Below are 144,179 nucleotides of genomic sequence, written 5' to 3'. Positions count from 1 at the left end.
CTGATTGTTTGGTTTTGACCTGTTCAAAGACTGAATATATTCATCATTTATCAGTTTTCAGTTATTTCCAGACCATTCTTATCACCAATATATATGTGTTTAGCTTTAAATGCTTTCTGCACTTGAAAAAAAACCCCACCACCAAAACAATCTAGAAGAGGAAAAGCTGATTCTATGCAATTACAGTAACACTTTGGTTTGGACAGCTGAAAATATTAATGTCATGTTGCAGGCATATGCTGATGGATCAGAGGTCCATCAGCAAACAAGTTAAAGATGACAGACAGCTTTGGTAAAACAGTCATGCTTTTTCCAACAAGGGCACCACACTGTGACTGTCAGGGTATCAGAAACAAATAGGAAGCTGGAGAGGAGGGAAGGATACAAAAAAAGAAAATCAAGATGTGACAATTGTTTACTTACAGATGAAAATTCTGTGAAAACCTGAACTAATCCTGCCTGCCTGTTACCTCTAATGTCAGCATTTGAATAAGATGAACAGAAACAGCACTAGAGAAAGGATTTTAAACAATCTTATTATTACTACCTACATACAAATCTTCACTAGAGATATTACAATATGAAGAATGTGGTTATCAAATGCTGAACCCCACTGACCTGAAGTCAGCCTGGTGTCTTTAGCTAATGATTAAAAACTTAGCCCTTTTTTGACTACGACTTTAAAAAAAAATCCTCCTTTTAGAAAGTACATGCATAATCTCTCTCAACAAGTCATTTTCTGTTTGAATTTCTAAAAAGGTTGGACAATGAAACTTAGCAAGTAGAAAAACTATTTTTATATCATGTTCTCACATTGCAATACTGCTGCAGCTGGGGTCACAGCACCATAGAGAAACTCTAGGGGACAAAAGAAATATATAAATGATGCAAATAGCATGAGCAAGTTTTGCAAAGGTTAAAATAGCTTACATCTATGGATAGAGCTTAAAACTTCAAGCCCTTTTCTACCTTCCAAAGTAATTCCTTTTGTGAATTTCTTGCCTCTGCTTAGGATCATTTGAAGACACATTTTCTCTGAAATGATTTATGCATATTGAGAAATACAGGTATATATATTAAACCAACATACACACACCCATTATATATCTATACCTGTATCTATATCTCTAAATCTATCTACAGATATATAAAAGCCCCAATAAAAACACTGCATGAAATAAATGTAAAGGACTGGCTTGTACAGTTTTCCATAGTCACAGATTCTTCCTTCAGCTATGAGTATCTTTGGTCTTCTTACATATACATATTTCCAATATGTCCAGAGCAAAATTTGAAGTGTCTGTTAAGCAAAGAAAAACAATTTTCAGGACATTTGATAGCAGATCGTTTCAGTAGAGCAGGAATAAAATTTTAAACACTCTATACCAGCTACTTCTACTTCTTTCTCCCTTCTCCATCTGATTTCTTAAGCAAGTATTTGTGAAAAATAAGTATATAAAATCCTCTGAAGTCTGCCGATTAGTCACAGTTAGTTTTTACATCCAGGCAGTACTGTTACCTTTGTTTAAGATTAAAGTATATATTGACTTGTATTATCCAGTCACTGCTTTTTGCCCCCTCCAGTTAACAAATGTGAAACATACAGGATGCAGTTTTAGGAGTAGTTCTGCCCAGGCAGTCTTTGTACAAATAGCAACTCCACCTTTAGTGACATGTATATTAGCAATTTTGCCCAACTTCCTCCTAGGCTATAGTTAGGTAAAATGAATGAATTCTGCCTTGTTCAAATTAGTTCTTTAAGATAAAGACTTGGGGGAAAAGCTGAGGTTAAGGGCAACACACATTTCACTTTGTTATACACAGAACAAGCAGCTTTCCTATTACTGTCTTTGATGCTTTGGGCAAGATTCACCACATTCCACATTAAACAAAACAATAGATTGCAGTTCAAGTCCTTCTGGTTTCCTGTTGCTAATTAGGGTTTTAAACAACCTTTTAGAAGCATAAATGGATCAAATTTACAACGAAGTGTCCTGGAGGTACAAATAGATTTCGGTCCTTTCCTGCTGGTAATCTCTCTGTGTTTCAGGTATCCTGTAGAACAAGTCACTTCATTCTGATGGCTACTTCACCTCAAAGGTCTGACCCTCACTGGGGTGCCACAGGGTTGGACATTTACTTACAGAACCACAAAGTTCCCTACAGTTTATGCTTTATATATCTTTGCCTTCCAGCCATGCATTTCTTCCTCCTGACTCTGTATGGCAGCAGTCATTCAGCAGTGTCTAAACACAAATAATAATAATTAAAAATATATATAACATAAGTGTCATGCAAAACAATGTGAATGTATTTCCCCCTAGAAAATATCGTGTTTTCTGGTAATTTTTTTATTTCTTCTCCTCTCATGTGCAGCAGTGTAATTGGGATGACATCACCCGGTTTATTGCCGTCTTCCTCCAGCAGTCAGTTGAAGAATGCCAAAGTATAATTTCACCAGATGCTAAAGCAGGGAAATGTAATATCCCAGTATGATATTCTGTGTAAGGAAAGAATACATTTATTCAACACTTCTTATTTTCTGTGGGAAAGGTACCCTTACACATTACCAAACAACTCTTGCAGCTACTTAAGTTTTCAAAAGACGCTTAGAGTGTTGAAATATTTCATTAGTCATTTAGGCACACTCAAAGAGTACATCTAGTTTTCCACTGACCTGACTTCCAAAGACAAAGAATCCCCCCAGATCCCAACCACACAATGACCTCCATTTGTGGCTCTGTGTAAAACCAGGAATTGTTGATATAGATTTAAAATGCTTGCCTGCATCATTGACCTCTACTTTACATTCCACAGAAGAAACCTGTGACTACTAAAACCAAAATAGAGCTTCTGGGTACAACTACTTAAAGTTTAAATGCCAACTTCTTCCCAACTTCATGACTTATGCCACTTAGGCTGGCTTCTTTCCCAGAAAAGGACTCAAAACCTTCATGGAGCACTGGACCCTCCACCATCTGAGCAATTTGCTTTCCACTAGATATTCTAGGAAAGTTACATTTAAAGGGTTGTTAGATGCAGCACTCTTTCACCACTTAGGCATTGTGCTCCCTGCTGAAGTAAGAGGGCACATCAACCATACTTATCAAGTATAGTAACTTCAGGTCTTTTGGGTGACGAGAAATGTGGTCTCCTCAGGTAGATAATAACCCTCAGTAGGTAAGAGTCTTCACCCATTTGGCCAAAAGTACAATTCAGAAGTTCCTCCATCTCTATTAAAAAAAAAAATATAAAAAAGAAAAAAAGTTACAGATATTAGATAATATGGATACACACAACAAAAGAATTTTGGGCAATGAAGAAATAAATCTTATTCAGCTATAAAGCATGTCCTTCAGTTTAACAAAAAAAAAGTACTATACAGCTTTAGATATAACCAATCTTCCTTACTTCCCACCAGGCCTCATTAAATATTAATTATGGTGCAGTTTTACTTCCTTAAAAAAATAAAAAATAGAAAAAGATTAATAATTCTGTTCTTAGATCTCTTGCCTTGCCTGCTCACTTCTGTTTAAGATGAAATAGCAGTACTTTCTCACCTTGGTATTCATATTCTCTCACTAAGCAAGAAAATATACACAGTTCATTGCCTGTAGCTAGGGGAGACTGGACTCCATAACCACCCAGATTCCCACAGCCCAATATCTGTCTTCTTTCCACTGAACATGTTACTAGCTCAATTGCAAGGAAGGTTTACAAATGTATGTTGGTACATTTGTTGCTTACTGGATAAATGAAAAAAAAAATCCAAACCCAAAGACTAATATATTTCACCAAGAAAATTATTTTTGTCTTAAAATCCAAGATGAACATTTTTTCACTTGACTTGTGGCATCATATTTTAATAATATATATATCTTGACAAAGTTCCTACAGGACAGGCAGATGAGGGGTTGCTTAGTTTCAGGTCTGCTTTACTCTAAAATGGGTCTAACTCTGAGACAGTCTGGAGACAGATCATCATGTCAAGCCACAATCTTAAATAATGTTCAGAAAAGACTACAAACTGGCAAAAAATCCATGAAGCTCGTTATTTACCGTTCCCTTGCCCATTATAAACACCTCAGGCTCAGAAATTAATACGGCAGCAAACTTTCATTCTTCACAAGCAGGTTTCCTTAAAAGTTAGGATTACATAATCTTCCTGCATGAATATGGTACACACACAAGATAAGTACATTAGTCACACACACACACACACACACACACACAAACCTTTTTTGTTAACCAATTTTCTTTAAGATGTGCATGCTTTTAGCTCCTTGCCTTTATCTCTTGTTCCAGCTCTCCAGAATCCCATAACATTAGCGTCTGGTAATATAAAATGTTTTGCATGGACACCAGGGATACCTTGCGTAATGAAGCAGTGATTTAAAATAAAGCCTGACAAAATATGTACAAGAATTGCAGAAAATCTCAAAATAAGCATTCTCAAGAGAACAGCTGTCCTGGTTTTGGCTGGGATAAAGTTAATTTTCTTTCTAGTAGGTGGTATGGTTCTGTGTTTTGGATGTAGGATGAGAATAATACTGATAACCAGTTGTTGCTGGGTAGCTGTAGTGTCTACACTACGTCAAGGACTTTCCAGCTTCCCACACCCTGCCAGGTGCACAATTATCTGGTAGGGCACAGCCAGATCAGCTGGCTCAGGCTGGCCAAAGGCATGTTCCCTACCATAGAACTGAAAGGCTGAGAGAATTGTGTGAGCTTATTCTGGAGAAGGCTGAGAGGGGATCTGATCAATGCTTATAAATATCTAAAGGGTGGATGTCTAAAGGAAGGGGACAGAGTCTTCTCAGTGATGCCTAGTGACAGGACAAGGGGCAATGGTCACAAACTAGAACAAAGGAAGCTCAATTTCTATATAAGGACAAACTTCTGTACTGTTAGGGTGACAAAGCAGTGGCACAGACTGACCAGAGAGAGAATGGTTTTGGAGTATCCTTCTCTGGAGATACTCAAAACTGGCCTGGACATGATGCTGTGCAACCTGCTCTAGGTGGTCCTGCTCTAGCAGGTAGGTTGGACTAGATGATCTCCCGAGGTCCCTTCCTACCAGTACTACGCTGTGATTCTGTAATGCTCTGTATGTAACTGGGGAAACTAGCTGGGAGACAGGATTGCCGCCTGGAAGCAGACTGGGCATCCCTTTTTTCTTTCACAGGTGGTAAGCAACTGTATTTGTGCCTTGCTTGTTTTATACATATTATTATTATTATTATCATCATCTTCCTTTTTTATCCTATTAAACTGTCTTGGTTTGGGTTTTTTTCCCCATTCTGAGATGCCTGGCACTCAGTTACCTGCTGGGGTGAAAGCACAACAGCAGGGAAGCAATGAGCTCTAGGAGCTGAAGCTTAAATCTGACAGATCAGAAATAAAACAATTTAGTTATGCCGATTATCATAGGTCCCTTATAGCCTGTTATGTAAAACATGCCTTATCTTGGCTGTGATCTGGCATGCTACTGAATCCAGAAAAACAGAGAATACTGTTCCTGGAATACTCAGGGATTTTTTTTTTTTTTTACCATTATGAATCTAAGTGCTCAAAATGCCCTAAATTCACCTTAGGAAAAGCACCATCTGGCTATTACTGGCTGCAAATTGCCAGCTGTGAAATATTACTATATTAAGAATGTCAGCCAAAACAACAGCTGACCTTTTGTGCAACAGAAATGCAGTGTATAAACCTAGCAAGATTTTTATCCAGATTTCAACTCACAAACAAAACTTAGGCTAATTTTACCTTATCTCACAATGGTGCATTTTCTTCAGTACTTTAAGGATAAAATACATGTCTTTACAGAGAATCATCAAAAGATTGATTGTTGAAAGTTGGGGTTTTTTTTCTTTTTCTTTCCTTTTTCATTTTAAAATAAGGTCTAAAAGATGAATAATCCTTTGCCAGGTCCTTGCACAGGAAGAGATTTCTCCTTTAATAGCACAGCACCAGTTATTTTCTGGGGAAGTTTAACTCCCATGTTTTCTCATTATCACTGAAATTTAGTGGAGGATTTGTCTTCTATGATAAGGTCACCTGCCTAGTGGGTAAAGGGAAGGCAGTAGATGTAGGTTTTGTGGATTTAGGTAGGGGTTTTGATGCTATCCCTCACAGCATCCTTCTGGACAAGTTGTCCCACTGTGGGATGAGCAGGTTCACGGTGCACTGGGTGAAGAACTGGCTGAAGGGCGGAGCTCAAAGGGTTGTAGAGAACAGGGTTACATCTGCCTGGCAACCAGTCACAGTGGTGCTCCTCAGGGTTCGGTTCTAGGGCCAGTTCTGTTCAATACACTTATCAACAATCTGGACACAGGAGTTGAATCACCATTAGCAAGTTTGCTAATGATAAAAAACTAGGAGGTGCTGTTGGCGCTGCTGAAGGACAAGAGGCCTTACAGAGGAATCTAGATAGATTAGAGGATTCAACAATGATTAATGTAATGAAATATAATAAGTCAAAATGCCAGACTCTGCACCTAGGATGGAGTAACACCAGGCATAGGTACAAATTTGCTGGAGAACAGCCCTGCAGAAAGGTTGCTGGTGGACAGCAGGCTCAATATGAGTCACAGAATGCCCTGTCAGCCAAAAGGGCAAGCCCCATCCCAGGGTGAATAACCAGACAGACAAAAGAGGTGATCATCCCACTGTGTTCAGCGTTGGTGCGGTCTCACCTTGAATACTCCCTGAAATTCTGGGCTCCAACATTTAAGAAGGATGTGAAGGTCCTTGAATGCATCTGGGGGAGGCAACACAGCTAGTGAAAGGGCTGGAAAGGATGTCTTATGAGAAGAAGCTGAGGGCTTCAGGTTGCTGAGGGCTGACCTTATTGCTCTCTGCAGCTTCCTGAGGAGAGGATGTGGAAAGGGAGGTGCTGGTCTCTTCTCCCCAGAATCCAGTGATAGGATACATGCCAATGGTTCAAAGCTGCACCAGAAGGAGTTCAGACTGGGCATGAGGAAACATTTCTTTACCAAGAGGGTGGTCAAACACTGGAACAGGCTTCCTAGATGGGAGGGCGATGCCTGTCAATGCTTAAGAGGCCCAGAATTGGTCAGGCAGTTGGACTAGATGATTTTTGTAGGCCCCTTCCAACTTCCAATTCCATTCTATTCTACAACACAAATATTGTAATTTAGAGCATTTTCTCAAAATTCTTTCCTCTATATAATTTTTTCTTTCCAGAGAACTTTACTTATCCATCCCTCAACAAGAACTATAAATGTTCTATTTTTAAATTTTTAAAAATGTTTTCTTAATGAAACTAATATTCATAAGGGAAAAAGTTCTGGAGGAAGAAAATAATTTTAACTGGTAACAGGGGCAATTTGGAAGGAGAGTGGGGATACTGGGTTTTTTGTTTCTTTTCAAGTCTTCTGTTGAGTATTTCACAGAAATATAGCCAAAACATTATTGGGGAAAGTGCTGTAAGTACTAATATGTTTCCCTACAGCAAGAAGAACTGGTATACATGAACACTTACTTTTTCCTGGTGTATTAGTTGGTCCAATACAAAGTCCTCCAAAAATTTGCCACAATACATCCCTTCAGGCTTAAAAAAATACAGCAACATTAATGTGACATAAATGCAAGACAGAAAAAGGAAAAGGGATACTGAGCAACAGCTTAGTAGAATAGCATATGGGGAAGTTCTTTAGGATTTGTCACAAAGGAGTGGATATGAACAGTTGTTTAGGATGTTTTGACAAAACTTTTACCAGGTTGTGTACCAACTATTAGATTAGTTCTCCTATATGTTGGTCTTCATAGTAAAGGTTATAACAAAAAATAGTTGAAAAATCATGATGTTGAATTAATGAACTTGAAAGATGAAAAAAACATGCTAGACTGAACATTTCCTTCTCTGTTCCATAAATGTTAATTAACAATGAATATTAATGAAACATCACAAAGATTATTAATACAGAGAAGCAGCTTGGTACGGAGGGCTTAATACACAACCAAGTAGCCACTCATTAAGTCAACTGCAGTAACTGGAAAGTATGCATGCTCTTTGCCCAAGGAAGTGTACTAATGATCTTTTATTCAGATTTAAATAAGTATGTTCAGGATGGACTGGGAACATTTGGCTAATCATTATGGTTCAGATAACAAATGGGAACTCATTTTACGCTGTGATGAAACAATGGTCAGGGTGAGCCCACATTTCATGCTGGTGTTTCTAAACCTGAAAATGTCATCTGTCTGCATGGCTTTTAGTTCAGATGTAACAATCGTGTTCCACTACCTCATCATCCAAAATATGAAGGAACAGCATTGCAAAGTTTGGACTTCCACCACTGCATAAGGAGACCACTCTCAGCCTTCAGTTACTGCAAAATGCTACACACTATCTGAATGTAATGAAAAAATGTAGTGAGCAAGGGCACATGCTGGTAAACATCTAGACCAGTTTCTGTCTCTGAACCGGACATATTATTTAGGAAGACCACAGAGGCCTGGCCACTTTCTGTCATCCTTTCCATTCCTTCAAGCCACTCTAATATTGAGCACTGTTGTAGGGGTAGCAGATGGTACACTGAACAGAAGATTTCACAGAACTCTCAATCCAAAATCTCCTTGCTGTGTTGCAATTTCCAGCTTTGAGTTTGGAACCACTTATACATGCTTTAGATTGTTCTCCCCTGAGTTTAATTGCCTGCATTAATTACCTACATGGAAGCTATTCTGCTGCTTTTTTCTTCTGTTTTTTTAAGGTTCTTTTAGACTTCCTTACCATTACCACGCTTCTTTGCTTACTTCAGTGGTTACTAGTTTCAAAGTTTCACTGTTCATTCTGGTTTCTAGGTCACTACTGAAGTTCAGTGAAACCAATTCCATGACCAAGCTTACAGGACTACACTGCTGTCCTGTCCTTTCTCCCTCCCTCATCCTAAAGTGGGATTGCTAAACTCTACCCTTTCTCTGCTTTAACTGGCTTTCAGTGCAAGAAGGCCTGCCCTGAAAGCCATGTGTTAAGAGTTCAATATGCTCTGATCAGACTCTTTTAATTACTCCATGTGTGGAGGATATATTGCTTAATATCAAGTTTACTAACTGGAAGATATTTGATGTTGGATAGGGTTTCTGATTTAGCAATGCAACACAAAATATACTGAAAACACAATAGACATTTAAGTTACACTTAGCAAAATATAGCAATTGCAATATACAGTTCAATCACAATACCAATGTAATTTGTGTTACCAGTTTTGTACCTGAAATGTTTACTGTCATGATGTTGGGTATCCTGGGTCACCAGGAAGAATTATGTGGGCTGAAACGTGCTCAATATTGCTGCTCTCTTCAAAATACTTTTGCCAGTTTTTATACTCTGTGTTGAGCTGAACCACAGATTCACTTCTCCACCATTTCCACCACTACCTCCCACCTCGTTCTGGCTAATTCAGGGAGACATTTACACATCCAGTTAATCCACTCAGCTGTTTGTCATCTAAAACAAAATACACCCTCTGGTTCCTTTCGAGTTAGGATAAAAGTTAGCTTCTTTACACAGAGCTCTGTGCTTCATGAGCACATCACCCCTGCCCATCTCCACTGAGTGTTCTTCCATCATCGATGTTTATTCATTGAATCACATTCCACCCCAGGAGTTTTATCAGTCACACTGGGGTAATTGACTTTCTTCTTTACATGCACTGAACTCTCTTTATCCACATTCTTCCTACCACACTCACGGAAGTTTTACACCGCTGGTCAGCAAGGCAGGTCCTCCCTCTACAGAAACTATGCTGACTCTCAGACAGCACGTATCCATGTGCTCATATTTGTTATGCCATCTTACCAGAGATACACACCAGTCTCCTGGCAGCTGCCAGGATGTCCTCCAGAGTCTTTTTGCAGGTAGGATTTCAAAATCTTTGGTATAGCGGATATTCGCAATGTTGGGCTGCAGACCAAAGTCAGTAATTTCACATGTGAATTCCTTCAGAGTCCTCTAGTGAATACCATCCTAGCCTTACTTGATGCAACTTGTCAATCAGATCTAATATAACCCATATATTTACTTAAAACTGACCTAGCTTCTCAGCTAGGTCTGTTAAAAAGGATGGGTCACTGGGAATCTCTCCAATACCAACAGCACCAAAGGCAAATGTAAATAATTCATTTCTCTGCTGCACCCCCGGTTCTTTTGTCATCAAGCAGTACTACCAGCTACCTACGTGGTTCCCCCTTTTTGAAGTATTTAAAGAACTTCTTTATAGGAGCTCAAGCATGGCATTTGCCATGTTTAGTGGGCTTTCCAGTTCTTCTAACTTGGAGATTTCATTCCCACAACTTTTTTCTTTTTTTCTTTTTTTTCTTTGCCCCCAATGTTGACCTCTCAGTTTTATTTGTTTTCTGTTGGAATTGCAACTTGCTTGCTTTTTATTATTATTTTTTTTAACAGCCTCCAGACTGCTTGTATTTTCTTGCACTGCTTCTTTTAGGGGGTGATGTTTGTTTGCAACAATTTTTCTCATTTTCATAAAGTTCCAATTCTTAAAATTGAATATGCATGCACTAGATTTGTTTTGCTGGTTGCTTCCTGCTGCAACATTAAACCTAATTGTATTAGAGTAACTACCACAGAGCAGCTCTGAACTGGGTGTTGAGCTGCATTCAATCTTTACCAAAACAGCATATTTTCTTGTTGTTCCAAGTAGTTTGTCTCGGAGGCAGCTAATTACCACATCTAAAAATGGAATTGACCTGTATGTGGTAGCTGAATTTTTCCACTATATCTACCCATCTTACAATTGCAATTTGACTGATTTTGTTCAACACTCTGTTCATTATCTTTCCTAATTATGTTGTGAACAGTACAATCAATACAATCTTATTAGAATATGGGAATTCTACCCACGAGGATTCCACAGTGTTTCTCTTTTTCTTTAAAATTTGTTCTGCTACACTTCCTATAATTTTTACACGTGCAGAGGCACTTGTTTCACCCTCCCATCAGTGTAAACTACTTTGATTCCTGTCAAGTTGGTAGCCTGGTAACATCACATCCCATTGAATTTCCTCCTTCTGAAATGCCTGCTTGCAGGTGTCACTTAATGCCATATGTTCTAATGCTCCTATCTTACTTTTCAGAATTTAGGATGGTATAAAAATACTTCAAAGTTTTTACACTCATTCCATCACTTAATACCACATGTATGAATCAACTGGCATTATAGGTGAACTAATTTACCTCCTTTGGTTTTTTTGCTTGCTGTTTATTTCTCTCAGACTTTGCAAGAGTGCACTGGATGATTTTCACATCATTTTAAAGCAGGTGATCTTCTGTGCCTCTAAGTTTTCCCTCAGTTTTTAAAATTCAATACTCCTCTGTAACCTTTTAAATTTGGTGCCATCAGCCTGACTCCATCATGATTAACATGTAGCTCATCTTTCCTATACAGTTTCTCTTGTCCAGAAAATTTCCTCAGTTACTAATATAACTAAATATCACCTTTATATCATGTGCTCATCATCATGATATAAATTGCCTCATTCACACATGAAGACTTCAAAACTCTGCCTGGAACTTGGGATAAAAATGTGGATGATCTTATGGAGATCCTGGCCCCTGGTTTCTGCGAAGCACCCAAGTTAGACTCCTAAACACTTTTCCTATACCTTTGTGACGTCTGTGTTGCTGGCATCAACACAGACCATAATGACTGTTTGGTCCCCCACATTCCTGAACAGGCATCTTCTCGTGTCCATTATTTCTGTGTCTATGTTACATTTAAGCTGGCAGGCATCTAAACACCATGCAGCTGTTTGTTCACTTCCCCCCCCCCCCCCCCCCGCCCCCGCCAGCAGTGGGATGGGGGAGAGAATGCGAGGGAGGAAAAAGTAAAATTAATGAGTTGAGATAAAGTCAGTTTAATAGGACAGAAAAGGAAGGAACAATAGAAATAAATATACAAAACAAGTGATGCACAATGTAATTGCTCACCACCTGCCGACTGATGTTCCTGAGCAGCAGCCCCCAGGTAAATTACCTCCAAGTTTACGCTGAGCATGACATCACATGGTATGGAATATCTCTTTGGTCAGTTGGGGTCAACTATACCAACTGTATCCCTCCCTATTTCTTACTCACCTCCAGCCTCCTCACTGGTAGTCCAGTATGAGAAGCTTGACTCAGTCTAAGCATTGTTTACCAACAACTAAAACATCAGTGTGTTATCAACATTATTCTCATTCTAAATTAAAAACACAGCACCATAACAGCTGCTAGGAAGAAAATGAACTCCATCCCAGCTGAAACCAGGACAGCCTAGCATACACCATATTACCACTACAGCCCTACTACATGTCAAAAAAGTCCATGTATCTATATGTCACTGCTCCTACCTGCTTCTTCCTTCTGCTGACTTCCCATCAGTCTTTAGATAGGCTGTATTTTGTAATGAATTAGGTACAAGCTCTGCTCTGCTGGGGGTCTCCTATCTGCACCTTGAGATACGTTTTTTTTAGTCATTTAAAAAAATAATCTTTGAGGACTAACACATTTTAGTATCTCTTTGAATGGGGTGATCATGATTATTGTCTCAAGACAACCACCAATAGGTGAGAGATATATAACAGCATAAAAAGAAAGCAAGATTAAAGAAAGTCATCAATGATGTTTCTTCTTGGAACATGTCAAGGTTTCAGTGCTAAAAATCCTGCAGTTTGTTCTCTTCTATACATCTTGGGAACCGGTTTTATGGACTTTAACTAACCTTATCTGGTTACCCAGACAGAAGAGACTTCACATTAAGACTTGAGCAGCAACCTGCACCCTGTACTGAATATTTATGAGCAAACTGCTGACTGAGATAGCCACAGCATCCTGTACCTCATGAAGTTCACATTGATTTTCTGTATTTAGAGATACTAGAGAAAAACAAATAACTCAACTACAGAGCCCTGGTTATTAGCTCATATCAACTTAGGTATACACATGCACACAGTAGGTCATCTGAAGCAGGTTTAGATATGTTAGTATTCAGATCACACAGAATGTACCTACAACACCTTTGTCCTGGGCCTGATCCAGAGCTCTAACTTGCAAGCATCCTTACCTGCTGCTGCAGTGTGCAGCCGTGAACAGCATCTCAGCTGGAGATGGCAACTGACAAACACAGTAGCGATAAGAAACAGCTTGTTCAGTCATCCTTCAGTTGTATCTGACTGGGTGAACACTTGTCTACTCCAGCAGCCATTTACTTACAATTCATTGAAAGCATCTGTAGCAGTGATTTTTATGGAAAAGGACTAGCTGGAAATTATAGCAGAGAGACTATTCAAGGAGCTTGCTCAGATGTTTCTTATTGCACCCAGGAATCTGTGTCTCCCACCTAGTCCAATGTTTTACATTGCACACCATGCTGAATTAAGAAAAAATAACCAAAACAAAAAAACCCAAACACCTCAAGCACATTAGGGAGGACAGACTTTTCACAGGTTTTAGGATTTTCAAAAAAATAATTAATTTAACACAGCAGCTTACTGGCTTAACTGTACAGCCAGGCAGTGATTTAACTGTGCAGAGATGCCTACAGAAAATCCAATAATTAGTACAAGTTAGTCCCTGCAGCTTTCTTTTAAGAAAAAGACAAATAGTTTTTAGCCTCCAAAACTCTACAGATTAAGTTATCCTGATTTTTCCAAAAAAAAAAGTAGCTTTAAGTAGAATATCTCAGTACGCTAGAAGAATGTTTATAAAATCTGGGGCAGATATGAAGCCTGTGTTACTGATTCTGTACAGAAAGCTTGTGAAGGAATTGGCTGAAACAAGCACAGTGGGGACAGAAAGGGGAATTAATTAATATTTAAGATTTCAAAGACAATTCATGAGTTTCAATCAACTCTACTTTCCACTCTATTCTATTCTCCATTTTATTTCATTGCTTTGGTGACTTAAAGGAAAAGAATAAAGAGAACCCAAAATTATCTGAACTGTTAAAGTTTTCCTCTGCTAAAAGCCTGACTTCAGTATTAAAAATAATTTTTTAAACAAACCAACAGATTTGACAGCTCTTCTATTAACTTACCTAAATTATTAAAAAAAAAAAGATTGAAAGGGTTTATTTTGGGGAAAAATACCTTTGAAAGGAGATCTGTTTAGAAAAACAAGCAAAAGAGTAGTGATCATCGTATTTTGGTCCCTACATACAAGAGAATGAGAAGTCTGATCATAGGACAGTCAATGAGAACTGATACAATAATTTTAAATATCCAAGTAGTACACAGTTACTTACAAATGTCTTTTGTGGGGCAGTTTCATGATCTTGACTTGTTGCAAGTAGCCATCACAGGAACAAATGTAGGACAGAAGTTTTGCACAGCCCAAGCGCTCTACAACTTCTACAAAAGAAAAAAAAAAAAGAAAAAAAGATTATGTTTTCCCCTTTCTGTTTTGCTCTAAAAGACCTGACTTAAAGAGAAGGGACACTACATTTCACGTTAATAAATAAATGCTATTGTGAAGGTGATTAAAAGGTAAATCAGCTCTTTGCATAACTCTGGGACACATAAATGCAGAATATCAAGAAAAACCTATACAGTACCTGCACCCAAAAGCTCTAGAAAGACAGCTTTGTAGCACTAAGAACTGAGTTTAATATAGCATATATTAAACCTGGAACCCATCACAAACACTTGCAAACAATCTGACCTTCTCCTAAGATTCTTATTATTCTCTGTTTGCTACCCCTCCCCAGTGTTTGCTCCTTCTTGCAGACGATTAACAACTCAAAGGCAGCAAAGGACAGAGAAGTAAATGTCACCTCTCCCACTCCATCGAAGTCCTAGTCCTTGCTCCTTATACTTCAGTTTTCTGAGTACAGCTCATTTCAAATACCAGCTCACTCATTTGATTTTGTCAGTTGCCAGGATCCAGAAACTACTACACAACCACCTCTTTAATCTTCTTTTTCCATTTAATATTTAACACTTTATCCCCCCCATACAATGCTGTTGTAGCTTGCTACAATTCCTATTATACCTCTTGCCTAGCCTATTTCTCTGCTACCCCTTTCCATTCTGAGCTAGCTAACATCTCCCACAGTTTTTCCACTGGCACAGAAAACTGCAGAGTCAAACAGAACAGCAGTTGCTATGACGTGTGTGCTAAAGACATCAAACAGCAACCACAAATGCCATCTTCTCCCTCATTTAAGTTTTGTAAGTAGAAACAGAAAAATGTCAACGTGGCTATGGAAAAATGCAATGCATTTGGCAGAAAGACTGAAAGACTTACCTCTGATATGAGTCAACATACTCATATTGTCCCTATATGAATACTTTCAGTTACAGTACAATTATTTTTCCGTTTTCTTTTTTGTTACTTGTAAGGAGGACAAAGGACTAGGTTTTCTAACATAAAGAAACTGTTTTCTAATGCAGAGAAATACAATTCTGTTTAATTGAAACATCATTGTAAATGTTATCTGTAGCATTAAAATCACTTTCAGACCTTAAAAAAAATTAAGATCAGAACATCTGACAAACTGTTTCATAGAATGACAGAATGGTTTGGGTTGGGAGGGACCTTAGAGGTCATCTTGCTCCAACCCCTCTGCTATGTGCAAGGGCACCTCCCACTAGACCAGGCTGCTCGAGGGCCCATCCTACCTGGCCTTGTCCTGGACACTGCCAGGGAGGGGGCAGCCACCATTTCCCCGGGCAACCAGTGACAGCATCTCACCACTCACTCACAGTGAAAAATCTCTTCCTTATATATACTACAAATCTACCCTCTTCCAATTTATAGCCATTACCCCTCATCCTATTGTTACATGCCATTGTAAAAAAGTCCTTCCCCAGCTTTCTCCCTTCAGCTACCAGAAGGCTGCTATAAGGTGCTCCCCAGAGCCTTCTCTTCTCCAGGCTGAATAACCCCAACTCTCTCAGCCTGTCATCCTAAAGGAGGTGCTCCAGCCCTCTGATCATCTTCATGGCCCTCCTCTGGACCAGCTAGATCCTTAATATGTTTCTAAACCAGAGATAAGAGGTAAAACAAAACTTCTGAAAGAGAACAAAACAGTAACCGGTTAGAGTGTTTTACACTTAACCTGCAGACTAAAAGCCTGCAGGAGGGAATGAGCTTAGAAACAACATTACAAATGCAGTTTCTGCTAGACAGGAAGAGGAAGCATCTAAAAAGCATGGGATTTGCCTGAGATACATAGGCTCCTCCTGGATTTCTTCTTAGGAGATAACTGATCCAAAGCTCATCCTAAAACTAAAAGCTCTGTCTGAACTGGGAAGAGGGGAAAGACTAAAGCACAGGATATGGGAGAACAAAATGAGTAGGATATCAGTGACTAAAGCTAGGTTGTTAGGTTGGTTTTTGTGGGGGCTTTTGTTTGGTTGGGTTTGGGTTTTCGTTCTGTTGGGGTTTTTTTGTTTGCCTTTAAAGGCAGTAATAATGTGCTTAAGTCAGTGACACAGCTGGAAGCCAAAAATTTCCCAGGTCAAGACTCCTTATTCCTTTTTTGGCCAGCAGACACTACGTCCTCATTAAGGCATAACACGTACTAATGCTCTGAGCCATAATCTATTGATAAAAATTAACAAATTAAAAAAGATGGTATTGTTCCCATTTTGATCATGCCTGCAAACATATCCAACCCAACACAGCATGTTTGTGCCAAGAGAATACTATATCCTAAGTAAATTCTTGCAAAGATATAATTATGTAAAAGGCCTCAATATTTTTCATGTTAGTCATTATTTTTTCTGAATCCTAAAGTACTACTGCAATTAAATTTTCATTATCAGCTATCAATTGACCAATCCCTTCACGTTTTTCAATAATTAAAGAATATTATCCCTCCTGCGATTTTCCCTCTTCACTTGAGTTGTATAAATATGCTATGTGCCTATTTAAAACTGAAATACCTAATGGGAGCAATTAAAACTTTAACAAATCAAACATTTAGCAAAAATCCAAAACAGCAATCAAAAAAGCAACCAGCCAACCTCCTCTCTTCCCCTTTTTATATAGTTTCCTTATAAATTCACCAGCAAAGCCTGGGACACACGCAGGAAATCAATTAATTTGCTACTGCCTCTTTGCAGGGATTCATTAGCAGGCAAAGGAAAAATAGCAGCAGGTATGGGACATAAAATTGCTTCCTGAATCTCTAACCAGAGGAATTTGAGCTGACAAAGAAAAATTGACTTCTAGCTGGGTTTTCCTATCGGTTTTCTATTCTTGCCTAGTTAACTTTAATAATAGCTAACCAATAGGAAAACAAAACAGCGGGAGAGGGTATTCCTGTGAGTCAAATCAATCTCCACTGAAGTGGTAGCCACTGCCCCGCCCAATCCCAGGCACCTGAATGCTCAGGGACTGAAAAATAAGACATCAGCAAAGTTAAAAGTCCAGTCCAAGCTATACAGTACATCCAAAAGGTTAGTCACGTCTAATCTCTTCTGTTGCTGAAGCATGAGTAATATCCTGATATCAAAGTAACTTTTATAAACATGAGATCCAATTATTTTAAGTTTCATCTTTTAAATATAGTCTTCAACCCAGCCCTGGGTTGTTACAGCTCTTAAAATAACTGAAGAACCCTGCAAAACTTTCAAACAAAAGGGATCTGAGCACCCTTCACAATTCAATCAGCTTCCTCAATGACTCCTGTATAGCTGAAATCTCCTGTGGCTTTTGTTTGAAACCTGGTATAACAAGTATCCATTTTGGAATATGAGATTGGTGTTCAAAGTTGAGGTTTTTATCAAGCAGAGAAAAAAGAAAGAATGAACAAATGAAATGATAAAACAAAAGCCACCCCTCAGTATTATCATTTTAAGACACAGGATAGTTTATAATTTTACTTTTGGATTTATAGTAATAGGGAAAAAAAACCCCTAAACCCACCCTGTTATCTTAGCAGAATTAAAATATTTGAGTGGGTGTATAAAAGGAAATGTGTCAAAATTAAGACTTATTCCAATCTAGACTCAAAATCCTATCCTACCAAAGCTGCTCAAAACCCTACACTGGCACTAGGCATATTCACACTGCTAGTGAGGGAGGGGCTTTCAAGATGCTATGAGGATATCATTCTCTGTTCCACTAACAGGAATGGTCTCAGCTAAGAGAAACCAAGACAGCTTATGCCAAACATCCTGCCTTGCTCTCCAGCATCCAGGGGCTGATCCTCTGTTCCAACTTCTTTCTTTCATGAGCATAAGTACAGTGATGGATTACATGGTACTTAGACTTAAACTCTGCACCTGGATTCAGATTAAGCTCCTTTTCCTCCTTGCCTCTAAATATATTTAATATTGTGGGTGGTATGGAACCATGTAACAGGCTATTAGTTAACCAATAGAGATAGGCTATTTATTTGATATAGCATTTTCTGGCAGCTCCCTGTTTCAACTTTGGTTTTCAGTTCCTTGGTTGTTTTCACATAAAAAGAATGTGTTTCATTAATCTCTTATTTGGATGCCCAGGAAGGATATTCTCACTAGATCTGCTACTAATTTGAACTTAAGTTTAGAAGACTGCACAGAACTAATGGGAAGATGTGCAGCTTCTCAGACGAGAACAGCTGAAGAAGACACCAGTAATTCTCTGTGCATCCACCACTATGATGCTCTTGTACTTCGTCTGCAGTAAGGACTTAATAACACTGGATAGATAACATCACTTAAAGTGATGAAACTATTGTTTCACTGAAACAATCCGCTTGTTTCTGGTTGATCTAATCCAGTTAGAAACTACTTATAAGCTAAGTGTAGAAGCCAAAAGGTAAATTACTGTGCCAATATCTGCATTTCTCTGCTTCTAATAAATATAGCTAGCATGCTATCTCTCCTCTTAATGAGGTTCACCAGACAATATTTGTATCCCATTTTCAGTTTGCTTTTTAACTGTGCTAATGTTTCTATTGTTCTGGTGAAATTTTCCATGTTGGCAATCTGCCTCTGAAAAGGTATTTTAGGAAGCTTGAGCCAAAAAACAGTCAGTCATGTGCAAGAATGAAAATGGGTGCAACTATTTATTTTTCTCATTTAGAGAAAAGTCTGTTCAAGTGTGCAGCTGATAGTCTTTCGCATCTCTGCACATCTGTGCAGAAAATAAAAATCTATCCAATCGAAAAATAAAAAGAACCCAACAACATTAGCTCTGATATTATCATAGATTGTACCATAATGTATACACATAACATGAGAGAATTATCATTATTTGCATAATGCAACATCCCTGTTTAGATTTTCCTGGCCTTTTACTGCTTGGCTTAGCAACTTTACTGTTCTTTTGCATACTGTTTGTTTCTAGTAATTAGCCCTTGCTACAAAAATGTTAGGCTTTTGGGCTGGTTCCATTTGGATTGGAAATTGTGGAAAGAAATTAACAGGGTTATTCTCAGAGTAATTCATTTATTTACTGACATATACTCAAAGTCCCTTTTCTCACAGTAGCATTATAAACAGGCAGAAAATAAACACTCACAATGCTCCCATGTCAACCTTTTCCTCCTTCGGCTAGGTATACACAGTTTTCCGTCTCTTCATACCTACATCTTTAAGAAAAAAATCCATAAACCTTCATTCTGTTTCAACTTCCATGTAGTTTATTATGCTGAAAATCATTCTCTGGACAATTTATGCTATGAATACACCCAGTTCCTGAAAATAGGAACTCATCATTTGAAGGTCTTACAAATGTAAGACCAACATTTTTTGGTAGAAAATTTTATGTAAGGAATTTAAAAAACAACTGGTAATTTCAAGGTGTTCAACTAAAAATGCCTGAATTTTTACTGGACACACAAGAGCTCTGCTTTGAAAATGGGGTCTTTTAAGATGCCTCAGGATGGTCCTTGAAATTTATCTGTTTTGAAAAAACTTCCCTGCATGTAACAGCCTTCACAGCCTTTGTTACAGTACTAATGCCACACAGTTTTGGAAAGTTAGAATGCAGTAAGTTGGAGCAGCTGAAGACCCAGAAAGACTTATTATAAGTCTAAAAAGGTTTCTCAGGCATCATGTGCCCCAAACTTTGTGGCAGACATACATGAAGATTACAAGAAAATAGGCTTTGCTGTCTCAGACAGCCGCAGGAAGCAGAATAACGGTTAACTGGTGCATCAGATGTGTTTTTGAAAGGGAAGATGAGAGCTGTATAGGTACTTCAGGAAGCAGAAGCAAGAGATTTAGCGACAAGTAAGAGTTTGCCAAATTCAGTTCATTCCCCTGCCCAGAGAATAAAATGGGAAATAACACTTAAGCTACTTGAAAAATTTTAGTTTCCCTGATAAATCACATATCTAGACAAATACCCAATTAAACGATTCATTGAAATAAAATATGCGTGTCTCTCTTCTTTCTATTGCTCTAATATTTCATTTTATAGTCTCGGTAACATTTTCAGGTGTGTAGTTACTGCAGAAGAATTACACATCTAATCTAAAGCCGTAACTGAAACCCATCACTGGGAACCAAGGCCAAGAACACTTCTGATTGCCTGGGAGCAGGAAAGAGCTTGGATTCTTGAGAGCCTCTTGCAGTACGTGTAGATGTCACTCTTCTATACAAAGGGAATAGTGAATGAAGTTTCACAGTTAGAGCCATCTTGGTAACAAGTCTTTTCTTTCCTAACCCACTCATCACCTACCTATCCAGATTATAAAAACTTAATCACTTCTCCATGCTATTTTCCCTGTTTGTTCCTGGTGATGATGCCTGTACAGTTTTGTAGGCTACAGGAAGGCTCAAGAACAGTATTTGTTAGGTCCCACTTTACATATAAATTTCTGCCCAGAAATCATCTGTGCTTCATTGCTGCATGACCACCTGATCTCAGGGCAGCTAGAGCTACCGCACTACAGGCACCCTTGCTGTTGCTGCTCATGACATCAGATCCCTTAAAAAGGGTCGTTCATCCAACTTAGTCTCAACTACATCTCCTACGTAATGTCTCTGCAAGCGACGATGCCTGGTGGCAGGCTTGGCACAGCGCATACATATGTACCTAACCTACATACAAAACAGCCCAAAACCACGCTGTGAATCCGAACCAGCTCCAGCTTTCTTCCTGGCACAGCCTGTTTCCAGCATTGAAGCCTGTGGATGCAGATAGGCAGGCTGAACATCATCTACGGTCAGCCATAGCACAAGTTGTTCTGGAAATTTTAACTGTAACACAGAGGGTGAGCAAATACAGAAAAAGCACTGTGAGAATAAGAGAAGAGGAAAAAACAGCAGGGAGGGAAAGAAGGATGGAAATATATATATATGCTGACATACACAGGAACAAAATAGAAAAAGGAAGAAGTATTCAAAATACACCTCTGGAGTATAACTAGGATAAGAAGAATAATATCTGTAGATCCTGAAGTCATGATTTGTACCGATCTGGAGAGGTAGATCAAACATCTGTGTTAGATTTCAGCTCCATGCACTTCCTATGTAAGGTCAATCATAGCAACCAAGTAATTTACTCAGTACGTATATTTATGGGAGCATTTGACAAGACAAAAAGAGCATTAAGAAATGCACACATATACAAATATATCTCAAGCATTGCTAAGGCTGTTACAGCACTATACAAACAAGCCTTGCCAAGGAACCACTACCCTAGAGTTGAACAGCTGTGTTTTTGTTGCCACAGACAGATGCCAGTGAACTAGCAGCAGATTACCCATGTTACCTATCAATCAGTCACTTTCCATGAGTTTGAACAAAGGCACCTGATCTTGTTGTTGTCACAGCATTGTTCCACTCTGTCAAACTGTGCTTTCCTGACTGCTTTCAGATCCAAGAGCTATGCAACGGGACAATATGGAGCTGCAGAGATGAGGGTATTCTTTGCAAAATTTATTTGCTTGATGCAAACAGATCTGTACTTAAAGCCATATGCAGTATCTGTCTTTCTCTGCTTTCCCCAGAGGATTTAACATTTTTTAAAAAATTACTTTCCTACTACAGCACATCACCAAAATGCAGAAGTCAATTATATCCAGATCCACACACTTTCCATGGAGCACATAGTATCACAAAGAGAAGTGTTAATCCTTATTTAGTTCCTTTCTGTATGTATTTTAGAACTCCATTTTTAATTACAAACTAGTTATTTCCCACAAGGTCCCTGCTTAAAGCAGAAACTCAGAAAGGCTAGAAATTGCTTCCTGGTTGACTAGTCAATATTCTGCTTCCTATTCATCACTCATTTTGTGACCTCAAACTTTATTTACTACCTGCTGTTCAGGCTCTGCTACGAAGACAGAATTATTAATTCCCTTAATAGATTTTTCTATAGCTCTCATTATTCTCGCATCCAAATATTTCACAAAAAATAATAATGACTACACAAACTCATAAGGTGAAAAACAGTTTACCCTATTTCCCAGACATGGAACCAGGATTAGAAAAAGTAAGATGTGTAGGACTTCACACACCTAGAATCAGATTTTTCAAAAGTATTTATTTCTTTATGGAACACTGTGCCTTGTTTTGCCATACAGTTAGTTTGAACAGACTTTTCTCCAGTCTTATCTCCAGCCCTTGCAGCTACCCCGCCATTATATTAAGACCAGCTTTATTATTCCAGTAGACTGTCTATACAGCAAAGTAATTGCACCAGATCAAAATATCTTTATTGTTATTTTCTCTGTCAGTTCTCAAGCGATTAATAAAAATACCTGACCTTACAGAATAGGCTTTCTGGAAGCACTGGATTGCAGTTCCCATCCTAAACTGTACCAGCCACCAGATTCCACAGACCCTGCAAGTCTTAAGAGCTACTGACAGCAAATTTTACTAATGCTAACCTTTTTTCTGAATGGTTTAAAAACCTCAATTTTAAAAATTCAAGAAGTAGCTTGAGGAAGAAAATGAAAGCAACTTTATTAATTTGAAGTATTTGCCTTTCTTTCTTAGCCCCTTGAGGAAAAGGGGGCATAAAAGATGGAAGCTAAATATAGCATAAAAATAATTCAGAAGAATTTAAGCACTACCGCAGAATGGCAAGCAGAGCTACCACACAAAACATTTATTAATATTACTACAAGATTCATTTTGTTTCCTAAAATTAATAGCAAAAGGCAGTCATATATCAAGACATTCTTCCTCTCCACCCCCCTCCTAAAAGAAAGCACATTTGAGAAGATAGAAATGACATCAAGCATACTTCTACCTCAGGGAATAGACAGAAGTCAGAGATGGCACCTGCTAGATTCTTTCACTTCTCCTTTCCTTTTTATTCATAGCTAATTATAGTTCTTCAGTTGCAGTCAGCATACAGATGCCTTACATGGGGTTCACCAGACCTCACTGTCGGCAGATAAGGTATCTCACTTAAGTTAATTGTTTAGACTACAAGAGCTGTCAGACTCAAACACCTTCTCAGGACAGGATAACTCTAGGTCTACATACTCATTGACAACATAGCATGGATATCTAGGTTTCACACTGCTTACAACACTGAAGACAAAAAAGAAAAATGTGGCAGCTTATTTTCAAAGAATAAGTAGTCAGACCACAGGCAAGCCTAAGTTATTGGCGACTATTTTTCAAGCCAAAGAGCCCAGCTAAAAACCACAGAAATACTCAGAAGTATAAAACAAAGCAGCCTTCTTTACTCCAGATAGCTTGAGAAAAAAACAACACAGCCCCTAGCTAAATTTTCACTAAGCTTTCACAGAAGCAGCCCATTTTAAAAGAGCAGCTGTTCCTGAACATTAACCTAGTCACAAACAATTCATTTTCCCCACCTTTTAGGTTAACAAACCTTTTCTTCTGCTCAACAAATCAGTCCCCTCCAGCCTTCTTAAACTAAAGGAGAGAAATACCAATAATGGTGGAGAAATCCTCTAGTCACTGCAGCCACAGCAAATATAATGATTTCCGGGAGCATGGTCTGCGAAAAGGCCTGTTAAAAAGAGAACAGTGGTGGTGTGCGGTAGCAGAGCTAATGAGCAGCACATGTTTTTGGTTAAAACCCTTAATTTAAAGCCTATTCTGAGCCAGGAAAATCTTGGGAATGGAGGTAACATACAGTCAGTGCTCCTGTCAGCCTAAGAAATCAAGATTTGAGTTTGGCTTTATTGCCAGTATGCTGCCAGCTCAGTACTTAGTGGGTATTTTTTTATTTATTCCATGGAGAAAAAGTGATGCTTTTGTAGCCATATAATCTGGAAGAAATTTCTGAGCGTACCAGCAGATTAAGAAAGGTTTAAAGTTGTTTTGAACAATCATAATGCTTTACCTTCTACCATATCTCATTAACTTTGCTTTACCTAGAGGCTGAGAGCAGTGTGAGGGTAATAGTTACAGGCTGAATAAAGTTTATTTTGTATGTACCTGTTAATTGTCCCATCTTGGACTTAACCCATGCCATTAATTTCCATGCCAAAGTAATTACAAGCTTATTCAGGCGATCAGAAGAGATTTGGTCTTGTTCCACTGGTGCACAGGCAGCTAAAGGTCTAGGAGCTTTCTGCCCTCTTAGCGCCTTGCTTTACACTCTTACACTGCAGCTTCTGATAATGAAGTGAATCTGCAACCTGCTATGACAGAGAACCTTCAACAGTAATTAACAGGAAACTGCTTCCAGGCCCTTCCAGGCTTTGTCTTTTCAGGAATGGGGAGGAAAGGATGCAGCACAGACTGATGAAGAAAAAAGAAAACATGGAGAAAGGACAGAAAAACAGACAAATAAAATTCAACAGTCCTCCCTGTCACCTCAGATTGCTCTGGGTGGCTGGGGGTGGCTGAGTGATGTCCAATTAGGTGCTTTGTTGTGAGGAGGTCTTCACAATTCTCGGGAACAGAATTAAGACTCAAAACGGAGTCAAGGTTCAGGTCAATTTCTTTAGCCTGCAACAAGTGTGCAGGAGAAAGCTGGGGGGGGGGGGGGGGGGGGGAGGGGGGGGCAGGGAAGAAAGAGAGAAGAGTGAGAAAAAGAGAGAGAGAGAGAAAGACTGTATTATCTACCACCACGGAGCTGAGGCATCCCAGTAGTCCGAACTGACTTCACGTCGGGGTGGGGGGAAGGTGATGTTTCAGCGCTGGGTGCACGGGGGTTTGCTCCACTGCAGACGTGCACACTAACGTGGCAGTTCTTCTTGGTTATAGACAGTTCAATGTTACTTATTCATTAGGTTACCTCATACACCTGTACATATTCATAACTTGTCCCGCTTCGTATTCAAATGAGTTCCAAGAAGTGATTTCCATAAACTCCTCCCAGCTGTGCCTGCTCACTGCTGTTTGGTGTTGGTCGTTGAGGGTCGTGGGGATGAAGTGAGATGGCTCCTCTTCGTCACCGCAAGTAACCTTCTGTTTTGCGCAGACTCAGTTACCCCTTGACTCTGATCCAAACTGCAAGTTCGGTTTCAGCAGGTTTTGTATACCTGCAAGCACAAGGGGGAGCTTGATCTAGTTACAATGAAATGCTTTGCCTGCATTTGTGGCAAATTGGAGACAAGCAAGGAATTCATCGAACAGGTAAGGAGGAGGGGGGTACTGGAACTTGTCAAAGAAGTCATCTTATTTCCACAGAGCACATAGTCCTTGAGTGTGTAATTTACTTAAAAGATGGTGTTAGACTCAAACTTGTGTCCCAATTGATGTTTCTTCTTTATCAGTGAGGCAGAGTCGTTCAAGCGAAGCATTGTTTATGGGAGGTCACCACTATGGCACTTCAAACCATCCTGTTAGCAAGCCTTCCTTAACCCTTTACAAGCGTCTTAATGCAATATTTCAGCAGTGTTGAGACATAAATGCACTGGTACAGGCATTCGTTGAGGGACACAGTACGTCACACTCCCAAAGCAGGAAGAAGCACAGACATATAAAATATCTGTGACGTTGTCTAAAGCATCCCTGCCCTTCCTTAAGGGCTTTGACAGGACAAATTTAAAGCCTTTTCCTAAAGATGCCAGAATTGTTTCTACAAAGGAACTGGAGATTTTAAAATCCATGTGAGGGAAGAAGCATTTTACCTATGGAAAAGTCTCTATACTTTCCCAACTTCCCTCATTATGTCCAAGTGGGAAGAACTACAAAAACCCTATTACAATGTGAAGAGCATTGTAAGGCCACATTCAAAGCCACTTCCTGCCACCCTGAGGGGGGTACAGGAAACCTCCTCCAAAAAGCCCCCAGCTTCGGGGGGTGGGGGGTGAGGGGTGGTGGTGGGGAGCACGGGGAGGGGAGGAGGGGCAAGAGGATGTTGGTAGTGGCTGCACAGCGCTTTCTGAGGAATGGAGGGAGGGGCGGCTAGTGTCCAAGGAATGCAGGGATAAATATTAGCATCTAGTGTCAGAGGACTACAAATTGCAGGGATCGGCACCCAAGTTGTTAATGCTGTGCGCTCTGAAATTGAACGGGATGGTTAAAACTGCTGCTTGAATGAGTGTCTGGAATTGAGCTTCTGCCAGAATGGAGGCTACAAATGCAGTTTATGTGAAAGGGGTGACCTCTCCCGCCTATGGTTGGTTGAGATTTTGGGGGTTGGACTCGATGATCTCCTGAGGTCCCTTCCAACCCCTACAATTCTGTGATTCTGTGATCTCATGACATTCTATAGTGCTTTCCTGACTCTATTAAGTTTATTAGGATCTGGAAACAGCACTGTGCTCTACCTTGGCAGAGATGTTGGCAGAGATGCACTTTGTTTCATCAGAAGGGATTTCTTCCTCCTTGCTTAAATGGAACACTTAAACCATACCAAAATTAGTTGCATTTTTGGGTTGGAGAAATACAGGTGGCAAGCTGATGAAAAGCTTATGCCTACACACTGGTTTGAAAAGTCCAGTGGATTTTAAAGGTCCTGGTTAAGCAAAGATTGCCTTTTCATCAACAGCTACACTGTTGATAAATATGTAGTTGTTCCTTGATTGCTGTCTGAATTCCTTTTTCTCTTTGCTAATATTTTTATTAGAAATGGACTTCAGAGAATCCCCTGAGGTTGGTTGTTTTGGTCCACAGAGACAGATTGCTTTTTATAAAATGGGGCAGAGATGATTCTGTATTGAAAGTGGCAAATTCTTTATCTAGCTTTAATTTTTACATAAACATGTTTTTAGAAAGATGGATTGCTTTTTATGGGATAGCTTTAAAGTATATTAAATGCCATAAATCTTTGTCTGTAAAGATCATATTCAGAAGAGATAGATTCTAAATGAATAGATTATATTAGTGGAGAAGTTTAAAATGGTCATGACAGAAAGACTTTTAGAAGTTGCTGCAAATGGAATATTTATGCTCAACTTTTCTCCTGACCCTCTACTATGTTCTCAATCCTCATTCAACCCCCATTATTAGAAATGGAACGATTTACTTTACCCGAAACAGAGGATTTTTGGATATTAAACTTTCTTGTACAGTATTAGTGTTTTGGTCACCTCATCTGCTCATTTTCCAGAATGCTTAGTGTAGGTGTTGCTCTAGCTAGACATGGATAATGGCTGATCACTTAAGTGATCCAAGTGAAGATCAACACAAACAAATGTGTACAGAAAGTGGGATGAGAATGGTGCACAAATTATGCTTGTGAGCAAATCATAAATCAGATTGCTCTGCATTCTAATGAACAAAGACAGTAGCCACTATAAGACTGTTATAGTCTCCAGCTGGAAACTAATAAACAGGAAACAGACTTTGGTACAAAAAGCATAAAAATAACTCCAGACTGGCATCACCAGCAATGAGCTATTTTTGCTGAAGAGCCTGGAAGGCTGATGACTTGTATCAGCTCTACCTTTCTGCTTCAGGAAGACAGCTACTGTAGACCTTTGGACCCAAAAGGAGTTACCGTAACACCAGAGAAAAGGGGTAGATACTGTGAGGATTTTTGGTACAACAGTGCTAGCTGGTACGAGGCTTTTGAACTTACGCAAGTGTCAGAATTATTGTAACTAGACTAATGTTAATAAATCTGCTGTATTTTTTATTAAGCAGTTAAAAATAGTTAGACAAACACTAGATCTTTAGCTCTACATGTACAGCATGTTCCCTTTTACCCATGTGAAGAATTTTTAGAATAACATCTTGAGCTGGGGCCAGCTGTAGTGTGGAAGTGTGGGGGAATGCTGGAGATGCACAGAAGCACACAGTATTTTGCATAGATCTTACGTAGTGCTGCCTCAGGCTTCTGTAACACGCATGGACTGGTTTTCCAATTCATTTATAATGTGATTTATACTGTACTTTAAATAATGTTCACCGTATCTCAAAGATCAATTTACTAGTTCCAGCCTCAGATTAGAGGAGTTTGTAGTTCAAAATGTTAAAAGCTTTCTTAGTGGTAAGAAACAGCATTTAAACACAGTAGAACAGTATAAGAAATGTTTCCCACATCCTTTCACAAACACCACAGAAGTTACTACTGTGGTGTTACATAAAAGGTAAATTAATATCAGAGATGCTATTCATTAGCATTCCCAGATTCTAGCAAACCAGATGTGGTTGTTCTAGTTCTTATACCAGTGCTATTGGAAATTTCACACCATGGTTTGGAAATCTTTAGAAAGAAATGCCACATGAAGAGCAACATTATTACTACTATTATGTTTTGTTTGGAAGGCTTGAGCTCTTTTTGTTTATTCTGTTACTTGATTGTTAAAAACATCAGATGCATGTATATCAAGCACTGAAAAGATACTAAGCAATGTGTTTGTTATCTGTTATTTATTATCTCTGACCAAAGAGACAGATATTACCTTTCAAAGAAAATAATTCATTACCTTAAATAACAGTATGACTAACATTTATTCAGAAGAGCCAGTAAGAACATGAAGCTTTGGAATTATTTTCTTTTAAATACAGAGCAGAATTCAGCTTTTGTACTGCAGACAAAAGTGCTTTTATTATCTGACCACCTAAGTGGCAAGCCTTCTACATTAAACCATAATTATGATTCTGGGATGCAGGTGACATACAATATTGCAAACTTTAGTGTTTCTGCTGCTGACAATATTAATGCAGAATAATAAAGACATCTTTCATAATAAAGGTAATTGTAAAATGCTTACAACCAGCTAATAATTTAGAAAAGGTTATTGAATAAGTGTACCAAAAAATGCATAGAATGGGCTATGCCAAGGAAAAACCCAACTGAACTGGAAAAAAAAGAAAAAGTAAAAGAATGATAGATAGTAGATATTTAAGATTCTAACGTATCAATGGAAATCCACCATTATAACATGAGATGATTTAGGGGTGTGAGAGACTGAGATGGGAATGGTTTGTTTCCAGTATTTTCCATTGCTTCTCTGAAACAGTCTTACTGTGAGTCTCGTTACTTTCATCCTACACGTGTTCACAGTGAAATCAGAGTAGCAAAACTCTATGGATGAAATCACAGTGTTTGACTTTGGGGTTTTTCTATCTATCTATCTATCTATTTATTTATTTATTTATTTACTTGTTGGCATCACAAGCAAAACAAATGAAATTTCTCTGGGCCTTCATATAGGTTGCAGCTGCAATTTTACGTGCGTCTTTCTTAGTGCAAAAGCTAGATGAATAGGCCTCCTCAGTTTAGCACATAGATAAAATGCTTCAAGCTGACCCCAGTTCTACAAAGCTGTTTAGTACGTGGTAAAATCAATATTCAGCCAAGCATTTAAATCCACAATATTCACCAAAGATATAAACAAGTTTGAGTGCAAACTTATAAGCACGTGTCTGAGAACTGCCGTTGTGAAGATATTTATATGCCAAAATCTGAATATAAACACCTTCTGATATTCTAAGAAATGCCTAAGTTGGAGAATTAACTCCCAATTAAATTCCAGAAGTAATTTGCACCTGAGTCATAACTAAGTTAATTACTAGACATCTTGCACTTTACAAAGCTAAGCCATAGGATCAAAATATAGACCCTTGACCTTCATTTCTGGTACTGGTGAAAGTAAAATAGGTAATCATTATTCTCCCTGTAAATATCTCAGCATTTGGTGTAAAGAATAGTGTGTTGTGTACAACAAATACATTGCTATGATGCTATGCATCATTGTTCCTGAGGAGGACTTTATTGTTTGCATGTACCAGATGGTGTTATTTCAAATGTTTACGCAGAAGGGACTTGTGGACCTCCAATTTTTATTCCGCAAGCTTGGCGATATCTGGACAGTTAAAAGTTAAATGTCTCCTAGGTGAAAGTTTAAGAAAAGAGCAGGAAAAGTGATCTAGTAAAGGAATTTTTTTTTAGGTTTAAATAATTTGCATGAGTAGGACATAGAGCCCACATAATTTAGATAGATTTTTCTTTGGTGTAACACCTGTAACAAAACACAAAGTTCTCATTAGATTTAAACCATGTCCAAAAATATTCAGTTGTCAAGATGCTCAGATCAAAAAAGTAGCACAGTATAAAATAGTCATATAGACATAGTAGGAATCTAGGAGTTATTGACAAAATACCCTCTAAGGAAAAACTTTTTAAAAAGTTGTAGAAATTCACAGGAAAATTTCTTGACAAAATAACTGCTTTTTCCTCCAGAAAAAAAGAGAAAGGGGAGGGGAAATAAAACAATTCAATACACAATTAGAAATTAGTCACCACATGTGTAGTCCCATAGCATTTGTTACAGGAAGATGATTAATCCTTACAGTAAATAAATTTTCCAGAAAATAATTTCCCTGCATTCTTTTTTTTTTCTGATGAATTATTGTACTTGGATACACTGAGAAGTAGAAAGGATAAAGTTTGTCCCAACTACACAGATGCAACAATTCTATTTCAATATTACCTTTAAGAAAAATATTTCAAGGAAAAAAAAATTGGAGAAAAAAAAGAATGTACCAATATTTTAAAAGTGAAGGAGAGTAAATAGGAGCAATAGAAAAGTGATGATAAGATTTCAACTATCAAATACTAGATAAAGGATTAAGAATGCAGAAGCCTGGAGGAAGAAGAGACATAGTAGGAATAGTTAGAAAAGTAATAGCCACAAAACAGTGATAGCCACAAAGCCCAGTGACTGTTGGGAAATAAAATGAGAAGAGTTTGAGTCAAAGATGGTAAAAAACAACCAAACAACAACAAAAAAACCCACACCAAAGAAGTAACTCCCAAAAGCAAAGCCCACAACAAAAAAAATGGAGGAGAGAGATGGAACTGCAGAATATTTAATAAAGTGAATGTCTAATAGGAAAATGAAAGCAAATCTCAAACTAGGTACAATTTGTCATTCTGTTTTCCGTTTTGTTCAAAACGGTTTAGTTTACAGATCATAGAATGGTTTGAGTTGGGAGGGATCTCAAAGATTATCTAGTTCCAACCCCCCTGCCATGGGCAGGGACACCCTCTACCAGACCATATTGCCCAAAGCCCCCCCCAACCTGGCCTTGAACATTGCCAGGGAGGGAGAATCCATAGCTTCTCTGGGAAACCTGTGCCAGCAGTGTCTCACCACACAGACAATGAAGAATTTCTTCCTTAAATCTAATCTAAATCTGCCTTCCTTCAGCTAAAAGCCATTGTCCCTTGTCCTATCAATACAGTCCCTGACAAAGAGTACCTCTCCATCTTCCCTCTAGGGCCTCTTCAGGTACTGTAAGGCTGCTAGACTGTCTCCCTGAAGCATTCTTTTCTCCAGGCTGAACAAGCCCAAATCAACTTGTCTTCATCAGAGAGGTGCTCCAGCTCTGTCATCATCTTTGTGGCCCTTCTCTGGGCTTGCTCCAACAGTGCTATGTCTTTCTTATACTGGGGGGCTGTATATCTGAATGCAGTTCTCCAGATGAAGTTTCACCAGAGCAGAGGGACCAAACTGCCCTTGATCTGCTAGTCACCCTGTTTTTAATGCAGCTCAGACACTATTTGTTTTCTGGCCTGCAAGCACAAATTTCTGGTTCATTTAGAGTTATTCATCATTCAACATACCCAAGTGCTTCTCCTCAGGGATGCTCTCAATCCATCTCCACCCAGCCTGTAGTTGTGCTTTGAATTGCCCTGACCCATGTGAACAACTGTGCACTTGGCCTGGTTGAACTTCACAGTTTGCATGGGCCCACCTTTCAAGTCTGTCAAGGTCCCTCTGGATGGCATCCCTTCCCTCCAGTGTATTAACCATACCACACAGCTTGGTGGTGTTGGTAAACATGCTGTGGGTGCACTCAATCCCACTCTCTGTGTCTCCAACAAAGATGTTAAAGAATGTTGGTCCCACTAACAACCCCTGAGGAATGCCACTCATCACTGGTCTCGATGTGAACATTGAGCTGCTGACCACACCTCTTTGAGTGTGACCATCCAGCCAATTCCTTATCCACCAAGTGGTCCATACATGCAATTCACGTCTCTGCAATTTAGGGACAAGGATATCATGTTGGACAGTGTCAAATGCTTTACACAAGTCCTGGTAGTCAACATATATTACTCTGCCCTTATCCATCAGCACTGTCATCTCATCATAGAGGGTCACTACATATATTTAGTATGATTTACCCTTAGTGAAGCCATGTTGGCTGTCACCAGTTACCTCTGTATTTTGCATGTGCCTGAGCAGAATTTCCAGGAGGATCTGTTCCATGATCTTACCTGGCACAGAGAGGAACCTGACTGGCTGGTAGTTCTCCGCGTCTTCCTTTATTCCCTTTTTAAAAAATAGGGGTTACATTTCCCATTTTCCAGTCAGTTGGAACTTCACCAGACTACCATAGCTTCTCAAGTTTGAGGGCTAGCGGCTTAGCAACTTCATTTACCAGTTCCCTCAGGACCCATGGATACATCTCTTTAGGTCCCATGGATGTGCACCATCAGGTTCCTTAGACAAACCCGATCTTCTCCCACTGTGGGTGGTTCTTCACTCTCCAAGTCCCTGCCTTTGCATTCTGTGTCCTGGGTTGTGTGACTATACAAACTGTATATCCCTTCCCAAGAGGCCAGCTAATAATCTGTTTCATGCAAGTGAAATGAATCTTCATTATTCCCTACATAAATATGAGAATACTTGTACAAGGTGTGTAGTGGGTTTTGGAACACAGTTCTGGGGAATGATTCTGTGCACAGCAGTACCTATCTCTTTGAGATTTTCTGTCTGAAAGAGGCTCACAAGTACTCGGTATATACAAGAACACAACCATATATTGAAGAAGCCACACCAAGATCAGTATTTAGCTTTTTTTTTCATTAGTCTTTGTCTTGCTCCTCTGTCTGTGCTCTTGTTCATGAAGAAAAGATAATACTTGGATATTTACCTTATAGCATGATATGGCTGATACAGAGATCGTGCATGAAGGAAGAGGTCTGAGAGAATGGTTTTATTCCCACTCTGCCCAGCAAGCCCAGCTATGTTGGCACATCAGAAAAGACAGGGCATTTTAACTTGTATGGTATAGGCCTCAAGGAGTGAATTACCAGAACTACCAAAAGGATGGGAAAATAAAGCCATCAAGCTTTAGTGAATTTAAGGGAAGTTAGATACTTGTCACATATTTTTTTAAAAAGTCTCAATCTGAGAATCAAACCATATTTAACTGTCATAAATGGATAATCATGTGAGGCATCCTTATGGATGAACATAGTAATTGCTTAAAATAACAGTAACTTTTTTTTTGTTTTGTATTTTAATATCACTTACATTTTATGTTTTCAATTCTAGTACTTCCTGTAGTTTTATCTCCTTTTTTCTTTTTCTATATTTTTTGTGTGTGTAGACTCCCAAGTCCAAAGAGTCATTAAAAAAACACTTCTGAGTGTGACCGAGACACTTTTATGAATTGCCACAGTCCACTAGGCACTGAATATGCTTATAATGTATGGCTATTTCTATACTAACTGCTTAACATTCAACATCTCCTGAAATTCTACTTGCACTAAAAAGTTTGGCCATCTACTTAGATTACATACTTCAAACAGTGAAGTTACCAAACATATGCATTCATTTAAATGAATTAATGCTCTTGCTTTACACATTATTTTCTGCACCTAGGAAGGTATGTGTAAATTGCCATGTCAGTTCCTATCCTCTGATTATGTTTTGAATTTAATACTAGATGTGTTTTATTTTTGTAGTCAGACACAGAGGTCAAACGGCACGTTTCTGTTTGGATTAGCACATCTTTCAAAATCTGATCCACTGGAATTATCAGAAAGAACAGTTTCTGTCTGCAGAAGAACACAGATACTTTGCAAAAGAACCTAGTTTTGGAAACACCAGGTGAATCATTGCAGCTCTTCTGGAAACTGCCTACACAGAATAATTTATGCTTCTAGGTCCTCACGTTTAATCAGGCTCTACAACACTTATTTAAAGTATCCTTCTTTTAAAGCATTTTTCTTCCTTTAAGACCACTTGCAGTGATATGGATTGAGAATAAGCCCAATTAAACAACTGTATCCTAAAAAAGTAGATTAAAATGTGAAACAGATCACTGTCTTCTTTTTATTTTATAATATTCATCCAGATTTCTGCAGCAGTGAGTGTGCCTATCAGAAAGCAATAATACAGAAATTATTTATTAGCAGGCAGCTAATTAGTATATCAGCCTTAAAGTTGATTTATTCTACAAGGATTTTTCCATTTTGAGACCTGTGCTGTTCCCCTAGTATGGCAGTGGTGCTGTGTAGGTGAGAACTCAGTAAGAGCTGTTTAATTTGCTAGTCCATACTAAGCTTCACATTCTCCTAACATTGCTCCTAGCAGTTATTTGAATTTTCCAGGTTTGTCCCCTCTCAGCTGTGCAGCAACATCTGTGTAGGTGGACCTTAGCTGAAGAAAACTTTTGCTTGCATAAAGAATTCAGTATCTTTTGAACAAAACACATACATTAAATAAATGAAGCAATTGTAAACAATACATATTTTTGTTTTGATTCTTCTCTCACTTGGTACAAATGTGGTTTTTTTTTTTTAAAGTGTTTTTCAGCATAAATTTAAGTTTGAGGCTTAATGCATGGCTGTACAGCCAAAAGGACTAACTATCATCTTTTAGATTTTCACTGATTATCTGTAAATCAACACCAGACCAGTAACATCAGCAGAAAGAGCACAAAGCATTCTGTTTACTTGGATGCTTAGCCATAATTTAATAACTCCAAATATCAAACATCATGATGACTTTGTCATGAAAAATTCTTCAGTTTGGGATTGTGGTGGTTTGACCCTGGCTGGAGGCCAAACGCCCACCAAAGTCTCTCTATCACTCCCCTTTCATCTGGACAAGGTAGAAAATACATATTGAGAGGCTCAGGAGTCGAGATAAGGACAGGGAGGGATCATTCTGCAATTAGTGTCACTGGCAAAACAGACTCAGCACAGAATAAAGGAAAGAAAACTCTCCAGCCTGAGAATGTTCAAAGCCATTTTTTAATTTAGCTTCTATTAAGGAAGTGAGAAACATGGGACTACTTTCATGATAATTTCTATCTTTTGATTTTTTTAATATAAAATGTATAAACTGTGATGGAAACAAGACTCTTGTCTCTTTTTGTGTGTGGGGGGCAGTTTGTTTGTTTTGTTTACCTGCATTTTAAAAATAAAACCACTGTGACTTTTTGAGCGGTATGCAAAATTTAAAGGAAATGTCTTATCTTTGTTCTTTTGGTTTCACACCAGTAGTGGCCTTGCCTGTAAAGTCCAACCAGCCAAGCCTCAGAAATTTTGTGCAGTATCCATCTAATCTGTATGTATTTAGTCCTATATATTTATACAAAATCAGTATGGGAGAAAATCAATCTAAAGGCTATGAATGAACAAGTTTCTTAGCTGTGTAAGCGCAACAACAGACAAGAAATGTCTGTTGCAAGATAAACCCAATTAAAATGAAAAAAAAATTGCAAGCCAGGTAGTAATGGAAAAATCTTCATTAAAATAATTATAGCATGAAGAATATGGGGTTTTTGTAAAAAAAAAAACCAACAAAAAAACCAAAGAAAAAGTCCCCCAAAATAAAAATAAACTTTGGAAGGAATTTCACTGTTCAGTTGATAACTATCTATTAAAAAAAAGTTTATTTTTAAACAATATTTCAAGACATTTGCAAAAATAATGTATAAAAGAAGAAAAGAAAATGAAATATGATATACTTATCCTTCTTTAATGGAATGTTTTGTGGAAAAAAAATTTCAAAATTGTCATACTTTTACAGTTACTTCTTTATAGTGGTTTATTAAGAAAACTCATTTGAAGAATACTTCTATTTATGAAAAACAATTACTTACCAATCAGATAAAGTATTTGAGTGTTTGCACACTCTATTTACTTAGGAAATTTATATTAGAAAGCACAATGACATATAAAATGCCAGGAGGCTGAAAAGTCACCTTTGGGTTTGGTTGTTAATCAGAAAATAGAATATATTTTAGGATGTTTAGTTTTAAAGGACTCTAATTCTAGGGTGAAAAAAAAATCATACAGGGCAAGGCTTGCTTTATCACCAAAACTCTTAATTTGGTACAAAAGAATAGTAAGATGAAAGTCTTATTTGAGTACTAATATCTTACTTGAGTATTATTTTAAGTGAAAACCCAGAAAGATGGATTTTCATTCACCAAAAATATACATAATCCTACTTTTAAACTTCAGTGATATGATTCTGCAATCATTAAACTACAGTAGAACTAATCATGAGCTGGAAATTATGCAAGAGATTAGGTAACACTGAATCTGGCTTTAGGAAACAGATCTCTATTATTAAAAATAATACTTTACTTTTAAGGTACAAATAAATTTCCCTACAGATTATTTTTTTTGTCTAACTGTACAGGTAGAACTTTTAATTTTCTGAAGTGAACCAAATAATGTAATGAATTAATTATTTTAATGAATCATTCTTGTTAACAGCTCTAACTTTTGTTTTATTTTCACACATTTTACTTTGGAATACCATTGAAAAGCTGAACTAGGGTTATGTGCAAAAAAAAAATCTTACTAGTCTTGCTATTTATGTTGATTACTATCTCCCTTTCATTTGTTAGTTCAGAGAGTGCAGCCGTCTAAAATGTAGTTTCACTGTGTGACTAAAAGAGAAGAGCCAAAATGAAGTTAACACCTGAACAAATTCCTCCAAATCACAGCAGTGAATTAGTAAATCTAATGAAGCTTCAAAGTAATAATTGGTAAACATTTGCTTTGTACTAGACACCTCTCGAAGTATCAAAGCATCAAATCATTAGAACCACTTAGAAATGGAATTCAAATCTTAGTAACTCCTCAGAGACACAACATCTAATGTTTATAATCCTGCCAGGACATAAAAGAGGTTGATTTGGAACACAAAAAGAGTACACTTAATCAAAAATTGCTGTTAACTTTATCAGGATGCACACTAGAGTATCCTATTTGGTCATAGGTTGTGTTGCTTTTCTGTAGATATTATCAGCATTTTAGCTGATTTTTAAAAAGAGGTTGAAACAGTACTGCCTTAACAGGAAATCAGTCAAACTGCACATTTATGTAGTTTAAGTATGTTTAAGTCACTGCAGGTAACAGAATCAACAACAATATGTCAGTTGTCATGAAGGGCAACTTGGGCCTTCCAATTGAGGAGCTCATTTTTGAGATTTAAAAATTTGTCATGTAACTTCATGGTGTAGTCCTGTTGCACATTATCCTCTAATACAAAGTGGATCTATTTATGTCTACATAAAATCTGATCACATTAGGGATATTTTCTTTAAAATACATACCTGGGCCCTGAGCCCTGTAAGACACAGCCACGTTGGGTCAGAGCAGAGCTATGCACAAAAGCCTTCCTGCCAGTATGAAACTTTTCGTATGAAAGAAGGTGTGAGAGGTTATATGTTTCAAGGAAGAATGTGTTTATGAATATTTATGAATATTTACCCACTAAAGGAAGGAAAAAGAGGACAGATGATCTTTGTGTGTGTATATTTGCAGGAAGGTCGGAGTCTTCAAAGTAAGACATTGCAGTTCTGTGTAGATTTTTGCTGTAGTTTAAAAGAGCTTCAAAAGAAACACTGTTCTACACTCAGTTGAAGAACAAACCTATCAATAAAGATCTGCAAAATTTTAATTGCTAATCTCAATTATGGGCCAGATTTATCTAATAATATGGCTAAATAACTGATTTATAGACTGAGGATAAAATTGTGGGAAATTCATAGGTGGGTTTTTTGTGTTTGTGGTTTTTATTTTAATTTTCATTAAACTGGGAACTTAAAGTACTAAGAAAATCTCATGGTTATATGTTTAACTATATAAAGTATTTGGCTTTGGTGCCTGAGTAGAAAGTGTTGAGTTTCACACAGTTCTAAATAGTTGTGGGAAATCTAATTTTCTTTTACTGTGAATGTATTGGAGTTCTATGGAAAATTGTGTACACTGTAATAGTAAAATAGCTGAAGTTGATCCCTGCCCCGAACAAAAAATGTTGCGTGGTGCCACCTACAGTGAAAAAAAAATGTTCAAAGGAAGAAGTAATTTCTCCTCTGTCATCACAAACATGACATCACATTATACAGACCAAGAACCTCAAAAAAGTCCAATCTAAAAACTTCAGGAATCCTCCTGCTGATTGCACTGGATTCTGGATTGGGCCCCTAGAGATGGTCATCCTGGTGTGCATGATCTACTGTGCTCTGTGTATCACACCGGCAGATTTATTCACACAATATCTAGTTAGTCAGTGCAGATGAAAACACTTCAGAATAGAAATAGAAAGCAATCATATAATTGATTGAATACATTATGTGGGTGACAGACCCAAGCCACAGTCATTTTGTTTCTGACTCTACATATCCTGTTCAGCAGTCTGTACCCTGCCATTTACATTGGATTTTAAATTTTTATATATATATATACACACACACACATATATATAGCATATTATATGTCATAATTCAGAGGGAAGTGGTGAGCAACCTGCTAAACTACTTAAAAGTCTATGAGGATGGATGTGATTCACCCAAGGGTACTGAGGGATCTGGCAGAAGTGCTCACCCAGCCCCTTTCCATCATTTATCATCAGTCCTGATTAGCCAGGGAGCTCCCAGTTAGGAAGTTAGTAAATGTGACACTCATCCACAAGAAGGGCTGGAAGGAGGATCCAGGGAACTACAGACCTGTCAATGTGACCTCAGTGCCAAGGAAGATTATGGAGAAGATCATCTTGTGATCCATCACGTGGCTTATTCAGGATAGCCAGGTGATCAGGTCCAGTCAGCTTAGGTTTATGAATGGCAGGTCATTCTTGACTCATCAGATCTCCTTCTATGACAAGGTGACATGCTTAGTGGTTGATGGAAAGGCTGTGCATGTTATTTAGCTAGACTTCAGCAAAGCCTTTGACACAGCATTCTCTTGGAAAACCTGGCTGTTCATGGCTTGGATGGGCGTACTCTTCACTGGGTAGAAAACTGGGTGGATGACTGGGCCCGAAGAGTCTGGTCTTACATGACAGAATATTCTAAGATTTCTAGACTAGAAAAAATAAAAATATCTCTTAATAGTAACTCAATTTTTAATCTTCCACCATCAGTTGAGGTAAAAAAGGAGTGAATCTTCCGATTTCACTGTCATGCCTTAACAGATCAGACCAGGAAATTGTGCTGTGCAAATTAAGAAAATATCAGTCCATGACTCTTTTACAGAATCTTGCATGTGCCATGGTTTAGCTCCAAGTATGCACCACACAGCTGTTTTCTCACTCCCCCCCAGCAGGATGGGTGAGAGAATTGAAGAGTGAGAAAACTTGTGGGTTGAGATAAAGACAGTTTAATAAGTAAAGCAAAAGCCACATACACAAGCAAAGCAAATGAAGGAATTCATTCCATCACTCTGAACATCCCCTCCCTTCCTCCTTCCTCCAGCTTTGTATCCTGACCACGACATCCTTTGGTCAGTTGGGGTCAGCTACCCCAGCTATCTCATCTCCCAACTTCTTGTGTGCTCCCAGCCCTCTTGCTGCTGGGGTGGTGTGAGGAGCAGTGACACGGCTCTGTGTAAGCCCTGCTCAGCAGTAACAGAACCATCTCTGTATTACCAACACTGGTTTCAGCACAAATCCAAGACACAGCTCCATGCTAGCTTCTATGAAAAAAATAACTCCAGTAAAAACCAGAAAAGACTGAAAGGATCATTTCCATTCCCCAAATATTTTTTTCAGCGGAGAACACATATATGGAAGACATTTTATAGCTCCACCCGGGAATAGAGTTGGTCTTAGTCTAATTTGCCCATGGAGGCAGTTTACAGAAAGATGACAGAATTTACACCAAAGGAGATGAAGAGTATCTTTAGTTTGGGGATATTAATCTCCAGCAAAAATGGTGAAATTAAAAGATGGGTAGATGAGGGAAAACAAACAAACAAAAAAAAATCTTAAATACCCAGTAGTTCAATAATAATATTCATCTCTCAGATTAAAGGACAAGAAAATTCACTAAAACTGATTGAACTCTTTTAATAAAAGAAATCTTCTGAAAGAGGCCATACCTTAAAATTGGTGGCAAATATCTGCTGAATATCATAAAATGGAGGTAGGAATAAAATAATGCATGCATTGCAAAGATACTTCTTGAAATGTGGGCAGCAAATTATTGGAGTGAGGGAAGTTAAGAAAGTGCAGGTTTAGAAATATAAAGATTATGAACTATGATCAAAACTAAAAAGGATATTGCTTAAAGTTTAAAAGTTTTTTATGCTATTGTTCTGTTCTCTTTGTCAAGAGTTTAACATTTCTTAGGCCCTAAGAAGCCATGCAAGACTCTAGTCTTTTCAAAGCTTACTTCCTCTGTGATTAAGCAATGTATTGACCCAAATACATAAGACTGAACATCGGACAATTGGCTAGAGAAAGTGTAATTTATCCACTGACCATCTTTATCTACTAGTGTTCACTGTGAACTTTTGATTGAATTTCATTTATGCCAAGTGAAAGGATTTTCTGTAGCGGAAACTTAATCCTTACAAACATGAAAATAGACGAGCAAAAAGTGTTGGGTTTGGGGTTTGTTTTTTTTTTTTTCTTTCTTCTTCTTAAATGTGCTTATATATTTGATAGGAAGACAGAATTTTATGGTTTCCATAGTAACATTTTGGGACAGTGGGCCAAGCAGGAAGACCTTCTTCACCCACCTATGCTTTTAACACATTCTACCTTCCACATCACTGGCACAGAATATATGCAGACACAAAGATGTGAAATCAAATCATGGGTAAAAACAAACCACAACAAAGCAAACCAATAAAACCAAACCAAACAAACTGTAACAGAGCTAGATGCAGATGATCAATATTCTGTCAAGGCAAACAATGTCAAGGAAGATTAATTACTTTCTGAATGATATAGATTCACCGATCATTTAGTAACTAGGACATTTTACAGTAGTTCCTTTTATCTTCCTGATTCTGGGTAACATACAGACTCAAGCTTTACACATTCAGGGAAAGAACTTATGCAACAAGAACATTGATTCTAACCAACATGAAAGTACTTGCTTTTGTTTTCTGTATTTATGGTGACACTGGGCTAAAGCTGTCATAGAGTGGTTTGAGTTGAAAGGGGCCTAAAAGATCATCTAGTTCCAATCCCCCTGCCACAGGCAGGGACACCCTCCACTAGACCAAGTCCTTCTCCTCAGGGATGCTTTCAGTCCATTCTCCACTCAGCCTGTAGCTGTGCTTTGGATCGCCCCGACATTTGGTCTTGTTGAACTTCATGCAGTTTACATGGGCCCACCTTTCAAGTCTGTCAAGGTCCCTCTGGATGGCATCCCTTCCCTCCACTGTATTAACCACACCACACAGCTTGGTGGTGTTGGCAAACACGCTGAGGGTGCACTCAATCCCACTGTCTGTGTCTCCAACAAAGATGTTAAAGAATGTTGGTCCCAGTAACAACCCCTGAGGAATGCCACTCATCACTGGTCTTCATGTGAACATTGAGCTGCTGACCACACCTCTTTGAGTGTGACCATCAAGCCAACTGCTCATCCACCAAGTGGTCCATCCGTCCAATCCATGTCTCTCCAATTTAGAGACAAAGATACCATTCAGGACAGTGGCAAATGCTTTACACAAGTCAAGGTAGATGATGACAGTATGCTTTGCTTGTATGGGGTTTTCAAAGTGACACGCTTGCTCCTAGCAGGAGCTGGGAGCTAATCTTTGAGGGAGACTTCTTTCCCCACCCTGGCTGCCAGACGTCAAACAGAACCTTTAATACTGATACCAAACTTGCCGCAGATTTCCACTGCTCAGATAGCAGTGGTCTTTTTGGATTGATTACATCTGCAGAAACAAAAGTATCTCCAGATTGCCAGTTTTAGTTTGAACTCTATGAATGCTAAACAAGCCTAAAAATGAAAACAGTGATTTTGTTCTGACAAAGTAGAGGTTAAACCGTTGTTTACTGAACTGAAAGGATAGTGGCAAAATAAAGTCACAGATCAAAAAAAAATGCAGACAAATGTTCTACCTGCCATCAGCCCCTTCTCACTTTCCCTGACAGATCTCTGAGGTATTTCATGGAGAATTGTGCAGTGTCCAGCTCCAAAATGTTACTTTTTTGAGGATATCTTTGAGACATTTCTTGGGGGGTTAAATTTCCTACAGGAAATGTTGAAAGGAACTTAAAGTAATGTGCTTCCTCAACTTGATTTTTATTCTAAAATAATGGAAAAGCTAACAACCCAACAAGAAAACTGGAGTGGCTTGCCTGAATACCCTGTCCAATCTCCCTCTCTTTTTAAAACTTGCTTCCCAAGTTTTTATCAATAAAAATTTATCTTTGGCAAGCACAGGTTTCTCTGCAAATATATGCTCAAGTGAAAATGTAAATGTACATGGACCCACCCCTCCCATTTTGCTTATTTTCAATCCCACTGCACTGGGATTAGTGTTACAGCACTAAAGAGGTTGACTTTGACTGCACGGTCACTAATTAAACATACAATCTTTGGATCACCTTGAGTATTTTAGAGTCTGTGCACAGTATGATACTAATAGAGATGATAAATTTGTTATCAATTTGTCCCTTCCCATTTGTTAATGTTAGCAGTTTTTGTTATCATAGCTTCCTACTTGATTATATAGCAAATAGACTGTCACTGTGGTTAAAAACATATCCTGAAAGCAACTGTGTGGAATATTAAGCTGCACAGTTGGTTTTGTTTAAGACTAAGGATGATAATAAGATGTGAATTGTCATACTAACTGGAAGGAAGATGATTAATTTAAAAGCATTTTTTAAATAAATACAACTCTCTAGCATGCAAACATCATAAATATTCTGTGATATAACAACACAACGAAATCATAAACAACGACACACAGTATAGGTATACCATGAATTAGTTAAACTTTCAAAACCATAGTTGGCTTGTTTTTCATTTTTGTTTTGTGTTAAATTATACTTTTACTTTTGCCCTGAACAATTTATTCTGAGTAATTAATGACTTATTCTGGGGAGGTAATACCAAGTTCAGGTAATAAAAATTGGAATGGAAGGTGATATAGTATAAAAGGAATTTAGTAGATGAGGAAAGAAACACATTCATTTTTTCCAGGATATCAAATTTCTCTGATGTATTTGCAAGCTCACAGTTTAAAGGAAATTATCAGAAACAAAAAGCAATAATAGGGGACCCGTATGCTTTGGAGAGTACACTGATGTTCATATAATCTTTCTTAATAATAGATTTTAAAGTTGTATAGCCTTTTGTAAGACGTTTTTGCTTTGAGAAGAAGACATGATTTAAAACCTTATATGATGCTCTAATGTGGGTTTCACATTGCTTATCTAAACATTCTTTATTATTGTCTTTGGTTTCACAACAATAAGGTTTTGTTCAATTCTTCAGCCATGTAGAAACATACTGTTAATGTCAATATTATACCATCCAACCTTCTAAACTGTCAATTTCTATTGTTATACAGGACACTTCTGTGGGATGCAATAAATGGAAATTGTGATATTTACGTTCTTCTTGCAAAACTTTTGGTCAAAAAATAAAGGAGGGTATGTCCAAAATGACAAAATTCAATCAACCATTTATGATTTTTGTTAGCTTTCTAAATCATACACATATATCCAGTACACCAAATCTAAATCTGCCCAGACTGTACTAATTCAAAGAACATATTTTAGAAGAGCTGCACTCCCATTTAAAGTGTATCTTAGCACATTACTGTAGAACATGAAGAGTGCTCAATCACCTCTACAAACTCATAGTCCAGGGATTCATACCTACTGTAGAATGCACAATTCTCTCAGCAGTATTCTAAACTGTTTCACTTGGATCAACAAAACCAAAAGCACAGTGTGCTTAAGAATCATTTATTTTCATTTCAGAGGTGATTCTACTTGTCAAAAAAAAAAAAAGCCAAACAAACCCTAACCCAAAAACAAACACCAAAAAACCCCAACAAGTGGAAAACACATTAATACAATGAAGCTCTCTGTCTGGCCACAGCATTTTTATAAAATATTGAATGTGCACTAAGTTTTCAGGTGAAAGTAGTCAAGTTTGATTGACTCTCTACAACTGTTTTTCAATGAGATTTCTGGAAAATGACCAAAATTATATGTAAAGGTAGTAGCTCAAAGGTGACATTTCATCCCTTCAGTAAAAACTAGTATTATGCCTATGCAGTGAAGTAGAGGATTAGTTTTTTGCTATCAGAAAATGTTATAAAGGAAGTACCGTGGCCAGGGACGGTATTTGCTACTATTCTAATTTTCAGTGTTCAATAAATAACTATATGAAAAAAAGCTGATAACTTTTTGAATAATTTATCTTTTAATTTATCTTTTATCCAAAAAAAAAGGATTTTTTTAGTTTTAGGCAGCACAATGTACTGTATTATTACCATATAATAGACACTATATTCCCTCTCTGTATATAAATAGATTAAGATGTAGAAATGTTAAGGCACAAAAAGCCATATGATTCAATGTCAAGATTCATTACCTGTTGCTGATAAAGCCCAAACTTCAAGAGAAGTGAATTCCTGTTTCACTGATCCATTAATGCATACCTTAAAATGACCAAACTGAAATTGGTCAAAGCCAGAACTGCAGTTTCCAGTCCAGGAAGAACACACATGGTCAGAACATAAATTAAAAACATGTAGTCATTTTTTACAATATTCCCATTTTTTTCTATTGATAGTTTTCACAGGCTTCCAGAAGTCTTTTTTTCATCAGCTGAGATAAGCATTTGGCCACCAGTTCTTTAAATGTAGTTACATGACTTCTGACCAGTCCTAAAGCGTTTTGCAATCATGAATTACAGACTTACATCTATAAGTATTTGAGAGTATGCTAATGGAAGAGTTCAGTACTTTTGTCAACACTACTAAACACAAATAAAGAGAAAAAATATCACCAAACTGAAAAGTCTGTCATTTCTCAGAGAATGCAGCTGTAAAGCTCCTGTAAATTGCTAGAGGCACTAAAAAAGATTGGTATTGTTCAGTCTGATTTTAGACAAAATTATTTTGTTTACTTCAGTGATAAAAAAGCTAACCTGACAGTATTTTTGTAAGAGAATCTTTACCATCTCAAAACCTATTTTTCTCACTCATCCTTTTCTCATATGGGAGTGCTATATTTGGACTGATGACCTAAGGGTCCTTCCAATTTTTTTAATTCCTTTTCTGATATCCTCACCTGTAATCACATCCCCTGCAGTCACTACCAGAAAGCCTCCTTCTGTACTCTGTAGCATTTAATTTCAAATTACTTGCTCCTTACTTGCACTGATTTGAAAGAGGAGAGTCTCAGGGTTGATGGGTCTGAAAGAGGGAGTAAAAAAGCTTTAAGAAAATTGTCGAACATGTAAAGTATGGAAATGGAAAGTAATGAGAATTTTTTCAGAGTTCTACTGGGAAAGACACTGTATCAAGACAACTACGGTAAAATTAGAAATAGCTTATTTAAATAAACAAATTCATCCCCCTCCAAAATAAACCCAAACTCCCAAACCCCAGATAATCCAAAACATTCTGCTAAAATGAAAGTCTTGGAACGTTTAAAACTTCATTACGGAGAGCAATGTGCACTAAGAAGGTCTTTACAACAGTTAATATATATGCAGGCATAACTACAAAGCTGAGTATCTGACATAAATTTTAAGAAGCAATTAGTTGCTATGAGTAACTGTGCCTTTTAAGCATTTCCTTTACGTTCATAAAGAGAATTCCTTGGGACCCTGGGATTAGTACACTTAAAGCTATTTACTAACACTAATATGACTATAGAGAGCATGTATGTTCCTTATACAAATCTAAGTAGTTACCTTTATGATCCCTTGCCCATTCTCTAGTGCTGTCTTTTAAAGTTTCATAGAACAAGAAGATTATTGGTTGAAAAATAATCTTTGATTATTTATATGTATCTGAAATACGTAGCTGAAGACATCTTTATTACAATAAACCTTATGTCTAGAGTGGCTGGAGGGCTCCCTGTAGGAGAAGGACCTGGGGGTGTTAGTTGACAGCCAGCTGAACATGAGCAGTCAGTGTGCCCACACAGCCAAGAAGGCAAAGGGGATCCTGGCCTGTAGCAATAATGTAACCCGCAGGAGTAGGGAAGGGATCATTCCGTTATGCTCAGCTCTGGTGAGACCACATCTGAAAAATGCTGTATTCAGTTTTGGGCCTCTCACTACAGAAAGGATGTTGAGATACTGCAGCGCATCCAGAGGAGGGCTATGAAGCTGGTGAAGGATCTGAAGCCCAAGCCCTATGAGGAACGGCTGAGGGAACTGGGGCTTTTTAGTCCTGAGAAAAGGAGGCTGAGGGGTGACCTTATCGCTTTCTACAACTACCTGCAAGTCAGTTGCAGATATGTCAGGGTTGGTCTCTTCTCTCAGGTAACAAGTGATAGGATGAGAGGAAATGGGTTAAAACTTCACCAGGAGAGATTTAGGTTAGATATCAGGAAGAATCTCTTTACTGAAAGGGTTGTCAAGCATTGAAATAGGCTGCCTGGAGAGGTGGTGGAGTCACCATCCCTGGAGGTATTTAAAAGGTGTGTACATGATCTAGAGGTGGACTAGTCAGGGTTAGGCTGTGATTGGACTCTATGATCTCAAGAGTCTCTTCCAACCCAATTGATTCTATGACATTCCATGACATCTATTTAATGAAGAGAACTTCACCCTCCCTCCAGTGGATGAATACCCTGACACTTAAAATACACTCTTTGTCATGAAATGGCTGAAATCCAATTGATGTATATGTGAAAACTCATATAAGTAATTTGGTGTCTAGGCACCGACTGTATATAGCCTGTTCCTAAGACCAATTGAGTTGGGAACAATTTCATTGGGACCTGCATCAAGTCCCAAAATACGGAGCTTTTGCTTTTGACTAAGAAAATTTTATCTTTACTTAACTTGGAAAGAAAGGTTGGTTCTCAGTAAGAATGGAAACCAAAAGAATTCTTTATCCTTTTCTCAAAATGGGCAATGATGTTTGTATTTCTGTGGTTAATGGCAATTACCAAGCTGATTTCACTTTCAGGTCAGTTTTAGAATTTTAACTTAGTGTTACACTTAGCTTTTTCCCTTGTCTTTTGATCCCACTCTTTCCTCAGTGGAAGAAAACATTCATACTATTACTTGACCCTTCTCTTCCTTCTTTACTACACACTGATTTTATGGCTCTATCCTAGGTTTTAAAGGATGAACTTTGAATATACATTTAAATGTTGCTCTTATTTCCTAGAAAACTTCTCCTGACAACTAGGCTATTACATAAAAGTCCAGAATCACATTCTTCTCTGCCAGTACCTAAAAGATAAGACAGATTTAAAATGTTTTTATGAGGAAATCAATCCCATCAATCTGTGTTAGACGTGATATATTGTCACCTATAACAGACTAAGCCCTAAAACAGAGGACAAAATTAAAAGAATATATTTTTGGACCCAAATAAAGTTTGAAGCTGATGCAGAAGTCAAGCTTCTTAGTGTTGTTGAGGCTGTGGCTGTTACAAGCATGTTTCTGAAGCACAGCTAAGCTGAAAAAAGAACTTAGCTATGACATTCAGGTTTGTATAACATTGCATTGTATATAAAGAGTCCGTGAGGTCATAGTTTGAATATAAGGTACTTGAATCATGTCTCAATCTCATTTTAACTACTAAAAAGATTTACAGGATGTAGAATCTACCCCAGTCTCTTCGTTATCCATAATATAGTTATTTACATTTTTTCCTGCCTTTTCAGGAATCTTTCTTAGATTTGACTTTTTAGTGCAGTCACATTCCTAGTCTTTTAGGTCTGGCATATTGTCTGAAGAAAGGCATGAAGGTCTGCTTTAATTAAATTGAAAAGAAGACTATAAAAATTCGGTTTCCTTTTCCATAGTAAATGCATTGAGAACCTAATTAACATGAAAATAATCTGTTTTCAGGATAAAATAGAGAATGTCTTGTGAACCAAAGTCTTCATTTAGTTAAAATGCAGATTACAAGGTCATGATTTTAAAGATACGACACTTTTTATTTCTAGAGACCAAAGGTAGATATTAGATTGTATTAAATTGCATTAAAAATGTTACAGCATTCAGTGCTTTCTCCTGTGTTGAGTCTTTTAATCTGTGCTTATCCTTAAAGTAATAAGGAGAAATGTGATAATCATAAAACTCACTGTTTAAAAATTATACCTTCTTATTCAACATGCTACTTCTGGGATCATATCTGCTCATTTGAAAGACAACAAAATAAAGCTTTTACTGCTTTTTAGTCTTTTTTAGAAGTGAAAAATTTAGTTTCATTCTAACATGGTTATCATAAAAATGTAAACTGAACTTCAGTTATGGAATTTGCTTTCTTAGTTACCATACTTACAGTAGTAATGGAGAGAAACATAATTCGTTAAAGTTGAATAAAGTTATTTGATAAAACTTAAATAAATCGTGTAAGATGTCTTTTGTTAAAATACAGCTTAGAAAATACCAATTGCCTTCAGATTCAGTGTCTAAGCATCATTGTGTTAGATTTTTGTTTTTTTCTGGAATGCAGCAATGTGTTTTTTAAAGAGTTGTATCCATCCCAGAATTAGTTTTCTCTTTGGAAGTGCTTCTGTAAACAAGAGAATTTGCTGTCTGCATTAGTGAGTCCTAGTCAAGAAAACTTTAGTTCACTGGAACCTGATACTGGCTACAATGCATGAAATAGGATTCTGTTTCTACACTGCTTTCATTGTCTCTGCCTATACGGGTAAAGAAAATATGTTACACTATGAAAGTAGCCAGTGACATGTCACTGAATTTTCTCCAAGGCAAAGATAATCCTGAAAAGCCTTCATTTCTTATGACCTGGCAACAGATCAAAAGCATTTCTTCTCTCTCTCTCTCTCTCAATGGTATGTGAGTGCTCAAAAGCATTTCAAAATGTGTCACATCAACTCAATGTGTTTATGTCTTGTCTCATAGTAGTGGGCTGAATTAATTAGTCTTAGTTATCAAGAATGTTTTTCGTATGATACATCAACAGGTTGTCTCTGAGATATAGGCAGTGATTCACTGGGGAGCGTAGATTCCTATCCCACACTTAAATCAGGGAGTTTCTAATAGGCCAGTCAAGTAGAAGTGATGACAACCCTATTTCCAAAGAGGCATTTTCATAGAGAGATTTGACAGAAAAAGACCGAATTTGAAAGGAAAAAATGAGATACAAAAATTATCTACCACCTCCAAAAGACCTTCTTTGAGAAGTGGAGTGAATGAAACTGAAGGCCTTGAGCAGGCTGGTCAGGAAAATCTGAAGTTGATTAGCTGAGGAGAAAAAGAGATTTTGACCTCAATGTAAGCAGGGTAAGTGTTGCTTCCTTTTTCCTTATCCATACCTTTTCTAATAAACATTTAAACATAGAACAGACTACTATGTACTAATTACACATATCAGGTACATACAAGGGATGGACTGTCTCCCATTGTCAGGATAACCCAGAAAGCTCTCTCACATGCTTCAGGGCACCACAGAACACACCTATAAACCCCAAAGTTCCCAAAGGAGTGTGTGACTTTTGCTTTACAGGTATATAAGCCTTACTTTCTTCAAAAGACATATACACTTGGAAAGTATGTTTATTTATCTGGTAAGAAGACAACAGGCTATACTTTATGGATTTGGTAGGCTTTCAAAAAGATAATATTTTTAACTTTCTGAATGAGACTGGTGAAGTATTAACCTCATACTCAAAGGAAGACTGTCACCAGTGAAACCACTCCTCCTGACCTTATTTTTTCCTTCATGCAGATCACCGAGTGCTATCATGGCCCAATTATGCTTCACTTGTGAGATCTGACAGAATTGCAGTACTTGATGACAAGATTACACTCTATTTTTTCTCTAATTAGCATGTATCAAAGTATCCAGAGTCCTTTTGATTTCATACTTTGACTGATGATAAGTCCATATTTATCCCTTACGTATCTTACTGAGGATCTGTACTTCTCAGTCAGGATGTCAGATCACTAACCATAACCATAAGGTAAGTAGTTTCTACTGCGATGCTCACTGACTTCTTTTCCTCTTGTTCTTGTTTAGAATGAAAGTGGTTAGACTTACAGGACTTCACTTCCTTTCAGTAGTTGAACGATATGGCTTTATATTTTGTTTGAAGCTTGTAGGCCATCTTCATAGCTGATCCAGTCCAGATCTGACTGGATAGCAATCTTTTATTTTTGTACTGTATCAAGATTTAAATGAAAGATAGGATGAGATAGGGCAAATCCTCAATTTGTCACTACATTTTAAATCCTTCTAACTTTATTGAGGTATCTTCTGATAATTTACCTTATTAAAGCCAGATGGAAAAAAATAATTTAAAAATCAACAGTTTTTTCTTTCTCTCTTGATTTTGCATAACTGTACATATTGAACATGCTTTGGACTGGAATGATAAGGACCATATGGTGTATGATCAAATACAGAACATTCGACATTTATAAAGAATGGGGTCAAAAGAAAAACTTACTTTGTTTTTCAGGCCCTTCTCCTTTAAGTAAATCTGTATGTTCCTCTGCCAAAATGATTGCAACTGAGTAAATAAAAATTACTTATTTGATTTAAAATAAAATGTTACACTTTGGAGTTCTTTTTGATTCTTTAATTCATTTATTTAACTTTTATTTTTGTGGTGGTTTGACCCTGGATGGAGGCCAGACACATTCCTCACACTCTTCCCCTTCTGGAAGCGTGTGGTCCCACTCATGGGAGACAGTTCTTCATGAACAACTCCAACTTGAGTCCTTTCACACAGAGCTTCAGCTCTTCACCAGCTGCCCCAGTGTGGGTCACTTCTGTGGGGTGCAGTCATAAATCTTCTTACTCCCTTCTCTGGTGGCAAAAAGCAGCTTCTAGGTTGGTTTTTTTTTCCTCCTAAATGTGATTCCCAGAGGCACACAAATTGAAAGTAACAAGAGAAGCAAATACACAAACACACAGAATGTCCAGTGATTCTCTGGAATGTGTTGGGAGCGCCTTCCCTTACTTGATATTCACAGTCTTTGAAATCTGATTCAGTCACTTTCTCCCTATTGTTCAGAGAAATGAGAGCTCTTCACTGATGTTTAAACATAAGCAGACACACAAGAAATGTAAAATTAGTTGAGGTTACTAATGACAAGCAGAAAAAATATACTATGAACATGTCAGGGTAAAATTGGAGCAGGTGAGCACAAAGAGAAAAACTTACTGTTGCTGCTTATTTCTCAGGTGGTATGGAGGGTGAGCAATTTCCAAAATACTAGAGAAGGAAAAAATAATACCTTTCTTTTAAAATGGGTAATGGAATGGCAAAGAGAGGAATAAGTAGCTGTTAGATAACAAGGAGGCTAGTCAAAGTCAATATGGTTATCAAAAATAAATGAAGTCAGATCAATCTACCTTCTTTTACAATATCATAACACGAGGGGTTTGTAGACAGGAAAGATGTCTATCTTGAGTTTATTTTGAAATTATAAGATGGGAAGAACCCACAGAACCAGGTACAACATTCAACTATATAAGCAGATCTAGTAGCATCGCTTGAGGCCATGGCAGGGACTAGCTGAGAGAATTAACTTCCTGCATTCTTCTTATCCAACTAATGACTGAAAGTAATCTGGTTGCAGAGGGAATTGACACCACACACTAAATGGGGCCTGACCTCAGACAGAGACTAGTGGCAAGTCTCAGATGTAAAGTGGTAGCTGGGATGAGGGCTTTATTATGTGGCAGTTCCCCTCATTGTACCCAAAAGTACCATCTGCACACTGCCAAGGTAGCTTAGACAAGAAGCACACACCCTGCCAGGCTGTTTTGGGAGATTGGTGAAGTACACCAGCAGCCAATGCCTTCTGGATGGGGTGCACTGCTTGCCAGCAGAGACATATGCTTGTAGTGATTTGCTCCAATCTCAACTGAGGAGTGACAGGCACGAGTATGTCAGCAGGCAGTGTCATGAGTTGCCTTTGTGACAAACAACAAATATCTGCCTGCTGTTCTCGAATTGTAGCGTAGGAAGAGTAATGGTTCAAGATGCATGCTGAGCCATGAGTCAAGACTCAGATCATGGGCAACAAGCAAGGTGAACATAACTTACTGTTTCACTCCACATTGGCCTAAGCCATAGATCATCATGTCAACTTCCAGAAAAGAAAAAAAAAAAAAAAGGTGCTTGATCTGTGTCTTAAAAGTTTATTTTATCTTTATTTTATTTTTCTAAGATTAATCTTGAAACACGTGACTAGTAAACCTGGCTGCACTTTTGCATTTAATAGTAGAATGCAGATTATTACTTTTTCATTCTGAATTTATCCATCTTCCTCACTACACAATTTTGTCACTGCACAGATATTTAAAACTGTCAGTTGGACTGTTTTGAGCTGAAACTTCCACATAAATAGGAGCTTGTAACTGAAGTTGAACTAATGAGCACTGAACTTGCATGTCACTTCTGCAATGTGGAGAAACACAAAGCAGCTAAAAATGCTTTCACTGGAAGCTAAAAATGACTATTCTTCCATGTCTGTTCCTAAGTAGCTGGTAACTGACTGAGCAGAAAAAAAGCTGGTGCACTGAATGCAGGACAAGACAGGTATGACTTCTGAAGAGCTGTCACTTTTTTGTCCTTTTTAGCAGAGCGAGAATTAATTCAGCTACAACTCAAAAAAAGTTTTTGGGAAAAATAACCCACAACCAACCACCAACCCAAAACACCAAAAGCAAAACATAAATTCTGGGAGATATCTGGATTTAAAGATCCTGAGGTGGATTCTCAGCACACAAAGTAAATTTTAAGAAATGAGAAGAAACAGTTTTTTTCATAATCTGAGACATTCACTAGAGTAATTCCTGAACAAATCAAACTAAAGAAAGAAGTCTCATCATTTAGCAGATATGGATAAAATTTTGAGAGAGAAGGAATATAAACATTGCAGAACATAAATCAGATTGGAAACTTAAATCAACCATTGTAATTTAGTTTCTATTTGTTCTTTCTGAAACATTTTTATAGTGGCTAGTCCCCTATTAATAGAAGGCTTACAAACACTTGGAGGTATGCTCACTCATCCTGGTATTTGCAATGGAAATAACGGATGTTGTCATTTAAAAAAAAAAAAAAAGGCTCCTGAGGATTAAATAACAATGAAAAAACACAAAACTCCTTTGTTAAAGGAGAGGGTGGGAAATAAATATAATTTTGTAATCCATTTGTTGGCAGGTATTTGAAATGTGGTTGCATAAGAAAAAGGACTCTGAGCAGTAGTAAAACATATTTTTCTTAAAATCCCAGGTCAAAGATTTGGCAGGCACTAGACATATTCAACTTTATTTGAGACTTGAACAAATTTGATTGAGCTCAGCAAATATCATCAGCATTGAGAATGCCTTCTCTGATAGAGTAGCAGGTCAATGAAATAATAAAACAGGATGGAAGACAATGAATTTTAATCCAGGCATTTAGCAGATGCATCGATGAAACTCTGTAGATGAATATACAGGAACTTCCTGAAATTACATTCATACAGAAACTAAAACAACAAAGTATATCAAACTATACTCCAGGTTTTACAAAACAGCCACATTGATTTGTATGTTTGAAATTAATTCATATGGAGTCAATAAAAAGATATATTTTTATAGATAACTTTTGCTGCACATTTTATAATCGTCCTGATATGATCTAAATTTCCTCTTCTTATTTTAATGATTTCTGACTGCTGTGAAGCCCCAGAAATACTACTGTTCATGCTTTCTACCTATCTTAGATTGAGATATCCAAACCAGGAACCAGGTTGGATCCTACACTACATGCAATTGAGTAACCAATTACAAGCTTTTTAATTTTTTTAATGTAATTACAGAAAGGAAAATTTCTATCAGTTTTCTGCAGGCTAGGGAAGTGCTTATCAATCACAGAAAAATGTCAAGCAATTTCTACAAAATACAACATTTCTAGAAGGCAGTTTTCAAATGAGCTACGCTTAGATACTGCTCGATTGATCTATAAAAACTCTGTTCAAGTCCAGGCATTGACAGTAAGTGTGAATCAGGTCCCAGTCTATGATCTTCTCACTTTACATATATTAATCCATATAGGCACGTCTTCTGTTTCTATAGGATATATTTTAGGATTCTTTCTCAGCTGCGTGCATCAAAGAAGGAAGAACTTGTCTGCCACCCTGTATGCCCTTTTAAAAAGGCACTGGAAGGCTGTCAGCACTCAAGTGACCAAGCCTGCGGACTGCTGTTTAGGTCACTGCCCAGTCAGCTTTCAGTGCAGCTTTAGTAAACTAAAGAAGTGCTTCTCACTCCACATGAAGGTTGGCTCTTTGTACAAAGAGAGGAAGAACGGGAATGAAAATTGGTGAAAGAAATCGTCCTGGGTTTGGCTAGGATAGGCTTAATTTTCACCAGAAATTGAGGTGATACATAGTGAGGACAGGTAACCCAAACTAACCAAAGGGGGTATTCCATACCATGTGACTTGATGTCTAGTAGAAAAGAGGGATATTCAAGGAGAGGCATGGCCCCAGGACTGCCATCTGGGGCTAAACCACAACAAAAGTCCAGAGACACACAAAATCAGGAAAGGAAACTGTTCCCGTTGCATCGATTAGCATGTGTAGAGCACACATTACGTATGCAAAAAGACTCTCTGAAATTGACTTGCTGTGTTTCTTTATGCAATTTGTTCCCATTGACTTGGTGAGGGGAAACTCAAATACTGTTTGTTTTTTCTTTTTTTCTTCTTTGTAGTCCTGCTGAAGCAAGTTTGGAGAAAATAAACCTTACTGGAGCCCCATGGGTGCTAATAAGACCTTCGAAGGCCTTCTGGAACTGTATCCAAAAATCTGAGTTTAGCTCTGATATTGTAGGCTACTTAAATAAAAAGTTAACCAGCAACAAAATCGTCACCAACCTTCTTAAAACATGAGGGAAAATACAGTTAGCCTGTCAGGAAAATAATCCTTTCGAATATTTAACAGAAAACTCAAAGCTTTGGTAGGCAGTTGTGTAAAATATTTAAACGGAATTGTTTAAATTAAAAATAGAGATGAAAAAAAGTCGCATTCCCTATGTGATCAGTATGCAAAGCTTGCTTTTTTTTTTCTCCCCAGCATCTCCAGGACCACTCAACATTTCGTGTGCTTGTGCTTAGAATGAGAAGCACCTGAATTTACTGGGCAGTTAAACAGCGTTTCACACATTATTTATATTCAAAGCTCAGCTTTCTTCTTTCAAAACAAGAAGCAGCAGCAGCAGAAGAGGGGCAGTTGTCACATAAACATTCCTTTTACGGTACTACCTAAGAGCAGAAATGAACTATGGCTTAAGTGCACTTGAGACGCTGATCTCTGAAATATTACCATCTTTAAAGTAAACAAAGGTCGATATATTTTTGTCTGGTAGTGATAACACATCTTTTACTTAAAATTCAGGGATTACCAAAAGAAATTACAAAAGCATTTATTAGATATTCAAAGAAATCTTGCATATAAATAATCTGGCATGACAGAAGAGGACTGACAGTCCCTAACGTTAAACGCTGTAACACATATTTATTTACACTTCTAATGAAATAATAATATATTTTTTCCAGGAGTGCCTTTATTTCTGCCTAGCAACTGTCTTTACAGGGCCAAAATAAGCATGAATTTAAAATATCATGTAAAAAAATCTGATTTTAAGTACAACACAGCAATAAAAACAATTTAACATTCACAATAGGGTGTCAACCTTTCACAACTCCAAGGAATCAGATATATATCACATCCACAACTTTCTGATTTTTTCTTAGAATTGGACAAAGCACCTAACCGAGCCTGAAGGAACCTACCAAGAAATATTAACTGTATGGGGAGCCTATGCAGTCATTTTGCTATTTTGGGTCTCTTTCTCTAGAAAGGTGTGAAAATGCTGCTATGTCCTTGGCAAATTGTTTTAAGATCTTCTTAGGAAGTTAGCTATATGTCAAATGAGCATTACTAACAGACGAGGAAAGCTGTAAGACTGATCCTGTTGCTATCTTTTCTGATTCAGAGAAAATGCTTATAATTTACATAATTCAGGTAGTAGCTTCCTAAAAGTGAGAACAAGGGGTGTCCAGGCAAAGGTTGACACTCTCTGTTCTGTGCTTATCTGTACAGAACGTAATTTTGCCTTATGACCTCAATGAAAGAAAGGCTGGTAAAGTCTAATGAGATGTTTTAGGAACATCAGGAAGGAAAATTCTAAAAGTAATCCAAGAGAACTGCAAATTTATGAAAGTGAATTAGACTTATGCAGTGGTTCATGGCTGACATCACAAATCGCCAGAGTAAATGGAATAAAATGAAAAAAAAGAGAGTTAAATTGTGTAAATTTGAATTATATCTAATTTCCCTGACCAATTCAAGTGGCACAGTCAGAAACTGCTTTGACTGTAAACTGCTCAAGGTTTTGCAAAGTTTAGTGAGACAGGAAAAGAAGTTTTCACTAAGTATATGGTTGCTGTGATATCACAAAAAATTAAAACTGATACAATATAGTTCATGAACCTACAGAGTCTTTACTTGCCAACAATTTATGTGTAACTGTAAAATGACCTTCTAACTTAGACCAAGTTTATAGAAATATAAATCATTAAAAGGCAGAAAGGTAGTTGACTACTCAAAGAGCTATGTAAGAATAATGCAGATGTATTTCTCCTTTGCTTTACATCTGGACTATTATTATTGTCAAATTTACATTACCTTCAAATTAATGCAGAGGGATATCAATTAAAAATGTTAGTATTTTGCATCTTCTTGTACAGGGCAGTGGTTACAATCTACGAAATTATAAGCTCCAACTCTCTGTTGTATGTTCTTGCAACATATAAATATGTTGCCTTCTGCAAAAAACTTCTACTTAGCAAGAAAACAGTCTGAGGAACAAACTGTATTTGCCACGTTATTCACATTGGTCACAACAGAAACTACAGGTGGCGGAGCCCCTGGGGAATCTCTTCCCTTAACCATGGGAAGCTGAAATAGTAATGTATGTTCTCTCAAAACATATAGAGGAAACAAGTTTTTTTCTCCTAGTGAGGTTCTTAACAAAACAAATCATGCAATCATTTTCCTCCTACTTAAACAATAAATCTGGCCAAGTCTCACACCACTCTCCTTAAGAAAAAAAAGAAAAAAAGCAAGCAACCAAAAAAACACCCAAACTCCAACACAGATGCAGTAGTATTTCTGAAAGGATGCTGCTTGTTTTTTCAGTTACTTGCTTCCTATTTACTCTTTCAAACTCATTCCTGATAGAGAACCAAGCATATAACCTCGAGCTTTTTCTTCAGCCCTGCTCTGGATCGGTATATCATTCAGAAACCGAATTAGTTATTGAAAGACTGAGCCATTTACTCCAGTGAGATCGGGTTTACTGAAGGTCTGAAGCCCTATTGAAAGACCTCCTAAGAACTGTTCCCCCACTATTAATTTTAATGTAACTGCTTCAATGATTATATCATATATTAAATTATTAAATTATTAAAATTCACACTTTGCTTTATCCCACCATTGACATGCATATAAACTAGTGTCAATAATGTATTTCTTGAATTATATGTCTATCTTTGGTATATCAATTTTAAGCACACTTATCTTTCATGTGATGATAGACACATGCAATTTCCTCACTGATGAAAGTCACTGTTTTTTCAGGATGAAATCTGGGGAAACATGAATGATTCGGATAACTTTTCTAAAATTACAGTATCTTTACAATACAGTTAGATGGTTGAGATTTGTTCTTCATTTAATAAGGAATGGACCTTTCTTCTCTTTAAAGAAACCCAGAACCACAGAATCACAAGGTTGCAAAAGACCTTTGAAGATCATCAAGTCCAACCATTCCCATCCAAAGCTAAACCATGTCCCATTTTTTGAACACACCCAGGGATGGTGACTCAACCACCTCCCTGGGCAGCCTGTTCCAGGCCCCGACAACTCTTTCAGTAAAAAATTTTTTTTTTATTGTCCAATCTAAACCTGCCCTGGCACAGCTTCATGCCATTTCCCCTTGTCCTATCATTCATATAATTTCATTCCTAATGAAAGACAGAAAGGCATTGGATCTGTAATTTTGCATAAGATGGAGAATTTGCATAGGACTGCAAAGCCAGTGTGGTTGTAATTTTACTCTCAATTTGTAATTGTTCTCCACAGAGCTGAAACATTGACTATAAATATGTGAGAAATATGGCATAGAAAATAATTTTCTTTAACTGGAATCATCAATGATGCACTCACAAAGACCCTTTCTAAGAAGTTGAACTTGACTCCAGAAAGCAAAAATTGCTAAAGTTTTGTTTACATTGGGCTTTTGTATATACATATATATATACACACAGACACACAAACACACAAACACAACACATACATAAACCATTACTTAAAAAAAGTGTAAATTTATTTCAAAATCTTACTTGTGTATAATTTTAATGACTGGATTTAAAATGATCTTAAAATATTGAAAAGTTCAGAGTCCATCATCAAATTTACTTTCTTGAGAATATAACTTTTGTATTACTGACGATGGTGACCCATTCTGTAGCTATATCTGAGACATTCTGTGCCTCCCATCTGGCCAGAGTACTAAACTACATATATCCTTCAGTTCTGAATTCGGGTCTGAGTTTTCATTTATAGTGGCACATGGAATAGAATATTAGCACTGTTACTCTTCAGAAATACAACACACAGATTAGGGAGAAAAATTAATAACATCCAGCAGCCTCTGCAATATCCATGAAAAGATACAAGTTCTATTTTATTTCTTTATTAATTTTTACAGGTGATATTTTGATGTTGGTGACGAATATGTCCATAAAAGTGGTGTTGTATAGTTGGTTCTAGAAAACAAATCAAATCAAAACAAAACAAAACAGAGAACGCTCATAAACATGTAGCCTCATATATGATATAAAATATATTAGATGCTATATGTTCCAAAACTTGTGTCCTAAGTCAATTAATTCTATGACAATGTATAAAATGGAACAAATCTTAAACTGCTAAAAATTAAAATCCTAAAATTTAAATGTCTCATTAAGGTTTTTAAATTAGGGTAAGTAATGCAGAAAAAAAATCCCAATACTTTTCTAGTGAAAGGCAGAAAGCTTTACATTGAAACAATCTAACTGTAGAAAGGGCTTTACATGCATTAAGTGGAAAAAGGAAACTAACTGATACAGGACTAATGCTACCATAATTAGACCCACATGGCATAACCAAACCTCCATTAGTTCAGCTAGGATGAACGATACATCATCCAGAAAATACCTTAATGTTTCTTTCAAGGATAGAAGTAGGAAAAATACTTGTTGCCTAGACTGGTTCCTTCTAGCCTTTTTAGAGGGAAAAAAAAAAAAAAGAATAGAGTATCTTGGACAAATATGTATAGCACAGGGTTCCTTCTAGTTCAATATGCATTCTTTCAATTAAAATTCAAATTAAAACTAATTCAAGAAATGACACGAATGTCAGCAGAATTACTAGCATTTATATCAATAGAAAACCTCAATAACTATTCAGCAGCTGGTTTATGAACACCTAAGACTGAATAATTAGTAGAAAACTATATTCCTCAATGCATGTTGCAGAAGTGCAGAAAAATCCTGCCTGACTTTCATAGGAGAGCTTTTCCATTGACTAAATAGTTTTTTGGAGATGTCATCCTTAACATGTCCTATAACATGTTAACCTCCCTGTGTTACACAGTGCCAAATTTTGCAATGTTATCAGAAGTCCCACAGTAATCATTTTTTCTTTTTTATACCAGCATCTGGACATGGGAATACTAAAGTACAGTTATTAGGAGTGAGAAAAGGAGTGGGACAGGAAAGTAATTTTTTTACTTGCAGAGTTGTGCAAGAAAACCCCCAAAACATCAGCTACATACATTCAAAAGCCTCAGAAAATATGGGTCAGTCAAGAAAAAGGACAAGGTGCTTTATGTAAAAAATAACAATAAAACTGGCGACTTCTTAACTTTATGTGGATAAACAGTTGATTTTCTTACCAGTTTTGATAGATGATGTGCAGATGGATTCAGTGAGACTGATAAGCAATGACTCTCAGTGGATTGCCTCAGATATCTATGAGTGTGGAAAGAGAGTCCTGTTTTTTTTTGAGAAGCAATAAAATTCAATTTCTTAGCTAGCATGACTGTGTAAAACTCAGGCAGCCTCTTGCAGAGCCTGAATCCACTGCTACATTGGGGTGCATTGGTGTTGGCCTTCTTCACCACAGAAAACGTCCCTGTGGCAAAGAGGAGCTGTGTGTTGCCCCACTCCATGACCTTGTCAAACAAGAGACCTGTAAGGGCTGAGTAGCAGCACATCAGCATACAGTACCCTTCATTATGGCTGCAGGGAGCTGGAGAACAGTGACGGGGGTCGCTAGGCCCTACCTCTGTGGGACAGGGAGTTGTAAGGGGGGAGAGAGGACAGATGCATGGCTGCCAGAGGGGATCCAGTCACTGGAGGAAAACACACAGTGGATGGGCGCGACCCCAGTGGGACAGCAGCCTGTGACAGCCACCTAAACCTGAGAAAAGGTTTCCAGGGGGCAGCTGGTCAGCCTGCCCCTCTGCTGCTCCTACTTCTGTTGTTCTCCGAGGTTATGCACAACTAGTTTTACTTGAAACTAGCAATGACTGGCCTTCATTAGAATCCCAGTTGACCAAGAATTTACTGGTCTTTCATGGTCAGTAAAACCTGAAAAGGGGTTTTATATCAAAATTTACATGAAAATTAAGAATGTTTGTGAAAATAATGAATCCTTAGATGCTACAGGCTAAGTTCTGCCTTCATCATTATTCATGCCATCTTAAAAAAAGCATCAGTTACACTAGTGAGTGTTTTTATCCTGGGTTGACCAAATCACATTCTTAAGACACTAGTTCCTTAACCATTCTTTCCATTAGTTTGTGGAAATGAGTCAGACACTGTCCTTCTATACTTTCATAACCACTTAGAGATATAAAATCCATATGCTTTTCACTCTCTACTGTCATACATCACAAGTTTTTATACTTCTTTTTACAGTTCCTTTTATCCCCAGAACAGCCATTTCACTGTGTGTAAAAGCTTGTGGTGTATGTAATGGTAGGATAAACAATTACAGAGAGTAGATGACATATTGTACAAAAGGAGGGAAGAAACACAGCCTGAATGACTGTACAGAATAAAAGGCATAATAGCAGAGGTGAACAGAGGAGAGAAACAAGGGATGCAGAAGTAGGTGTTAGATTTGGTTTGGCAGTCTGTTTTCTAGAGTGAACTGATAGATTGATAACATGGTCTTCCCCATTACTTAAACCCTGCTTAAAGATAATAAGGATGGTTTACCAGGAACTGGCTTAAATTAGACACATAAATCCAGCATCCTAAAAGTATTCATACACCTAATTCCCTCTGAAATAAATTAAATAGGTTTAGTTATGCTCATAAATATCTAATGGGTGGATGTCAAGAGCATGGGGCCAGGCTTTTTTCAGTGGTGGCCAATGGCAGGACAAGGACACAAACCGGAACACAAGAAGCTCCACCTAAATAGAAAAAGTTCTTCACTTTGAAGGTGACAGAGCACTAGTACAGGCTGCCCAGAGAGGCTGTGGAGTCTCCTTCCCTGGAGATATTCAAAACTCACCTGTATGCGATACTGTGCAACCTGCTTTAGGTGATCCTGCTGTATCAGGAAGGTTGAACTGGATGATCTCCAGTGGTCTCTTCCTATTTATACCATTCTGTGATTCTATGAAATCTCCTTCTGCCTGAGTTCATTACTTGTGAAACAAGGAGAAAATGTGAGGCGTAAAAGATTTCAGTAACCAACACTTTATTGCTATGGTAGGCAAACTGAAAATTTATTGTAATAGTGAGTATAAAGGGAGGTGTGTATAGTTGCTGAAAGGGTCAACTGGTACTGAGTTTGAATGGAATTGGCAGTGCTGACCAAAGGCCAAGCAAGGGGAGAAACCAATATGTCTGTCACATTATATTGCTTCTAGTTTTAATTAGAATAGACCTTTAAAGGTAATTTAGTACAACCCCCCTGTAATAAACAAAGACATCTTTAACTAGATCAGGTTGCTCAGGGCTGCGACCACCTTGACCTCAAATATTTCCAGGGATGAGGCATGTACTACCCCTCTGGGCAACACGTTCCAGTGTTTCACCACCCTCATTGTAAAAAATTTCTTACTTAGAAAGTAAGAAATAGTCTAAAATAGGCTCACTTTGCTTCAAGATTGTTTACCTCTTGTTTACTTTTCATGACCAGGCTTATTTATTATCCTGTGAAGTGGGATCTAGATGAATTCTTACTTAAAGAAGTTTTATTTTCCTGGTGACACAGAGAAAAACACAATTAGATTATGACTGTAGCCTGGTTTCCCAAGAAATAACACTTCTTTCTGTCAGTTTCTCCCTGAAATCCTTGGAACCTGATGATCAGTTTAGGCCATTAGCAAGCAACATAAAAATAGGTGGTTGTGTAGGAAGACTTTACTAAAGCCTTCACTGAAGGGAAGAAGGTTGAGGTCCAGTCTTTTAAAATATTAGAGACCAATATGGGGAAAGCTATTATAAATTCACAAACTACGGGAAGACAGTTAACTACATTATACACAACAGTGAGTCTAGTCACAGGACATGAATATTTAAGAAATCAGCCTTCTTTACTGCTGCTCAGGATGGAATTCACTTGCTTGGTTGTATATCACTGATGTGTGGTAGCCCTCATCATGAGCTAGGTATTGTACAAGACACTGTACAAACACAGAACAAAAATGTGTTCCTCTGCTAGAAAACTCACTATCTTGAGTAATTACTTGGTTTTATATGAAGGAAACTGGAAGGACAGTGGGAGAAAGAAGGGAAGAGAGAAAGAGAGAGTGTATAGGACCCTTTGCTGTGTTTTTGCAGTTTTATAAGTTATTTTTTATGTTCTTCTCTTTTAACAGCTATAATATCATAAATATATTTCTTTAAAGTCAGGTTTTTTTCAGCTAGTTGTACTTTGACAGCTATGATCAATTCTTGACAGAACTTGACATACAGGTTTCCAGTTGCATAGAAAAACAAAATTCAATACATTGACATGTCCATCTGTGGCAGAACTGTGGAAACTTCAGACAAGCACCCCAATTATACTTACGTGAATAGCAATTTTTAAACAATACTAAAAAAAAAAAGTATATACTCCAATCCTAAAAAAGAAAATAGGGATTTTGAGTCCTTCTTGTGGAAATTTTTTTTAGTTTAAAATATGAAAACTTCAAAATAATATCTAAAAACAAACTGTTTATTTGGGAATACTACTTATTCCTCTAAAGAACCCACTGAGTAAATTCCTGAGAGTTATCAGCTTTTACCTATGCATACAAAATTATGCCACTTATTTTTAGAACAGCTCCAACGTCGTATGAATGGATTTATCCACAGTGGAAGATGTTAATTTTCATATACATGGAAGGGAAAGTTAAAATTTCAGATGAAATATATTAAAATGATTTGCTTTGTCCAAGTTTACAACCTCAAAGCTTATGTCATTGTGATTTTATAGTTTCTATCCATGTATTTTCTTCAGTGCCCTCAAGGACCTTCAATTAATGGTTCAAGCCCTAGCTACATTAAAGATAACACAGAAGTCTTTGAACCAATAAGACAGCTGTAGTCCTTTAGGACAATAAAGATTATAAAACTCCGGAAGAAGAATTGGACAACTGGGAAAAGACATCTCAGTGGGCACAAACAGATACAGCTAAGCAGTGTCTTTCTAGAGTTCATTAAATGAATTGAGTGTGACCATTTTAGAAAACACCAAAGAACTGTATGATTCCGATGGACCTTTTCCAGCACCACGGGAATGACCTTTAAAGCTCTCACCCACTTGTATTTGCCTCACTCATGTTCTGTATTAAGTCAAAGTGCAAAACAAATAGAAAAAGAACAGCAACAAAAGAAAAAAAATTCTTCCTGCCCCTTGCCCTAGCATGATAAAACTGCTCCATCCTAGCAAGAGAAAATACAGGTCTGTACATTCACCAGAATCCTGTTTATTTGCCAAATATTGTTATGTATATTTTTACATACTGTGATAATTATATACATAGACAAGAAAACTGATGGTTCAAGAAAGTTTTTTGAAAAAACTTTAAATTATTCTTCCTAAAATTTAAAATAGGATAGTTTGAATATTACTTTGAAGTGTTTTAGACAGTGCCAGGGCTTTGCTTACTATGTTCAAATAAACAAAATTTATTTCAAAGCAAGAACTTGAAATGGCAGATTTTCCCTTTGTAAAACATACCCCTAGAGACTAACACTGAATTTTTAGTAAGCCAAAAACTAACAAAATTTTAGACAGGTGATTGAACATAGTATTTTTCAAAGCTGTTTCATTAAAGCTGTGCTTTACATCATAATTTTTTTTCACTGAAGATTATCAAATCCCAAATTCAATACTACCAATTCCCTGCTAATGGAAGCAACAATAAGCTGCATTGAAATTACAATAACTTTAGAGAAGCCGTTAAGTCAAGATTGCCGAATGCTTTAAATCAAACCCATTGATACTGCAACTAGATTACATTGTATGAAAATAAAGAAACTGCTATGAAAATGCTCAAGTGAAAGTTACTGTAGAACATTACATTTCTTTCCCTAAGCCTGTCATTCACTGCTGAAATAATCAGATCAAGAGTTTGACTTAAAACTAAACCTTGAAACATAGACCAGATGTGTTGTTACTTAGGGAATGTAATCAAAATTTTCTGCTTAATTCCAGGAATTCTACATCAGGACTGAGCCAGCATTAGGTAGGTTACCAGTGGGAACTCCTGGGGGGCAAAATTCAACAGTATATTAAAAGACATTTATATTTAAATCAGTAATGTTAATAGTATAATTTTTAAAAATTGATTTTTTTTTTGAGATTTTGGTAGATTTCATCTGTTGAATATAATCCTTCTCACTTAACATTCAGAGAAATAAGATTTTAACCAGGTGCAAATAAATCTACTAAGTAGACACTGAAAAAAAAAGAAATTTCATCCCCTGAGAAAAAATAAGGGCTTATATTTTAGTCTCAGATTGCATTAGAATGAAAGCCAAATTTAGGATTTTTCTTGTTGCACAAAATATTTTGAACACATACTGTTTCAAGCTGGTGGAACTATTTTATGTTTTACATTTACAATTCTGAGTGTTATTGCACAGATGTTATTCCAGTAATTTTACAGAAGTATTGAGAAGAAACTTATTCTTCCAAATTTTTAGTCAGACTAGGTTTCCAAGAGTCTTTTTTACAAGCACATATTTTGAACATCACTAGTTCTATATAAACAACCTCACTCTTTCCATACTCTATTTTTGATACAGTAAGACCATTACAATATACGTGATATACAGCTATATTTACTTCTCATGTATATAAGATCAAATTACCTGTTAAGTAGACTCCCAGATTTCCATATGGCTGCAACACTCTGCGTCAGGCAGCTCCTTCTTTCACAACCGTCACAAACATATGCACATATATCCCTGTAAGTATAAGTCTGCTTCTTAGGAGGTATATTTCTGATCCATACGTTCTGAAGGAGGTGGCATGTGTACAAAATCAATTTGACCTTAAGTTTTAGTTTGGGGGATTTTAAGACATTACATTAAAACTGGCAGAAAGGTGCTGCTTCAGAAGTAATGGGTCTACATGCATGTGAAACCAGCAGGGATAAGCAAATAACAATGAGACATTAGTTCTGAGCCTTTCTGTTCCTCATATGGTCCATATTATCCACTCTGGTCACTCTGATTTTTTTGTATGATGCAGCTTCCTGCAGGGATTTTGAGATGCTGGTCAAAGTGAGAAAAATCCTTGGAGTGTTCAAATTATATGGCTGAACCATGGCCAACCAAAACAATTCTTTGACGTCCTGTGTGTAGAATTCATCCTGAAGTGTCAGCAAATCATTCCAGAGGGAAAGGGTGGATAAACTATTTGATTCCTTTATTGATAAAAAATGCAGGGGAAACAGAGAAAAATCCATTTTAATTTAACATTCTATATCCATATTCTTTATGCAATGTATCAGCAGCAAATCCTGTAATGGATCTCATAGAATCTACCTATCTATGAAACAGTAACTCCTTTTTATGATGAAACCATCTGAGATCAGCTTGGAAGTGAAAGCAGGTAAACATAAAATGCATTCTTAAGATTTTCACCTCTGGCATCTTTGTTATCTTAACATAAGTAAAAACAATAGAAACTAACTCGTGGTTATCACACACATATTTAGAATATCCTTGCTTTGCGATTTTTTCCATCTGAAACAATTACTTTTTTGTGTTAATGCCACAGTAGCACTTTGTCATTTACCTTATGAGCATTCCTGAACAGCACTGAGGACTACTGAACACTGAGGAACTGAAAAAATGTCTTGACCAGGAGTGCAGAGATGATTTATAACAGATTTTTCTACTAGTATTTCCAGTAATCAAGTTTCTTGAAAAAAAAAGTATAGATACATCATCAGGTTGATAAGTGTTCCTGCTTTTTTCTGTAGAATTGGAAACTAGAGAAGTGTTTGAACCAGTATGTTTTATTAATTTAATCATGAAAGTATCAGGAAATTGTATATTTTAATTTCTATACTAAAAAAGGTTTCTATATTTCCTTTTCTTTTTTTTCAAATCAAGAAATAAGTTAAAAGGGAAAAGCAGTTGATAGGAGATGGAGAAATAAGAGTGGTAAAGAGCAACAATGGACTTCAGAGATCATCATTCAGAAATACTGTTGAGACCAGGTATTTTTATATTCAATGCTTCCATATACTTGGTGGCATCCAGTGACTCATTGACACTCGATGATGACTGATTATGATTAAATGCCATTGTTGCAAGAATCACCTTTAGAAACTGTTATTTTGCAGACGGATTCTAATGTGTCAACAAGTCGCTGTCTCCCAGAGCTATATTTTATAAACAAAATGCACTGCTCTCTCTTGATGGAAATCATTATATGAAGCAGAAGTTGTTGCATGGAAAGGGAGAAGAATCCCTCTCTAGTGGAACAGATAAATAAATGCTCCTTTTTTTTTACAGTTGACCAATCTGTTGCTGAACACACCTAGAATATTGAGTTCTGGGTGGTTTTATTTCTTTTTTCTTCCTAATTTGGACATTGGGACTGATGCTGAAGTAGTTCTAATTTTTCCTGTTCCATTCCAGAGGAATTCATTGAGTGGGTTTTTTTCTGAGCTCAGACAGTGGGCAGTTCTGCCTGTAATCTCTGAGGTTGATTTTAGAGTTCCTTGTCATCAGATATGCAAGGAATGAAAACTATACAATGTGATTTAGACATCAGAAGCTGACTACCAATTAAATTTACCTTTGAAAACAGAGTTCATTAATGCATATTCATGTATTTAGATTTTAGACTTCTGAAATGACTAGATGGAATACAAATTATTCATAAGATACAGTTTTCATGTGGTGTTAGTTTCCAACAGGCAATTTTTATTTGATAGCTGGTTAGTTATTTATGTTGAATAAATTGATCTTACCTTTACATTAAAAACATAGCTATAAAAATGATCAAAGTCATCATGAATATTGGTATTGATCAGTTGCCACTGCTCACTATCAACAGCTAGAATATTGGCCTGAATAAGTAATCATTCCGTTAGAAATTAGTGAGATAGTATGAGCAAACAAGGAGTGGAACAGACTTCTGGGGTGCTAAAGAGAGTATTTGAAATGTCCTTGATGGTGTTAAGCTTGATTTAAGCCTTTGACTTCCTTTAAAAAAAAAAGGGGAAAAAAAAGTATGCATTGGAAAATGTAATGAAAAGTAATGTCAGGGAACATAGACTAGGGTGAAAGTTTGATGCCCCTGCAGTCAATAGTACCTTTTTCATTTCAAGTAATGGTAATAATTAAAAATAATATAAATATTCTTAACTACCCATAACAAAAGCATGCCTATGATAACAATCAAAAATGGAGAGTGGTCAAATACAGTTCCTCAGTAGGTTCAGATTCTCAAAACTATTATTCTTTTTAATAAAAAAGGTGGTTCTGATGTAATTCCCTATTTTATGAATTCAGCTGAATTCTTGAAAGCAATATTTATTGTGTTTCATGGTAATGGCATAAATCTACAGCAACAATCTACTGAATTATTGATCCAGAACTGGTATTCTCTGCTATTTTGTTAATATGAACAATAGAGAGTATTATCAGCAATCTTATGAAGAACAGCATCCATCTAGTTTTCTTTTAAAGAAACAAAGGACATGTGCTAACATTGTGAAGACTAGAAGTAGATCAGGACTTTTCTGTTTGTTTGAATGTCTTCTATCAGAAAATATTAGTTCATCAATCCATTGAAATCAGATGTCAATTTAACCTTCCATCTAAACAATTTTTTAAAAACACTTAAATAGCTCAATAAAGTAAAAGCATGTTGATCTGACTTCTCCATATTCAACATGTTTTAAATTTTAAGCTATTTGTGTTTTGAAGTATAGACCGGTAACTTAAATAAATGCTTCTAAACAAAAAAATATTTTAATGTATTTTAAAACTCATATTTCAGATAAAATCACAATATTTTCATTTCTATACCCATTAAGGTTACAGCATTTGAAATTTCAGGAAAATAAGTTCATAAGATGGTTAAATAGTTTTTAACCTATTTGTATATGTAAATTCAAAATTCTGGTGCATTCAATTTTGAAAGTTCAAATTCTAACCACTCTTGGTTATTGTTGGTCAGCTTGCTAGTATCCTTAAAGATGGACCAATACAATCTGTGCCAAAGTTATACCTCATATCCCCATAGTCACTTAAAAATGTTGCTTCTTAGATGTATAAATACTTCTGAACACAACAGTAAATACCTAAGAGAGCACTTTCTTGCCATAGAATTCAAATTCAGTTCTATGGAAAAGACACCTGATGACATAAGCTAGCTCCATTGTTCCATTTATTTTTCAGTCCATGATGCAATGCTAGCCAGTGAAAGGACTAACATGCAGTACAACTTGTTCACAGTAAGGGTGACTGAGCACTGTGACGGGCTGCCCAGGCGGGTTGTGGAGTCTCCTTCTCTGGAGATACTCAAGACCCATCTGGACACCTACCTGTGTGATATGTCCTAGGGAACCTGCTTCGGCAGGGGGATTGGACTCAATGATCTCTCAAGGTCCCCTCCAATCCCTACACTTCCGTGAATCTGTGTAAAGGCAGCAATGTGGAGAAAAGTATGATCTGAAAGAAGCAACTAAAAAGTATTCCCTTCTCCCTTTTTAAAATAACAGATTAGCAATCCTTATAATAATAGAGACAGTGGAAGACTGGGATTGCCTTATCTCCAGAGTTGTCTTGTACTCCAGGTTTTTCCATCTTTGTCGCAGATGGAGAGGTAAGAGGGATGCACTTCACTATTAAGAGAAAGGCAACAATATGTTTATTGATATAAAACAAAAGGGTGTAATGGTGTTTAATAATAAACACAACAGTGATTAAGGTTCAATGGTAAGGTAATCTTGATTATTTAGTGCATAGAGAACAGGCTCAGATGAATCTGTCAGGGAGACACTCCCATTGAGTCAAGAGGTTAAGAAAGTACCCCCTTGCTTTCTAAACTCCTTCTCAGAGAGGAGACTAGGTGCGGCTGGATCCAGTCTTAGTCAATGGTTTATGTTTAAAGAATTATATATTTACACAATCAAGTCTTTATACTTCTTAGCTAAGATCACAAACTTTAGTGCACTTATTCCCAACTCATTTACCGAGGATCTATTGAGGATCTGTTGTGGCAAGGATTCTCTCGACCTTAAGGAGTAACCTTGAGAGGCGATCCTTTCAAGGGGAGATACTGATGAGCTGTCTTCTCAGGAGAGCTCAAAGGGTTCTTGGGCTGCTAAGTTTTTGTGGAGTAAGATGAGTGGCTCATAGTCATATTTACACACCACCTGCAGGTGCCAGTGAACACTGACTAGTGCTCTGTCCAGGTGGACACATTAGCATAGATGGCCCTTGGCTATTGTATTATCTGTCTTCCCAAAATCACTGTGAGGTGGATGCAGACATCACCAATGGTTATCGATTAATCCAGATTTACAGGATAAAGTCAGACAAAGGTGGGGGAAGTGGGAGAAGCATACTGTCCCAAGCTTGTGGAAAAATAAATTAAACCAATTTGGTTTCCTGTGGGTGTTACAAAAAAAAAAAAAAAGAAAAGCCACAATAAAATATTAATTTTAGAAATTACTGTTTATACAAACAATTAACGGTACTGGATCTTTAACTATTCAAACAAACCTACTTACAAGCCACTTTTTGGTAGCTTATACACAGCAGTAACGGAAGCAATTAAGCAGTTGTATACCAAAAGGAGTAGGAAGAAGAGATGTATTTTCTCCTTCAGTGAATCTTACTCAGTAATCTTCTTTACATTTAATAATAGCAATAATTTGAGGAAAAGGCCTTTCTTTTTTGACTATGATCGTCTGTATTAACTAAGACATATTTTAAATCTGCAAGTCCTTGATCTTTTTTTAAAAATGTGATTTCTTCAATTGCATTATTATAAAGAAATATTCAGAATTACCATCAATTTTTTAGTCAGAACATTTAGAATACATCTGGGTTAATGCCAGCAGACACCCCAAATACCCTACACAGAGGTGACTCGGACTAAGTAATCTCTGACTACATTAACTTGCATCCTCAGTACTCTCTAGCCTTTAGTCATCAGCTTACACTCTAAAAAAATCAAAGCAAACATATTCACATGTATTGAACATCTGGTTGACTGTTTTTCAGTAAGCAAATGCATATTTATTAGATGGAACTTATGTTGCTGATTCCCTAAAAAAGCAGGAGACTACCATTCATTGTCATGTGGCCAAAACACTTCCTTGAAGAAAAGCTCTATAAAACAGCTGTTGCAGTTCAGCATATCTTAATCAAATATAAGGGTCTAATCTTGTTACTGATTCATTTGTCAACATGTGAGAAAATCCTGTAACAAACACACACACAAACAAGCTTACGTAATTCAACAGTAGCTAAAACTATTTTAATTATCTCTACCACCAACAAGAGAACCTTCAAATTTATTTTATTTTATTTTTCACACATTAGTGATTTTACAAATCAGAGAATGGTTGAGGTCAGAAGTTACCTCTGCAGATCATCTGGTCCAACCCTCCTGATCTAGTATAGCCACCTACAGTCAATTGCCCGGGACTATGTCCAGATGGCTTTTGAGGTCCAAAGACAAATTAGAACATTTCTAGTGTCAGCAGCAGCAGAACACGTGTAACAGGGGTGTTGCCAATGATGTGAAGAAATCACAACATAATTTGACTTTTTTGTGTCATACTTTACATACTCACAGTAAGATTAATTAAAGAGCTATAGAAGTAGATAAGGAGGAGAAAATCTGAGTTTGATAGGGTTAAATCTTTCGGCAAATTAAAGATCACAAGAAAGCCGTCACAAAAGATTTTAGAATTAGAATCATAGAATGTGTTAGGCTGGAAGGGACCTTTAAAGGTCAGCTAGTCCAATCCTCCCTGCAATAAGGAGGAACATCTTCACTAGATCAGGTCACTCAGATCCCCATCAAGCCTGACCTGAAATATCTCCAGGGACGGGGGCCTCCACTACCTAATTGTTCTTATCTGCTAGGTTAACAAAAGAAGATTCAAACCACAAAAATATTTCCTAGATCAATTTAATACCCTGAAACCACAGACACCATTTTTAGTAGTGCAAAACAGATCTTCATGTAAACTTTTACAAGATCGCCACATAAAACTTAAAATCTTATTACTGGTTGCAGATAAGAATATTCCTGTTTTCAGTTGCTACGTGTATAGATACAAACTAGCTGAAAACTCAACCTGAAATCTATGGTGAAACATGGAGAGATTAATCAAGAGTTTGTATTTGTAATTTACAACGCTTTTGTTGGCATGCTAGTCTTGGAAGACTGACTATTTTCTGCTCTCTATGGAGCTTGTTTCCATATCTCATCACGTATGGAGTGCTCATCCCCTCCTTGCTGCCACCATCTTTAGTCCCCAAAATATGGTTCTAAGACCAGTTACATAATATTTAAAGGAAGATTTGACTCAAAGTCACACAAAAATTATATACAACCAAAATAACATATACCTGTGCATGTTTAATTCAAAATGTTGGAATGTGAAATTGCTAATTAAAGACATTAGTGAATGTCAATACAGCATTATTTTAATGACTCCAAGATAATCCCAGAGCAATCAATTTAGATCAGAACAAGTTTATTGTAAAGTGCCAAAGGTGGGGGAAAAAATGCTTCCTTAGCACTACAAAGTAACGATTTCTCAAATGAATAATGCCTGTTCAGAATTTAACTAGATAATTACTTCATTTGCATTTGCTAAGGTGATAAGAGGAATGGAAAAGAAGGCTCAGTGGGAAATGATGTAAGTGTTAAAAGGTGACATGCAAAAGACAGTGTTCCTCAAAGTTCTGGCTTACCAACAGATCCCATTTTAAAAGGAACACATTTATTAACCTAAGCATCCTGGTGGGAAAGAGACGAAGCAGAACAAATATATAATACAAAAATACATTACATCACACAAATCTCTGACATGCAGTTCAGAATGACTGGAGGCTGGAGCTACCAGATAGACTTCTGGTTTTGTTTGTATATAATGAATTTGAGGAATGACTAGAAGCCAGAACGCAAAACTGCTGAGGTCTATTTTCATATCTGCTACTGCAGTCTTACAGAAACAGAAAGTGTGCAAGTCATGGTCATTCCTGCAGAAATAGTATTAATTTGAAACAAGAAAAAGAAATTTCAGCCCTTTACAGTGGCCCTGGAGTGACCCTGTGCTGCAGTCAAGGTAAAGAGGCCCTCTGTCTTTTCAGCTCTGGGCTATCACATTTAGTTTTTGCAAAGATGATAAAACACCTGCCAGTCTTTCAGTGTATGACAAAAACCCTATACTTTTGACACACTTATGTTATATATAAGCTGTGACATATTTATGTTATGTATAACCTGTGACCAGTTTCAGCTCTAATGCTGTCTATCTGTTGGGGAATATCCGCAAGCACGTACAGTACACTTCTGCTGGTGGTACATATTTATATATGCAAACAACACAAAATACAAATAAAAACTTCATAGGTCGTTAGCCCATTATCCAACTGCTATGCAGTGGTCTGACACAATTAATATTCTAAAACTGGGCAGATATTTACACTTCAGGATATCATGTGAGTATCTTAGAAATGGAAAATGTTTCTTCTTGGCAACTGAATTAATTTGCCATTCATGCTGGGTTCAGCAGATTTGGCTGTAGCTAAAGTTCTGATTCCTTTCTAAAAAAGGGGCAAGCATATCTAAATGAAGAGTTCTTGAAACTGGAGCGGATAAAACCCAAACAAATCCCCTCCTGAAGCTCCAGGTGGACATAGAGTTTCTTCAGAAGTTCACTCTGCCTCTCAACTCCTCCCACTCCCAGCTTCCCCCCCATGCCTATCATTTTGATCAGTTGGAGTAATACTGTATTGTGGCACAAGGTTTTTTTGCTTTATGTTTCATCCTGGTCTTCTCTTCCCCAAACTTACATGATAATGTAGAAAAACCACATTATTTCTGCTGTTTATATGTTGTATTTCTTTTAATCAAATATCCCACTTCTTCATATCCATTATTCAAATCATATGTATAGTTTATAATTGCCATTATTGTTGTTACTATCATTACCTCAGAACAAGACCTCAATTCTGAAATGTTAAAAAAAATTTGCCATTAAAGCAAAGTATTTTCACTATTTTCATTAGTGGTTTTTGGTGGGTATTTTTTGGTCTCCCCCTTCTCCAACCCCCTTCCCCCTCCCCTGAGAGGGGAAGTGCTATTCCTCAGATTAAGGCTTATTTGGTATAGGCTGCTGTCTCTCATGGGTAAATTTATTCTCCATACATAAAACAGCTTCCATTAATGTGGCAGCAGGTGCTGCTTCAACTGCTTGGCTAGGAGGTGGGAGAATATTTTCCAACTTTGACCTTTCCCAACAGGTTGCAATGTTCTTCACACAGTGAAGAAAACAATTAATTTGACTAAAAATACTGATTAAAAAGCAGAAGGAAAATAGCCTGACCTGAGACTCAATCTGATGGAAGCCGCTGGGTTTCATTATGTCGATCACTGGCTTGATTCAGGGTACAACAAAGTAATGATGTTGAGACACCCAAGTCTTATAGTGAAAATACTACTACACAGAAGGGAACAACAGCAACTTCTTTTCTGGAAACCAGAAAGTGAACTACTGGAGTGCCAGTTCTACCATCTCTGCTCTTTTCAGAATAACTCTGAGTAAATGTCTTTCAGAATGCTCTAAATGTCAATGGAGTCTGACGTCCTGGATCAACTAGAAGGTAGTCTGCAAAATGAGAGGTTTGCAGTGCACTTATGTGGAAACCCATTGGGGTTTTTTTTGGTTTTTCTTTATCAAAAGATAGCAGAAGAACTGTTGTATTTTGACAATGTAATCTCTGACTCTGTGGCATCAGAGACAGCTTGTCTCAGTGTATATCATCAAGGTGATTCACCTGTGTATGCATAAGAATAAAACCTGATTCATAGTAGTGGAAGACTGCACTGCTGTTTGTGAGGATACCTTTGTGGATTTTTTACCAGTAAACCACATAAAGAACAGGCAAAAGATAACAATATAAAGGTAGTGGTCTGGACCTCATAAACATTGATCATCCGTTAATTTTCCCTGCAATTTTTGGCATATTATTTTAATCCATACTTTGGCATTGAAAATGAGGTATTAGAGTAAGACAGTTGTACCTTTAGCACTTCATTGTCTTTTGCACAGGTATTGAGAAGCTCAGCTGCTTATAGGACACATTTGACAGAAAGAATGAATACTATTTGAAATGTCAGACCATAAATCTGAGTTTACACACTGGGCAGATAGAAAAAAAAATCAGTGTTGAGTATGTTGGAGGGTTTTTTTGTTTGGTTGGTTTTGTTTGTTTGGGGTTTTTTTTGTGTGTGAAATCGACAGCCATGGTTCAAAATCAGCAGCATCTCAATGCACTTCATTAAGTTTTCCTATAGGAGTTTTCCTCAAAATAATTATAGGGAAGGACCTGTCTATTTCAGACCATAAAATTGGTTTGATTGGGAAGTATGTATCATAAATGAAAGTGAAGATGATGTTGGAAAAAATTGGCCACAGCTGACCGATAAATAATTACCTGAGAGAGAAAGACCACAATATGACTGACCCTCATCATGCATTTTAATTATGGGTTTTAATTGCCTTTTGAATCCCATAAAAATCAGTGGCCTACAATACTTTAGACTTTTTTTTGTTAACTGTACGACTGTGCCAGCATTTGTCTAGTGTCTGTAAAACAGCAGAGGACACACTGTCTTTTAACAGAGGAAGAAAAGATTGTGAAAGTTGCATTAACATATAGTTTTGAATTTTGTCCTATTGAAAAACTCAGCTTGGCATCCAAGTTCTTTAGATTTATCACCTAAGAAACTTCAGAATGAAGATGAACGAAACAACAGAAAAACAAGTTTGGAAATATAAAATAATATTTAAAATACGTACACAGCTCTCCTTGCAGTATGTATTTGTCTATGATGAAAAGAACCTAAAACACAAACAACAAAACCACAACCCTTATCAGCTGTAAAGAAGAGCAATTGAAGAGGCACATTCTTGTTTTATAGACCATTCAGTGCCGCAAGTGATGAAAAGTATTTTAAGGCCCCTAAAATTATTTCTAGTTATTTATGAGACCTTTGATTTCTGAAAGCTCTAGGGACTTAATTTTGTGATGTCAAAGATACAAGTTAAACTGACAATTCAAGGATCCTCCAGGGTCCCACAGACTCACTATGGAACTAATTTCTTATTCGTTATGTGAATGAAAGGCAGTAAGAATATCTTTGGTTTCATAAAAAAAAAAAAAAAAGTGCACGCCTGCTTACATTTGTGCTTATATAAATACATCTGTATGGCTTAGAATAACTTTTACAAAAGCTGCTAAGAAAAGTTCAGAGGGATTTTCAAGAATTATTCTAACAATTCAGAATTCCATTTATTAATTATTCCACAAAAAAGTTTCCTCTCCTATCAGAAGCTTGGTTGCTCCCCTTTTGAAACCTGGTCTTCACACAGATCTTCAGTTCTAACCCTCAGTGTTGTTTCTTTCCCCTGAAGTTACCAGCTGTGCTTTTTATCTGCACGTGTCAAATACTCAGCCTGTGTTACTGGAATAAATGTTATTCATAAATAGTGTTGCTAACTGCGCTGATGAGGTTAAACTGTCTTCAAGATGACCTTGGAATTGGAGGAAAGAAATAAATTAAGTGCCTGAGGGGTGTGTATGGTTCATGTAACTAATTTTGTCTGTAATCCAAAGCAGAGTTGATTATCCAAGCCTATTCAAAATGAGGCTGAAAGACAACCCTGTGAAAATATAAAATACTCATCTTTATTTAAATAAAAAGAAAACTGCTAAGGTTAACATATCTTTTTCATGACACATCTTTGAATTTATTTTTAAATAGTGTGAGTACAATTGAAATTCCTGCTGAAGGAGTGGAGGGAAATAAGACTTTATGTGCTTTCTCAGACAGTGCAAGAAAATTATTTCATTTCCAGAATCTTCTTAGCAAGGTAATTTAGTTTTCATGAAGTTCATTCAGATCCAGGATTGAGAAACTGAAGGAAGTTATGGGGCCAAGCAGAAGAGCTACTGTGGTGTAAAGCTTCAGATGACTCTAGGCTGCTCTGTGTCCATCTTATGATGTTATATTCCCATCTGTTATGGATAAACCCAAGCTACGGATAATCTGTTCCAGTTTTCTAGTCATTTCATCTCTCTTTGGAGGCTTGATATTTTTACTTATGCCTCCATTTTATCCTCAAGTCATAATAAGCTAAGAAAATGCCTATCACTTGTTCATATTTTCAATTTGCCAAACTAAAAGCACAACCCAGTCCCCCTGTATTCTTTCCATTCCTGCATTCACAATGTGAAACTTCTCATAAGCTGTTGCATTAAGTAATGGTATAGCAAAGTAAATTTGGATATTTTATGCGTATAAGTATTTTCCTTATACAGCATAATTGCAAACCATATCTAGATAAAATTATAGAAATTTTAGCTTGTGTGCCCCCTCCTCCAGCCCATTAATACTACAAAAAAAATCCACAAAATTAGTGCAGTTGAATACCCACTCTATCTGCAAACTAGCTAAGCAGCTGCTCTTTGCTGATTTGGGTGGGTCAGCATATCTGTACAACAGGATGTGTTTTGCTCTTCTATATTGTCAATCACAGATTCTAGTAGCTACAACTGAGGGTCATATAACTATTAATTCATCTCCTCCGATAAGGAAGGGAGAAGGACCTCATTATTGTAATAATAATTTTTCCACTTTGCCTTTTACTGTAGAGCCTTTCCAGAGATCTAATACAGTAGATTATTGGCAAGAAGAAAAATAAAATTTAATGTATAACTTCTTTCCCTACATACTTTCCTCCTCTTGGACGAAGCAACATTACCATCCTTTCTGTTATGCAATTAATGGTGGATAAGACAAATACATTCTACTAAAAGGATGCAATTTTGGTGCAAGTGTGGCAGACTAGTATGACTATATTTCCTGTCTAAAGTTCAGTATGAAGTTGAATTTAAAACCAATATCGCTTTGGTCTCACAGCACAAGCTGCACTTGTGATCAGCAATGCAAAACTCTGAGGTCTGTGTATATTTCCAAGAATGCTCTCTATAAATGAGAAATTTTCACAGGTACAGCTTTAATAGAAGGAGGGCTTACATTATACTGAAATTAAATTTACATACATTTCCTCTAACTCTGCCAGTATTCAAATATAACAAAATTATATGTTAATTTGTCCCCCAAAATTATTCTTTTCAGATGTTTTGGGAAGAAAATGGATTTTTAATGGAAAGTATATACTTTTTACTTGAAAACATAAAATTTAAAAAAAAAATCTAGTAATCCTTTTGGGATTCTTTCTTACTCTCTTCTATGTAAACTGGGCTTTTTAAATATTTCTCTCTCAGTTTATCGTGACACAGAGAAAAGATATGTAAAAATTTATTCTCACAGTGCAAAATGGAAAGCACAATAGAAAACAGAAATAGAAGAGGAATAGGAGGGAGAAACTACGTACCCACCCAGAATTCCTATTAAGTAGTATGAAATAATTTCTGAAACAGGATTTGTTTATTTTTAGTCAAAATGTATGGACAGTAATTTTCATTTTTGGGACAATCATCTTTCAAGCTTTTACTGGAAGAAAAGTAGAGAAGACATTTTACTCTGAATAAAGCATGTAAAGCCACCAAGAAGGGTTCAAAGTACCCACTCATACTATTCTGACTCCTGGTCTCTTGAGCCACATGCTACTACCTGGATACCTGGCACAGTATCGTAAACATTGACACCTCCTTTTTCACAGCAGAGAACAGTCACATATAAGTTTCCCTTATAAAAAAAGGCATAATCTTTCATTTTTTGGCCTTTGTTTCTCCAGTTTCTGGCAAGTAAATGTTCATGTCCTGCAGCTATAAGTACAGATCTCTCACATGAATTATATCCTTCACATATGAACATAAGTAATATTTCTTATGAAAAATGCATGTTCTACTTCATGTATGCTGTGAGTCAAAACTATAGCTACGGACAGATTATCAGCTGCAAAGGTTTCTTACTGGGATCTACAATAGTGCAAGCTGGTCCAGACAGTGAGGGGTATTTAGAGTAACAGGATGGTAAAAAGCCCTTTGTGTTTATAATAGCTTAAATTCCAGTACTTGTCTTGAAAAGAGAACCCAATGCTCAAATATTCCCTGACCTCCACTGTATGCGAAGGTGAAAACAAATCTATAACCATAGCCAAAACCCTTATGTTTATTCATAACAAACTACTTAGAGACTGCTCATTAAATGCAGCCATTACTTATTAGGTTGTGATCCCTGGCTCCTAGGTTGCAGAGTCTGTTTTACCTTCTACCCCCTTGTTTTAATTAATCTTAGGAAAAAGATCATCATTTTGTTTAATGTGCCTAGGGGTGAGTAACTGAGAGCATTTCTGGGGCTTGTCAGCCCTGAGAAACTTTCACAGTTTTGTCAACTACTGACGGCCAGTATGTCACAAATAAACTAGCTCCCCCTGCAGACCACAACCTTCTGTCCTGGCCGTGCCTAAGACCCTCTGCAAGCAAAGCAGTCTTATCCTCAGCCTTGGATGTCTTCACACTCGCTCTTGCCAGCTGTGCCTGCAAAGCAGGCAGGAACAGCCGCAAAGACCAGCTTGCATTTGTATTTGCTGCCTGTCCACTTAATTTATCTACTCCAGTCTCTGTGAATGCCTTTTTGTGTCATCTGCACCTTGGAGCATGCACAAGGATGTGCTAAGTAGAGGGGCTCTGGTCTCTGCTGTCAGATCTAGGCTCCCCTATTTGGCCTTGCGAAGAGGGCCAGCTAAGACAGGCCCATGCCTTTCCCACCAGGACCATGGCAGAGCATATGCTACCACAGCAGATGGGATTTGTAGGTGGCCTGAATTATGCTGAATCCTGGCAGCCTGCAGAGGAGACACAGAGCCAAGAGACATGGTGGATCACGAGCACATGCCCAGGTTTACCTTGTCAGAGTATACAAGAGTGATTAACCTCAGCAGTGTCTTCCCTACAAGGAGCAAGACCACAGCTGGTAATACACAGCATACGGAATGAATTCAGAAACAAGGCACCGAAGCTCTATAGATAGAATCAGAGAATCACAGGCTCATTAAGGCTGCAAAAGACCTCCAAGATCATCTAGTCCAACTGTCCCCCTGCCACCTATATTACTTACTAAATCATGTCCCTAAGTACCTCATCCAACCTTTCCTTAAACACCCCAAGGGATGGTGACTCCACCACCTCCCTGGGTAACCCATTCCACCACCTAACCAGGTTTTCTGGTTAGGGTCTACAACCCTGATTCATTACTCCAAGGAAGAAATATGTATGTTAATTATATTGTTTAGCTTGACTAGAGCAGACATGAACTAATTCCCTGTACCTAAACACGCGGTGGAAGAATAAGCAGAAAGTTTGAAAAAATGCAGTATGAATGCAAATCAAGGCAGTTTCTGACTTTCACCTCAAAAAGATTTTGCTGCAATAATCAGGATGACTCACTACCTCGCTAATCAGCCCCATCCACCTCTGAAAAGGAAAAAAAACCCAACCCAATAATCCAAGTGTGGAGTACATGCTAGTGTGAGGCTGAATTTACCATCTGGGACACAACTCCTCCCAAAAGCACACGCAGAAAAATAACACAATCCTGAAGGTGCATGCTTATGGGAAATACCATTAGTGAAAAATACCCCAAACCACTTTGTTGTCTTGCAGTGTATAAATTAATAGTGCTGGGCTTGACAGGTAGGTATGAAATGAACTTTTTATATTGCAATAATGGCTCAAATCTTCTTTATCTATACATTAACCAGAAGAGTATAATGGTCTTTGCAAATAAACAGAACACATTTTATTGAGATTAAAGCAGAAGTGAAAAAGCAGTTGTCTTTATTAAGGGGAGGGTTTCCATCATCACAGGGTTTTACATGAGTGAATAGATTTTAAATAAAGATGAAAACTTGGCAATATAAACAGTAGGCAGACTATAATTTTCCCATAAAAAATGCAAACCCAAAATTCTTTTATTCCTGATATTTTTCTTTCTGACTGCCTGCACTCAATTTTATACATAGGTTAAACCCTACTCTTTTACTAATAAGCATTTTCTGATCAGTAATTATTTAAGTTGCTACTACTGTTTAAGAATTAAGAACAGTATTAGGGTACTATAAAAATTTAATTCCACAAATAGATGATGTGTTAGTGACATAAACGAGACAAAGAACATGAACATTAGAACAGTAATAACTTATGAAAGGGTGTATTTTTTCTACTCAGTTTTACAGGTGTCTCACTAAAAGCCTTGGTGCAGCACAGTCATTCCGTATGACAAAGAGCTCACGGTTGTGTTTCTCACACTTTCAGCTGAGGTTTTCAGTTTGGACCTTTTCTGAGTATGTAGTATATTAAAGCAAACAAAACTGAATAGGCAATGGGGCTTTTCTTGTTTGCTTTTAAAATGATTGACAGAAGATTCAGACCAGTGTGAAAGGATTCCCCAAGTTCTGCATCCACAGGATGGTTCCCACTCAAAAGAAGGTCATAACTACTCATAAAGGTTTATTCAATAAAATGCTAACATGGTGAACTATCATTTCTACTACTCTCTTTATTAATTTATTATTTACAGGTTCTGAAAAATAAATTGACCTGTGTAAGGAATAAATCATCATTTGGAAGGTTTTTTCTGGTTTGAGGGTTTCTCTTGTTTCTTTGTTTTTTAGATTTGCTTACAGAATGAAGATATGCAAAGATTTTCTCAGAAGCATGGAGGTCCCAGTAGAAGATAATGAGATACAGCAAAATTACAACATAACATTTAGATTTTTTTTAATCTTTAAAATATTTATAGGTCTTAATTAATTAAAATTTGCCATTTTTTTAGTCCCCATCATATTAGGATGATATATGGGAAAAGAATTTTTATTGTGGAGTATGTCCACATCAGAGATGAATTTAGAAAACTGATTTTATATTATTTATTCAGGAACCTTGATGCCATTAGAAAGAAATCATCTGATGATAACAAATACAGATGAAAATGTCCTAGAATAAGAAAAATGTAGATCTTTTTATACTGAAAAAGTTTCATCTGTCTTCTACACATGGAATATTGCATTCCTACCAGCGTACTCTCTGGTGCATTAAGTAGTATGCTATTTGCAAGTGATTTCCAATTTGTCTCTTCAGGTAGTGGCTCAGATATGCCAGATGAAACCTAAATGTTTAATTTTGCTTGTTTCGTAATTTTGTCTCTGTGCTTTTTTTCTCCACTGCACCTCTTGTTCAGCTCTTCCCACAAATGCCAAATCACAAGAGATTTTTTTTACTAGGTTACTTTTTGTGTAGGTATTCCTTCATATTGTGCACCAGCTAGAGATGATTTTATTGTTTTTAATGCATGTATCTTTACTCTGTCCCTCTGCTAGTTTTTTTTAATTTATTTTTTGGCTTTCTTATCCCACTGAAATATCAAAAGCAAAACTTTATGTGCAAGCAATGTGATGCAAAAACATGTTTATCACACCTCAAGATCATGCCTACATACTAAACCAGCAACAGACTGGTGTAATCTGGGTCCAAAACACCTTAGCCTGTTCACACACCACCTTTCCGAAAAACAAAAAAGAACCATTTTCCTTTCTTAATTCCAAAAGCTCACTTTTGTTTTCCTGCTGTTCATGAACAATGAGCTGATGCTTTAGCAGAACAATCTATCATAAACCCAAAATATCAGCCGTGAGAGCTAACAGACAGCGTAGAGTCCATCCAAGCATATTGAAGATCACATATTTCATTATGCATGGCTTACGTTTGCCCATGCTTCATCTGCAGTTCTACCAGACAGGCAATGCAACTTGCCTTCACCTTTACCATTCCGTAGTACCTGTTAGTACCAACAAGCTTTGTCATCTATTTCTTTGAAATTGAGCAAAGAGCCTTCAGGACATACTCCTGTAATCTCCACTTAAAAAAAAAAAAAAAAAAAAAAAAAAAAAAATCAGCACTTTGTTTCTTATCTTTTAATACGTTATTTATCCATGTGGAGACTCTGTCTGTTATCTCATGGCAGCTTAGTTTCTTTAAGAGCCTTTGCTGGGGGATTGTGTTGATTGCCTTTGGAAATCAAAGGATGTCATGTCAACCTTTGCACACAGGCTCATTGCTTCCTTCAAGGAACACCCCCAGATTTGTGAGTTCTGATCTAAAGAAGCTCTGAAGAGTTCTATTCTTTACACTAATTCTTACCTGTAGTCCCAGAAGAAACAAAGGTGAGAATCACTACTCTGTGTTATGCAGGTAGAAACTGCTGGGGTCTGACCTGAAATGCTTTTGAAAATTAGTGGCACATTTGCCGTCTTCAAGAGGTTGAACACCACAGTCAGCAACTTACCTGTCACCAATTTGAGTTCCTTTATGCTGGCTAGGTGAGTATTTGCTGGTCCTCACTGGCTAACAGTTCAAATGACAGGTCGTCATGAGTCAAGTTCCTCTATGCATTTCTTAGACCAATTCTCAGGCAGACTGGACATGCAACTGGTAAAGATTTAGAAGATGATACTATGCCATTCAGCATTGTTTCTGGAAACATCTGAAAAATAAAACTCACATTGTCTTTAATTGTAGGGTTAGCTGTTTGGTATAGTAAGCTTCTATGGGGCATTTGACTTAATGCTGAATAACAGCTTGAATGAAATTAGCATCATACAGTATCTGTGGAAAATTCATTTATCATTTTAAAAGCTGTTTAATGTTAGAACTCAATGGTAATTTTAATGAGAAACAAGGATAATGCTAATAGAGTTCCATGGGAATCTATTCTTGGCCTCATGTACTTTTTATCTACAGTTTAAGTAAAAAATTGTAGAATAATACTAAATTTTTAATACTTCCAAAGGCAAGCTCGAATACCTAGGAAGAAAATCCAACTCCTATAGGTAAAGGTGGAAGACAGCATCACACATCATGAATCAAAACACTTTCAAAAACAATTGCTAGCTGATGGTATTGCACTTCAGATTAAAGGGTGAATGTGATGTATAGCTACCCAAGTAGAACAGTGACAAATATGAAAGAGGAGCTACTTTCTATGGAAAAGTCTGTGACAAAACCAGCACTGATTAAATTATTTCAGGTTTGACATCAATCATAAGAAAAGGGGCCTGAATAACAAATTTAGAAAAAATGGCAGCAGAATAACTTGAGATAAAATTTGCCTTCCAGTGAAAAACTGGGAGAATCCTATTTGCTTAGTTTACCCAGTAGAAGATTAAGAAGTGTTTTTATCTTAGCCTTGAAGTACCAACTCAGGGAACATATTTCTGAAAGTAGATGATGCTTTAATTATGATGCAGGAAAAAATGTAAGGAAGCACAATAGATGGAGGCTGAACACAGTCAGACTCGAAATAAAGTATGTATTTTTAACAGTAGAAAAAATTAACTGGCAAAAAAGTGCCTAAAGAAACAATTAGATTTCTCATGATTTGAGGTTACTGGATCAGGAAGAAATGTCTTTCTCTAACTCTGATGCGATGAACTTCAGACAATTTGCTGTGCTTTACACAGAAGTTCATGTGGTCCATTTTGGCTTGAAAATTTATACATTTCCAGACATGTGTCCATGAAAAAGAAATTGTAGCATATGGAAACAGAATTTTTAAAAGTCATAAATGACACCATTTTAACAATTTCATTAACGACAATTTTATAAATTTTGGCATTTTGTAGTTTTTCGCCTATCTTCATGCATTTCCACATGTCCAGATATTGATGGTAATTATTAAAACACATGCAAAGAAAATTGGGGCATTGGGGAAATTACCTCAGCAGTGAATAACAATAAAAAATGGGAAGGTAAGAAGGAAAAATAGGAAAAGTTAAAGATCAGTAAAAGTTTATTGTGAAACATCATAAAAATAGAAATCTGAAGAATCTTGAAATATACCATTTAGTATATGACCTTGCTGGTCACCAGCACAAAAATAGTAGATGTTTTATGTTTGTGATCTGATAATTTTCACATTATGATATCCTTTGGAGTCAGAAGAAAACCCAACATCTATCTGGAAACAAGCTCTCATGTATTAAAAGAGATCCTTGTGAAAGGAATAAAGAAAGAGCCTATGATCTTTCACTTTCATATCAGCCTGTGCTACAGTTTATATTTTTAAGAGCTCCAAAACTTGTGCTGCTTTTTATAGTTTTATTTCTTGGAAAGTTGATAAGGAAACAGCTGTAAGGGTTATGCCCAAAATGACCACTATGGGTTTGCATCTTTTTCTCTTTAATCTCATATTCCTCCATCACCTGCACTACAGAACATTTTTCGAAGTACAGTGCAAATATAATTTTGGGTTTCACCAGGAGTCATGGGCTTTAACTGCTCTAGGTATTGCAAATACTTGCTGCAGCTTAGTGCAGGGCAAATGGAGGACCTGTAACACTTACTACGTTTGATGCCACCCAGAATCCTTTGCATGTTATATTCTAGCATATGATGTTACTCAGACAACAGATACACTTAACCAAATATAGGCAAGTTTCTGAATGGCGGATACTTACTTCAGTGTCAGCATTGATCAGTTTTCCACCTCCACCTCTACCTACATTGGGGCAGATTTTATCCTACATCATGCTTAAATGTATAATTAGATACAATGTAGGCAAGATAAATCTTGACCTTTATGCATTATTTGTGAAACATACTAATACTCTATATTGCAGGCTTAAAACAGTAAAAGTAATTAAGATCTTGGTGCTCAAAAGTTATGAATAGTGAAGCCAGAAAAATAGTTAAATACAAACTTGCAGATGTAAAAAAAAAAAAAAAAAAATTATCAATGCAGGCAATTTCCAGAAAGAAATATGTGTTACCTTATTTGACCAGATCCATGAAGGACCTCAATACCGAATGACAGCTATATTTACTGTAACTTTCAAGATTTTGACTCCTGTTTCTGTGTTTCTCCAGTTAAAACCCAGCCTTGCTAAATTCAACTCAAGCACAGTTTTGCACACAAAGTATACAAAACTAAATGGGTATAAAAATGTGTCTTCCAACTGTTCTCTCACCCCGTATGGGTAGGACTAGATAGGCAAAATTCTTTGTATATGTGAGGTATAGCAAGTGTAAAGCAGCATGAGCTATAGAAACAATCATTTCAGGATGGGCTATAGCACTCGGAACAACGAGGGAGCGAACACATTAACAACAGCGCCAGGGTGAGAGAAACTTTGCATGCTGAAAGTACTGAGGGATCAGTGCTATACATTATGTCTGAAGATTACTAGGGGAAAGTTTAGAAGTTAACAAATGAACCCATTTTAAGGGAAATTGGAGCCTATCTATTTCCTTTCAAATGTGGCAATTTAATGCCTTTATAGTGTGCTTGCATGTGTGAGATAGAGAAAGGGGGAAAATGTGATCCTTTCAGGAGAGTAAAACTTGGAAGACAATGCAGAGGTTTATACACTAGCTGCAGTTTACCTTCCAAGCAAATTTATAGAACTGTAAACAAAGAGTTCTACTTATTTAATTAGGAAGCAACAAATGCACATAATAAAATCTTAATTAGTAAATGTAATATAATTGGGTCTTGATTAAAGATCTAACATCTAAATCAACCTTTTGTATACTGGTAGGAGCTCTACCTCTTTAGTGTCTGGATAACAGCATCAGTTTTAAGTGGAAGAAGGGTCTCTTCTGGAAGTACATCTTACCATTTCCTGGTTTTCTGACTTTTTGTTTGTGTTACTTGGAAAAACAAGCAGAAAATACAGTCAGTGTAAAATTAAAGATTTTATTCTGAAAATTAATGTACATTATACAAATTTTTATAAAACGCTTAAGTAGGAATTTTGTTTACTTTTCACACTGTGAAAATGGGCCTAATTTATGAGAAGAATGCCAAGGAATTATTAGCTTTTATAACCAAACTGTGATTCTTTTCTTACTTTTCTGACATCACAGAACTAGCCATAAGTGTTTTTCAACTGAAGTGGTGAAAGTAGGAGTGTGTGCACAGACCTAGGGTAGAGAAAAACCCCAAACAAACCACAAAAGGAAAAATAAAGTGACTTGAGCCAATCCTTTGCTCACCTCAAGCTTGCACCAAGCCCCTGAAATCAGATGAGTTATGTATGTGAATAAGGACTTAGCTCAGTCTTGAGAGGAAATCATTCTAGCTTTCTTTAAAAATCCTGCAATGCATTATCTAACATATCGATTATTTTGAGGGTTGGTTTTGGGTTGGGATATTTTTGAGGGGGTGGGGGAGGTCGGGTTTTTTTTTTTTCATTTCCCATGCAGAACAGAGGAGATTCAGGCACCTGGAAAAACCTGCAAAACTGATGAAATGGAAATTTGCATACTGCTTTCCTGTATACACCTCTGCAAAGACACCAAAGACGGACGGGACCATGCTGTTACAGCTGCAGTGCTCAGAGCTAAGGGAGCAGCAATAACCATTCCATGGCAACAACCTCCTGTTTTAACACAGTGTTAAAAATGTAGAGCCCATAGATTATGTTTCCTTCTAACAACTATGTCTGTCAGGGGACAACAGCAAGTGGTCAGGCCTTAGCAATACATGTCAACAGTCCTCCTTTTGCAATCTGTGCTCATGCCAACCTGAATGGCAGTATTCTATGATACTTTAAAACATACATAATTTAAAAAAAAAGAAAAAGAAAACTGGTTGTCCTCTAAGCAGTCTTTCCAATTATATAGTTTCAAAAGAAACTGAATCAAACGAGTTGTTTCTCTGAGAACATAGTCTCGTATCAGATTACTGTCAGCATTAAGATCAAGTATAAATCCTGACATCTTTAAGATGTACTTACATATTTTAGTGCAATCACATACAGATAAAATGTAGTAGAGGTGCAGTATTGCAGCTACCTCACAGTAATTAATTATCTATCACAGTTTTTGTTGCATATTCTCTTCCTTAGGGATGCCTAATATATCTTCTCTAGTACATCCTGGTGCTTAAACTCAAAAGGCAGAGCAGCAGAGAGCAGCTCCAAGATCTTGATAAAGAAAAACACATGCCTTTGCTATGTAAGAAAAGAAGTCTTCTAGCAATGAGAAAAAAAAAAAAGATATGATTGCCCTGTAAAACAATAAGGATAAAAAATAAAGTCTGCAAATATTAACAGTGTTTGATACCATACATGCTCAGCCCCTGTACTGGTTTTGGTTGGGATAAAATTAATTTTCATCATAGCAGCTCCTAGGATGCTAAAGTTTGGGTTTGTGACCAAAACAACGTTGATAACATACAGATATTTTAGCTATTGCTGAGCAGTACTTACACAGAATCAAGGATTTCTCCATTACTCACTGCCTGCCAGAGCAAGTAGGTTGGGAGCAGACAAGAGGCTGAGGAGGAACACAGCCAGGACACCAGACCCAAACCGTCTATCTACAGCAATAAAACTAGGGGGGAATTTGTTAAAGGTTGCCTATATAGCTGGGGGGATGGGCTCTGTATATAACTGTGTGCGGCAGCTTGAGGTCTTGTGGAGCATCAACTTCAGGTGGTGAGAAATAGTGCTGTTCATAAAGTGTTTTGTATATTCTATCATCATCATCCTCTTGTATCCTATTAAAATGTTTTTATCTGAACAGGGAGGGGACATCAAAAGGATATGGGATTCATAAAGCTCCTTTTGTGGGGAAGGTACATATGCACAGTGTCTACTACAAGATGAAGTTGATCTTGGTCGAACTCTTTGAGTGGTTCCAGAGTACTGCTACTGTTATTATAAAAAAAAGAGGAAGAAGATGCATACTTAATTTGCTGAATTTAGAATCAACTGTCAGTAAAACATCAGACAAAGGGTCAAAACTACGGACATCAGAGTAGTTACTTTATCTTGGCAGCAGCATGTGCAAATTAAATACCTATATGGTAGCAAGAGGAAACAGGTAAGTTTAATAGAGACTGACAGCCGTGGCTGTTAGGGAGACTAGGACTGGACAGAACATTTTCCTCTGGGACACGGCTTGTTTGCAACCATTTGCTGTAAGTGTCTTATGGACACCCAGAAAGGAAGACCTGATATTGCCTCTGAAATATTTCCAAGGAACACACAGACCAGCAGCAGCTTAACTGCGTCCTGCCTAGTGACCCCCTGCACAGTCTAGCAGTAGGACATGTCGAATTCCTCTTGTGCATACACCTGACAGCTCTAAAAAGGGAATTTGCCAAGCATATCATGTTAGCAAGTGACTGCTTGCAAGCAAGTGATTAAATGGCAGATTATTTTCATTTAGCAAGAGGAAGAATAATGAGTCAAAAGTGTTTCACAGGGCCAGGAGCAGCGCAAACTGACATATTGTGCCTGATGCAAGATGAAGTCACAGGAGCATGATTTAAAGGCAGAATGGACTGGAATAATTACTCCCTGTTTAGAAAAAAAAAACAGCTGATGAGGATTTGAAGGCAATCTCAGCTGCCAAAGAGACCAGCATTTCTGCTATTTGTGCTCTATCTGCCTGCTTCAAAATGCATCAAGCATGCTTCTTGGTTCCAAAACACAGATAATCCCTATTCATGCTCTTAAATGCAGTTGTGGCAGTGATGCATGGTAATGCAGAGTCTTGAGTCGTAACATTTTGAAAATGAGCCAAAAAATGCACTTATTGCACTAAGGAAAAAAATTTACCCTTCAGTTTTGTAATGAGAAGGGAGGGGGAGGTTGAAGAAGCTTACCCAGGAACTATGTAGAGCTTGACAAAAATGTTGACCAAAAAAGATTATCTAGTGGAAATTATTTTTTATTTTATGACATTTTTTTCTTCCTAGTGAATATGTTCAGATAGGAATGCTTGATGAGACAGTGAGTTCTCCCCTAGCATTTTTATGAAATGTCATTTAAAAAAATCAGAAAACATAGCTAGTCAGCAAATGAATAGCAAAGGTCAAACCAGTACAAATCAGTACAAATCAATCACGGCTTTTTAACGATGACGCTCTGGCAATGTCAGAGATGTGCACGTGAGATACTTGGGGAGTGAATATGGCATTGTTTCACAGGATTTTTCCAGTCTCACTATACAAACCTCTCAGTCATGGTGGTTACTTGCTGTTTGTGACCTAGATTCCTATTGTTCAAAGATCTGTGAGGTTGAGTATACTTTTTTCTTCCAAAAGTTCTCATGAGACATCTTCCAGTGCCATGTAAATCAACAGGTACCCCTTAGTCACAAAACTGGTCATAAACATCAGCCAACTATTAATTTTAACTAATTTCAAGCAGAAAAATATATTGAAAAAAAAAAAAGTGGACATGACTTTTATCTTCCAGTGCAAATTTTACGAAAGAATATTTGAGAAATAAGTTCATTATTTGCAACACTTGCCTGGGTTCCAAAGTATTAAGGAGTTTAAGATGCATTGTAATAAATCATATACTGTGAATTATTTATCAGTTTGTACAAATATATCTGTACTGACTACAGAGGAGAAATACTTGAATACTCTATGTAGCATACATGCATTCTATATGTATATATATATATACACACTCTTCTTCTCCCAGAAGGAATTTGACTGGTATTCCTTTGTGACAATCCAAAGTATATTCAGGAAACTTCATTGTTTTCCAATGGCAACTGTATTGAAACTATCACATGCAATTACTTGACTGACAAGTGAAATGTCCAAAGGATTTTACTCTCTTTCTGTAGCCAATAACATCATATGCTGCACACAAAAAGGTACACAATGCCTTTGTGGGCGTATCTGTTTTCAAATAAAGACATAATTTGTAATTCAGCTAAGGGACTTACGGGAATTTTAGTATAATCAAATTCGACAGAATAAATATAAAAGCAAATATGTTGGCAACAATCCATGTCAGTGGATGTATGTCTGACGACAAGATTGACTTCCATTTCAAAGCATCTCCTTATTCATTCCTGTATTGCTGGCACTATCATAATTACATGGAATGAAGGTATTTTTTACTTTTACTCAAAACTATCGATGGTGGTCTACATAAAAAGTCAGTCTTGCTTTCAAAATTTTGTACATATTGCATTGAGTATGGGAATAATCCCCAAGGCTTTGGTGAGTCTTTCTGCATCTTCATGTCGAGTTACCAAGCTATACTGCATTTATCTTTCTTTTTTTTTCCTTTTAACATGAAAACATCTATGCTAGTTGGGGTAGAAATATAGTATGGTGTTAAAGGAACAGTGCAGCTATATGAGATGATGCTGTTATTACCATTACCTTGACAATCACAGAATCACAGGGGTTGGAAGGGACCTTGAGAGATCATCGGGTCCAACCCCCGTGCCAAAGCAGCTCCCTAGCTCACATTGCACAGATAGGCATCCAGATGGGTCTTGAATATCACCAGAGAAGGAGACTCCACCACCACCCTGGGCAGCCTGTCCCAGGGCTCTGTCACCCTCACTGTGAAAAAGTTATCCGCATGTTGGTGCGGAACTTCCTGTGCTCCAATTTGCAGCCATTGCCCCTTGTCCTGTCTCCACAGACCACTGAAAAGGGCTGGCCAATTCCTCCTCCATCCCATACTTAAGTTATTTATAAACATTAATAAGGTCCCCCCTTAGTCTTCTTTTCTCACAGCTGAATAGTCCCAGCTCACTCAGCCTTTCCGCACAGGGAAATAATCCAACAGACATGCTCATGAGATAAGAGCTTTCTTTCCTAACAGTATTGTATCTTATAAAATTTATGTATGTATGTACATAAGTATGTATGTATTTATTTATTTATTTAATTATTTATTATTTATTATTTATATATGGGGAAAATAAATAACTTCTCACACACTGATACTTCTTTTCCAGAGAAAACATTCTGGAGTTTGTATTGTCCCATGGAATAATTTAGGGAAAAAAACCCAAACAAACAAACAAACAAAAAACTACAACCCCCCCCCCCAACCCCATCAAAATAACCCCAAAGTCACAACAAAACCAAAACAACTCCACACCTCCCAAAAAACCCCACCCATGACAAAAAAGCCCACACAAACCCCCAGAATAGCACACGACATTGTGTTGTAGCTGAAATGTTTGGTTTCCTTGAAACGAAATGTGCTCTGTCATATCCAACTACAGAGAAGCCCATGGAGTGTTTCAATTATCCAGTGAGAGTACTCAGCTGCCATGTTCACAGAAAAATCCATAAGGATGAAATATGTGTTCAGAAATGTGTACAGGTTCTGACAGGTTAAAGGGAGGGAAAAAAAAAAAATCACCAGGTACACAGTCCAGCAGTGGAAAAGGCTGCCCAGAGAGCCTGTGCAGTCACCATCCTTGGAGGTTTATAAGGCCCAACTGGATAAATCCTGAGCAATCTGGGCTGAATTCAGAGTTGACCGAGCACTGAGCGGGAGACAAAGTGACAGCCTCACAAAATCCCTTCTCAACCTGAGTAAATCTGTGATTATCTGACACAGAGAACTAAAACCAAAGATGGACACACCGAACTCCCAACAGTACATATAGGCTTGCATTTCTTTCACTTAAGAGTGGAGATGGTAATTTAAATATTCAGTCTGTGCTATGGGATGCTATTTCCTAACATCAAAGTCAATAACCCAGAGAATTCCAGAGAAAACTTACCACTTTTTCTCCTTCCAAAATAATTTTGCCTGAAATGTTCTTAAGACATAAATTTAAATCTATTAACTTCATATATTTTCTTATTGTGCTTACTGAATCTATGTTCTCTTGTTATGTATGTATAAAATTTAATGGGTAATGGTTAAACTTAACGTACACCTAATAATACCTTTAAAAATGCACTATAATAAGTAGATGTTTGTCTAAATTTAATTTTCTATACCCAGATTATATACACTTGCGATTAAAGTATTTTAGAAAAAGCACTGTAGCTCTTACTGCCAATTTCCCAGTATTTTATGTCCAAGTCTTTCCTACCTTAGCACCACCAGCACACAAGCACACAAACTTAGCCTTGATGCCTATTATTCTTCCTCCACAGTGCTGGAAGAAACATGACGGTCACTTGTGCTCTGAAAAGTATAAAGAGTTTGATGCAAGAGGAGATCGAGACCATGCACAGCACGAATAATAAAGTAGATCCTGTTTGAATGACTGCTGCAAAAGACCTTATTAGTTTGGCTTCAGCTTAATGTTCTGGAGACAGTTAACGGTGTCAGGAGCAGGATCCAATGTGAGACTTGATTTTTTACAGATCATTACAAAGAACTTCAGAGGGGCTATGGAGCCCGTGGGTGAGAGCACCTACTGAGCAGGTAGGAGTTTTCAAACACATAATTGCGTTTCAGCTCAAATAGACAAGTTTTATTATTACCTATTCCAGAAGCTGGCAGACATTTTCAACATATGAGTTTAATTCCAGTCTGAAGAACCTCAGACACAGGCAGAGGCTCCCTAAATAGCTACAGTCCATTCACTGTTTTCGCATTTCCTTTTTTTTTTTTTTTTTTTAATTTCCTCCATTTTGCAGTGTAAGCCATGCTCACATCTATATGCTCACTCACAGCAGGCCCTCATGGAAGGTTACTGCGGAATCAAGTGACCATAATTCTGTAGATAAATGAGAATGAAAGGTATGTGAGCTCTAGGTCTCCAAAAGGGTGATTAAGGCACACAGAGTTGGTGCTAACATGTGAAGGCCACACAAATGGATCTTAATGTGGGTGATTACAGAATGAGCCAACAGGGTAATGCAGTTGTGAGAATGGTAAGTCTGTTTTATATTTTAACCTGACATTACACATACAGTCACAGAATCACAGAATCATAGAATTGTAGGGGTTGGAAGGGACCTCGAGAGATCATCGGGTCCAACCCACCCGCCAAAGCAGGTTCCCTGGGACATATCACACAGGTAGGTGTCCAGACGGGTCTTGAGTATCTCCAGAGAAGGAGACTCCACAACCCCAATGGGCAGCCTATTACAGTGCTCTGTCACCCTCACTGTGAAAAAGTTCTTCGGCATGTTGGTGCGAAACTTCCTATGCTTCAACTTGCAGCCATTGCCCCTTGTCCTGTCTCCACAGGGGCTGGCCTTTTCCCCCTGTGTCCCACACTTCAGATATTTATAAACATTAGTCAGGTCCCCTCTTAGCCTTCTTTTCTCAAGGCTGAACAGCGCCAGTTCACTCAGTCATTCCTCGTAGGGGAGATGCTCCAGGCCAAACCAGTGCTACCAGTGAGTAAGGTACCAACATGATGTCTAAAGTAGTATGTACATGTTAGGGGTTTGTTTTATTGGTGGGTTTATTTTTTTGTTTTTATTGGGGTTTTTTGTGGGGGTTTTTTTTGGTATTTTTAAGGTGGCAGGAATGAATCGTTGCAGGATTGAAGGGCTGAAGAGGGAGCCTTTCTTGAAAGAGAAAAAATTTTGCTGTCATACCTTTTGATATCCAGATGAACAATTTAGAACAGCAATGCCATCTATATCTATAGATACACGTATCTATAGTAAACTATGCTAAGAGTGACTCAGTCTTGCAAAATTTGTAGAGAATATGCCTTGCTTGGTAACAGAGCTTCAGTTGAGCTTATGTGTGCAGGCACTTACAAAACCACGTTTGAAAACTAAGAATGAAAATTACACTCACCAGCTAGGTTAGCCTATATTTTAGAAAGCAGGAAGTCTGAAAAGGGCTTAGGTAAAATGATATATAATTGACCCTAGGTGAACTCCTGGTGCAGTATAATGCTAAGGTAGCAAAGAGTGCTGTGAAAACAGAGAGGTGCATAAAGAAGGAAATAATGAAAATGGGGACTATACTTTTCACAAAGGCCAGGGAGGACAAGCACATAGGACACTTTTTATGGCTCCTCAGAGTGCTCTGGTTGCATATGTGTAATGGAGCTCCTTTCCTGCTCTTATGGCTACTCCAAAGGAATGTTATCTCAGGCAGTACCCTTGCCATCTAACTACACTAAACCAGCAGATCCCACTGTGCTTGGCACATACACAACCTGGTGCCACAAGCACCTCTGAAAGTGATTCAGGACCTGCATATTGGCTACTAGCTTTCAATTCTCAAAGGGTACACAGCACACTACATAACATATACGCAGCACACTCCAGACTCCTAGTTGCTTCTTTTCCTACCTTTCTCTTTTATAACTCAGATATGGCTAAGTTTTCCTCTCTCTGTGTAGGGGCTGGGACTAGTGGCTGCAGACCTTGGGTCTCCTGCTCAGTCTGTGCTTTGCTCAAGGTGTGCTGACAACACGCCACCCTTCCTATAACCAACACTTTTAAGATTTAATGCCTTCAGAAATTATTAGCCAAATGTAAAATATGCCAAATTATATGTAACTATTTTCCATACTATGGGCACAGACACTCTTATCTTGAGTAGTTTGCAGATGCTGGCTCCGTACATCATGTCTTTGCTATTGTTTGCTCCTTATCTCTGAACAGCCACCTTTGGTTTAACTCCTGGTAGTCAGATTAATATAAAATAGATACATTTAGAGACTACGTCATTTATGGAAAAATTTATATGCTTTCCTTTTTTTCCCCATATGCTGGTGTTAATGATAATCTTTTAGAATAGTACACCTTATTTTTTGGTGTCCATGCGTTAAGCTGCAGACAAGGCTTCATAAAAAACACCACTTGAATAACCTGAGGTTTGAAAAAGGTGGTTTGGAGAGTTTCTAGTATATCCAGGGAAAGGGTAAGAGGCGACTTGATTACAGCCTACAATTACTTACAATGAGAAGATTTCTGATTGCAAATAGCCCTTTAATTTAACAAATGAAGCATAACGAGATCCAGTATTTGAAGATAGAAGCTAGATGATTGATATTAGAATAGGTGCATATTTTTATCAGTGAATTTAATCAACTATTTGGACTATTTACCAAGGGAAATACTTGGTTCTTCATCACTGAGAACTTTAAATGAAAATTGTGTGTTCCTGAAAGATATGTAATAGCTCAGGCAGAAATTACAGACTTTATGTAGGAAACACTTGAAGGAATTCTGTCTGTAGTTCTGAATAAATGATTATTATGTCCCCTTCCAGCACTAAAAGTTGAGTAACATTTAGTTCCATTAAAATGAATGTGAGTTTTGTCACTAGACTGGAATCACATTTCACCGAGTTTACACTAGACCACTTTACAGACTCACCAGTGCTGTAAAGATACCTTCAAATATGCAGCGCATCATATCTATTTCCCTCAACACTTCTCAGGTGATATAAAAAAGCCTTAACTGGGTATTCTTCACAACTAGAAATTTGTATGTTTAGCAGCTGGGGCTGTAAGATTGTGCTCTGTCTCCTACCACGATGTATGTTGAAGAAGCACATACTTAAATTTGCTGATTGCAAGTTGAGCCACATACAGTTGTAAATCAATAGAAGGAAAGCAACTTCCCTTTCTTGTGCTTAAGCTTTGAGGACAATTGCCTTGGACAACGAGGAGAATCTGCATAGCACAAAATTGTTCTTTCCTCATCTGTAATAAAGCAGTGAGCCACAGTGTCAGAAGGCTGTAATAAAAAGACTATGTCATACAGTGACATTAATAATTAGATGTATTAAGAAATTTCAGTGAAAGCTAAAAATATATTTAGATTTAGGATTTTCATTGCTGCAAGCAAGACATGATACAGTGATAAAAATGTAATCAGGGATACAGACAAGGCTGTCTGAGTTATACTACTTACCTTCTCTCTTAGTATGAAAATGAAAGGATATACAGTGGAGAGGAAAACCACAAATAATCTTATTTCTTAGTGTTATTAAAAATAAAAATGACAAAACTTCACCTCTCATAGATATGAAAAGGACAACAGTGTTTAAAAGCATTAGATATTATGTCCATTTTGTATATGTAGATTTTCAGTAAGGGAGGGTTACATTCTCTGTTTTATGTTACCAAGTCTACATAGGCTAAATATGTCACTGTTACTGTGGAGCTGGAGCATGATGTTTATATACACACCACACCACTGGGTAGGGTCGAGCTGTTATCTCTCATTCTGCAGGTGGGGACTCGGGTGCAATGAGACACAAAACTGAAATCCCCGAGGATTTCAGCACCTGACTGTGGCCTTTGCTAAGGGACACCCTGCAGCACCTGTCTAGATGTCAGCAGAGGTATGCATCCAACAACTGCGCAAGCAATTCAGCCATGGGGACTGAGAAGCCAAAGACTGTCATCGTTCAGCGCCAGTGCCAGCGGAATATGACTTGCCTTAGAAAGCAGCAAAAGCGCCTCATCTCAGCTGCAGGCATCTGGCAATGCTGACACAGGGACTGTAGGATGCAGGATCACATTGTGCTTTAGCCCCTCTGCTTTCTGTGTCTGAGTCTCTGTGCCTGAGGTGGGTCATGGGCTCACCTCTTGCTGTCGGGGTGGGGAACACTCCACATAGTGCAGGATTCATTCATCAAATGGATTAATTATGTTATGCATCTCCATGACCAAGCAGACACAGGAAGAACAGCTCCCTTATCCACCTCAAATGCCATTAAAAGCTCAGCTAGTGAACAGATGCATAATGCAGAAGGATGAGGCATATTTTGCGAGAAAAGCAATGTGTGGGTGCCCGTCTCTGAAACAGTTCAGGGACAGGCATCCTGTGTGGGATGAGGCCCACAGAGTCTAGGGAAGAAGTGAGTAAGAACACATCCGTATGACATTGCCAGCCACCTAGGTACCACACAGCACATCACACTTCTGCAACCTCTTCCCTAGGCTGCAGCCACTTTATCATGAGAGGCAGTGGTGCTGTATGGTCAGACCCTTTTAACCTGTTTTTTTTTTGTCCAAAGCCCATAAATCTCTGTCATAACAGGAATGTAAGCTCAGGCATCCTAAATCTAAGGCTGGCACTCCAGCATTTCAACTAAGAAAATGTAAATCTTCTTTACAGATTAGTAATATCAATGATCGCCATGTTCTTTTGGGACAGCTTACATGTTAATGGTCAACCATGAAATTTCTTATATTGAATCATCACACAGTGAAAGTATTTTGGTCAAGAAGAGAGCAGACTGGGGTCTTTTGTCTCTCTGTGAAGATATGTCTAATTTTAGAATACAAATAACTCAAAGACATTTGTATGTATAATGTGCACATCATTCTAAATGCTACATTATTTAAAAACCCTCAGGTAGGAGAGATTAAAAAGTTCCTACTGAACTACTGCAATGAATGAGACGTTTATTTATTATTAAATGGATATTAATGGACTAAAGCTACGGTAAATATATTTTACATAAAAATCATTTAGTTCTAATATGGCAAATGGAAAGATGACATGATAATTTCTAACTTGAAAAATTCTGCCTTACATATCTTAGCTGCTTCACTTCCTTTTATATTGATCTTGGGTTTCCAGACAATGAGATTACATTCTGAAGCATTCACACAGCAGAGCATAAGGACAAGGCTATAACAAAACAATTAGATTCATATAAATGAGCCTCTAAAGCCTTGGGTTCTTTGCCCAGAAAGTTATCAAATTTCTCCTTTCACCCATACATCACAGTGAAAAAAGGTAAAGTTTTACTCCATCAGAGGAGAAATAATTCAGACCTTTGATGACTCTATGCTGAAACACCATGTTAAAAAGGGAAAATAAGTTCCAGTTATGCTGTCAAACTGTTCTTTGACAACTCGTTGTCACTGGGATACACCCTAGTACTAACAAAAAGATAGAAAAGGTAACATTAAGTATAAAAGTAGCCTCTGTATGGTTTACATGAGCAAGTGCTTGTTGCAAACATTTGGTTCAGTATTTCCCAGAACTTAGTACTCATGCACTTTAGCAACAGGAAATGCAGCAAGAATATAAACTTTACAGAGGAACTCATTTGGATAAAAAGAAGACTCAAAAACTGACTCAAAACTGAACCATATGCAGATTGATTCCCTCTCACCCCCCAAAAATTATTTTTGTCATGGAAGGCAGAAAAATTTCTTGTATCTTTGCATTTCCTTGTTCTCTGCTGGACACATAAAGAGACAAAGATGGGTTTTGCACAGGAAGGGAAGAGGGGAAACTGTAAAACTCCGACAAAAGCTATTGTCCTGAAACAAAGCCTTGCCTGTACGAAACTTCTGCTTCAGAACCAGAACATTTTGGAGAGACAAGGTGGACAGAGCACAAAGGGAACGCAGGGACAAACAGAGCCTGCACTACGCTACTCCATGTGCTGGAAAAGCATGAAGGGCAGTCCCAAGGGAGACGACTCACTCCAGTTATATTTATTCTACAAATTTACAGCCACGGGTGGCTATACAAACAAACAAGGTCAAATCATTGCTATTCTTCCATTGAAGTATTTTAATCCAGTCAAATTATTCTTTGTGTTGTTAATTAGAATAAGAATAGAATATATTGATTTTCATGTATTCAGTGACCAAAGAACCGGTAAGAAAGGCCACAGAAACATTCCCATTTACTACATCTGCTTATTCCTTCTCTCGGGTGACTGGTTACAATTACGGTGAGGAAGCAAAACATTAGGAGTAGAATCATAACAGATCTCAGCAGAGGTCAGAACCAGAATATCTGCTTGGACTCATACAGGGGAGGCACTGCAAAAGCTGAAAAACAGGCACGTAGTTGTACCGGGAATATTCACCGAAACACCGAAGTCATGCTCCTCAGCTCCCTGTAAAACTAATGCTGCCTGAAAAGCACACTTCTACATGAAGAAAGAGCTGACCAGGAGTCTGAAACTTTGTCCTGCACAGGTACATGGGACAAGTACACAGGTTCACATCAGGCAGCTTTGTATGTTTTGAAAGTACCAAGTCAAATGCTTCAAGGGAACCAAATGGCAGAATACATTGTTTCCAGGCCTTGTCATTGCCTACAAATAAAACAGGTAGGAAGATAATACCAAAACAGGTAGGTAGATAATACCATCAAGATTGAGGCAGCCCAGGACATGGGTAGGAACAGAAATGCTGATGTTGGGGGTTATTTGATGTAAACCTTCTAAGATGTATTCATTGTTTCCACACATCTATTGAGCTACTAAGTGAATCCAGATTTCAGAAGATATCGAAGGATGTCAGAATTCTGTTCTTGGGCATTACGTTACTGTGGTGGGCTGACCCTGGCTGGAGGTCAGGTGCCCACTAAAGCTACTCTGTCACTCCCCCACTCAGCTGGACAGGTGAGAGACAGATATCATGAAAGGTTCGTGGGTCAAGATAAGGACAGGGAGAGGTCGCTCACCAATTGCTGTCATGGGCGAAACAGACTCAACTTGGGGAAACAAAATTTTTTTTTTGCAAATCAAACCAGAGTTATGAAATGAGAAATAAAACCCAAATCTTAAACCCACACCTTTTTCCCACCTCCCTTCTTCCTGGGCTCAAATTCACCGCCCGTTTTTTCTCTCTCCTCCCTCTGCAGCACAAAGGGACAGGGAATGGGGGTTGCAGTCAGTTCATTACACATTGCCTCTGCTGCTCCTTCCTCCCTGGGGGCAGGACTCCTCACACTCTTCCCCTGCTCCAGTGTGGGGTCCCTCTCAGGGGAGACAGTGCCCTATGGACGTCTCCCACCTGAGTCATTCCCATGGGCTGCAGTTCTTCGTTAGCTGTTCCAGCATGGGTTCCTTCCTCACAGTGTAGTCCAGCAACGGACTGCTCCAGCACTGGTCCCCCATGGGGTCACAAACCGTGCCAGCAAGCCTCCTCTGGCATCAACTCCTGTCTCCAGGGGCCACAAGTCCTGCAAGGATCCTGCTCCAATGTTGGCTTCCCACAAGGCCACACTTAAGGTGCCTCCACCTGCTCCAGCGTGGGGTCCTTCACAGACTTAAGGTGGATATATGCTCCACCATCAACCTCCATTGGACTGCAGAGGGACAGCCTACCTCACCATGGTCTTCTTCAGGGATTGCAGGGGAATGTCTATTCCAGTGCCTTGAGCACCCACCTTCATTGACCTTAGTGTCTGCAGAGTGTTCCTCTCACATGTTCTCACTCCACTCAAAGGCTGCAATTGCTCCCAGTGGTCATTTCCCACCCCCAAACTGTTATCACAGAGGTGTTATCACTGTCACTGATCGGCTCGGCCTTGGCCAGTGGCAAATCCATCTTGGAACCATCTGGTACTGGCTCGATAATGGGGGAAGCCTCTAGCAACTTCTTGCAGCAACCAACCCTGTATTCCCCCCTCCCCACAACTATGAAAACCCAGTGGCATCATTACATTTTCACCCCAATTCACTAATTTATTTTTTTGTAAATCTCAACTTACACAACTGGAGAAGTAGAAGGAGGGACATAACTTGCCCTCCCTGGTCAAAGAGGCCGTGTGTGAATAGGGCTCATTTATTATAATTACACCTGCATCACCCTGCCATTTGGTCTTCTACCTAGGGATATGTTGGATACTTAGCATCAATTTTTTCTTCGGCTTTCTGCTGTATCCCAGCACCACCACTACACCATGCAACAACTAGCTTTGATGTGTAAGCCAACATATGGCCATTAAACTATTGGCTTCAATTATGAACATAAGGACTCAGAATTGTGACTTATTAGCATGAAACAATTAAGTTCCTCCTAGAAATGTGGCTTCATCTTTTCAGTCAAGAAAAAATATACAGAGAACTAGACTTACAATATACAGATCTCTCTGATGAATTCCATTATTATTTCTTTTATTGACATATTATGGACACAATTTAAAATCCTCTCTCTAACAAAGTTTTATCAAATTTAGATCATTTCAACGACCTCGCATTTCTGTGCCTGTCTTTTCAAAGATGCTGTAACTTTTTTTTTTTCTAAAAGGCTTGTAAATGGCAGGTCCTGAGTCTTCATATGTATACAAGATAAACTTTTGTGTCAATTTTCCCCCCAAAATATTGCCATAGAAAGCCCCAAATATTTAAGTTTAAACATTATTCTGAAGAAAGGAAATTTGGAAGTACTTTGGTGTCTTTGTTATGAAAACTCACCTAATTGTTTAATACTGATAAACCAAGACATTTTTTTTCCTGTAAGCTTTCATCTTGCTTTCTCTATTCTGTATAATGAATCTTTTCTGTCAAGTTTACCATTTCCCTTTGGTATTCTCATTAACATTAGTCATTAAAACAAGATTGGGCAAAGCACTGGAAAATCTACTCTAGGGAAAGATGTGGGTTGTGCTTTATATCACTTTATTTAGAAAGCACACAGTATTCTACCAGAGTAGTTTAAAATGCTGCAGTTATTACTCTGCAAGCTTCAGTGTTTTGGATGATTAAAATAGATTATCACAGTATTTTTATGACCTGCTATAACTTTTCCTGTTTATTCTCTGTCTTCATAAAGATGCAAGGACTGGGACACATAGGCATCACCTATCTGGGTCCACAAAACTTAGAGAGGCAAATAATGGAGAAAGTGCCAGAATGCTCCAGACAGCCCTTAAAGCTTGATTCCAGGTTCCTAAAATCAGAGACAAACATGGTGGGAGGTACTGAGAAATCACCTAGCTTCTCTGTGCCCCCCAAGCAGGGTTAACTACACTTGCATATTTCTGATGGATGTTTTCCAGTCTTCATACATGTTTCAAAATATTTGTTACATCCTCCCTAATAAATAAAAATACTACAAGCCATAAATTAAATACCTTTTGTTATGTGAAATACTGGGGGGGTTTTGACTTGTAGCTAGTTCTAACCTCTTCCTTAGGTAATGCATCTTGGAAAATAACTACCTGCTCCTTTTTTACAGAACTCAATAAATTCACATGATGGATAACACGCTAGTGAAGACAGTTTGGTGGGAGAGCTAGAAGTTAAGAACAACCTGGGTTGGTGCTCTGAAAAGGAAAAGAGAAAGAAGAAAATATTTTGTGCTTTAGTTTTCTACTTTCCTCAGACAACTTCTACATAGATTGTGACTGAAGAGACATTAAATCAAAATTGGGTTTGGCATAAGCTTCCCACTAGCGTATATTTATGATAAGCTGATACAAAAATAATTCTAAGCAGAAAATCAATTGGTTTGATATCAGTAACTTTGAAATGCTTTGTAGATATTTCTCTCTCTTAGCCAGGCCTCTCCTTCTCTCTGAAAATATTTCTCTGAATAAGTAATTTTCAATAATGTATCGCTTAGAGTAGAGGGTTGGTGATACGTAGGAAGGGAAGGTGGTTTGTATCTGAAAGAAAACTGAGTGCTGCTGTAACTGCTTCTGCCTCTACCTCTCCTCCTCTGGAGCACATTTATTGTCACCATTATTCATTCCTGTACGTTGTCTTAGGGAACACTTTTATGTGGAAATGTCACTTATTTTCAGAAGCCACTAACTTAAATTGCTTTACGGTTTCATTAAAAGCCGCCATTGCTGCTGGCTGCTCAGTAGACACCTCAGATACTAGGCTCTAATGTGCTCTTTACAGCCAAGTTGAGAGGCAGATAACTGTTGCTTTCCAGTTTCCCCATAATTAAAATATTTTAAAGAGCTAAGTGGTCCCATCTCCTCTTTTTCATTACTGTGCTACGAGTACCTGCCACTTTCAGGATGCTGCCGGTCTAAGGCCCTTTACAGTTTCTCCTGTCAGCGCCAGCATGAGAGGCTGTGCCTGTGAGCAGGCCACGTGCTTGCTTTGGCTAGGTGTGCTGCTCCTGCAGCTGGTGTTGCCTCCAGGCCCTCAGACCAGCCAGCCTACTTAGGGACACCCAGGACTTTTCCATGATGTTATACCACTGTAAGACATATTTTTTCTTAAAGAACAAGGGTGACCAGGTACACTTTTGACAGTTAGCTTTTTACTTTACTTGGCTTCTATGCTAAAATTTATACTAAAATAGACAACTTACCCACTTGGGTTTTAACTACAAGTAAGCTTTTCTTATTGGTTTATAATTGCCATTCTGAAAATAAAAAAGAAGTCATTTACCTGTTTCCAAATGTAACCCAGCCTTACACATTCAATACTTTACCCCAACCTCTACTTAAAGCATTATTTTAGGTCAGTAATTCATGCACAATTTACGAAAATGGGGCACCAACCAAGAGGGAAGAAGCCTTCAGGATCATCCAGAACTAATACCTGACAGAAATTAAATTGTATTCTTGTTGGATCGAAGTCTGGTATCTTACACTTCTATTTCTAGCTGATGAGGGATGCAGGCAACAAGTCCTGTCAAGAACATTACCTGAGTAAAACGCAGACTCTCTGAATTCCACCAGTAGGTTCTTGATTTGATTCTTAAAAGCACAAGAGTAGATACATATAGGAAAAAAGTAGGGTAGTGAATTTTATTTGTTCAATTTTCTCCCAACAGCTTTAGATAATCAGGTTACAAAGGGTTAAGATCGCTGGAGAGCTTTGGATTTCTATTTTTCTCCATATTCTGTTCTGTGGACATCATAAGCTGTCAGCAATGATATTTTAAAAACAAACAAATTCCATATCCAGAAGAAAAAAATTAATTATTACTTCCAGATAAAATGTTGCAAGGCTGAAAGTTTCTGTAATAAAGACATTTCAGCTGTTCTTGCACCTGACTGAGTTGAGCCTGTAAGTCAGCAAACTCTTTAAATGAAGGCCCGTCATATGACTTGGTTTGTCATCTTTCCATCTGCTGGCTGCTTAAAACTCTAGCAAGCAGCTTGGGTAGTGCAAATAAGGAGGGAATTCAGAGTGTTTGCACAAAACTTTACTGACGACATACAGCTTGTATTCAGCGTACGCAAGAAATGAACAAAGCTGTCCTATATTTTCAGTATACCATAACTTATATGTACTTGGGGTTTTATGTCATATAAAGAGTGTGATGGCAGATGCTGAACAATGGAAGCAGTAAAGCAATATTGGTCATTGCCATTATGCCACACTGGATGATCAAGGGCCTCCAAAGTGTATGTTGAATGGGATTCAGTGACCAAGACCATAAAGGGAACAACAAAGAGGACAGTGTACTAAGAACATGATCACATATAGTATGTGATCCAGGACCTTATGGAAAAGAACAATAATAGAAACCGTTTCATAATATCATTATCATTTTCTCTATTTTAAAAATGGGTAACCTGAGCCACAAAGCACTGAAGTAACAACAGGTCAACAATTCCTAATTAGACTATGCATCCAATAAGAGTTTAGCAGCTAAATCCATTTCAGCTGACGTGTTTATTCTGCACAAAGTTCTAAAATTGAAAAGAGAACATTATTGGGGCATGCTTGTTGACAACATGGAATTAGTTAAACCTGAATAGATGTTTAATGACTAAAAGTGACAGAAGTCCAGAGTTTGCTTGACTTGATTCAGCACATCACTGTGACAGCAAGATACTCCTTTTAAAAACATGCAAAAGGGATACTGAGTGTGACATAACTGCAGACTGGAAGAAGCAAGAACAGCTCAAGTTATGGAATGACTCTCTACCATCATGTCCCCTTATTGCTTACAAACAGCGCTGGCTAATTTCCGTCAGACACACCAGCAGGTTCTGTAAATGCGTAAGAAAACCTCAAAATAAGAAAATACTCTGCTGAGATTTAAAGATTCCGATATCATCACTTAAATTGACATGGATGTAGCCAGTATGTCTGATCTGCTGCCTGCAACTGTGGCAGAACAAGCACTAAGAGAATAAACAGACATCTTAACTGTATCACACTGCCTTGTGAAAAACTTGTGTCATTAGTACTTCCCAGAAAATTCACTGGCATTATTTTAGGACTGACAACTGCTGGAATCAAGCCACATAAACAACTCTCTGAATCAGATTTTATTTTATTCATCACATGCTTTATATTTGCTTTCAGGACAATTTTGAGCCTCAGTGAAGCGATGTTTTCTGTGACTTTAGGACCACTTCTTTATGCCACCTTATTTTTAATAAAAAACATCACTTCTGCAGACTCCTTGACATGTTTTTGTGGAAATGCCTTTGACATCCCTTCTTAAGTTGAACTGCAGGTGTATTTTTTTCATGTTGTCATCTTCCTACAAACACATTTTAAAAGCAGCTGGCCTCTTTCCTCAATTTTTAGTGCAGTTTCCTAGCACCTGTCAATTTTAGTGCTGTACAAGTCAAAGATTGTCTTTGCTCATTTGTACTTGTATACCACAGGCTAAGATCACCTTACCGTCAGAAATCAGTGTGATTATCCTTGGCTTATCAAATAAGTCTTCAAGTAAACAAAAACATGCATGAAATAATTGACCCATTTTTCTTCAAGTGAATTTGGGCAGACCAGGGGTAGCTCTACAGAGATTTGTGAAATGATGTTAACATAAAAGGCTAATGAAGATGGATGAATTGCAAACCTGGCTTTTGAAGCTATTCTATAATGGTTAATAGTAAAGAAGATGATCCCTGAGGTCCCCTTTGGATGATTCTCCAAAGCCAGTATACTCACTAGATATCATTAAAAGGAAACAACTCTTTATGACAGAGAAACCTAAAAACCGTGCTTTCTGTTGAGTGTAGCTTGCGACTGTATCTCAAATAAAATATCGTATCCTCTATACAACTTAGCTATAAACCAGCAATAATGTTTGCCTATAGAGAACTAAAACAACTTAATTAGCCACAACATAATTTTTTATTTTAAAAAGTAGGTGTAGGAGATTTGCTAAATCTCCTGCTTTAATAATATAATGTCAAAATTGACATTTTAGCAATGGTACTTCTCTGCCAGTGTTACACCTACCGTGCATGATGTGATGTCAGTATAGAATTCTAGTATAAGAAGAGTATAGGACATATATTATACATGTCCTCTCTACCACTAAAGAAAAGGAAAAAAAAAGTGCATACCATAAATCATAACTACAATAAGATGCTTGGGCAAAACTTGGAGTAATAGTGATAACAACAATATCAACAGTAATCATCAGCATCATCATCAGCAAGATTAGGTCCCTTGCAATGAAGTATTAATTTATTCTACCTAGTATATGAACTTTTTCCCTCGGTTATCAGCAATAAAACATGACACTAAAATGCAGTTAACATGACACATCTTGCCCAGATTTCAAAGGAACTCTCTTTAGTGTTCCTGTGTAAATTCCTGTGAACTTACTGTTGAAGAGATTTTATGTATGCCTTAAGAGAGACATCATACAGATTCATTAGAAATCCTTTCACTCTTATTTTTAGACTTCCTGCTTATTGCTTTTGTCATTTCAAAGATGTGCTGCTAAATATAACTCTGATTTTTTTTTCTTCCTAACATCATCATTCAAATTCAACCCTGTAATATAATTTTAATCTATGATAAAATATTATCTAGGTAAGAAATATTAAGATTCCAGAAAAGAATCTGAGTGTCAGTTTGCAAGCTTAGATAAACCTGACATTCTCAGAGCAATGCAAGGAAAAAAGTCCCTTTGCCCTTCACATTGATGGGCAAAGAACTGAGACTTTCAATATGATGTGCATGATTATCTCCATCAAAGAAAATGGGTACAGAAAGCTGATGATTGTTTTTAATCTTCCCAGATTACTACTTCACATTTAATTTTTAAAACTCATATGAATGAGGAAAAGCTCCCATATAGCTAGAGGACTGAGTTTTCTCCATTTCTATCTAGAATTTTATCACATCTTCCAAAATGGCAGAATTTTAGCTCTATTAAAAAAAAAAAAACTTTAACTGCAGTTGGAATAATACTTTGTACTTCATAAAAGGATGCATGATTTATACAAATAGTGCCAAACATGGTAGAAATGGAAATTATTCCTTATTTTAAGAACAGTCTGATTGGAAAGAACCTTGGGCAATAAAGAAACCATATTTATTATGGCATGCCAGAAGTTGCAACAATATATGTGGAAAGCAATAATGATAAAGAGAAATCCGGAAGTGCTTGTCTAATTACAGCACACTATCTGTGTCCGTAGTAGTCCTCATTGCTTCAGAAGGAAGAAGAAACAGCCAAACCAACATGTGATCAGCCAAACCAGACGTGTAAGACTAGTGCAGTATATCACCAGATGTCAACATGCTGGATTCACATCACAGGACTTTCTGTGCCTTCTTTTTTCATCACTCAAGTAAACCCTACTTTACTTATTCAAACAGTCTCCTCTCTCATAAAACTACAGTTCTTTGATTGCTTCCCATCCCTCTGCATTGAGACACATTTGTACTTTTACATGATTATAACTAAAGATATGAAATCCCTAAAGAAGGAGGAGGGCATGATTCAGGGGAGGTCCCCTTTGACAGGACCTACCCTTCAGCCTCTTCCTTGCCTGCAGGACATCCATCTTTGGGAGGTTGTGGGACAACGGGAGAAAGACATGACCCAGTGCGGGGAACCTGAGGCTTAAGGATAAGCCCCAGGGAGGTGCAGAAACTGACAGTGTGGCTTCAGAGGGATCAGAAAAGAAAATTTCCTGAAGCCAGAGGGAGCTGAGCATGGTTAGCTGTAACTCAAGAAGCCACTAGGCTAGCTGACCCCAAGTTGGAGAGCACTGGCACAGTGGGCAAGGTTGGACTTAACTGGATTTCCCTTCTGACCTGGCCACTTGGAAATTTTGTATTTAGAATGTAAATACTCCAGTTTAAAGTCTAATTCCTTCTTCTTTTATACTGTTTGAAAACCTCTTGGTTGACTATGGAAACCACGTGCTAAGAAGGTCTAGGATGTTGAGCTCAAAGCACAGTAGTCTCAAAAACATCACAGGCAATACCATTCCAGTCTTTTACTTGTTTTCCCTTAGTCTTTTTTCCATGTGAAATCCTATTTGTTTCCTCTATGTTGTGGTTCAACCCAGCAAGCAGCCAAAGCTGTCTGCTCACTCCCCACCGGACGTGGGATTGGGGAGAGAATCAAAAAAGACTGAAAAGTACTCGTGGGTTGAGATAAAGACAGTTTAATAGGACAGAAAAAGATGGTAACAACATTAATAATAATAATAGTAATAATAATAATGCCAACAGCTAAACCAGCAACAAAACCAAAATAATAATAATAATAATAATAATAATAATAATAATAATAATAATAACAACAACAACAATAATAATTATAATATACAAACCCAGTGATGAATGTAACAATTTCTCACCACTGGAAAGTTGATGCTCAGCTAGTTCCAGAGCTGCCTGGCCAACCCACAGTTACATGTATATACACAGCATAATGTCCTATCGTATGGAATAAGCCTTTGGCCAGTCTGGGTCAGCTGTCCTGGCTGTGTTCCCTTCCAGTTTCTTGGGTGACCCCAGCCTTCTTTTTAGGGCAGTGTGAGAAGCTGAAAAAACCCTGACTGCTTGGTGATAGCTAAAAACATCCGTGTGTGTTACCAACACTGTTCTCATTCTAAATTTGAAACAGATTACAAGCTGCTAGGAAGAAAATTAACTCCACCCCTGCTGAAACCGGGGCACTCTTAACAAATATGACACAAAACTGTTGGTTTTCCCTCTCAACAGGTTGATTTGCAGACCCATAAAAAAGATAACTGGGAGCAACATACCATTAAAATTCTTCCAAATACTACTGGTCCTGAAAACCTCAGTTACAATTCCCCTACAAGAGTAACTAATCTTTTACAATATCTTTACTGTGATTCAAAAATGATCACAGTGGTGTAGCGAGTACCTTACCTATGGGCCATCTGCTTCAGTGCATTGTTTGATGGCGTGTTGGCATCCCATTATGGAAAATATGAAGTAAGGTAAAATAAAGTTCCCCAAGATTTGGTAATTTATTTTGTATAAAAATATCAGCAAGGAAGATATGAAGCTGATTGTTTTTTCTGAGAAAGGCATCACAGAGAGACCAGAGAAAGAGAGCTTGTACAGAAAATCAATGCAGTAAATCTCTCACTGTTAAAGACTTTAGAAATGGACAATGCTAGTGATTGTGTTCAACATAATTTTCATTTTAACTGTGAAAAACCTTAGTAAGTAGCTTAAACAGCAATCTGAATTAAAACTCTGGCCACAGCTGACCCACAGTGGTCATTCCAGCCTACAGCAGGACTAAGAAAGCTTTTTATGCTTTTTCTTATGTTAAAACAAAGCATCAAGATAAAAAGATGTGGTGGTTATGCATAAAGAACTGATATAAAAACTTCTGCATAATTTTTATTTTGTAATAAATAATTTTCATTTCCGTCAGAAGCTTGGCTTTCAGTGTTTCTGGTACCCTAAGGGACTTGTTTATTGTGAACATTTCCAGTAAGTTATATAGAAAGGTGTTTTGGTTTTTCTTTTTAAATCAAAGAACATCAACAGTTCTGCTGAAACGAATCCTCAAAACAAGAGGTAGTTCACCTCTGTCAATTAACAAAAAAAAAATCAGGGTGTATATAGCAATTAGGTGAATACAGATCAAGAGAAAAAAGTATGTATCCCTGTACCAAACAGATTTTCCTCTTCAAGCCCTGGAAGGAGATAGTTTCCCAGCCAACATCAGAGATACAAGAGGTTGCCCTGGAGCAGCAGGACTTCTGCAAGAAACCTGACTGCTTTTGGAGAACATTTTCAACCATATGATAGCACGCATGCAGAGGGATAGAACCTATCAGGATATACCTTGTTATTGTATGTGCACTGTCTGCAGAAAATACCAGAAGGAACTCAGCAGATTGTAAACAAGATGCACTGAGCTGACACAGGCAGAGAATTAAAGGTTAAAGGAAGATTTTGATCCAAATATATAATCAACATTTAACTAATATAAGCTGGATGTTGCAGAAGGAGAACCCATATAAGAATTTAAAACAGTGGCCAAATGACACCTGCGGACTCTTTTTGACAGTAGAAGGATGATCCCTACACGCAGGAGGGAAGCAGCCCTGAGTCTCTCCCAGAAATCTGCAGGACTGCCCTGAGGATTTTGGTCTGAAAATTATGGTATGGGAGGGGTAGCAATAGCACAGACTAATGGTACTGGTTTGCAAATAGCTAGAGTCACAACTTCTTTGTTTTGTCTCAAGTTTGTATGCACGAGGGGAGGAATGAGTGGAAAGCATCACTGCCACAGAAGGAAACAAAAATGTAGCAGCCCTGTAGTCTGAAGGGTTAATCATGTTTCACAGGATGGGTTTTGCAATTCCAGAATTTTCTGTACCTGTTGCCTGTTGCTGTGTTGCATGTATCAAAGTGTGATTTTTTTCATCAATGAGAAAATTACAGGAGCATTTATATAGTCTAGTCTCCATTCAATTCTTAAAATATTAACTGCTAACTCATGAGCAGCAAATTGGCAAAACTCAACGCCCACAGAAGAAAGTATATTTTCATTGTGAATTAAAAATATATTTAAATTATTAAAGAGGCGTAATCCTCAAGTCATTATGTCATTTCAAACCCTATTCCTGTCTGGCCTGTGTTCTCACAAGGGAAATTCTCACCACCACCCAGAGAAACCCAGCTGTGGTAGGTTGCCTCTGCTGGGCTGCCTGCACCCACTCTTCGCTCTCTCACTCACCCTCCTCAACAAAGCGGCAGGACGAGAGAAGACGGAACGTCTGCTGGGTCACGATAAAAAGCGGGACACTTACTAATTACCGTCACGGATAAAACAGACTCGATGTGGGGGAAAATTAATTTGATTTATTATCAAATAAAGCAGGACAGCGAGAAATAAAAAGTGAAGCGCCTTTTTTCCGCGTACCTCCTCTCTTCTGCGGGTTCAACTTCACTCTATCCCGACTCCTCGGATGCCTCCTCCCATTGAGAGGGAGCAGTCAGCCCATATCAGCCCCTCTCAGCTGGTCCTTCCCTCCACGCCGCTTCCCAGCCCCAGCCTGAGCACTTCCCACGGGCCGCAGAGGCAGCTCCGCGGCGGCGCCGGGAGCCCCTCCTGCCGCTCTCCCCGCGGGGCTCGCAGGGCTGTTTCTCCCCGCGTTTCCCTCAGCCCCGGCTGCCGGGCAGCGCTTTGCCCTTTCTTACCCAGGCTTTCCCCGAGGCGCCCGCCCGGGGCTGAAGGGCTCAGCTGGGCCCTGCCGTGCTGGCGCCATGGAGCCGGCTGTGTCCGACACCGGGCGGCCCCGGCATCTCCTCACCGGGGCCGGCCCTGCAGAGCCCCGGTCAGCGCCTGAGCGCCCACACCCGGTAAAGATACAAAAGCAAGAAATAAAGACACATTTATTATCGTGCTTTGCAGGAGGCAGGCACCATGGGAGGTAAGTAGAGGAAGAATTCCGTGTCCAGATCCTCAGAAGCAGCAACATCTTCGACCTACTGATAAAACCTGTAAACAAACTCGCAGCATTCAGACTTACAGAGTTCTAGTAATTCTTTCTTTCTCTTATAGGTAGTAATCTTCATTATTTATTGCTATTATTTCATTATATTACAGTATTTTCACTGTAAAATAGCAAAGGCAATGAAAAGATCACATGAAAGAGAAGATCTATAAAACAGACTCATCATAAAGTCTGTAAATAAAAGAGTGTTGTGGGGAAAATATCCCTGCTTGAAAGAGGAACTGATACAACCATCAACAAAACCAATGGATAATTACAAACAACAATACTACGCCTGCAGTCAATATGTAAATGCAGTTTCTGTGCCCAAACAAATAATGTTGAAGCCTCAAAAAGCCAGCATCAAAACTCAATAGCCTTGATGACTATATAAACACACACATTCTTCTTCTATTAGTTATATTAATTAGTTGGTTCTTAAGCTACATCTATATAAATCTACTCAGCATTATTACATTTCATTGAATCAACGTGTTGACCAGAACAGTTACAGACTAAGAGAATTAAGCATAGCATGCCACGTGCTGGCCTCTTTCCTTACAGGGGCATTATAAAATGTCATCAAGGTACATGCAGGATCCATGTTTGTCTCTTAAGCCCTGACTCTTACATGTATAAATTCAAACTGAAATTGCAACAATCAGACTCTGATACTCAAACACCATTAGTGGCAATCATCTCAAAAGTCATTTTATCGTCTTACAAGCCATGTGATTCTAATAGAGTAATGGAGTTTTGGGTTTTCTTCTGCCTACCTGTTTTTTTCCCAGATGGTTTCTCATTCTCAGCATTCAATGCATAGAGGTCAAACTTTGCCCTGTAGACATGAGGCCTAAAAGCTTTCACTAAGAATTAAAGAAAAAGCAAAATTTAAAAAAAAAAAGGTTAAGATTCCACACCTCAAGAATTAGATAAAATATAACATCAGGAAGCTTCTAGAAAAAAATGAGGTAGCTGAAGACACTGGAAGCTTAGTATTGCTTTGTACTGACTCAAATAACACACTTCATAAAGGAGGAAAAGCAAAACAACAAACTCTGAATTTCCTTCTCAGAACATATTTCCATCAGTTTTAACACAGGATCTAAAACATCATGTCATACCAGTGATACCCACTTCACATTCTGTTTTCAGAAAGCTTTTTGCTCTGGCTTCAGCTAGTGTTACCAGAGCCACACAAAGTTATTTTTTATCTGCCTGGCAGTGACAAAAGACCATTCAGCTTAAAATGTCCAGAGCAGAAATTACACAGTAGAAAACAAATAAAGGCTTTAGAATATTGTGTTTTCTGTGGGAACTAAGAAAACCTGCCTAAAACGGGAGGTTACCTGCACATTTCTGTAAACTCACTTCACTCAGACAATTTAATCACCCGATGACCACTTGGCAAGCCAGGAAAACACATTAGATATTCTTTTCCTTATCCCTTTGACAGCACAATCTCATTTTCCCTTATACTGAGACAGTTTGTTACTCTGGAATATTGGGGTCTCCTTCAGCTCTGCATTCATTCCACTCAGATATCTGATGTCTTTGTAATTTTACTGTTGTGCAAATGTTATCATGAAATTCTCTCAAGCAGAACGTGCAGCACATCCTTTAACAATACCATTCCACTGTAACCTTACTACTTCCATACCCATACCTAAATAGGTCCCTCAAAGTAAAGGACTTGTAAAGCCACAAAACCACAAGAAGGATTTCTTCATTATGTTTTGTGTTTGCGTGGCTGGGTCTGGTGGAGAAGAGGGGTTGCAGGGGTGGCTTCTGCAAGCAGCAGCCAGAAGCTCTCTGCAGGCCCAACAGAGCAAACACCAGCTGGCTCAAGGCCAGAGTCATTGATAACTGAAGGCGAGCCCATCAGCAACAGTCTCAGAGCCTCTGGGAATCACATTTAGAAGGAAAAAAACCACAAGCAGACTTTTTTTGCCCCCAGAGAAGGGAATGAGAAGATGTAAGAATCTGTGCAGACACTAAGGTCTAAGAAGACCCAGGGGAGGATGTGCTTCAGGTGCCAGAGAGAGATTCCTTCCCCTGAAGCGCAAGGAGAGGACCATGGTGGAACAGGTTGTCCCCCTGCAGCCCATGGAAGATGATTTAGAGTAGAGATTCCACCTGCAGCCCATGGAGAGACCCTATGCTGGAGCAGGTGGAGACACCATTAGAACGCTGTGACCCGATGGGAAGCCTGCACTGGAAATGAAATGAAAGCTACAAACTTTTGACTGAAGAATTTGAGAGTTCATTGCTCTGTTCTCAATAATGGTATTAATTATAGTAGAGCGTAAATGCTCTAGTTACACTTAACTGTCAACTTTATAAGATATAATTAATGGGTACAAAGTTTATATATAGAAGATAGATACAAAGCTTCATACCGAGGTAGAATTGGAAAGTTATCTAGACACCTGCGTAACAAATACTTACAAAGCATATACATAAGAAACAAATTTGACCATCTAGGGTAATTTTCATACGTTTACCCAGGAGGTTATATGTTATGCCTGGGTTTTGGCTGAAGCAGAGTACAATATTTGCCATAAATATGAAAACACATTGAAGAAATACTTTGGGGGAATAATAGGAGAAACAGGTGTGGTTTTTAGAGCATCTTCATTGCCAGCTGTCACAGACCAATTAATGTATTTTAAATTAATGTTCATGTGCTCATTAGGTCACAGCTGTTCAACATATATTCATCTTGCATGCTCCTGAGGTGAAAACATTTTTGAGAGTGGCCAGAAGTTTCTCAGAATTTTTACTGCAGCTGCTTTGGTATCATTGCATGGGGTTACCTGATTTTTTTGACTGATGTATGAACATAAGTGATTGACCCAGTGATCAGTCTGCCTCCCTCCCCCAGCTACAATTCATAGGAAAAAAAATCATAACAGGAGTATACTGAACAAAACTTTAAAATTATAAAGTTTTGGTTTGGATAACAGGAAGATTTAGGCACCAAAATCAGTAGACTACATCCAATAAAATACGGATTCTGTATTCACTTTTCTTTCTATTTTTAGCCCTAAATCTGTACTCTGTTAATTAGTAACTTTAGCTGCTATGTCACAAGAATATAACAGAATAGAGCTGCATATTCAACCTGTCAAAGCTGCAGAATTTCAGTGTAGTGCAAAGAAGTAGTGACGATTGTTTTGTAATTAGAGCTAGAAAGGTTCTCACTTTTTGAGAGAATGTCTCGGCTACAGATAAAACTGCATACAGTCAACCTGTTAGCCTTTGGATGTATGCAGGACACATTCACAGGGCTGCCTGTCTTGGAGGTAGAGCTCAGCCATGACCTTGTCTTTCCTCACGCCCTCCTGCTGACATCAAGAGGCTAAATACTCTCTATGAGTACTTAGTGGCCTGGCCACTCTGCTCCTCAGACACACAAAATGGCCACACTTGTGTGGGGTACACTTTTAGGAGTAGGATCTTTGTGACAGCCATTCCAGTTTTAAAAACAATACGTACAGTTCAAATTGTGCATTTTATTTCCATCTGCTAGATAGAATTGTAGACCACCAAAACTGGTCCGTGACCTAAAGTATTTTTTAAAAACGATAGTGGCTTTGGGTGTTGGTTCTTTTTACTATGATTAATCTTATGAGTAAAGCATCAAGGTATACCTCATACTGCACTAGGCACTATGATTTAAAAAAAAAAAAAACATTTCCTTTGTTTACTTTTTTTTTTAATTAACAAGAATGCCTATACATTATGATCAAAATTTATGCAGCAGCACCCTGAGAGAAAAGGGTTTTAAAATATTTAGGAAAATTTAACTCATTCAGAAAGTAAAAACCTTGATGAATAAGGAGTAAATTCACCTGTGTAAAACAAACAGGCAAACTCTGACTATGAATGCTCCTGAATTGCATCACTGATTAAAACAATTACAGAAGCATAGCCACATTTGTGGTGTCTCATCCTGGGATTACACGCTTCCCTTTTGCAGCGCTTTTTCTCCTTCTATCACAGTAGCTACTAGAAATGTATATGGACCTGTGCCACCTTTAACACTACATCGCACTATATCGTCACCTGTGACACTCATCTGTGCTTATCCAAGAATTAACAACTTCCTTTTAACCCAGAAATTTGCAATGCACGCTTCTCTTGAGGCATTGCCATGCTGCATACATTCTTATTTCTTTTTCCAATATAAGAAGCTCTAAATTTTTTCTACTTTTTTTTTTCAACAGGACTAAACAATGCTGCAGAATCAAGAAGTTACAGTTCATATCCTTAAACATTCATACTACGACCATGCATGCTTCATGATCTCGAGCAGGTGGCTGTTTTCCACAATACCTGAGTTTCTGCAGGGTAAAAGATTGTGGTTTGAAGAGCCAAGGCACTATGTCATGGCTGTTCTGCAAGGGCAAGAAGAGTAGCTCCTCTACCTGTCAACTTGCCTTCAAAGTAAAATCCCTGTGGGAAAGAGGTTAGCAGGGGACATCCCCTAGTGCCATGGGAGGCGTGCACTTACTGCAGCAGCAGTCCTTCCTCCACTGAGAATAGACAGTAGTGAAAAAAAGACCTAGCAAACTTTCAGCGCCTTTGGACAGACATGTCAGAGAGCTTTTCACCTCACTTTGATTCTTTTCATATAGAATGACCTGTGTTTGTATTTATTTCCGAGGATCCAAATCAGTTACTTTATCTATCCCTGTCTCGTAAAGTTTGCTGCCATTAATACTACCATATGTAACAATATGCATTACTGCAAACCATGTAAACTACCTGATAACTCAAAAAAAAAAAGCAAAAAAAATAACAGGGTGCTACAATAAAACAGGAACACTTCCAAAGTTAGAAAATTATGGCAGTACTTCTCCTACTTCTAGTTATTCGCTGAAGGGCCCAAATGTAGTTAAAATTTCCTTCGTAGCTAATTAATTTATTAGGATCTACTTCAGCCAATTTTAAAATACTGAAATTCCTGAAAGAAATGAGGCAAATTTCATGTGTTTGTATAGAATTAGAATCATCCCTTTGAACAGAGCACACTGTCATTGCCAGCTCTGTTCTTTGTCCAAAACTCTTGAAATTTTACTGCTTCCAGGAGAAAGGCAGTGAAAATTACCAATTATGTATGCTTATATATTTTTCTGTAGGTTTAGGAGAAGGTGTTTTGAAGCATGAGAAGATTTGCAGAATTAAGGCCAATTTATAATCTATTAAGAAATCAAGGCAAAACTTTTAAATTGTGTCTAGTTTTTCCTGCAATGCCATTAAAAATATTTTTTCTAACTTGTGGCTTTCTAAATTCATTCTGAACTGTTGGGTCTAAAGATATGCAAAGGAAAAAATTCCCTTTGTTTTCTGGAGTATGAGTCAGATGAAGAATAAATTCCTAAAACACCCGTGTGTTCAAATCAGACACTTTCTTCAGGCTTGAGTATTTCCATGGTTGAGATGACAGGACTGATGATTTCTGCCCTTGATCTTCTGCCTTTTTAAAAGCATCCTCTCTTCTTTTGATGAACTGCCATTCTCAGTTCTCAGAATCCACCCAACTATTTCCCAGCTAAATGAAATCCTAATTGCTCTCTGACGATTTTTGATCAAAACCTGCCAGCATATTTCGTTCTGGTTCCATCAAAGTTAACCCTAGAAAAGGCTCTCAGTTTCTTTCTCTTTTGCCATACAGTCCACTTCCCAGAGACCTCTGATTTTCTGATATTCATATTCTCTCCTCTTCCATACAAACCTGCCTTTTAAGTACGTAGAGAGGCAGTGCTGACATCTTCTCCAGCCAGCCAGCATAGCGATTAAAGTACCACTGCTCAGATTGGGCCTTCTCTGTTTACAGCTTCATATAATTATTAACATTGTAAAATATTTAGCTACATCTAGATACTGGTGAAGAATTTTGTGTGGCCTCTACTGCCCAAATATGTCACTGTCTTGATCTACCTTCAGCTCACCAGGTTAAGCAAAATCATCCTTTCCTTTTGTTCACACTTGTGTTGTTTCATGCCAAAATTTGGAATGTGGCTATTTTTACACAACAGTCCTCCCTACTGCCCTGAGGAAGAAATGGAAAAAGCCTCTTCAAATAAGGTGAACCTGTCCTATTAACTATGGCTTAGATAAGTTTGTTTGTTTCCTTAAAGGTTCTCAAATGTTTTGCCATCTTTATAATCTTCAGTGGTGTGAAAACCTAATTGCACCCAAATTAAATGTAGCTACTTTACAGATTATTATGTACTCTTATTAATGTAGCAATTTTAAATTTTCTTTGCTTTAAAAATTAAGAACATTATTATGAACTATAAGCGCGTACTGTTGTTTGAATTTGGGCAGAAAACAGAAAGATTAAAAGAAGGGAAAGAAAAAAAAAGAGAAACGGGGCAAGCAGAGGGCATGGAAACATAAAAAACCCCCCAGCTAGTCTTTCTAAAACCTTTTATCTTTAGACTCCAGCATATTGTCTCTATGCCAATGACACTTGTCATGAATCAGTAAGTGTAAGGTGTACAAACCAAATAAATCTGTTCAATAAATACTGAGCAATGAAAGTAGCAAATGGGCAAGCACTGAGAAGTGAAAAGTACAGCCATGGATTTTGTCCATAATCATTTCCTGGAGACATCGGACATGCACTGACTGGAACATTATCTTTCTAAGCAGCCCTTCAGACTGTGACTTCTGAAAAAAAATAAAGTATTTTACAATCCTCCAGAAGGAAAAGCTGTAATAATTAAATGATTATGTGCCATGTTTGACCATGTTAAATATCATGGGAGTAACGACTAACTTTCCAGGGCAAAACTGACAACATAGCCATGCATAAAATATTGTCAACAAATACATTTTTTTGACAAGAATGATTCATTACACAAATTTATAAGCAGACCTTTCTCACTTTAAAGAATAGACAAACTTCTGTGGTAATGTGGATCAACTATAACATTGCTTAATTTGGGAGGGGTTTTATTTGTTTTTCTTTTTAATACATGTCCACGCAGGTAGAGCTATTTGGTGGGCTCAGAAAGCCTTTCAAAGTGATAATGTTTTGCAAAGTTTCTTGACATGTCTTCAAAGTTCTCCAGAGCAGAAGGGAGTGTTGTCTTTAAAGTCAAAAAATGCTTCAGTGGGATTTCACCTGCTCAAAGCTTGTGATTTTTTTGCTTCATCTGGAGACACAGTAAAGTTTAGTAATATAGATGTTCAGCTGGAAGTTCAATGGGTAAATGTTAAAGCAGGGAACTGTAAAATGCCCTTAGACCTACCAACAAATATCAGTGCTGTTTGATGGCAGAATTCAGTCATGACCCTGATGAACTTTACTTGTGATGTATTTTATAGTCTAGACAAGTGTCTCAAACTTTTAAAGGCTGAGCCCAACCTTTGGAGGGTCATCATGTCATCAACCTATCTCTGTAAAGAGCGATCCCTCTGCATTTATCACTTCTGCATTCATCCTCCCTCAACACCACCATTAGTCCAGCCAATGCATGTGTAGGATATTTCCTTCTTTCATACTTCAATGAATTGGTGAATATGAATAATGACATTTTAAGTATTACCCACCACATCCAGGCTAGTGGCTGTTAACTAAGCAGGAAGGTTCATATAGCAGCACCTCATAAAATGAAATTAGATAAGGAAGTGCTTTCTGGCCTTTAAAAAAAGTTACTATTGTTATACTTATTAGTCCAGATATTTATAAGATATTTATATGATATTCATATTCCAACACCTGCTTTTGTTGGTGGAAACAAAGCCTAATTAAGAGCTGAGAAAAAATATTTTTAGAAATTCATAGGAACATTTTTAAAGGATTTTTGCTAAACTGGAAAGCCAAACTATGCCAGTGAGCACAGCAAATCAGCAGTTTTGAATTGCAATGCTTTGAAAAACTATTAGGGATGACTTGTAGGGACAACTGAATTAAAAATTCCTTTGGTGGAATGCCAGAGCCACCAAATTGGTATAAATGCCTGATCTTCCCTGACTCTCTCTAACCTTGGAGTCTTAGGGCATCCTAACTCCTGTTGATTTCTGATGTTTATTCCTGCTAATAGTTTTTGTGGTGTTTATTGAACAAATAACTGTTTATTTTTTTTTCCCAATCTTATTTCAGCCTGTTTCAAATGGGAAAAGAATGTTATATCAGTCTTGTTTTTATATGGAACCAACAAAAAAAAGTGTTTATTAATTTTTTGCCCAACTTGCATTCTTGCTTAATTCTCATGAACTGCAGTTAATAAGCTCTGAAAAAGAATGGATATATATTTCAGAATTTGGCTTCCAATGTAGGATTATTTTGCTGAAGTTACTTCAAACTGATGTTGGTAGACTGTTAAATTATTTTCTAAATGTGAAAAAGTCCACATGTTCTTAAGAAAGTAATTTTTAAAGTGATAAAATTTTAAGTCCAGACATCGCTCTGAAATGGTCATGTTTACATCTTTGTACAAAGTTTGTCTTGCCAGCTCTGAAAAAAACATCATTATGAAGTTCCTTGGTGATACTTTTGCATTGGAATTTTATGGCTTGTAAAATATTGCTTTACATAATCACCTACAATTATTTATTATCTTGTAAAAGATAGGTCTTCAGTGGAAAATTACTTATTACGCAAAACACGTGTATTCTTTTGTGCATGTCGAGTTATATATATTTTTAAAGTAAATGTGTTTTATTTGTCATCACTGCACACTGAATGCAATTCACTTTCAACCTCAGGTTATATTATATTTGGTAGGTGATGGAAATCGCTTCCTAGATTCATCAGCCTTATCACATAGTTTCAGTAACAGTACAGTGGAAGATCACAGTTTTAAATACACATAGTTAAGAACATGGTTGCATTCATAACTATCACTGTAATGTGATGGTGTATAAAACAAATTTTAAAAACCCAACAAAAAACTATAACCAGATGAAAAATAATTTCCCAGTTTAAAGAAATCTTTGCTTCCAAGACCATTCTAAGCTAGGTCCATAAAAACATTCCAGTACTGGCCTGTTACTAATTTTTTTTTAATTATTCTTGTATATTGCCCTTAAACTAAAAACCAAGCTACAGCAAATCCCCTTAAAATATCCTAAATAATTTCTGTCTGTAAAAAAGAACTTTTATTTTGACTGGTCCATTCCTAGAAATATTTTCTTTTTCAGTGACCTGGTACCTTTCGACATTCTCAGATTTAAATGAAAGGCTACTGAAATGTAAACTAGCATTCTGAATGGAAAACTGCACACACAGGCACAATAGCCAGAGAAACAGAAAAACAGGAGATACTTCTTGCTCAGCAAAATTTACTTTATTATCTCACACTGAAGAATGCTGAAATAATACAGGATTGAAACTGAGGGACAAGTCACATTAAGGTACTTCAGAAAAACATAAAAAATGTTCATTAATTCTAAATTATACACAGACCAAAAATAAAATCTGTATGTGTGTTCATTAGAACTGTTCAGATTTCACCAGACAGTAGTAAAAACCCTTTCCTACTGTCAAGGTATCCAGCCAAGTCATAGAATCATAGCGTGGTTTGGATTAGCTTAAGGAGACCTTATTGCTCTCTACAACTACCAGAAAGAAGGTTGTAGTGAGGTGGTATTTGGTCTGTTCTCCCATGTAACTAGCAACAGGATGGGAGGAAATGGTCTGAAGTTGCATCATGGGAGGTTTGTATTGGATATTAGGAAAACTTTATTTACTGAAAGAGTGGTCAGGCCTTAGAACAGACTGCCCAGAGAGGGGCATCTCTGAAGGTGTTCAAAAAATGTGTAGATGTGGCACTCCGGGAGATGGCTTAGTTGACATCATGTTATTGGACAGGCAGTTTTACCTGATGACCTTAGTGGTCTTTTCCACCGTTAAAGATTCTATTCAATGATTCTGTGTGTGTGACCAGTTAGTCAATTCCTTATCCACCAAGTGGTCCATTCATCCAATCCATGTTTCTCTTATTTAGAGACAAGGATGTTGAGCAGGAGAGTGTCCAATGCTTTGCACAAGTCCAGGGAGATACGGTAGTTTGTAGTTTGGAGAGACTACTTACTGAAGCACACAGGCACAAGTATTAGGTGGACTGCCTGGGCAGAATCTGGAAGCATAAGCAAAACTTTGTTCAGATAAGCACTGTCAGATTAACTGTCATATCAGATGAAACCGTCAAGGGGACAGATAAAAGGGTTATTAGATTTTTCCACTTAAGGCTCCCAAAAACCAAATTGAACCAAGTGACAAGATAGCTATGGACCTGCTGTCTGCTTTGTATATGTGTATCAGAGGTCTATAAAACCAGACTGACTTTTGCTAGACAGGTACTTCTACCGCCAGGGAGCATGGGGAAAAACAGTAGAAAAAAGTTTTGTTGGAGGAGGATTTGGGATCAGAGAGAAGCAATAGATGCCACTGCTGGGTTGAGACAAATCCATTTCTTCAGAATTTTCCTTGACTCGCTTTTACCCCCTTTTCTTTCTCTACCTTTCTGATACCGAGACAACTCAATTCTGACTTAACTCCCTCCTTGAGACAGGTCAGTGGCAAAAGTTGAGACTGACTTTGGCTCTTTTGTCTCCAGAATAATTGATTCAGCTGGGAGAACACTTGCCTTTGACAATCTGTAATACTCTCACTCCTATCCACTAACATTAGGAAGGTTTTCATTTATTTCAGTGAGCTTTGGGTTGACCCCTAACTGTACCTGGCTAAGAAGATCATTTGTCTCTGAATTGCATGTCTTGGCTTGGCTTGTGCTTAATCTAAAACAGCCCATGCACCATCTGCTTTTGAAGACTCTAGGTAGAGATTCAATATAGTGTCATGGATTTGTGTTTGTACCATCTCTGTTTCATGAGGGCCCCTTCCTCCACAGAGAGAATGGAAAAGAGTCTAATTGTAAAAAGAGGAAAGCAGAAAGTGACAGAAATGCTTATTGCAAAGCCATGAATTTATCAGCAATTCAAACCCACTTCCAATGATCTTTTATTTTTGTTGTTTTTCTCATTCACCAGAAGCCTCACATCCTTCTCCATACACAAAATGTCAGCATCCATTTCTTTGACTTTTCACTGAGTGTTTGAAGGATAACCATCCGTCTGTGTCTCTGCGTGCATTCACAGCTAGGACTGTAACGCAGTGATCATCTGAGTGGAGCCAATTACTGTAATATGCTACTCAAGAAAGCCGATAATGGAACCTTATTTATTTATTTATTTATATGTGCATCTACCTATTTATTTATTTATTTATTTATTTATAGCAACACATTTTAATTTAAGTATCAAAAGAAAGATGCCATCATTAATATTAACCAGAGGCATTTTTAGTTTATTACATTTTTGAATGGTATTCTCTAGTTCTAATTAGCTAACTGTTTTTATCATAATTTTTAAGGATTTCTATTAGTTCAGGGGAGGAATTTAATTAGAATATGACATTATTTGATACTGCAGGGAGAATTTAGATTCAGTAGGTAAAATTAAATAATGTAGCCTTAGCCTTTGAAATGTTTTTCAAATTATTTAATTACACAATTACAGCTTACTTAAGCTGTGCATGTTATTTACCTTGAGATACAATTCCCAATGTGGTTTGATTCAGCTGATAGGTTTCAGGTTTGCTCAGACAGCATTTGGACTTGGTGACTTTGACAATATTTATTGTTAAATAGGCCTGCTGGAATAGCAGATCCTGCAATGCCATTTAGATTGTGTCTATCCCTGTATTCAAGCTTAAATTCAGTTTCACATGGCTCATAGAATCACAGAATCATAGAATATACAGAGCTGGAAGTGACCTGTAAGGATCAAGTCCAACTCCTGGCTCTACCCAGAGGTTCTCATGAGCATTCTTACTGTGCTGCAGTAACACACATCTGTTGTCTACCTAACTTTTTTTTTCTTTCAGTACATCCATTCTTAAGAGAAATTTCCAGAATGCTATATATACAAACACAGAGAAAATAAACAAAAATAATACTTGACATCTACAGTTCTACTTCAGTGAGTAATATAGTATGCTGTAAAGAGATTGCATTAACTCTCCCACCTAAAAAACCCCACCCTAAGGATAAAAATGTGCCTATATATTTTTTCTTAGAGCATTCAAACATAGATGCATATAAGTATGAAAAAGCCAGATGAAGAGCTGGAATCATACACAGAGGAAAAAGCCTTGTGTTGCTTTATGCAGATAACAAGAGGCCACACACTTTCACACTTTGAACGCTTTAGAGAATGCACTGTGGAGCAAGAATCCTTATGATATTCTTCTGTCCTGAAATGTGTATGAATGTGCTACAACCTTGTGTAGGGCATGTTGTATTGCTTCTCAGTTTCCCTAAGAATTGCACTTAAGCTGGGTTACAGTATTCCTGCAATTCAAAATATGATGTTTGCCGAATAATGAAAGCAAAAGCATGACCTTTCATAGTAGGCTGAGACCTTGTTCTGTGGTTAAATGAGCAACGTAACAGGCCACTGCTAGAGAAGGCAAGTAGCTCATTCCTTGCTCACAAATTACTTTCTTGCTAAAAGAGTGAGTTAAGGCTGCCGTTCCTGAAGGCTGCTGCTGAAGGTGGGCACTGGGAGCAGGCAGCTCTAATTCCCCTCAACCAGTAGTGAGGAACTGCAGCCTAAGGGTGTTATTTCGTGTTATTTATGGTGTAGCCTGGCTCTCAGCTTGGTCATAGCAAAAAAAAAGAAAAAAAGAAAAAAGTGATAACCAACTGCCACCTCTGGCTTAAAAATTAACAAGTGTTCTTTGCTCTACTTGACTGACTGGTTCTCATCCGAATGGAAGATAAAGCTTCTCTTCTCCCTTCGGTGAGCCATTGGGTTGTCTCTACATGACATGCTCATAGCACTCACCTATGTTTGACAGTCTAACACAGCCTGGCCTTGGCCTGTCCCCAGGGAGGTGGCCAGTGCCCGTGGCTGGGGCTGCCTTGGTGCCCCTTGGCTGTCCTGCTTCTGGCTGAGGTAGTGGGATGAGGCCTGTTATGTACTTAGAAGTATTTACTATGAGGAGATTTCAGGAAACTATAAGCCTTCATTCTGAAGTTTCAACCAGTGCAGATAAAAGAAGGATAGAAGAAAATAATGAAAATAGGTACTAGCTTCAACAGATCTGGAAAAAACATGTGAAAACTTATAAAATGAGAGAAAAAACCCTAGGTCTTGTTTATCAATAGTGTGTTACTGAGAAAGAAAACACGGAAAAGATTTGCTTTTCAATCAGTGTACTAAAGAACTTTAAATCCAAATTCATTAAAAAGAAGTAGTGTATAGCTATAATTTTCCTTTCCTTACAGAAAAAAGGAGGGACATAGATGCAAGGTATTTAAAGCTGTAAAGACAACTCCACGGCAGAGCTCACACTCAGCTACGGTTTATTATTGCTTAGATGCATGATCCAATAATGAGATCATTCTCATACTTTTGTTGTTTGAGCGAAGTGAGTCTTTTCTGTTTTACTTTCTCAGGTGTCTTCATTTCAGTGAAAGACAAATTTACTAAAACCTTGCTGCCTGCAGCACACAACACAACAGCTCCACATCCTCCTCCTTTTAGAGAAACATGCCATAAAAATTATAGGGTGCAAAATGTTAACAATAACAGCACAAAGTCTAGAGCTTCACTGGCAAGATTCTTAAAGCACTCCAGCTCTGTGAATATTTCATATTGTTTACTACCTAAATAAACCAGAAAGAAACATTTTCTTGCATACATTACAGTCACAATATGCTATTGTATTAACCTGTAGTGATATTTGCATTGACCTCTCATGGCATCCCGTATGCAGTGCAGCCATCTCCGTCTCCCCGTGTATGCTACCACCTCAAAAAAGTCGTGGCACACAGCTGGAGCTGCACTTCTGGTGCTTCACTGACGTGACTGGCAGGATTATGTGCCTGACACTCCCCAGGATCACAGTAGGATTTCCAAAGAAGTTTCTTTTTTTCCAACTTGGTACAGAAATAAACAAGAAAAACAGTGAGGATCTGAGCTTGAGGATCATTCTCTAATGTGCTCTTTACCACGGAGATCTGAAGGAAACCAGTGGCTAGAGTGTTACAAGTGTTACAATGTGCTTTATCCTTGGGGTTGTGCTTAAGGCTGCAATCATACTGACTACAAAGCTTTTGCTGTTACGGATTTCTCAAAATGGGGCCATACCTCTCTTATGAGGGGAGGTGCAAGAGATGTTTTCTGAAGGGCTGCGGAATCAACAAATTGGTTTGCAACACCAGAGGATACTAGTTACATTTCAGGGAGGAGAGAGAGTGTAGGACTTAATTAGGACTTAATATCTCTTTTCTTAAGGAAATCAAAATAATTAGGTTCTTTTACAGTAAAAAAAAAAAACAAAACAAAACAAAAAAACCCCTCAAAATGAGATAAATGTGGCTTGTCGTATGACAAATACCAACCACGTGCAAATACAAATGTGCAAAATATATACAGTATTCGTGTCTCATTTTCAACTTTGTAATGCATAATGCTTCACAGCTGGTGGCAATAACAGAAAATAAAGCAGCCTTTCAGGTAAATCCAAATTTGGGTTTCTCTTTAATAGGGTAAGTTGCATACATAGGAAAATACCCAAGTTGCCTGCAGATCAACTTATGCTTAAGAAAAGAGCACTGATTGACTTACAAAAGCCAGTTGAGAATTTTCTTATTTTGTTCAACTTATATTCAAAGAACTCTGAAAAAGACCATTGTAAGATGTAGTAACACTAAGAGACAAACTTCCCTGAATATGTAAACGCATGAGCTCAGGTTTTGTATGTGCTAATGACTTATGCTTTATTTTACTGAATTTTTAAAAAGTAAAATGAACATTTATGAACCCACCATGAAAGGGAAATGTAGAAGGAAGCTGCATTATACATTATGAATAACTGCAACTTGGAGGGGTTAATGATTTAGAACTAGCTCTAATAGTCTGTATAAATGCCTACATAGAGAAGGAATTTTTCATGATTTGTAAGAAATTAGATATGCAGTAAAATGAATTGTACATTAATTTAAACATCTGCCTGTGACATACTTCTGAGATCGATGTTCTGCTTACTGGCCTTTTCATACAATAGTCTTTGCAAAGCACGAACTCAGGTAAAATCATTTCAAGCAGAAATCATTTGTCACTAGAGCTCAGTAAAATTTCTTAACAACATAACCTGCTGTATAAAAAAATCTACATTAAAAAATCTACAACATTTTGGGACAGTAGACCACATTATACAGGAAATAACTTAATGAACCTATCTATTTCCTTATTCATGACCACACAGACTTTCTGTAGGATCATTATGGCATTGATGCCAGTTGGAACAGTAATCTGATGATAGCAGTTCTGCAGAATGTCAGGTTAGTCCATTTTTCTTGTATGATTTGTTCAAAAACCTTCTCTCCAGAAGTCCAAGATAGTCACATCTCAAAGTTTGATCCAAGAATTTTGGTAAAGGGAGTTGAGAATAGAAAGCTCCCATGTACAGCATAGGTAGCAACCAACAGCGCTTGTCATTCTCACTCCTCTGTGTTTGCCATGAGAAACCTAATTTCTTCCCAACCTCTCTCCTGTCCCTTGAGGACAAGGGAAGAGTTTTGCTTCCTCTTTCTACATGCTGTAGTAGGCTACTTTTTCCCAGTCTGCAGGAAAGCAGAGCAGACAAAAGACTTTCAGCGCAAGACTGGATTTTGTGTTACAGAGATCATAGTTTTCTTTAGCTTCAATGATTATTAGTAAAAACCTGCAGCGACATGAAGGACTCAAAGCAATATTCATATTACTAAAGTGCTAGGAAATCCTCAGTGACTTAATTTCCCTTGAGATATCAAGCACATTTAAACAACGTTAGGTCAAATGCTTGTCTGTTGCACCTTTTGAAATAGAATTATTAAATATCTGAGTTATTTAAGTAGATTTTTATGGGGTACAATTAAAGACAGAATTTACCCCCCAAATCAAATTGTTACCTTGGAGTTTAACTTCAGTTTCTAGATTTAGCAGAAATTATCTGGAGCTGTGAGAATATGCATGTGTTTGCCAAGACACCGGAGAGACCAGAAAGTAAAAAGAAAAGAATATATTATACAAAACAGTTCTCTTCCTGAATTTTCTAATTTGTGGAAATGAAAGCTTTCTGTGGGGTCACATAGTAGCCCTCAGCTAGAATCAAAGAATCATAGAATCATCAAGGTTGGAAATGATTTTCGAGATCATTAAATCCAGCCATCAACCCTACACCACCAAACCTCTAAGCCATCTCCCAAATCACCTTGTCTACGTGTTTTTTTAAATATCTCCAGGGACAGTGACTCCACCACCTCCTTGGGCAGCCTCTTCCAGTGCCTAACCGCACTTTTGGTGTAGAAATTTTTCCTAATATCCAATCTGAACCTTTCTGGTGCAACTTGAGACCATTCCCTCTTGTCCTGTTGCTAGTTATTAAGAAGAAGAGGCCAAAACCCACCTCACTACAACCTCCTTTCAGGTAACTCCTTTCAGCCTCCTCTTCCCCAGGCTGAACAGCCCCAGGTCCCTCAGCTGCTCCTCATAAGACGTGTTCTCCAGACCCCTAATCACTAGTTGCCCTTCTCTGCACCCTCTCTAGCACCTTGATGTCCTTCCTATGCTGTGGCACCCAAAACTTCCCACAGGAAAGCACACCCTGCCAGAATGGGTTGCACTGGGCATCAGTGTGGCTGCCTGTGTGAGGTCCTGAGCTACTGGATCCCCAATGAGATACACACTGATGGCCCTGGGAGATGCAGTGGTTTCCTTCCCTCCCTGCCTTGCAGTTTCTCAGCTGCCTGAGTTTCCAGAGATTACAAGAAACTCTGGCTCCTGGGAAAAAGCGATACAGTGTGATTAATTCTCCCTCACAAAGAATTACAGCATTTGGAAGTTTTGTTGCAAAGTGGAGTAGAATCAATTTGTTATAATCTTGTACACTCTAATAAATATTTCACCTTTTTAATCTGGAACAGAAACACATGCTATAAAAATTCACAGCCACAAATGAAATGTCTTTTGATGTGAATGTGTACAAGTCCTTCAGACGGATTTTTTTCTTTTACTTGTTGTGCACAAACACCGTCCTAAAGTTAATAAGTACAAATGTATTTTATTATACCTACAGTTTTGGTTTTATTAAAGAATAAGTAAAGGTAAAGATTGCCTATGGACTCCATATTTGGATTTGGAGTTGCTGGCACTTGAACGATTTTGTTTTGTTTTGTTTTGTATAATTTTCTTCACTCTCAAACACCAGGCATGCACAAATGGCAAAACAGGAGAATTATATTTCTCACTTTACTATGCATAGATACAAGCATGCACACAGACACAAACATTGTATTTGTTTTCTGATTATTTCCCTTTATCAGCATTGAAAATCCTACTCCAATCCAGTCCAGTCCAGTCCAGACCCCTACATCCAACAGCCTAACATGCTGTCAAGAGTGTAACTGATCCCTATCTCTGTAAGTACAAGAAAACAGGCAAACAGGCTCCTTATATGACAGCCATGTACAGGTTGTTTGCTATTTGTGTTCTGGTCCTGATACTGTTACAGAACTAGTGCACTGGTTCTGCTTTGGGGAGGATCTTCAATTCACGTTAAAAACTGTATTCACAGAATCACAGAATTGTAGGGATTGGAAGGCATCTCAAGAGATCATCAGGTTCAACCCCCTTGCCAAAACAAGTTCCCTAGGACAGGTCACAGAGGTCAGTGTCCAGACAGGTCTTGAATATCTCCAGAGAAGGAGACTCCACAACCCCCCTTGGCAGTTTCAAAAGCACTGCTATAGTTTCAATAGTACTGTGAGCAGTAATCTCAGGGAAAGGCACCCTGTTATAGGATGTAAATACTTTGACCTTAAAAGAAGGTGTACTGTATTTCCACCAACAGTAAAATGGATTCCAGTATAGCTATGAAAACTGTGCACGCCTCAAGCTCGGACTAAGCTTCCTGGTTAGGAAGTAGCAGTTGTTTCAGCATGATATCTTTCCATATTAATTTATTTAATTATGATGATTTATAGTTGATACTACTTTTGTCTCACCTTGATGGCTGCAAAGGCATTGTTCACCATCAGACACTGTGCCTTTTGTCCAATTTTCTAAGTGTCGCTACAAAGAGAATCTATGCAAAACATTTTAATTAATACTGAGCACAATCAAAATGAAGAGAAAAATGTCCATTTCACTGCTTCAGAAAAAAAGAGAAGTTATAATAAATGAACCCCTTCATGTTCCCATTTGTAGTATAGCATTAAGTTATAGAGGTTATTCAAAAAAGGTTATTTTTACAATTTAGAAAGTATCTAATTTTATAACATTTTAGAATATTTACTGGGTTTCATGATTAAAATGTATAACTTGTGCTTATTTTGCCCTGCAAATTCCATACTTCCAGAAGAAAATGTGAAGGGAAACTATAGAGTTGGAGCATGACAAAAATTATTGAAAGCTCATCATGCTATGAATTTTCTAATTATGGTACTAATAAAGGATTATTCAAATGCTGACATTGTGACAGAGAAATCTTCTGACCTTCCTTATTGGCATTTTCAGATCATCTACTATAATTTTCACATAAAGTTTCTGTTAGCATTGTATATTATGGCCAGGTTATTTTATCTAGGCATTTGCTTGCCGGATTTTGCTACTAATTTATCTGACAGCTCTGGCATTTATGGCTCTATACCTGGAGAAGAACTCCAACGTAAGCTCCCCACTATACCAGTGTCACATTACCTTTGTGATATGACTTCTTATGTTTAGTTCTTTTATCCACATCTATGCTTCTTACTAGAAAATTTTCAGAGTTGCAGCTTGAAATGACCCAAATTTATTGTATAAATACCCTGAGAGGAAAAACCTTGAACTAGAAGTGGTGCAGCCAGTAATCAGAAGATAACATTTTTTTTCTTCAGAGTGTCAAGAGTTTTCATTTTTATTCTCTTCCCATTCTTAGAATAGAATTACAAGGAATATTCCTACCTTGCAGCTTTCTTGAAAACCTTTATGCAGAATTTCAAAATCTGCATGTGTAATCATGATTGTTACTGCCATGTTTTGTTACACCTATGAGAAGAAGTGTCTAAACCTAGTGTATCAACCCTGTAAATTAATGCATAAGTTAACATAAGTTTTCTTCCTCCCTCTAATTTTTTAACTTTTCCAAACTCCTTCTTAGAAACAAAGCTCAGTGGAGGGACTGTTCTGAAAGGATATTTGTAACACAACTTGAATTTCTTAAAATCACATTTAAAATTTTCAGAACCATTTGGAATTATTTTAGAGGACAATAGAGTGGAAAGATGAGGTGAATCACACAGAGTCACAGATTGTTAGGTGTTGGAAGGGACCTCGAAAGATCATCTGGTCCAACCACCCTGACAGAGCAGGATCACCTAGATTAGGTCACATCATAAGAATGCATCCAGCTGGCTTTTGAATGTCTCTGGAGGAGACTCCACGACTGCTCTGGGCTGTCTGTTCCAGCTCTTTGAAGTTTCACCCTGCATGAACTTGTAAACATTGTGCCTTCACAGTTTTTCACTGAACGCTGAATATCTATTAAACTGAGTGGAGCTGAGATATGGACCACATTTTACCCTTATCTACACCTAGTGCAATTCATGGTAGTAGAGATTTTAGAGATACGAAACTGGTCCATTTAAACAAAACAAAAATCCAAAACAAACTCTAAGGTTAAATCTAAATATTAAGCAGTCTTTCTTCCTTCTCTTCTTTACTTCTTCCTTCAATATCGCCAACTTCTTTATTTATTCAAGTTCCAAGATGCTCAGCTGGTGGACACTCTTAGTCTACTGATGACATGAGTCTTCATTCCTTTTCATAAAGAAAATAGATTATCCGTGAATAAATGAAAATAAATTATCTCTCTGCTGCTGTGCCTGTCTCCTAACACTTCTCTTCTGGACCTCTTTGATAGTGGTTCCAAAGTGGCATTCATCAAAGACCTTCATAATTCTGATTTGGAAATGACGTACTTTCTCTACAATGCAGGTCAGTCTTTCTCTGTCCCAGAATACATCATGTCCCTCCCTATACAGGAGAAATCTGCATATCCTCTCCCTCCTTACACATGATAAATTTTCTCTGTGGAGGAAGATCAAGTCTTAAGCACAATTTGGACTTGTAATTTATATTTCTGTATGTTTATGTACTACAATAGGTATATAGAACTGCATAAAAAAAATCCTCTTGCCACTGAGATACTGTAAACTCCCTTAGATATAAATTTAGTAGAGAAAATGGTTAGGATACTAAGGGTGAATTTGATCAGGACAGAAAACTGTACTCAGAGATAAACAGAGAAATGGATCTTGGAGTTATTAATTGGTGAGCATGTGGTATTTCAGCACACAGAAAGAAGGCTTTTGCCTAACTGCAGGGACAAAGGATACTTGTAAAAGAGCAGGGAGATGAAAGGATTGAACTTGTGCCATCACCCAGCACAGAGCTTTCCCTGTCACCAAAGGTGAGCTGGACGTGTAAATGGGTTGTACAGCAAAGCCCAAAGAGGTAAATCTCTGATCATGAAACAGTTTTGCTGACACTGACCTCATCAAACAAGTGATGCTCATAGGAGGATGACTTTGTACGTACAGAACAGCAGTTGTCACAATGAAAGGGAAAATATTGGTGAGATATAAGCTCAAGACATACTTAATGAAGCATCTGAGTTTACCTGGTGCAATTGAAATGAAAGGTGGTCACTGTTAAGTATTTTAGAAGACTCTTAGCAAACTCATTGCAAGTATTTTGTTGAGAAGGAAATTACACAGGCTAACTCAGAGCTGTTGGTAAACCATATGAAGTTTCACTCCGACACTTTTCAATGCTTAGTTCATATAGAATCATAGAATCATAGAATGTTTAGGGTTGGAAGGGACCTTAAAGATCATCAATTTCCAACCCCCCTGCCATGGGCAGGGAAACCTCTCACTAGACCAGGCTGCTCAAGGCCCCATTCAACCTGGCCTTGAACACTGCCAAGGAGTGGACATCCACCACCTCCCTGGGCAACCTGTTCCAGTGCCTCACCACCCTTGTGGTGAAGAATTTTTTTCTGCTATCCAATATAAATCTACCTCCTTCCAATTTAAAACCATTCCCCCTCATCCTATCACTACATGCCCTTCTAAAAACTGCCTCCACAGCTTTCTTGTAGGCCTCCTTCAGATACTGGAAGACTGCTATAAGATCTCTGCAGAGCCTTCTCTTCTCCAGGTTGAACAACTCCAACTCTCTTATCCTGTCTTCACAGGAGACGTGCTCTAGCCCTCTGATTATCTTCTGAAATATATTCTAGGCTTCACTAAGAAGGATTAGGACTACACAGTTAATGATATTGTATTCACAGAGACAAGGGTCTCACTGTCAATTGAAACACTTCAAGGAAAATCAACATTGTGGCCTAACTCAAACTTGGAACATGTATTAAACACTTCAAACTAGCTTTTGGAGAATGAACTTATTAAAAGAAAAAAAAAAGACTCAAAGTTAAAATAGGAACATAATCTAGTGAAGAAAAGGAGTTAATTTATTTAGATGTTCACTAAAACCAGTAAAGGAAGATTTTCATTAAACATATAAAGTCAGCTTTATCAAAAAATTACACCTTTTCTCCTTTTGAATTAAAATGCAGCCAGTAGTATTCATTATTTATTTTTCAGACCATATGTGAAACATCTACATATTATTTTGTGCTACAAAATAGGATTCAGTAATGCAAAAATGAATGTAAGTTCAATGTATTAATGTTTCACATATGTAGGATTTTTGTATGCATAAATAAAACTTGACTCAGTGAGAAAAGGAAGTACATGCTACTTTTTTGAGAAAAAAGTATTTGAACCTACCTTCTCAAAGCAATAATTCATGCCACAGAAAAACTCTACACCATATTGTATGGATTTTTCAGAGTTAGTAGGAATAGACAAGGCGCAAGTAGTTGAGAGCAGCAACATGACAATGAGTTTTCAGAAGGTTTATGGTACTGTCTGGTTTTAGGCATTTATTACGGTGGAGATAAACTCAACTTATACCTTCAGGGTGTCAGTTGCAATACAGTTGGCCAGAATGTTCCCAGATACCTGATTTAATAAGAACTAGGTAAATATAAAAGCACAGGGAGGAATGAGAATGAAGTTTGAAGACTAGAGGCATAGAACATAACTGAAACACCATTCAATATTTGTTCAATATTTGTTCAATTGTTATGACAAACGAGATTAAAACTGGTGCTTTGCTGGCCAGTGTTGGTGATATGAGGAAAAAATGTTTCAAAGAAAATATTTACTGTAACAGTCAATAGCTAGCACAAATAGTCAAGCCTAGATGAGAGGTGGAGAAAGAGGACACAGGTAACATCATGATAATTAGTAACCAGAAGTGGTTAGTAATGGGACAAATCTCCAAAGATAGGAGAAAGACAGGTAATCTAGAGTAGGGTAATTAAAAGAAAACAGACTGACATCCTTGTTCAGCACACACCTCCTATTCAAGCTGAGGCAAATAAATATTTATGTGTCTGCCTAAACAACTCTCCTCCTCCATGCAAAACATCTCCTGCAGAGACTCCATTAAAGAGAATTAAAGGAAAGGCAGACAAGACTATAAGAGGGAGAGACTGAGGAAATGTATTTAAAGCAGTCATACCTGACTTTATCAAGAATGTAAGGAGTCTGTTTTTCATATTTAGAAGAATTTCTGTGTTTGAAACAAATGGCACTGAAGTGGAAGCAGAACAAATTCATTACTGCCATCTTTTGATAACAGATCCCCGATGATAATTTTCATCAAGCATACACAAACAAAAGCCTGGCCCAAAAGAGATCATAACAATGAAATGATTAAAGGAAAAGTATGTATCCATCCAAGATGCTACCATCCCTATGGAAAACAAAATCTTTTGTGGACTTGGATTGCCATCTTTTGGTGGAGGTCACAATGGACATGACATTTGCAAGGAGGCGAGGAACAGATGCAACAGACCATCCTTTTAAATCTCCTTTTCAAAGGGGAAGCCTCAGAATGAATCATCCTTAAGTTACTCTACTGTTACATGCAATGACCACATCACTGCAATTCAGATGTCTTATCAGAAAGATATACTTTTTTTCTGAAAATGTGATGTTCCTGCAATAGGCACAAAGCTTCCATGAGAAGGTAATAGCGATACTCATTTTATACTCATGGTGTGTGTAATACTTCTCTGGAGGAATATATGGGAGAAGTGAAGTAAGGAAAATGCAAAGAAAGCACCTGTATGGAACAAAGACTTGTGCATTTCTAGACAACCATTTTTGAGATGCAGATTGTTGCAGCATCCTAAAAATGGTCAATTTATTAAAAAAAAAAAAAAAACCCAACCCTTTCTCCAATTGGCTTCAGTTGAACTGTTATTCAAGATTATTTGATTCAGAAGATGATGTGCATTTGTATTTCATCATTGACTAAACATCTTAATTTTTCCTAGAATTAGTAGTGTATTTCTTTTTAAACTTTCAAGTTTTTCTGGATCTTTTCGCCTTGATTATTTTAAAGAGGCCAAAGTTCAGACCTGACTGACTCTGTGGTAATTCATTTTGCTTTAGAAAAGAACAGAAAAGATGTCTGTGGTGGTTTGACCTTGGATGGCCTCCAGGTGCTCATCAAGGCACTCTATCACTCCCCTTCTCAGGAGGACAGGGTAGAGGAAATATCATGAAAGGCTAGGCTTGTGGGTCAAGATAAGGACAGGGAGATCACCTCAGCAATTACCGTCACGGGCAAAACAGGCTTAACTTGGGTTAATTAACTTAATTTATTGCCAATCAAAAGTCAGAGTAGCATAATGAGAAATAAAAATAAATCTTAAAACACCTTCCCCCCACTCCCTTCATCTCAAGCTCAGCTTTGCTCCTGAATTCTCTACATCCTTCCCCTGAGTAGTGGAGGAGGATGAGGAGTGGGGGCTGCAGTCAGTTCATCACATGTTCTATGTGTTGCTCCTTCCTCTGCATGCTTTTCCACTGCTTCAGCATGGGGGCTGACCCATTGGAGATAGTCTGTGAACTTTTTCAATGTGAGTCCTTCCCACGGGCTGCAGTTCTTCATGAACTGCCCCAATGTGGGTCCTTTCCATTGAGTGCATTCCTGCAGGAACATGGATCTCCCATGGGGTTCCCTACTAGGTCACAAGTCCTGCCAGCAAAACTGCTCCAGTATGGGCTCAACTCTATGGGTTCACAAGCCCTTTTGTGTGCATCCACCTGCTCCAGTGTGGGGTTCTCCATGATCTCCAGATGGATATCAGCTCCATTATGGACTTCCATAAGCTGCAGAGGAATCTCTGATGCAAGACATGGAGCACATCATTCCTCTCCTTCTTCATTGACATTGGTGTTTGCTGAACTGTCTCTCTTGCAATTCTCACTTCTCTCACTGGCTGCTGCTTTGCAGCAGTCTTTTTTTTTTTCCCTCCTCTTCAGCCTTGGCCAGTGGTGGGTCCATCTTGGACCCAGATGGCATTTGGTATATTGCTCATGGGGGAAGCTTTCTGGAATCTTCTCACAAAAGCCACCCCTCCAAGATCCCCTGCTTCCAAAATCTAGTGACAAAACCACACCTGTTAGAGAGTATGATCTCTAACATGTTTCCCAGGAAACATAGTAAAATATTTAATGCCAACTACAGACAATGTATTTTCCCCCATTAAACAGACCACAAATAGTTAGAAAACTGATGTCATGGAAGTAACAGCACAAGGGGAAATGGTTTGAAGTGGCATTAGGGGAAGTTTAGGTTGGATATTAGGAAAAATTTCTTTACTGAAAGGGTTGTCAGATATTGGAACGGGCTGCTCAGGGAGGTGGTTGAGTCACTGTCCCCAGAGGTGTTTAAAGAAGAGTAGAAGTTGGTCTTGGTGACATGATCTAGTGTTGGACCTAGTAGGACTGGACAGATGGTTGGACTCAATGATCTCAAAGGTCTTTTCCAACTGAAACCGTTCTATGATTCTACAACATCCTTAAAAGAAAATAATTCACAATATAATAATCTAGAAGGTTTTTGATCTCTATTTTCCATATTATTTTTATTACACATTTCCAAGTTTTTCACTCCATCTTTCCTGTGAACTAAATCCTTACCTAATTCTGTATTCTTTAATCAATAGTTCTTCTCTAATACAGAAGTCCCTCATATTATAGAACCTTAAATGAACTGCTATTACTCTATTCACTAGTTGAAGAGGAGATTTCAGGAGAAGCAATTTAAATATATTTTTGGGCAAATATATATGTTGCTGGATAACCTGACAAATGAACACAATGATCTATTGGAGACCATTGGTCTTCCTTTGATGAATACCTTAACTCACCAAAGATTGCAGCAAATGGCAAAATCCCACTAAATTCCTAGCAGAAAAACTGAACCTCAGATTGCCTTGACAGCAGCAGAAGGAAAGATGCTACACTGCCAGTTGCAGATGTATTACTGTAAAGCATGTCAAAGGTACTCCAGAATTGCCCTAACCAGAAATCATGTATTACATCTCCAACAAAAAGAATTTGCATTGTTCAATTCATTACCTGATGTTGAAACTTCGCTATATTAAATGCCCAAGTCACATAAAGTTCTTCTTGTATGCACATCTCTATGACTGGTGTTTAACCATTATCATTTTTATGGTAACACAAACATCTTTGTCTAATTTGGGAGTTCACTGTGGGCAGTTGCAACAACTTCAGTGCAGAGTACTGTTCTTTTCAAGGTGAAGGATGCAAAATCTGTTCATTTTTGAGTGAAAATGAGAACTATACTGTGGCAGCATTTTCATGTTCCTCAGAAAACTCAGTTTTATTGTCTTGGCTTTTCCCTACTGAACCTGAAGTACTTGCAACAATCAATGCCCTTTTAAACCTGGCTTTTTTTTTAGTTGGGTTTTGTTGGGATTTTTCCCCTCCCTGTAAATTGCGTTAAATCAGTCTTAAAAGATTCATTTCTACACTTTCGTGTAATGCTAATAAACACCGAAATTATATGTAAATTAATGTAAATCAGTTGTTTATATGCACAGTAGAAACTACCTAAATCTCATTTTTCAGGCAGCAGGAGGGAAGAAAGTCACAAAATGGCAGAGTAGTAGCCAGCTGACCTAAAGACTCATTACCACAAAATAAGCTATTTGACAATAGGAGAAAAAAACTACAACAACAACAACAACAACAAGAAGTAACTACTATCTTGGATTTTGCCCCAAACTATAGCAATAAGCAATTGAGAAGTGCCTGGCCTATTCCACAGGAAGAGAATTACCATAGAAAGTGTTAGGTATTTCGTAAAAGTATCTAGTTGATTCTAGATACTGAATACAATGTCTCTAATATCCTTTACATCTCTCCTTAATTCTTATATCCAAAAGTTAAAGGAAGGAAATTAACAGAATACCACAGACTTCTGTGAATTTGGGGACTGAATTTGACATTATGTTATTAGAACCATTTATGACTTAAAAAACCCCACTGGCTTTGAGAGTCTTTCATTTTTTTCAAAACTGTTTCATACAGTTGGTCAGAATTTTCCCTTCAGCACATTATTTTTTCAAGAAACTGTTTACATGTCTTTCTTTATGCCACTCCAGCAGCACATAGGGGACTTAAAATGAAAGTAATTTATTACAGATCTATAATAGATACAGGGCAGATTATAAACCACTATGCAATAATCTTGAAAACTCAGAATCAGTATCCTTTACCCATTATTTTGCAAAACATACTTAAAGATATAAGGTAACACAATGAAAATGAGGAAAAAAGAACCCAATACTTCCAACTGTTTAGGTACAAACTAGTACATACACTGGGAAGGCAGTGTGAAGACGTTTCAAGACTTTATATAGATGACATTTTTCTCCTTTTGAAATGCAAGGACTAGCCTTCTAGTATTGTCTGTGAACAGATTATTTGCAATTAGCAGTGGCACAGGCTGCCCGGAGAGGCTGTGGAGTCTCCTTCCCTCAAGACATTCAAAACCCGCCTGGACGCATTCCTGTGTGATTTGGTCTAGGTGATCCTGCTCTGGCAGGGGGATTGGACTAGAAGATCTTTCAAGGTCCCTTCCAACTCCTAACGTTTTATGATTCTGTGATGCTGTGATTCTGTGAAATGTGTTAAACTTGGACCTTGTTCCCAAGTGTGTGACACACTCTTCATTTGTTCCTGAGAACATGAGTCTGTTTCTCCATAAGGTAACATCCTTTAAGTACATTCTTGTCTTCCATATGACATTTTCCAAGAAAAGATTTGAAGCTTGCTTTCCTTGCTTTCCTCCTATCTCCAACCCATAAAGCATGCTGCAATCAGAGGCAAAGATACATTCATGTATAAGCATCAGCAAAATTTCCTGAATTCAATTTATTTGCTTTCATAAGTAATTTTTATTTTATGGAAAATTCTGATTTTTCTGTGTTCCAGAAAATGGTTGGCTAATGTAAAATATTCCTTTAACAGGATAGAAGAGCTATATGGCCCATAACTCTGTGTGAACATGCCACTGACTTGTAGATTTGAAAAAAACAAACAAACAAACAAAAACCCCAACCCCCTCCCCCCCAAATAGATTAATCCAGGTATTGTGTCTTAGTAGAATACTTTGTTTCTTTACTGAAACATCAAGTATTGTAACCCACTTCCTGCATTATTATTTATTTAGATTGTTCCTGAAGTCTCAAAAAGTTTATTTGATTTTATTTTTCTTTCTTTACTTATATCTTGCTTTGGAAATCAAAGCAGTTAACAAATAGCACTGCCCAAGCACACATAAAGAGTAACATGCTAGCAAAACATGGCATCATAGTTTAAGTCACAAAAAATGTTAATGCTAAATAGTACTCAATGCTATTTTAATGATCAGAGTTAGTTGTCAGGCACGTTTGAAGAGGGAAGAGAATGTAAAAGTTGTTAAACTGCTGAATTAAGTTCAATGAGTTCATAACATCCACCAGCATTCCAGTCAGGATGGGCAGCTTGCAAGGAGTTAACAGGTGCTTAGTGCTTTGTAGTCTAAATTACTTTTAGAAAGTAATATCCATATTGTACCTTGAAGGAAGGCCTAAGCAGTAAACTTTAACGGCTGCCTGACTTGGCAATCATTTCATAGAGACAAGACACTGCACAAGAAATTGCTCTATAAATAAGATCCCTTACAGAAGAATTAAAATGAAATTCATATTATTGATGTTCACTAGGAGCCATAAAAAACACAAGACAGCCAGGAAGTGGCACTTGTTTCAAATCACTGTCAGAAGCACCTGAAGGACACCCTCAAAGTCAGTTTGATCAATGATGATAGATACATTGGTCAAGCTTTCTGTGCAAATGTAATGCATTTGGGAGCCTTGAGGAAATACATCTGGCAAAAGGAAATAGGACAGATATGAGCTATCCCTACTGCAAAGCCTTTTCTGTGACCATTAATCCAGAAATGTGCCCTACCTTATTGAGCAAAGTCTCTAAATTCTTCCTTGTCTCTTCCTCAACTCGGTTTATGGGGCTTAGGATCTCGCCTGTCGTCATCTCCTTGATGTAAGTTCTCTGAAGAGTGCCCATCTTCTCGTGGTTTGAAGGGAGATCAGCAGTCATGCTGTCTAACTGTAACTTGGGATGCTCACTACAGAGGCATACGTTTTGATCACAGCGTCAAGAAGGAAACTGTTGTGTGATGATTGAGCTGGATCTCTGACTGCTGTGGCTGGATGCTAATATTCTGTGAGCATCTACACAAAGCTGTCAGCACTGGAAAAATGTCATATGAAAGTTTAAAGGTTAAACCTGTAAATCTGATGGGGACAATGACCGTGGGTAGGTGGAGGTAGGAGGGAAAGAGATTGAAAAGTGTATACCACCTGTTTGAACGAAGGCTTCCATATATCACAAGAGGCAGAGATAAATAAAAAAGAAATCAAATTGCTGGAACCAATGTCAAAAGCCTAAAGAATCTAAACCAGAAAGCAAGACATGATGTATCATTACCTAAGTTGAATTGGATTACTGGAACCCTTCCATGAAAGTTATGATTTGTTCTCCTCTGTATTTTAGTCTTTTCTTCAGACACCACAAACCATGAGGAAAATGCTGTAGCATACAGCACTTTGTTAGGATTGATATGCTGCCGTTAGCAGTGACATTGATGGCACTGCATAGCAACAGGAACCCACAAATGTTTGAATTTTGTTTAAAATAAAACTTCTATTTACTGCTTTTTAGAAAATTATTTTCAGTCAGCTTCAAACCTATGAAAAGTGACAGATTAATGTCACGAGGGCTATCAATCTGCTATTATTGCACACAACAGATACGGCCCTGTCAGCTGGCAGAGGTGTGAAATTTAACTATATTCCTTGGATAGCGTCCAAATCACTTAAGTACTTTGGTACCTGAAGAGAATGTTGGGAAGTGTAGTCAGAATACCATACCTGATAAAAGAGACTACGATGATTTGTTTAGAATTTCTGCCTATTTTTTATTTGCTGATTATTAGAGATAAGAACAGCTACTCAAAGTAGCTCAAACAATTTAAATGTGTGCAAAAAAAAGCTCACTAAGATGTTTAGTTAAAACATTTGTTTTCACTTTATGTTTTCCAATATCTGAAAAAGCACTGTAAGCACATTTATGATTTATGTTCTTTGGGTTTTTTTCGGGCTTTTTTTGTGGTGGTTGGTGTTAGGGTTTTTTGAGGACTGTGCTTGTTTGTTTGTTTGTTTAAATGTCCATGTGTAATTGTGTAATTCTGGGAAATTAAATATTTTTTTATATGACATTGTATGTTTTTGAAAATTGTATTTTACATTTACTGACCGTATTTCTTGATACTGGAATTTTTTATTATTTCCCCCTCAAGTGTTTAATGTGAATTCAAGCCCCCTAAAAGCTGTAAAACCCTGCACATGAACTTGTGCTCACAGACCACACAGAGCATGGATTTCAGTATCATTTGTCTTCCCTGTATGGCAGGCCCTGCTGCTTAATTTAGCAGATATAGAGAAAAGCAGTGAGCAGACAACTAAATGCTAACATCTTACTCAATTATAAATTGTCTAGGATGGAATTTAAACATAACTTTTAAAGCTTCATTAAATTAGGATCTAAAAGAACTCTGTGTTACTAATAAAATCAGTTAGTCTTAATTTTAACAATGAAGACCTTTAATTCAAATACTTGTAGGATGGTGGGCAGACAGCAGGCAGTAATAACTTTCAGGTTTTTTGGCCCTGTAGCCTGATTCTTCACTCTCATATATGCCACCACCGACATGCTTGCTGTTGTGTGTTAAACAGTGTCCAATCAACAGGCTGGATGTGAACTGACAGCTACGCTATATATATCTCCATTAGCTGAGGCTGATTTTAGGAGATACGTGCACAAGCAAAGGAAACCGAAAACATCTGAACTCTGCAATTTTATGCACCATTGAAATACAAACAAAGAATTATTGTTTACCTTAGGCTTTCTAATGTTGGAATTAAATATGTCATTCTGCAACTACATTTCCCTCACTGCTGACACACTTGGAAATGATAGTATTTAAGATTCAAACAAATAATGATTCAGGGCAAAATCAGTGGTTTGTATTGAGAGAGTCAAACCCATTCATGTTCTGAAAATTCTTGCAAAAGCATTTAAATTCTTGAGAAAAAAACTTTGACATGAATGACAGAGTAGTTAGGATCAAGTATAGATCGCATCATCATGCTTCATTACTTTAAGGATAGTAAGTACTGTATGAGGTTTCCAAAGTTGGTTTATTTAGTACATTAGTCACAACCATGCTCTTTTCAATAGGACAATTAAATAGACCATTAGTCATTTTATAGGGTATTTATTCACCAGCCAAGAGGAAATTGTTATTCTGCTCTGAGATGAGCTGGGTAATTCCTGACAGATAAAATCAAAAACCTTCTTCAGAGATGTGTGCATATACAGATGCCCACCTTCAATTAATTCCAGCAGCAAGGTTTATGACCCTCTCCTTATAGAGTGCTTAAGTACCTACACAGTAAAGTTCCTTTCAGCTCTGTGGCAAATTAGTTGCTGGATCGCAGAACTTGCCTCTCAGGAAAGGCAGTACAAAAGCTAAGGTCAATTAAGTTTGATTTGGCTTAGCTTACAGATTCACCTTTAGATCAGATGAAATGACACCAATTCAAAAACTCAAATCTCATCTCTTTAAAGCATGGTTTGAAAGATGTCTTCAATGGCCAAGGGAAGTCCAGCTCTCCCTTTGCCAGGACAGGGCTAGCAGATTAGTACAACTTTAAGCCACAGACTCTACATAAAATATCCCTTCATAGATGTACACTGTACAATGAAGAAGACCTTGTCACCCCTTTGCCTTGAAGGGTGCTGAAAATGGCAGAAATGACATTCTTATTAAAGAAGTACTCTGGCAGAGTTGTTTGACAATTTGTGATACTGGCTTCAACCCTCCAGTAAAGCTAAGATTGCAGATGCTTTGAAACGATGCACCATGTCAGACAGATGCAATATTCATTAGGTCCTGCCATCTATACCCAGGTCCACTAGTAAATTTATATTGCTGGAAATTAGAACAATGTATCATGCCATCCAAAGAAAATGATGAATACAAGATTTGTACTTAACATTCAGTAAATTAGTTCATTTAAAACATGCATATTTCATTTTTAAAGTCATTAACTATAAGCTAATATTTCAAGATATAATATCTTAATAAGTTTGATTATTGGGAATACTTTATTAGAGGGATGCTCAGTTTCTGAATTGACAGCCTGC

This window comes from Gallinula chloropus (assembly GCF_964237585.1).
Source record: "Gallinula chloropus genome assembly, chromosome: 2".
Lineage (NCBI taxonomy): Eukaryota > Metazoa > Chordata > Aves > Gruiformes > Rallidae > Gallinula > Gallinula chloropus.
This window is presented reverse-complemented; position numbering follows the sequence as displayed.